General features: G+C 45.1%; 4 protein-coding genes and 1 long non-coding RNA gene across 27 annotated transcripts; 2 read left to right on the top strand and 3 right to left on the bottom strand.

Annotated features, from left to right (window-relative positions):
- The first annotated feature begins 2,402 nt into the window (after positions 1-2,402).
- Positions 2,403-24,051, top strand: FBXO47 (F-box protein 47). Of its 17 annotated transcripts, none has more exons than XM_083408342.1 (13): positions 2,403-2,697; positions 4,344-4,412; positions 4,532-4,642; positions 7,606-7,813; positions 9,993-10,163; positions 13,345-13,421; positions 13,538-13,615; positions 14,923-15,031; positions 15,666-15,842; positions 18,427-18,573; positions 19,383-19,525; positions 21,875-22,034; positions 22,522-24,051. In XM_083408342.1, the coding sequence occupies exons 3-13, from the start codon at positions 4,583-4,585 to the stop codon at positions 22,629-22,631; spliced, it is 1,440 nt and encodes a 479-aa protein (XP_083264468.1). In that variant the 5' UTR covers positions 2,403-2,697; positions 4,344-4,412; positions 4,532-4,582; the 3' UTR covers positions 22,632-24,051. The 17 variants fall into 17 exon arrangements, with proteins under 17 accessions (XP_083264468.1, XP_083264459.1, XP_083264466.1 ...); XM_083408333.1 differs by having other exon boundaries at positions 2,615-2,697; positions 4,348-4,412; XM_083408340.1 differs by lacking the exon at positions 2,403-2,697 and adding an exon at positions 2,746-2,795.
- LOC310661853 lies at positions 10,477-12,781 on the bottom strand. The gene is made up of 2 exons (XR_014504144.1): positions 12,517-12,781; positions 10,477-10,940 (listed from the first exon to the last, which is right to left on the bottom strand). It is a non-coding gene; the product is annotated as an uncharacterized lncRNA (long non-coding RNA).
- A 10,465-nt stretch (positions 24,052-34,516) lies between the features above and the next one.
- On the bottom strand, positions 34,517-87,825 carry LASP1 (LIM and SH3 protein 1). The gene is made up of 7 exons (XM_083408264.1): positions 85,334-87,825; positions 77,901-77,995; positions 59,642-59,726; positions 47,779-47,886; positions 41,150-41,315; positions 39,866-39,969; positions 34,517-38,215 (listed from the first exon to the last, which is right to left on the bottom strand). The coding sequence occupies exons 1-7, from the start codon at positions 85,400-85,402 to the stop codon at positions 38,042-38,044; spliced, it is 801 nt and encodes a 266-aa protein (XP_083264390.1). The 5' UTR covers positions 85,403-87,825; the 3' UTR covers positions 34,517-38,041.
- Positions 87,826-94,255: 6,430 nt separating this feature from the next.
- On the top strand, positions 94,256-107,337 carry IRF3 (interferon regulatory factor 3). Of its 4 annotated transcripts, none has more exons than XM_083408199.1 (11): positions 94,400-94,677; positions 96,022-96,193; positions 97,021-97,195; positions 97,305-97,402; positions 97,550-97,604; positions 98,322-98,387; positions 98,697-98,807; positions 100,309-100,425; positions 101,684-102,052; positions 103,009-103,127; positions 106,088-107,337. In XM_083408199.1, exons 2-11 carry the CDS (start codon positions 96,029-96,031, stop codon positions 106,250-106,252), a joined length of 1,440 nt encoding a protein of 479 aa, XP_083264325.1. In that variant the 5' UTR covers positions 94,400-94,677; positions 96,022-96,028; the 3' UTR covers positions 106,253-107,337. The 4 variants fall into 4 exon arrangements, with proteins under 4 accessions (XP_083264327.1, XP_083264325.1, XP_083264326.1 ...); XM_083408200.1 differs by having other exon boundaries at positions 94,424-94,677; positions 100,315-100,425; XM_083408201.1 differs by lacking the exon at positions 98,322-98,387 and having other exon boundaries at positions 94,256-94,677.
- Positions 107,338-110,307: 2,970 nt separating this feature from the next.
- On the bottom strand, positions 110,308-133,454 carry SCAF1 (SR-related CTD associated factor 1). Of its 4 annotated transcripts, none has more exons than XM_083408096.1 (11): positions 133,251-133,454; positions 129,798-129,955; positions 124,997-125,063; positions 123,977-124,104; positions 121,683-121,801; positions 120,823-120,935; positions 116,807-120,025; positions 115,005-115,087; positions 112,924-113,208; positions 111,183-111,311; positions 110,308-111,063 (listed from the first exon to the last, which is right to left on the bottom strand). In XM_083408096.1, the coding sequence occupies exons 2-11, from the start codon at positions 129,933-129,935 to the stop codon at positions 110,887-110,889; spliced, it is 4,458 nt and encodes a 1,485-aa protein (XP_083264222.1). In that variant the 5' UTR covers positions 129,936-129,955; positions 133,251-133,454; the 3' UTR covers positions 110,308-110,886. The 4 variants fall into 4 exon arrangements, with proteins under 4 accessions (XP_083264222.1, XP_083264223.1, XP_083264224.1 ...); XM_083408097.1 differs by having other exon boundaries at positions 133,174-133,410; XM_083408098.1 differs by lacking the exon at positions 133,251-133,454 and adding an exon at positions 132,121-132,684.
- Positions 133,455-134,643: the final 1,189 nt, after the last annotated feature.

Here is a 134,643-nt window from a genome sequence, read left to right as displayed (position 1 = left end):
TCCCCTCCGCTGGATCTAACATAATTCTGAGTTAGAAGAGACCTCTAGTGGTGTTTTTTTAAGACATCCACTTTAAACTGCAATGCAAATTGTTGGGTAGATGAAGTATTATGAACATTCTCCAAATCTATGCCACAGAAAACATTGTTCTCTCATGACTTCTCTCCAAGGCATCACAGGAAGTGAAGTTCTTTAAAGAGTGATCCACTGGCCACTCAATTGCCAGTTTCTCTCTGCCAACCTCTCCAATCCCTCCCATTTCCCCTCTCCTTGCCACCCGCATGAAATTAGACCAAGGACTGCATGAAATCAATCTGAGGGCCACAGGTTTTCCATCCCAGTCACAGAACATCCTAGCCAACTGTACCAATGAGTGCCTTCTCTCCTACAAAATAAAATAAAATAAAATCCCCTTTTAAGCTCTCCTGGCAAAGCCTTGCTCCAGATTCCACCTGTTGAAAAGGTAACATATCAGGGAATAAGATGCAGGCCCTTCTCTGCCATGAAGTGACTGAACTTTCAGTCAGCTTAAATTTAGAAAAATGACAGACATTAATGACTGAAAGTTGTTCGGATGTAAGCTCTGGCTGTGTACACACATTTAAAGCAACACACAACCCAGAAGAATCTTGGGAACTGTAGTTTACCTCTTACCCTTCCCAGCACCCTTAACAAACTACATTTCCCCGGATTCTTTATGGGGAACTGTGTTTTAAATGTGTGATGTGAACGCCGTTTCTGTATTCATAATGGCCCCAGTTTTTTGCAGGGTTCCCATGTACATGAACAGAGCCTACATTATCAAGTGCATAAAAAGAGAGCCTGTTGTCAATGTTCACTTGCTTGCTTAAAAATGATATTTTACTGCTTGTACTGTATTGTTCACCACCCAGAGAATGTTAAGTTATTGGGTGGTATATAAATGTAAATAAAACAACATTCTCTATGGGGCCCCCAATACTGGAATGCTGTCTCTCCCCAGGAAAGCCTGCCTGGCCATGACTCTGTCATCCTCTTGGTGCCTGTTGAAGATGTCTTTATTTTTCAGACATTTGGACAGCACTTAAGATCAGGCTTTGGGTGGCTACTGGTGTTTATCCTGTGTGGAAAGGGTTGATACCATGTGCTGTTTCAAATTATTTTTTGTCTTTGCAGGAACACTTAGTATTCAGTATTTGTATTGTTGCATTGGTGTTGTTAGCGTCTTTTGCACTTTTTTCCTATCGGGGTGCCAAATTAAATAAAATATTGCCGGGGGGGGGGGGGGAGGTAAGCCCCACCTCCCATAACTGGTCACATGATGCACACTGTTTGAATGGCAATGCTCAACAACTTGGGGGCCTTCCAGCCTACCTGAAATTAGGGTAGGGCCATAGGCACTTAATCACATAGGAGTTGGTTCCTATATGATTCCTAGAAAGTCACTTGAGGGTGCCTCTCCAGATGAGTGAAGTTATACGTGTATATGAATCCTGCACGATAAAGTGTGTACAAGCTGTTTACACAGACTCTTTTTGGACCGTTGGCAAACAGCCCCAAAAGGCAAATGGTGTGGCAACAGTCGGTGCAATCCCAATCCACACAGAGAGAGAGCCACTACAGCCCATAGGAGCTAACTCCTAGAGGCCTGAGGTCCCTTCACCCCTGCCAAAAAAAAAAGCTATTTGAAGGGACTAGCAGGTGCCCCCCCCCAGTTAAATGGGCAATGCCATTCAAATAGTGTGCATGTACTGCAACATGTGATTATGTGGTGTGGGGCTCACCAGCCCCGATATTTTATTCAAGTTGTCACCTGTGCACAGCCAGCCAGCAACAGAAATGCAGAGGATTTTTCCTGCTGCTGCTGCTGCTGCTGCTGCTGGAAGAGACCCTTTTACACGTAATAGGTATCATGAGGGGCTTTCAACATCCTGCCCTGCTCCTTTGCCCCTCATGCTTATATATATATATGCATATATTGTGTGTATATATATACACCCACACACCACACACAAACATATATATTGTGTGTATGTGTGTGTGTGTGTATGTGTATATATATATATATATATATATGTATGTATGTTTAGGGGTACTCTCATTTTGACTCAAGAAAACCACCATTTTATAGTTCAAATTGGGAAAAAGAAATACAGCAAATGGACAAAAGTACTGTACAAAGATTCACAAAACATTTAGGGGTACGCATACCCCTGTGAACGCCCGAAAAAAAGCACTATATATGCAATATTTGTGTGTGTGTGTGTGTGTGTACCCATGCATGCATGCAATATATGTATGTTTTTTAATAGAAAACAAAGGAAAAACGGGATTCTCGACCCCTGTCAGGAAACGCAGCCCTCCGGTCTGGAGAAGTCCTTTCTCCCACGCCTTTATGTGTCAGGATTCATCCCTTCTCGCCTCAAATATGTGAGAGAGGCCAGGCTGAGAGAACCTGACACGGGAAAGTGTCGCTAAGGCAGGACTTTAAACTCCTGTCACTCCTTCCCAGTCTCACATATCTCAAGGGAAGGAGGAGGCCGGCGTCGCTTTTGGCGCCCTTTTGCAAAGAGCTGAACCCGCTCCTTGTGAATTACTCCTATATAGGGAAGCTACACAGGTGTTCCCCCAGCGGCTTGTTTACAAAGGAGCGCGCCAAATTCACCCATGGCTTGGGAGGAGGGAGGGCGAGGAAGGAGTCTCAAGCCGAAAGGGAAGGTGTGTGTTCAAATAACATCACATAAAACGCTGCAAAACATAGTATTCCTGGTTAGGGGGCGTGATCAGACAGGAAGGCGGGAGATCTCTGATTCCCCGTATGTGGCGGGAAAGCGGGAAGTTTGAAAGATGTTATAAAGGGGCTTAACTAATTCGGCTCTTCTACTGAGAGAAAGGACATTCCTGTGGTAAATGAGGGCCTGCCATGCTTTTATAAACGCAGGCGCACACAGCTGTGTTATCTTTTGACAGAACCACCTTTTTTGTATTAGGGGGGAAGTGGGGGGTGGGAAACAAACAAACAAAAAATTATGCATTCTCAGAATGACGAGAAGTAAAACATCGATGCTAAATCGTACTTAAACGAGTACGATTCAAATATGCCTGGAAAATGGATGCTTTGGTGGATGGAAGGATATTTCATCCCACAACAATATCTATTTATCTATCTATCTATTAGGGGAAATTAGTGGTGCACTTATATAAAAAAATATTTTTTATTTTATTTCCATGAGGTGGGATGTTCAAAATCAAGGGGAAAAAGAAGCTCGGAAATGCATGAATTATAAAAAGCAGCCTCTCGCTCACTCTGTTTATTGCTCTGTGGAACCAACACAGCTGCTGTTATTCCTCATAACACTTCATTAATTCTGAATACAAGCGTTTTATTACTCTGACAATTCTGACAGGCAGGCAGATGCCGTATTTTAATAGAGCACCCTTCGATTTTTTCCCTCAGATAAACGACATATGCGGAGAAAACCTAAACTCCCGTAATATCGTCATTAATACTCTGCAAAGTGAAATACTAATTCTGTTTTTTAAAAAATAGCCCAAAATAGATTGCTGCAATTTTAAATTGAGGCAGTAGGCCTAGGTGTCCCCTCCCCCGCTACTGTGGCATGTCTATATGCATTGCCTCACACAAAACTGAAGGTTTTTATCTTTAGCCACACTGGGTGAGAGGCAGCTAAAATAGGGTTAAAATAGCTAAAGCAGGTTTATCTCTCTTTCTCTCTCTTTGTATCTTATTGTAACTGAATTTGTCATATCCTCATCTCATTTTATCCACCTGTGAGGGCCAAGAGGGTGGGATTTGAATATGAGAGATGCCGGTTCAAATTGCTGCTCTGTGCGCAACACAGCACTAAACTGTGACTCATTGAACTCTGGTATATACGTTTATTTTCAGGAGTCGTAAATCTGTCTTCACGATCTGACAGGTTCTGTAGCAAGGGCTTCATGGGATGCTACAGAGGGCTGAGGTGTGTGTGTGTGCCTCACTTCAAAGAGGGCAAACATTATCGCGGGGTTGTGTCAAAATGAAGAATTGCCACAGGTTCTGGTAGTATTTAATGTGGGCCAAGGGCTCTACTTTTGGATACAGAAATACAGACTTAAAACTAGAATGTGTTGAGAACAGGAAGGCGGCAATTTTTTAAAAAATCAACAGAGTGACAGATCTTAAACATTTACAAAAATGAAATATTATGCCTTGCTTCTCACATGTATTTACAGTCTAGAATAGTTTATTGTCTCCATGTTTATTGTTCTGGACCGCTGTATCGGCAGTTTTCAGTATAATCTATTATATCTTTCTGAATTACTTATCTAAATTTGACCATGATTCTACTCTTATCTGCCAGGTAGATTCCACAAGGTGACTGGAGACAGTTGCTCGGCCCTATGGGAGATGACCCTTGTGTTGCTGCAAGGTTTTGTATTTTCTTCCACCTTATTCAACATGTACATGAAGGTGTTGAGAAATGCAATTTGAGGATTTGGAGTTCATTGCCAGCAATAGGCTGACGATAATCTGTTATATCTTCCTCAGTTCTTGGCAAGGTGGTGCTGGAATCCTTGAACAAGTTGCCTGGAGTTAATAATGAGCTGGATAAAGGCCAATAAAAAGAAGTTCTATCCAGCTAAGACTGAGCTGTTGACGGTAGGTGAACCAGTTGACGGTAGGTGAACCTGTCAATTTGAGTGTGAGTGGGCAACCTGTTCTTACAGCACTTCAATGTTCATGGATCCAGCGTTATAGCTTGACAGTTTCTGTCCAGAGTGCCTTTTTCTTGTTAAGTTTGGTCCATCTACTGTTCTCTTTCCCATATTATAATGCTTGTGTCACCATCTAACATACCTTCTAAATTATATAATAACTTCAAATTTTTATTTCCATAATGCATTTTACGTGGGTCTGCCTTTGAAGACTGTCCAGAAACTTTAACTGATCTAAAATGTAGCACCCAGGTTGTCGATAAATGGCCTCAGAGACCAATCTTCGTATGTCTGCTGCCAGTATATTTCTTGGCACAGTTCAAAGTACTGTTGTTGACTTTTAAAGCTTAAACAGTCTTGGTCAGGGTAATACAAAGGGGCACCTTCCCTACTAATTTTCTACCTTCCTCTGTCATCAAAGTCATTAGTGGAGACTCTGTTGAGTATACCGTCCCTAATGAGGTATGGTTAGCAGTGAACAGGGCAGGGTCTTTTTAGTAGTGATACCATACCTGTCCTGGACACCTCACCTCTCATCCAGGAAGCTGGGGTGGGGGAAAGAGCTCTTTAAAGGAGTGTTCACTCCAAAATCAAGGAGTATTGATTGTTCTGTTCTAGTTGCTTTGTTTGTGTTTTAAAGATAGGTTGTTTTAGGCTGCATTTATATTTTGTATGCTATATTTAATTGGTTGTAACCTTCTTTGAAAGTGTTTAACTAGGAAGAAGCATAGCAATCTTTAAAAAACAACAACATTTTATTACTTGGGCAAATATGGTATTGTTGGAGCTAGGTGGTGGTATGTATCTTCTAATCCAAAGATGAACTTTGGAGTTTCTCCAGTTATTCTCAAGGCTGTGAGTTAAGAAGTTAACTTTTGTATTCCTTATTTTGAAGTTCCTTTATACAGTGTACCTGCCTAATTCCATGCAAGTTTACTCAGGTCAATATTTCTTATTAAGTGTTTTTAGGATGGCACATGTTATTCACACTAAGTTCAATCGGAGTAAACATTGATAGATGGGATTTCTGCTTTAACACAGTAGATAAATCATGCAAACCGAGTGCCTTTCTGGAATATGTAAAGGTAAAGGACACCTGGACGGTTAAGTCCAGTCAAAGGCGACTATGGGGTTGCAGCGCTCATCTTGCTTCAGGCCGAGGTAGCCAGCGTTTATTCAGAGACAGCTTTCCGGGTCATGTGGCCAGCATGACTAAACCGCTACTGGCACATGGAGGCGCGTGATGAGTGCCAGAGCACACAGAAACGCCGTTTACCTTCCTGTCGTAGCGATACCTATTTATCTACTTGCACTAGTATGCTTTCGAACTTCTAGGATGGCAGAAGCTGGGACAAAGAAACAGGAGCTCACCCCATCACGGGGATTCGAACCACCGACCTTCCGATTGGCAAGCCCAAGAGACTCAGTGGTTTAGACTACAGCCACCCACGTTCCTTCTGGAATATGTATATTTGCTAAACATTTTTTCCCGTTGTAGGCTGTGGCTTTTGCCAAGTTTGGGCATTCTTACTGAGATGCCACTACCCGACTACCTTTGGAGGTTTTAGCCTTTATTTGGTGGGAAATTGGATCATTTGTATCCAAGATACCCTGTTTGTAAAAAATAAAATAAAATTAAAAAGAAAATACCTAGAGAAAAAGATCTGCCAAAAAAAATGACACTGCCGTCAAATATTGTACTTCTGTTGAGGCATATTTTGCAAAAGAAGAAGAAAACGAAAAGTGCAAGGGCTCAGAAATTATCTGTGCACTGTTACTGGAACAAATATGGGTTCTCAAGCTGTGAGAATTTACAAGTCATTTAGAGCCAGAAAGAAGTCAGAAATATTGAATGTTTATGGTTTCTTTTCTATGAATAAATCAGATACAGTATATGCACAAACAGCATCATTTATTATGATGATTGATTTGTTGTGCAAAACATTTTTCTAGGCTCCTGTCTTGACTAAGCAGGTTTTCTAGAGGCCTAGAGTATAATGATAGTAAACCCATATTGGTCATAGGTTTGAAGTCTTGTTTATTCTGTTATATTTTACTCCAGGAAGAGCCATTTATCCTAAACAGAACCCAATAAGGCCAACATGTATGTAAAAAATAGATATATTCTAATATGATTCCATTGAGATCCCAAGATGAAATTTTGCAGGAAGCTCATGGAAGTGTTTAATCATATTACTTTTTAAATCACTTTTTAAAATTTTAAATTATGTAACTTTAAAATTTAAAGTAAGTCCATCACGTGCCATATCATATTAAAGCCCATGAAGTTCTGAAGAGATTTGTATTTTTAGTTTTGAAATATCTCAATTCTGGGCTGAGCTTTTAAGGTTTTTGTGTAGTCTAGCAAGGCCAAAATTGTCAATTTTTTGAAATTTCAAACCCTCGTAACAGGATGAGATAAAAAACAAAAAACTGAGATCTGGGACCTTCTCTTATACTACTTTTAGGAAACTGAAACTGAAAGCAAAATAAAATGGTAATGTAAAAGACTTTGGATCACTTGACATGGAATGGCCCACTCCATGCTTGTGAGTGCAGAAGTGAGCTTATTGCTACGTATTTGCTGCTCTTGTGATTCTCCAGATTAGAGGAAATAAATGTAAATTCAATGAAAAGCTTCTGGCTATAAAACAAAGAACTGCCAGTACTTCAGAGGCGTCACATTTATGTATAACAACAGTAGATGCTAGAAAACGACTCATAGATTTGGACGGATGATGGATGTGTTGTATATTATACTTATAAAATTCAACATTTACTTACCCTGTTTGTGTAATATATACCAGTCATGCCATTTTATAGTCCTTGAGCTCATTGTTCCTTTCATTTTTCCTGTGGATTTAATTTTCCTTATCTCTATACTGTGGATTTCCCTCCCGATTTCAGGCTAGGTTAACGAACCGAGGAAGAAGGATGACATATCCTGCAAGAACCAGCTATACCTTGATTCCAAACCAGAAATATCGACGAAGCTACCGTCGTTCCAGCAAGTTTAGCAGCACCCTGGATGCAGATTCTCCATCTCTGTCAACCCTTGGGGATTTCAAAGCACTCCCCTTAGAAATCTTTCAGATGGTTTTAGAATATCTGCCAGGTGAGAATTTGAGGCTTTGTGATGTATCTGCCACGAAAGCTCTACCCCACTTGCCAAATGTAGCATACCACATTAGCTGCCAGTTCATATGTGGCAAGCCACTACCTCTGGTTTATCAGGCGAGGCTGCTCATTTATAATTGACAGTGGCAATCTGTTATTGTTTATTGAGATGCAGAGTATTTTGTACCAGTGGTCCTGTGGTATACTTCTTTGGCTTGTTTTGGTTCGGGACTCATTGCCCTTATGCTGCTGTTCAAGTTTTTGGGACATATACAGTGGTACCTTGGTTTAAGAACAGCTTAGTTTATGAACAACTTGGATTAAGAACGCGGCAAACCCAGAAGTAGGTGTTTTGGTTTGTGAACTTTGCCTTGGAGTTGAGTGTGTTCCATTTGTAAATTGAGTCCCCTGCCACTTTGGGAAAGCACGCCTTAGTTTAAGAACGCTTTGGTTCAAGAACAGACTTCCGGAACGGATTAAGTTCGTAAACCAAGGTACCACTGGATGTGGTTTTTTCCTCTCAATATGGAGTGCCTACATTGGGGTTTTTTTGTAAAAAAAAAAAATGTTAATTCCTAGTCTATACTGTAGACTCCTATTCTATACATCAGGGGAACCTCAGGCCTTGGGACCAAATGCGGTCCTTTAGTTTCTTGGTTCAGCCCTAGGAACTCTTTCCCACACCCTCTTTGACTCCTTTTGCCTGGCTGGAATGTGCCTTTAACTGTGGCAATGCCTCTTGCTTGCCTGGAATGAGAATGGGGAGGTGTGTGGTATATGTGGGTATAGAAACCTCCGACTTTTGCATGGCCGGAATGTAACCTACTGTACAAAGATAAGAGGTGTGCCCATTGCTCTGCCTACTCTTGCATCTGGTCCTGGCCACCCCTGGTATATGGCCCCCAGAAGCTTGCCTACAAAAGAATGTGGCCCTTGGGATGAAAAATGTCCCCACCCCTGCCTGCTGTACATATATACCAGTATCTTATGCAGTGTGCAGAAGGGCTTCTATGGAGTTGAAAAGTAGGGTTGTGCAAGGTCAGAAACAATTACTTGCCTCCCCAAAATACCTGTTTGGTGGATGGATGAATATGCACAAGAATCAGATTTAACTAATTAAAGGGAGAAAGGCTCCAACAATTAAGGGGCAGAGAGGACAATGGGATGGAAGGCATTGTAATAAAGCTGCCGAAACATAATCAGCAACATTGCAGAAATGCTAAGTTCCTGTTTATGAGACATCAACTTTCAGACTAAGAAACTGGAATTAGAAGACAACTGGAGCCTGCGACAAAATGTTGCAGTGGAGATTGCTCTTGTTCAGGGTTCTAGCCATTCTGTTCCACTTGATTATCTTTCTTTCTCTCTTCTTTCTCTCCTCTCTTCAACAGTCGTCCCAGCATTATGCAGCCATTGAGCACACTCAGTTCTCACTGGGGTGTTTTGGCTCTCTCCTCCTCCATTTAGAGTCCTGCCTCCACCCCAGGTGTGTTATATTTCTGCACAGCTGTGGGTTCCCGTGTGTCCCTTTTATTCTTGTGCCATTTTGACTATATATAAGCAGTAGCACTCACAGCCTGAACAATGGAAACAGAAGGACTTACCGTACTTAGTCACATGATTAAACTGTGTCTGGTTCACATATCACATTAAAACATAGTTAAAATAAACTGTGTTTTAATGTGAGCAAGTGGCATGCTAGTTGCAGGTGCTTCACTCATCCCCTGCTCCTGCTGCACTGCCAGGAAACAAGCAAAAATTTTTCCTTGGCTTGCTCCTCAGGCCCAGCCTACCGCTTCTTTCCCAGCAGTGCAGCATCAAGGGGAGCAAAGCACATTGTGAGCCCAGCTTGTCAACTATTTTGTAAGAGCAACAATGGTCTTGGAATAGTCAGCATCCTGAAGTTCATAATAAGGATTCTGGGGAAATGTTTCTGTTGAACCTCATATGGGTGAGAGGAAATGGAAAAAGAGCTATTTGCCTGTGTCTTGTGATGGGAAAAATTAGCTGAGGTCTGAAGGTCTGATACTAAGTCACTGGGGGCCACAATGAATCCTCAGGCCACCCTTTGTCTAAGATAAAGTGAATTATTGACTTGATAAGCAACAATGTTTTTCTAGAGAATAAGGGCTCATGGTTGTGTGTGTTTTTCTTTTCCTTTTCCTCCTTTTATTCAGTGAAGGATATCAGCATGCTAAGCATGGTATCAAAGACTATCAGCAGCCGCCTTATTAATTACATCTCAACTCCTACAGGAAACCGAAGACTTTTGCGGCAGGACTTTCATAATCCTGAGCTATCTGGCTGTAGGAAAGGATTCTCCATGCTAGAACACTACAAATCCTTAGGTGACAACAACGACAATTTTTTATTTTATTTTTATTCCAGGGACACAAAAATAGATTTCAATCAAATAAAAAGAAGCCAGGATTCAAGATCCTGGTTAACTGGAGAATAAGAACACAGATACAAATTGAATCCTTTTAAAATAACAGGGAAATATTATTGAGCAGAATAGGAGGGTAATTTCTCTATGGCAATTAATCCAGATCCAGTTTCAGTCATATAGTGAACAAGGGTTAGTTTCTCAACAGATGAGCATAAATCTCAAGTCTCAAAGACTTTTGCTGGAAATTTCTTTGGTTAATGAAAGACCAAAAAAAGGAGAACAGTAGTTCTTTTTAATACTTTCTGCTGCATACAATACATGCATACATACATACATAATTTTATTTGTATGCCACCTTTCCATACTTCAAGCCAAGCTCAAGGTGGCTTATAACATGAAAAAATAGATAATGACAACATAACAAAAGTAGTCACAAACAATAAATAAAACATCAAATCAATCAATGTCCACATTAATCATGAGATCTAAAATAAAGATATTTAAAAAAAAATCAGTAAAAGCAGCAACCTCCCCCTGCCCACCTGCAACAGCACCCATGCAACAACACCTCAGTCCAAGAATCTTTTCTGCAGCCTCAGATTTTGTAGCTGGAGTCAGTCAGGGCCCCACTCTCCCATCTAGTTGGGAAAAGGCCTGCAAGGCTAGAAGCAGATGTTCCAGGACCAGAGCCAAGATGGCCTCTACGTCTTTAGTTGTAACATACCCTTGCTACATCCTGCAAAAAAAAAAAGAAATCAGTTCCATGTACAAAGTTAGGAATTGAATAATGCCCACGTAGTTCAGCAAGTCTGTGATGGTCACAGCAACCCAAGTTTCCCACTTTTGAAAGATGGCTTCTACAAAAGGAACACAAGAAGAGCCTTGCTGGATCAAGCCCAAGGCCCATCTAGTTCTGCAATCTGTTCTCACTGTGACTGACCAGATGCCTATATGAGAAGCCCATAAGCAGGGCATGAATATAATGGCGCTCTCCCTTGTTTGTGAGTCCCAGTGGAGGTAGAACATAGCCTCATACACCATGAATTTGCTAATCATCTCTGAAAGCCCTGCAAATTGGTGACCACCACTATAACTTGTGGGAGCAATTTCCATACTTTAAAATGTGTGGTATACTTTCTTTTGTCTGCCCGAAATCTTCTAACATTCAGCTTCACTGAATGGCTATGGGTATTATGTTAGAGAGAGAAGAGTTTCTAGCTACTTTCTCCACAATATGCATAATATTATACACCTTTATCATGTCCTCTCTTACTTGCCTTAAAAAAAAACTAACTAAAAAGCCCTAAGTGTTGTTTTCGTTGCTGTTTTCTGAAACCTTTGCAGCTCTACAATACCCTTTTTCAGATAAGGCAACCAGAACTGTACACAAAAAGTTACAGTTATCTGGGCCCTCCAGATGTGGTTGGACTCCAACTCCCATCAGCCCCAGGCAGCATGGCTGGCGGCCAGGGGAAACAGCACTACAAAATGATCAAAATGTGTTGCTCCTTCTGGGATAGCAAAATGGTCACCAAGTGAGTTTTATAGCTAAGCAGGGATATGAACACAGAACAAAGGACTATGTTCCAAGTCCTTAGCCCTTACGTGGCTAAGGATTCTCTGTTTCAGCAGCTGAATGAGCAAAAAAGCTCTTTTACAGTTTCATCCCTCAGCCTTCTTTGCCTGTCCCCCAAATATATTTCCAGCATTCCCACTCAGAATTCGCTACCAGTTTTCCTGAACAATACACTGTTGACCTAGTTTTTTAAAATAAAAATTTAAACCATAAGTTTCCACTGGCTGAGAAATATTTTCCCCTACTACAAACAAGCTGTTCCAAATCCTACATCAAAAAAACAACTCTGTTGTTGCTTCCTTGTGTGCTATGCCATAATAATTCAGAATAACATGGCTTGAAAGAAAGTCAAAAGCTCTTCTTTCCATGATAGACAAGGCTAGCTGAGTTTCCCCCAGTGTACTTTCAGATTCTTTTGTATTTCTTTTTAATATAAATATTTTTAGTAACTGTCACTTTACAGTTGACACAACCTTTCTTGCAAGGCTTGAAATGCTATTTACATGACCTTTTAAAAACAACAACCATTTCTGAGGTGCTTTGATGTGCAAGTCTCAACACAAGGAGCCAAAGTTGGCAGAGGCCTCAAAGGATTTCAGCTTTACAGGCTGATCCATAAACCAATTAATCTGGAGCACTTTCATTTTATCCAGCTGATGTCCAAACAGTCATTTTAAGTAAATGAAACTAATCAATTTACAACTACCAATGCTAATAATAAACATTTGTGTAATACCTGTTGTGTGCCAGAGAGGCTGTATGGAGCAGTCAGCGCTGTCCTGCTCAGAGGGCCTAAGTCAGGCATGTCCAAAGTCCTTTTTGGGGGCCTAATCTGGCCCACCCTGTGGCAGTTCAATCCCAAAAAAGCTCAAAAACTTAAATACTAAAAAAAGCTCAAAAACTTCAATCCTGAAAGGACACAGTTCTGAGTGAGTAGTAGGATTAGAAAAATTTGAGCGAGTAGGAGGATCAGAAAGAAAGAAGGAAGTATAGTGACAGCATAAAAGGATGTCATATGGAGGAGGGAGAAAGGTTGTTTTCTGCTGCTCCAGAGAAGCGGACACGGAGCAATGGATCCAAACTACAAGAAAGAAGATTCCACCTAAACATTAGGAAGAACTTCCTGACAGTAAGAGCTGTTCGACAGTGGAATTTGCTGCCAAGGAGTGTGGTGGAGTCTCCTTCTTTGGAGGTCTTTAAGCAGAGGCTTGACAACCATATGTCAGGAGTGCTCTGATGGTGTTTCCTGCTTGGCAGGGGGTTGGACTCGATGGCCCTTGTGGTCTCTTCCAACTCTATGATTCTATGACAGCAGAAAAGCAAGGAAGCTTAGAATGGGAAGGGTAGTTCAGGAAATGATTTACTGGAAACAGAAGAAGGAAAGTCATTGTCATCTGACTATCCTAACTAGCTGTCTATTAACAGTGTGTAGCCTATTATTTAGTTTATTAAATAAACGGGCTTCTGGCTCCTAACAGCACGGGCGTGCAGGGTTTGGCAATACAGTACAATTCAGAATATTATATTTCAAAATATTCCTGTGTGCTTTTTTCTTTCTTTGCAGGCCTGTTGTTAAAAAGGTGTACTTTATTGCTACCTACAAAGGAGAGATTGAAGTACATACACAAGATACTTTCAGAAGTAAGCATAACAGCTTTTTTAAAAACCAACCTTTGAACATGTGCACATGCAAATTGCCTTATGCTACCTAAAATGCCTAGTAATTTGAAGGTTCCACCCCTCTTTTATCTTTATAGATTTCCTGTTTTAAATTTAGTGGCTGCTCAGATCCATTTCATTGTTTAGGACTACAGTGTTACGGAGTATTTTTACAGGTAAAGGATACTTTAAGGGAGAAAAGCATTTGGGTTCTGTGGTTGCTTTGAAACAAAACAAAGTTTTGGGGACCTGTAGTTCCTATTTTTGGTCATCACAGATAAAAATATGAGTTAGCAGAGAGGTTCGTCTGTTATTTTCCAAAATGCTAATTGCACTGATGTGTCATAGAAATCATAATCAGAAGTCAGTCTTATTCCATTCATTTCTCCGAATCACTGTGTGACAGAAAGAGGGAGAACTGGATTGTTAAAGATCACTGAGGATGTTCCCATGGGGAAAATACCCAATACTTCGCTTTTCAAGAAGTAATTTGGAAATATTGGTGCACACTGTAAAATTTGCTTTAAATGAGTGTCGCTACAAAATCCTTCTGACGGAATCCTTCTGACCTGAATTTATGACTGTGAGGTTCTGGAATGGACAAAAAATATGCCTCCATCTGTCCTGGGAATCTTAATTTTCCCACCTGTATTACTGTGTGGATATATGGACCCCCCTACCTTGTTCCCAACGGATGCAGGTGGCGCTATGGGTTAAACCGCAGAGCCTAGGACTTGCCAATCAGAAGGTCGGCGGTTTGAATCCCCGCGATGGGGTGAGCTCCTGTTGCTCGGTCCCTGCTCCTGCCAACCTAGCAGTTCAAAAGCACGTCAAAGTGCAAGTAGATAAATAGGTACTGCTCCGGCGGGAAGGTAAACGGTGTTTCCGTGCGCTGCTCTGGTTCGCCAGAATGCTGGCCAGATGCTGGCCACATGACCCGGAAGCTGTACACTGGCTCCCTTGGCCAATAAAGCGAGATGAGCGCCGCAACCCCAGAGTCGGCCATGACTGGACCTAATGGTCAGGGGTCCCTTTACCTTTTTACCTTGTTCCCAGATTACTTGTAGGAGCCTCAACTCCCTTTTGATGGTGTGATATTCTCTCTGCAACAAAGAGTTCGTTCTATGGCTTTATACTATTACTGCTTGATGTTTCATTCTCTTCCTGTTGTTGGTAAAGGCAGAGCTATAACTCTTTCACTGCCTCCCAGGTATTTGATGCAGCTCTTCATCTTTGGAGGATTAGTATCTGTCTCCCCTGTCAGCCCTCTACTTCTGCTAGTTTCCCCTGGCTGCTTGCCTTAATTTCATTGCCTCTCTCCCAAGGACAGTAGAGTCAGGCAACTAGAGCTCAGTACTGAGTAATATTAGAATACTGTACACAAAAAATATATACATAGCTAAGAGATGTTGGACCTATCAAAGTGATTTGGTGATGTTTATATATCTACTTTTGTTTTTGTTTTTCTCTGTAACGTTTTCAGACTTTAACAGCAGGTTGGGATGAATTAGAATGTCATCGGGTTTATAACTTCCTCTGTGAGTTGAGTAATTTACCCCGGAGAGTGCAGACAGTTGTCGGCAGCAAACCTGGTAAATACACCATGTGAGGGAGAATGGTGTCCTACAACCCTCTTGCTCTGAATTCAGGAGGCAAGGGCAAGATCCTTGACTCTGAGACTGTGTACACACTCCCATTTATTTTGCATCCAGTGTGCCCCCCCTCCCACTGTTTTAGGAAGTGGTATATACACAACATTGGGACGCGGGTGGCGCTGTGGGTTAAACCATAGAGCCTAGGACTTGCCGATCAGAAGGTCGGCAGTTCGAATCCCTGCGATGGGGTGAGCTCCCATAAAGCGAGATAAAAGCCGCAACCCCAGAGTCGGTCACAACTGGACCTAATGGTCAGGGGTCCCTTTACCTTTACCTTATATGCACAACATTACCACAAACCCTATCTATCTGTATTAGCCCTGTTGCTTCTTACAGAATGCTGCCTTTTCCTGCATTTCCCCCAAGCCATTTTCAATTGAAACTGAGATTGCATTGCAGGGGGGTGGACTGGATGACCCTTGCGATCCTACAATTCTGTGACCTAGCTGTGTTTTAAACCAGTAATGTTCTCGCAGCCTGTAGAACTCACTTTCTGCTATTATTTGCAGCAATGTAAAACCGGACTATTCTGTACCAAGGCTGATTCCTACATGTTGATTTAATGTCTTAGGAAGTGCCCGAAAACTGGAGCTGAGGATAAGGATCTTTTGCCGCAGTGTTCTTTTGAACCATTGGATTCATCGGAGTGATTCAGCATTTTGGCTGACACGTATTTTAAAGCCATGGCCTATGGTAAATCAAGCCCGGCTACTATATATACTGTTTGGGCCTGCCTCTAACTTGGATGGTAAGCTGTTTTAAGTAATAAGGCACAGAATCTATAACATAGGTAGAAATATATGGGTAGGCTACCTGTAAATTCTGCCTATGCAATTCCAAATGTTTTGTTGCAGAAAGAATTGGGGTTGGCTTTTGCTGTCCAACTCCCCAAGGGACTTTGATTCCCCTAAGTCCATGATGGGTCAGAGAATAATGGATGGAGGCAGGATTCAGGGAAAGCAAGGCAGATCTTTATTTTTCTGTTGCAACAAAGTCCCTCCCCCACCCCTTGCAAGGAGGTGAGAGACCCAGAACAAAGATGTGCAAGCCCCTTTTAAGACATTAGACATTGTCCAACCCCTTAGCCAAAGACCACCCTAAAAGCATCATGCATACATCACAGAAAGAGGCAGGTCTACCACAGAAATTTGAGTGTGTGGCTTCTCTCCTGTCTGCCAGGATACCTGATAATGTTTTAGTGATTGCATTACCTGGGCAGTCTGGCCATTCTTTTGAGATGGTAAATACTTTAGTTCTTGAACCCAGGTCACAGGACCACCCTATTCATATAAAAAATATGCCCTTAAGGCAGGATTTGAAGTATTTAGAAGAGAAAGTATTATTGGGAAAGGTTTCTCTTCTGCAGAAATATTTCTCTTCTGAAATATTTAGAGTCATTAGGAGAACCAAGATTGCTCTGTGTGCGAAAATAATGTATAATTTTTTTCAGGGAATATTTCTTAAATTTTAGAGGGAGAAGGATTGGTTTTCTGTGGATTGTGTGTCAGCTGCGTGTGTGTGTGTGCGCGCGCGCGCACCCTAAAATTTTATAGCAATTGCAAGAACTCCTCAGTGTACAGTGGTACCTCTGGTTACGTACTTAATTCGTTCCGGAGGTCCGTTCTTAACCTGAAACTGTTCTTAACCTGAAGCACCACTTTAGCTAATGGGGCCTCCTGCTGCTGCCGCGCTGCCGGAGCACGATTTCTGTTCTCATCCTGAGGCAAAGTACTTAACTCGAGGTACTATTTCTGGGTTAGCGGAGTCGGTAACCTGAAGCGTATGTAACCTGAAGCGTATGTAACCCGAGGTACCACTGTATAGGGAAAGCATCATGAAAGTATTCTGATTTACATCATTCTTGTTGAAGAGACTGTCCTTGTTAGGTGTGGAATCAGCTTCTAACCTTTTATGCTGCAGTAGACAGGCATTGCAATTGTTTCATGCCCTCTCCTTAGGAGAAGAGAAAGGCACAATTTGATTGATGAACTTTGGCATTTGCAAGGAAGGCGCCATCTTACACATTGCCCCCAGACTTGGCCTGCCTCAGCTAGTAAAGAAAGTGCTTGACAGATTTTCACAGTTTAGTGTGCGGAAAGATTCGTTTTCCTGTCATTTCACCCCTCCACCATATTATTTCCCATCTGTGTCTTCTTACACAGCTATGTGTTTTTTTTTCCAAAATACAATGTCTAGTTTACAGCAGTGCTTCTCCATGCCCATGCTCCCTCATGTCAATTTTGCAGGAAACTTAACAAAGTCACCTTGCGTGAAAAAGCAAGTGCTGTCAATTGTACCTGGCACCAAAGCATTGGCAGGCATTTAGTGTGACTCATTCACTCACATTTTATTGGGGGGGGGGGTTCACATGGCATCATCAGCCACTTGTAGCCCTCTCATGTTTTCCCAGTGCTTTTGCCTTTTCTTCTGAAGAAAGTCTGACTCTTTTTGAGACGTTCAGAAGAGTAACATGATCTCCTACACAGGTTTAAATGCCCTTAACGTGACACTTCCATCTTTTAAGGAGGCACAGTTCTGATGTAGACAGTTATGTAGACAGGTGACTCTATTGCAACTCAGCACACACTCAATATAACCTTCCTGGTAGGCATTTCATATCCTCATTAATTTTTCCATCAATCTTCTGATTAGCAATATGGATCCTATCTGGCTATATATCTTTTAATATTAAAATATTAGCAAAGTGCTGCTTGAACAAAATCGGACTGGAGCACTGTAATACATTAACACTGACTTTGAAGAAAAACCTTTTCCAGTCACTTTCATTTTAGTAACCCACATAGGTAAAGGTAAAGGATCCCTGATGGGTAAGTCCAGTCGCAACCGACTCTGGGGTTGCGGTGCTCATCTCTCTTTACTAGCCAAGGGAGCCAGCGTTTGTCCGCAGACAGTTTTTCCGGGTCATGTGGGCAGCATGACTAAGCCACTTCTGGTGAACCAGAGCAGTGCATGGAAACGCCGTTTACCTTCCCACCAGAGCGGTACCTATTTATCTTCTTGCACTTTGACATGCTTTCAAGCTGCTAGGTTGGCAGGAGCTGGAACTGAGCAATGGGAGCTCACCCCATTGCGGGGATTCAAACCCCCGACCTTCCGATCGGCAAGCCTTAGGCTCAGTGGTTTAGACCACAGCGCCACCCGCGTAACCCACATACCTCACCCTAATTCAACATTTATCTTCTATATTTCCAATCCATTTTGGGGGAGGATTAAAATATTAATTATAATACTACTTAACTTTTAAAAGAGTTGTGGTAATTTTGCTGTGCAATCACCTCTACTGAGTTACTGTTGTTGTTAATGCAATTCAGGGCATGTGGTTTGGCAGAAAACGACTGACGGTCCAGCAGACGAAACCAGTTTGAAAGGGTTGGCAGATGCCATTAAACTACTGTATGACACAGAAGCAAAAGAGTGGACGGCAGATGATGTCATCAGTTTGTTGGATGAACTTTCAGGTACAGTACTGCCTTTCTTCTACTCATTCTCCTAAGAATCCGGAATATTATGACATAGCCACATTCAGAGCCAGTTCACATGACTCAGGGCTGGTGATGAATTGTGAACTGACTCTGTCTAGACTGAGTGTTTTGCTTGGATGGCAGGATAATTTCACTGAACATGACATTTCAGTATGTGCCCAGACCTATAGTTTGGCATGCCCCCCAATTACTTGGCAGTGGTGCAATAAGCTGTGGCCACAAACTGGGAAACTTACAATGCCGGCACAAGGTGAAGCGATAACACAGCCATCTTGCAATGTGCAGGCACTCAGCTAAGATACATGCTACTCACAATTCGGAATGACTCACTGACTACGCAGATTGGCTCTGAGGGCCAAACTAGGTGTGTTTTCTCCATTCACAGTGGGAGATGGGGATCTGGACACAGATAAAGTAGGAGATGCTGATTGGAAGATGTAGGAAAGCATGTAGAGAACACCTGGTTGGGGAAGTCTGTCTTATTTTAACAGTAAAAGGAGACAGAGTGATGCTGGATTCTATTTACTCTCTGTAGTAGGTTGTTCCAGATTTTTTGGGATTTTGGCATTTTATTGCTTGGCTGGGAAGCTGGTTGGTTTTGTAGCTCATATTTTTTATTATCTGATTTGTTGGTTACATGTGCTTTATTGGTGCTGTATTGTATCTTGAGGAAATACAACTACCAAAGGGAGCATTTTTTATATATAAAAAAAGTTGAAGTAACATAAGACGTATTTTTAAAATACTTTGAATATCTTTTTAAAAAAATCTTATTTTGATAACAGTGGTTCCCCGTGACTGGCTTCTGGAAAACAGTGCCCGGCTCCTTATCTTGTGTGGAAACAATATCTGCTTCACTTTTATGGCTAGTAAAGCTGTGAACGGTCGAGCTATCGAACTGGCAAGGCTGGTGGTTTTCCTGGCTTTGGTGAGTAGCAATGAACAGGCAACTTTCCTTCTCTTGTAGTACCTTTTTTCAAAAATTAAGGCATATCAAAGAGCCACACTCAATGTCCATAGAAACATGACAGCAAGCTGCCTTATACCAAGTCAGAACATTCATATACCCCGGTATTGTTGGCAGTGGCTGGCAGAAGTTCTCCAGAGTTCCAGGCTTCTTTTGGTTTTGGTTTTTTTTACCCAGCCCTTCCTCAAGATAGCAAAGATTGAACCTGGAGTGGAGGATACTTCTGCATGCAAAACATATGCTCTACCACTGAGCTGCAGTTGTTAATCATGATGTTAAATGCACCATTGCATTTAATGGCTACTTTTTCTTTAAAATAACGGGTGCCAGGGGTGCCAACTTGAATAAAATATTGGGGGGGGGCAGCAGGTAAGCCCTACCCCACACAATCAATCACATGATGCAACACACACACACAATTTTAATGGCAATGGTCATCAACTTTGGAGGGGGCGGCCCCCTCAAATCTTTTAGGGGGGAGCGAAGGGACCTTGGACCCTAGGAGTTGGCTGCTATGAATGGCCAGGGATGGGGAGAAATGATTGATACAATAGCATTGGGGGGGAGGAGCCAACACTTCCCACTCCACCACAGTCTTGATTAAACACTTCCTCCTTGAAACTGTGAAGGACGGGTGCGGCGCTGTGGGTTAAACCACAGAGCCTAGGACTTGCCGATCAGAAGGTCGGCGGTGAGCTCCCGTTGCTCGGTCCCAGCTCCTGCCAACCTAGCAGTTCAAAAGCACACCAGTGCAAGCAGATAAATAGGTACCGCTCCGGTGGGAAGGTAAACGGCGTTTCCGTGCGCTGCTCTGGTTCGCCAGAAGTGGCTTAGTCATGCTGGCCACATGACCCGGAAGCTCTCTGCGGACAAACGCCGGCTCCCTCGGCCAGTAAAGCAAGATGAGCGCCGCAACCCCAGAGTCGGCCACAACTGGATCTAATTAATGGTCAGGGGTCCCTTTACCTTTACCTTTACTTTTACCTTGAAACTGTTGTTTGGCATGGGAAGGAAATGGCATCAAAGGAAGCTGCCTCCCAGGCCTAATAGCTGGGGGGGGGGAGGGTGAGAGAGAGAGAGAGATTTCTATCAAGACCACAGCAGGTGGGATAACTTCTTCCTTATGACCTACAGTATTGATCCTAATTACTATCTTCTCCCTCTCTGTTGCCTGTTATTTAGAAGAAGACGAAACTAGAGACGTTTAATGTCATCTTAATTTGGCCCTTTTGCACCAGCTTTTCTATTACAGTGTTCAGGCTACTTGCCAAAATTAACAAAATTGCAGCAAAGTTTTGAAAGAGACAGTTTAATATTATCTCTGTGAATACTGCAAGGCTAATTATCCTGCCTTAGGGTGTTTCTATGGCAGCATCCAAGTATGTCGCTTTGTGGATTGCCCACTGCACGATTTTGCTCTTAAGCAGGGAAAGCATTTGTTTTGTACAACACTCTTTGGAGAAATAATTCATTTGGGTTTTGCAGCTACATTTTACTCTCTTAATAGCCTGGTTCCCATTTAGGCTAGTTGGAATCTGCACGCCAGACACAGACACAACCAACACGCACACACACATGAAAAATGTGTCAAAATGCCCTGCATCTAACACATTTTGCCTGCATTACAATATGTGTCAGAGCTACTCTGTGATGTCTGGCAAATTAGTACAGATAACAGGCGCATCTTCCTGCTTTTTTCTGTCAGGCAAGCAAATGCAGCGGGGTGTGGGGATGACAGACTCCTGTACCTTCAATCGTTGCACAGGAGAAGAGGGTAGATACCGCTTTTCATGCAAGAATGAGCAAACCAATCTCTGCTGTTAGCTACAGTGGCTAAAAAACTGGGCTATGAATCGGAAAGCTCTTGGTTCAGGTCTCACTTCTGTCATGACCTCACCTAGTGGCCCTTTATTCTACAACATGAAGATAATCATACCAACCTCACAGGGCTGTTGTAAAGATTATGTAAATCACTTTGAACATTTGAAAGCACTGTAGCAATGCTGGGTATAATATTATTAAATTTACAGAAAGTGCTGACCTTTGCTGCAAAGGAAGAATTGGCAGTACACTTAGAGCACACATCTTCCTTTTAGCCATGGCTTGAACTTTCCTGCGCCTGGTGTCATATATGATGTCAAGCACAGGAGAGGTGGACATGGTTTTGCAAAACAGGCTGATGAGCCAATGTGCAGGCCATAGATTCCCCATCACTGATGTTTTGGAGTGAAAAGGGAGGAAGCAAAGATCAACAACTGCTGTCTATCCCATCAATGGAATGGTCATTAATATTTTCTGTTCTTGTCCCAGGTATGTGAGAAGGACCTCTACTGCATGGACTGGGCTGTTAAAATGATGCAGAAAGTCTGCAAGGTTTTCAGTACTCCGGGTGAAAGGAACAACTTCCTGCAAGGCGTGGAGAATTCTTTTGCACACATTATCATGGACGCACTGCAGTCCGTGATATCCGGTAAGAAATCCTACAGGTAGCAGAACCGTTGTCACCTGCTCATTTCTTTAATTACTGCTTGTCCCTGTCGGCTAGTTTCACTGGGTGCCTTTTCACTCCTGCAATTTTCAACCTGTGTTAAAAAAAAAAAAGGAACAACCCAGTTTCTAGTACTAGCTCAAATTAAGCTCTGTGAACACCAAGAGTAGAGTCTCCTTATAAATGTGTAATTCTCTAAATGGCTTCACACTGCAGAAGTGAATAATAAATTAAAACTTAATATCTGCTACCCAATCATTATGAATATGCAGCAGCGTGAGCTATTGGCTTGCTACTTGCCATTAAATGTTTACAACAATGCAATCAATGCTGTCACAAATCACTAATATAGCACAGATAGGGTAGCCACTAAGAATAGTCCACAGACTTGCACATTTTAAGCAGATTCTGCAAAATCTGTTTCCATAAAAGTATGTCTTTTTTTTTACCTCTTATTTATTTCACTTAGGGGAGCACGATGAGGAAGACAGCAGCTTTCTTAATCTGTTTCATCTGGTAAATGCACAGGCAAATTTTCATAAGGAAATCCTCTATCTGGCCATGAGCAACAGCATGTAAAATTCTCAGCATTTTGTAGAAGATACCACCATGAGGAGTGTTTCCTCTTTCCCGTGTGGTTGCCAAAATCTTAACCGGCCTTCAAGATTCACACCTCAGTGGTCGTGGGCAACTGCATTATAGCTGTAAAAAAAATTTTTTTGCAGCTTCTGAAGTGTGTTGTTTAATATTTATATATTTATATGCAAACTATATATCTATATATTGATTATACATATTTATACTAGCTGTGTTGGAAAACCAGTTGCATTAGCAGGAAGTGGATATCGGTTTGCAGAAAGGAGAAGCCTGCTATGCTTTGGAAAAACTGGGCAGAGGACCACAAAACAGTCACATTAAATACTTCAGGTGGTGCAACTGCTGCTTCTTTCATTTTTAAGTCACTCTGAGATCGAGAGAAGTCACTTTTAGTTCTGGTTTCCCTTTGGGATTTCATTAAAATGAAGGAAGCATAATTAAAGAGGCCCAATCAGTTTTATATCCAGTCTCTATTATGCTATTAACCTTTAAAACAGAGAACTCTGCTGTGGATAATTTAAAGTTGTTAACTGTATGTGATTTCACCGGAAAGAAGGTTTAAAATAGACATTTCCCCAGAATCGGAGGAGTAGCAGAAGGATCCCCACATAGCATGGCATGTAGAAAGTTAGCACATTGCAAAGTGCATTATGTTGGCCCCTGTGAAAGACATTTTTTGTGCACTTTGTACTATGGTACCTAAATGTGGGCTGCATTTAATGGATTGGACTGATTAACTTTTTGCATACTGAAGGAACAAAGCAGACGTTGATCATTGATCATCCTTTGCTCCCATCCGTTATCTGTAGTAAAATCAGTAATGCAAATGGAGTTATTTTAAAGCTACCTTGGTTGATTTATTCATTCAGAAATAAGCCATGCTGTTTTTGTGTTTATGTACATCACTACAGAATGAATGACTCCCAAAAAGGGACTTGGCAAAATGCACTCTGAAGTTGTTATGGATTTGTTCTGAATTTGGTGTGGGACTAGGACAAATTTAAAAAGTTAAGCTTCCATGTTGGGTTAAGCGTCGTTACACCTTTATGCTTATGTATTGTGATGAGAGAGACAAGAAGGTGATGTGAGCAGCAGCGTTTATCTTTCCCTCTGCTGGTTTTCTAAAAAAAAACTTTTGCTGCTTCTTCATTATAACTGGAAAAGATGCCTTTTTCAGTTAAAGAAAACTCCAAAAGAAATTCCAGAATATACTTATGACTTTAAACTACTGTCAGTTTTTTTAAAAAAAACCTCTCAGTGAAATTGAAAGAATATATTGAATGCCCAACTATAGTCTAAGAACTTTTTAAAAAATGTATGAATATATATGTATATCTCTTTTCTAAATTATGTTTCTATTTATTGGACATTACATTAAAGAACAAGAAATGATGAGCATGTACTGAAGGTGGTTTGTTTTTATGTGCATTATTTCTATTCAAAGAAGATAAAATGTCAATTGGAATTTAGATTTTCACAGAATATAAAGGTTTTGCAAGAGATTTTAAGTTATAGAAAATCTACACACTCTTAATTCTTGAATTTCAATTAAAAAGAAAGAAAGAAAATATTTCATGTGACAGCTCTTTAGATGCTTGGAGATGGCTAGCATGACTTTTCTCAGTCTCCTCTTATCCATGCTAAACATACCCAACTCCCTCAACCATTCTTCATAAGTCTTGGTTTCCAGACCCCTTTATCGTATTTGTTGCCCTCATCGGCACACTTTCCAGCTTGTCATTATCCTTCTTAAATTGTGGTGCCCAGAACTAGACACAAACTTATACTTTTAAAAGCATTTAGTAGCTAAACTACATGTATTTGATGTAATTTATTTGTTTCTTGAAGGTCCATTTTTGACAAAAGCATGCTTGATTGTTCACTTAGAACTAAAAATATAAGAGTTTGCTGGATCATACCAAATGACCCTCTAGCCCAGCATCCTGTTCTCACAGTTGCCAACCAGATATTTAGGGGAAGCCAGCAAGCAAGATCTGAGTGCAGTAACACCCCACTTTCAGTTCTCATTCTTTGACAGAAGAATGTTATTGCACCCCACCCTCAATCTCCACACCAGTGTGAGATTCCAGGGAGTTCCAGGGTTTTTTGAGTTTCCTTTGGAAATGAGGCACAGCAGAGACTGTGGTGTCTTTATGATATGTGCTTTATTTACACATATATATACAACCTGATCTTGGGGAGGCGGGTAGCGCTGTGGGTTAAACCACCAGAAGGACCCATCTCCAGAACTAGAGGGTCCCCTGTCTCCAAGAACACAGCAGGCTCTGAGGTGTATGGAGAAGCGAGAGGGGTGCTCTAGGACAAGGGTCAGCAAATTTTTTCAGCAGGGGGCCGGTTCACTGTCCCTCAGACCTTGTGGGGGGCCGGACTATATTTTTTTTGGGGGGGGGGAGAGAAATGAAGGAATTCCTATGCCCCACAAATGACCCAGAGATGCATTTTAAATAAAAGCACACATTCTACTCATGTAAAAACACCAGGCAGGCCCCACAAATAACCCAGAGGTGCATTTTAAATAAAAGGGCACATTCTACTCATGTAAAAACACGCTGATTCCCGGATCGTCTGCAGGCTGGATTTAGAAGGTGATTGGGCTGGATCTGGCTCCCTAGCTGGCCAGGTGAGACTCGCTAGCTCTGGGAGAAGGTTTATGATTCCTTGGCTGGAGCAGCCTTGGAACAGGTGAGGGTAATATGCTTCGTCAAGCCCAGATGCTGCAATCAGCATTCAAAAGGGAAGCAGAGCCGAGGTGCTATGTTTGCTCAACTGCCCATGTTGATAGACCTTGACTTGGATACTCCTTCAAGTCTACGGGATTATGCTTTGTGTTTGACTCTGGACTGTATCCTGACCGCTGGACTTCAGCCTTGGCGATGTGGATTGAGCCTGGACTTCGCTTGTGTGGACTCACCCTTGGACTTTGCGTACTGACTTGCTGCCAGGTAAGCCAGGGGTTCAGGGCACATAACTCCTAACTTTGCTCTAGGCAGCTGCCTCAATTGCTTCTCTGTTCCATTGCTGTTTATTGACCAATAAACCTTTCCCCCTTGAGCACACCAGGGAAACTGCAATCCTGAAACTCTACTTCTGGGCTTTGTTCTTGTACCCAACTGAGCTCAGGGAAGGGCTTCACCCGTTTTCACCGCTGGCACAGAATCTTTGCTTTGATAATTGGCCATCTTCCTGCCCCCTTTGTTTGCTGAATGGCTTGGCCATTATTGGGCTGGCTTGGACATGGGAAAGCTGAACCCAGCTATGAAGGGTTTAACTATTTGAGCAGTGATTCAATTCTAAAACTTACTAAATCCAGGCACCCCTAAATGCTGGCACCCAAGTTGTTTGCCATCACTGTATCTTGTGGGTGCGAAGAAGTACTCCCCCCCCCCCGCCCCGGTCCTGATTCTTCCAACAGTCGGCTTAGGTTGGATGGCACTGAGGGAGGGAAACGTTCCTTTATCCACTTTCTGCAAACCATGGATAAGTTTAAAAAGTTTATCATGTCCCCACCTTTTTTCCTTCTAGACTACAAAACCCCAAATGTTGTGTCCTTTTCCTCAAAGGGAAGCAAAATTACCTCCTTGCCTATAAATGAAGGGCAAACACCTTTTTGGTGGTTGAGCTAAACCATTGAACAGATTACAACTGAGTTTTTACTAACTTTCCATTTAACACCTCAAAACCAACCCATCCTTTAGCCACGCTTTTGTCCCTCTTTTTTTAATGAGCAGTCAAGAATGCAAGGTGCCTTGAAGTTTATTCACATTAAATTGTTAATTTTTACATTTCAAACCTTCCAAAAACTACTGTTTGTGTGAGGGAATATGTTTGGTTCTCCCTCTTGTGTCATTTTACACATTTCAAAAATACAAGGAAACAAAAAACCACAAACCATGGAGCTTATATATTGGGCCCTGCACATTAGAGATAGTTTTGTTTCCAGTCTGAAAGTAGGAATGGGGTGAATCTGTCAGTTTCAGTCTCCTGCTTCTTCCAATCTTAAATTCAGCTCTCCACATTTCCATATCAATTTATGATTCTTGGTTTGGATTTGTTTTTAAAAAGTCCAAGGAAACTCATCAGCCTTTCAGTGCAAATTTCTCCTAATACGTTGACATGCCATTTTGCCTAATACTTGCTTTGCAAAGCACACTTCTCATCATATACATTTCTGTAAGTTATTTTCACTAATATATGTATTTTGATGCACACTTTACAACCCTAGCACATACATTTTTCTACGCATCACTTGGCTGGCAAATGGCATTGCAAAATTTGGAAAAGTGCACATTTCAAAGGATGGCTATGTTCCAGTTCGCTTATTGTTTCAGAAAGTACAGATTGGGTAAATTCACCTTTAAATGTTACTTCAAATCTTGCCTAGCTGAGAGTATCAGTTTAGATGTGGAGGCAAAAAGTTACAACCTGCAACAGTTTGCAAGGACATTATTTTCACACCAGAATTTGCACTATGTCAATTTTTTTATCTGTATTAGTAACTGTACTGAGCCAACATTCTGGCATTTTAGTGCTCTGAAGTCATCACAGAAACATTTTCCTTTGGAGAGGGAGGGAGGGAGGGAGGGAGATAAGTCCATCCGACAGCTTTCAAACAATACTTCCTTTTCACGTTTCTCTTATATTCATAGAAATTATGAACATGTGACATATTGGAGAAAGAGAATCCCTAGCTTTCATATCAACCCAAAAGACTCACTCCTTTCTATGTATTTCGCATGTGGCTTTCATGTCCCTGTGCAAAAATCTTACCAGCTTAGAAAGATATAGGGGAGAAAGCAACTATGTATAAAAAATATTTTCTGGAAATTTTTCTTTAAAAAAAAGGCAAAAATAAGCATTCTGATCCCCTGAACAGCAATAGCAGCACAAAGCCACACCTCTCAGAGACATAGTGTTTCATGTACAAGCTTCCACACAGGGAAATGTGGGGTGTTTTGAATATACTACTGCCCCACCCCTTCTCCACCTGATAGGTGATGTCCGTGCCAAAACCCATTTCTGCACAGAGACTGTGTTGTCCATATTGGGACCTTAGCATGACAAACATTAGCTAGAATACGTTTGGTTATCCATCTGTGTCTCTCCCCCCAGCCCTGCCACCATTTGGCCTTTAGAAATCCATATTTTCCCCGATTCCTTTTTACTAAAAAACAAACAAACCCAGAACATACAAATAAAAGAAAATACTATTTTTTCCATTTGAATCCTGTATATTTTCACATATAGAAAACCTCTTTTTTTAAAAACGAACGACAGTAGGGTAGTCCAAGCAATAGCTTCACCCCTTTTTCCTCTTAGAACCTTTCAGGCACCTTTCTCTTGCTGTCCATTTTTGTCCACCCCTGGCCTTGCTCCCTTGTTGTTCCCATTGCATTTCCAGCCCAAATCCTTTGAAATCTCAAGGGGCATCTTCAGGGTGTTGGGCTGCATCATTCTTCTCTTTGCCAGTTGGTCCTGTAAAGGGTTAACCTTTCTCCAGAATGGGTTAACCTTTCTCCAGAATGCTCTGGAAGAACTCTAGAGGACTGCCTCTCTGACGTGTAAACACGGAGCTCCTCCAAGGTGGCTTCTCCCATCTGTAGAAAATCCCCATTAAGGCAAGAAAAGGAAGGAAGAAAAAAGGATGTGGATATAAATACACATGGACTGGTAGCAAAGCAGGCACCTTATTTACCAAACGCAATTCCAAAGCACTCAGTGCTACCCGTTGCTTCTTAAAAGCAGAGTAAATGTCACAAGAGCCTCTGTACTTTCTTCAGCCCAGAGCCCTTATCACAAACATCACATTGAGCAGCAAGAAAGATCCAGAATTGATTCTTAAACAGAGAAAGGGCATTAATAGTACAGTAATAGCCCAGGCATTATTATTTTTTAAATGCATTTTGCTCAGCAAAATGCAGAAGGCGCACAGCTTTCTATCTGCAGAAAGATCGGGTGATGGGTATTATTTAGTGATGGCAGAAAAGAGTTTTCATACACAAACACACACCATTTATTCCTCTATGCTTTCCGCCCACCCCCCACCCCCGCAGCACACCCCCGCCCACCCCCCACCCCCGCAGCACAGATTTAACAGTGCGGCTTTCAAATACGACAGAGCTTTGCTAACCATAAATCAGAATTCCCACCTGCAGTATTGCTGAGATAACAGCTTGAACCGAGGAAAGCAGTATCCTTGCTTGGCCGGCCTCCATAGTCTTTGCTGGTGGCGTGGCTGGAGATTCTACAACATATAGATGATGTAGGATAAAACAACCAGGCCGATAATGGCAAAAAACATGAGGATGAAAATGTCCAACATGGCGATGGAGGGGGAAATGGGGACAGCAATGGTGCTGCCTGGAATCGGAGGCTGGAGGGGAGGGAGAGAGGGAGATTGAGAGAGGCAGACAGCTGGTGCAGAGGAAGGGAGGGGTTTATAGACTGAGGCAAGGTAATTGCAGGGGTGCCTGCCTGCCTGCCTGCACATCAGCATCTAACAGGACAGAATGGTGATGCCAGATGAAACAGAGCTGTCTTTTTCTTCAAGGGAGGAAGATGGAGAAAAATAAAAAATGGGGTTGTTTGTGGAATCTATGAGAATGTAACCAAGATGCCAGCTTCTTGTGCCTAACGGCAAGGATTCACTGATATCTATTCACCGCAGATTTATTCAAAATATCAGGAATCTGGCAGAAGTGCCAGCCACAATGCAGAGAAAATGAAGCATAGTTAAATCCCTGTTGCAGTCAACTCTCTCTGCGTGTACGGACAAAGAATCTAGATTTGTATTCTGATGCCCTCCAGAATTTAACCCCTATTTTTGTTGTGCAAGGTAACCTGAAGTTAGATGGCAAAAAAACAGCTGGATGGGATCTTGAGGTTTGGAACTGGGAAGGTGTGACCTCCCAGATTGGATATTGACCCTGGAAAGTGGTCTTTAATTTTTTTGCTTTCCAAGGTAACATTTCTGTTTATCAGGACGGTATTAATAACTTTTCTGTCCTCATGGTGCGGCGTTCAAGATGGCACAGAACGGTTGATGGACGGAGGGCTCTGCTTGACAGAAGGGTGCAGATGAGATGGTTCTGGGTGCTTTCTTGATCCATCGTTACTAAGATTTAGTAGTCTTTTAAAACAGTAATCTTTTTGACTGCCAGGTTATCTAAGTCGTTTCTCTGTTTTCCCCCCAGAAGGCACTGGATTGCTGTTTTTTTCTTAAGCGGGCAGAATTTTAAAATGCTGGCTGAATATACTCTAGAAATAACAACCTTGAATATAATTCCCTCTTAACAGCGAACTCTTTGGAAGCAAAATGGTCCCCTCCCAAAAGACAAGGGAGTGCTTTCTATATAATTAGGGCACTTGATAAGTGTGCAGAAGTTTGTGGAGATAAAAGTGGGGAGGGAAATCAAAAACCCCAAATGGCCTTGCAAGTGCCTGTGAAGTCTGAAAGCTTGCAGAACATTGGTGGCAGCTGAGCTAAAACAGGGATAAGAAACCTTTCGTTTGTCCCCACCTTGTGGGCTTACTTTCACAGGTGGGCAGGACTAGCCACCTGTTGATCACATGGCATCATTAGCATGCCACATGGGTGACAGCAGGTAGGTTGTCTCACCACCTGTCAAAAACCTTTGCTGATTGCCAGACATATGGGAACTTAAAGTGGTGTTGCCTGCCCTGGATTCAGTGAATTTGTGAAGGCTCAGGCACAAAGCTGCCAAAGTGCTTATTCAAGCATTGGCTACATGAGGCTGAAGTCTCCCTCACATGGCAAAAGAGAGCCCAGGATTGTTTTACCTTGTCTGTTCCCATCACTGGCGATGTCAGCTGTTTGACAGGTGGGTGTGGGTTGGGGGAAATAGCTTCGTGGGCCAAATTGGGCCCTCTGGTTGGCTGAGACTGGCCCATAGACCAGTGGTTCCCCACTCCTGGTCTAAAGGATCAGAAATCAGGCATAGCATGCAAACGGAAAAGACAAGAGGAACACAGCCTTGCCTTTCTGCTTGATCTCTCTGCTGCCTTTGATACCACTGGGCTCTTTAGGATGGGTGCTGGGACTCTGTAGTGGTTTTGGTCCTTCCTGGAGTTTGGGATCCAGAGAGCAGCACTGGGGGAAATGCTTTTCAGACCCTTGGCATGTCTGTTATGGGGTCTTTTATCCCCAGTGCTATTTAACAACTTCATGAAGCCATCAGGAGTGGTCATTAGGGGATCTGTAGCAATGGTCATCAGATTATGGTGTGGACCACTGTCTGGGCACAGTGGTGCACTGGGTAAGGGCCAATAAATTGAATTTAAACCCTGTCAAGACTGAGGCTTTGTGAGTGGTTCCTGTGCTGGGAGACAGGTTAGAAATAATAATAATAATAATAATAATAATAATAATAATAATAATAATAATAATAATAAATTTATTATTTGTACCCCACCCATCTGGCTGGGTTTCCCCAGCCACTCTGGGCGGCTTCCAATAAAGATGAAAAATACACTAAAATGTCACATATTAAAAACTTCCCTGAACAGGGCTGCCTTCAGATGTCTTCTGAATGTCAGGTAGTTGTTTATCGCTTTGACATCTGATGGGAGGGCGTTCCACAGGGCGGGCGCCACTACCGAGAAGGCCCTCTGCCTGGTTCCCTGTAACTTGGCCTCTCGCAGTGAGGGAACCGCCAGAAGGCCCTCGGAGCTGGACCTCAGTGTTTGGGCAGAACGATGGGGATGGAGAAGCTCCTTCAGATCTACTGGACTGAGGCCGTTTAGGGCTTTAAAGGTCAGCACCAACACTTTGAATTGTGCTCGGAAACGTACTGGGAGCCAATGTAGGTCTTTCAAGACTGGTGTTATATGGTCTCGGCGGCCGATACCTGTTTCAAGGCAGGGATGTATTCCCTCTGAAGGAACAGGTCCATAGTTTCAAGGTGCCCTTGAGTCTGTTTTTGTCACAGGTGACCTCTGTGGCTGGAAGTGCCTTTTACCAGCTTTGGTTGGTAAAACAGCTGTGGGTGCCTTTTCCTGAGATCACTTTGCCAGTGAGGTCCTGGCACTGGGTAACCTCATTACTGGATTACTGCAATGGACTCCATGTGGAGCTCCATCCAGAAGTTTTATCTGATTCAGAATGCAGCTCCTAGGTTGTTGACTGGGGCATTCTGTTGACATCATATAGCACAGGCATCCCCAACCTTCGCCCCTCCAGATGTTTTGGACTACAATTCCCATCATCCCTGACCACTGGTCCTGTTAGCTAGAGATCATGGGAGATGTAGACTAAAACATCTGGAGGACCGCAGGTTGGGTATGCCTAATGTAGCACCTCTGCTGCAGGGACTACCTTGGCTCTCAGTATGCCACCGAGTACACTTCAAAGCTTTGCTTGTAGCATTAAAAGCCCTAAACAACTTCCAGATGACCTAAGAGACCACCTTGCTCCATATACCCCTGCCTGGCACCTGTGCTCCACAGATGGGGCACTGCTAAGGGCTGCACTGCATGTACTAGGAAATGAGCCTTTTAGTGTGGCAGCTGCAGCCCTCTGGATTCAGTTAGAAGCTGAAATTTAACAGGCTCCTTGTGTCACGATGTTTAAGTGGCTACTGAAGATGCTTTTGGTTAAGAAGGCTTTCTCCGATGTACGGCAGTCATTTTATGGAATATTAATTGTAGAAATTGGTCTTCTTACAGTCTGCATCTCCTGTATTTTATCGCCTTTCATCTTACTGGCTTGATGTTAGGTGTGGGACAGGTGAAAACATGTCTGAGCCAAGAAGGGGTTCATTATATGGCAGGGCCATAGCGCCATTCGTATGAAAATTGTGCCATCCTGGTAACCTGAAGGAAAACACAACCATGCATGCTTTCCTAGGAATCTGAATTAGCAGCTTTCTGTTAATGCACACAGAGGAAAGTTACAGTTCTATGGAAAATACGAGTATTATATCCCACTTACTATATTTATATGGACTCCTGTGCTTTAGGCTAAAGGTAGCAGACTTGCCCTGCTGTAGTAGTTTATTCTTGCTTTCATTGCTTGGCCTTTGTCTCCCAAGTCCTGGCCACTCTCTTTAGCCAGTGCTAGGCCATGTCAGGGGTAAAGGTAAAGGGACCCCTGACCCCTGAAGATTCCACCTAAACATTAGGAAGAACTTCCTGACAGTAAGAGCTGTTCGACAGGGGAATTTGCTGCCAGGGAGTGTGGTGGAGTCTCCTTCTTTGGAGGTCTTTAAGCAGAGGCTTGACAACCATATGTCAGGAGTGCTCTGACGGTGTTTCCTGCTTGGCAGGGGGTTGGACTCGATGGCCCTTGTGGTCTCTTCCAACTCTATGATTCTATGATTCATTAGGTCCAATCATGGCCGACTTTGGGGTTGCGGTGCTCATCTCACTTTATTGGCCGAGGGAGCCGGCGTATAGCTTCCAGGTCATGTGGCCAGCATGACTAAGCTGCTTCTGGCAAACCAGAGCAGCCACAGAAACGCCATTTACCTTCCCACCGGAGTGGTACCTATTTATCTACTTGCACTTTGATGTGCTTTCGAACTGGCAGGAGCAAGGACCGAGCAATGGGAGCTCACCCTGTTGCGGGGATTCAAACCAGTGACCTTCTGATTGGCAAGTCCTAGGCTCTGTGGTTTAACCCACAGCGCCACCCGCGTCCCTGCCAGGAGCTTGTATTTAAGCCCTTCTCTACATTATGGCATTTGCATCCAGACCTCCCGTACCAAAAATGGGGTCTGATTTCAGCAATCCCACTGCCCTCCCACCCTCCCACATACCTGTCTTCCAGTGCTAACTCTATGCATCTCTCCTCTAACCTGCTTTTCAGCATCAGAATCCATGGCTTTTGGTGGTCAAGTTTGATTGTTTTAAATCCTGTAACATGACAGGAGAAAGTGTGCCTAGTGTTCAGCCCCTTGGAGTTGCTGTGGTGTAAGCAACCAAGTTTATGATGCTACTGAAATATAATCTGAAAACTCTCTAAAAAAAATCAAAGAAAAGGAACTAGAAATTGGGAAAAGCAAACACCCTAGATGCAATGTAGATTAAAATTACTCAGTGATTTGGATATGGGAATGTATATTTTAAATTTGAATGTGTATAGGAGGTGGAAATACTATTTCAATGCTTTTTTACCTCAGCTGTTTTTGCATACACTCAGTGTAGTCAGATTGAGCCTCCATCTTCCTTGCTTTTTGCTCTTTCTTTGGTTCCCAGACCTGTTCCATCTCTTTGGTCAGCACTACCAAGCTACAGGATAAGGCACAGCCCCTTTACACCAGGCTTTCTTACTTTCAGAGTGGAATTTTGGGATGACCAGCACACCCTCCCTCTTAAGCCATCCTTGGCGGGGGGGGGGGAGTTTATTAAGGAGACTTTCTTATTCTGGGGAGTAAAACCCACAGTCCTATGGAGTACAGCTGTGGCTTCATTGTAGAAATAAATTATATCAGGGAGCAACAGGACAGTGAGCAAAAGGTTATGATTGCATCATCTTGACTTAGGCTATCAAGTGAATCACCATGATGTGAATTGGGATTCCAATTCTCTTCTGTAGGCAAACTATGGTTTGTCTGTACCAGGAAGTGCAGGTGGGAGCAAGTGTACAAGATGAGGATGTGAGAGGGGCCAAATCCTTCAAAGGGCAGCTAAATCATGGTTTGGTCACTCTCTGTACATACAGGGAAATCTATCCAACTTTGGTCTGTTTATATGACTACTTGCCCTATAGATAGGCTGCTTTACATTTTGAAGGCAGGTCACTTCTTACAGCATTCTGAATGTAAGTTTATTTCCCATTTCTACCAAAGGAAAGAGAAAACTATCAAAGACCACCAAAAATCAGTCAGCAGTAAAAATTATACTTTTATTTTCAAATTGGCGTCAACCAGAAGAGAACTGGTACTACATTTGATTCTATGGTGCCATTGAAAAAGGCCAAATGACTTTTGGAGAGGGCGTGCAAGCCCACAAAGAAGAAATACACAAAGAACAGATGAAAACCCCAAAATATACTCCAAAGAAAAAAATCATTCTAAGTTCAGACACTGAAATCTTATTTGAAAAGCTACAATGTACAAGAGACTTGACATGAATAAAAATGGCTACACAGATGCAAGTTAGCTGTTTTTCTTTCTTTTTTTTAACATTTTATTTAAATACAGGTTTAGGTGCTATTGGGGGAAAAGGCAAAAGTGCATAAAGAAGGCAGAAAAAAAAAAATCAAGCAGTGAGAAACCATTTCTCCCAGGGCAGGGTTGAAAAGACTAGGAGATTTATAAAATAATGAGAGAGTATTTTATTGTAACTTTATTTGGTCCTCTAAAAATATTTATTCACATTACGTTATTTTTGTATCTTCCTCACAAAAAGCTGTCCTCTTAAGGATTGTCTATACATGATTTTGTCTTTTTCAGTTAGGAAATCAGCCAGTACTAAGGTTGTGCTTCTGTCTTAGCACCAAGAAGAATGTGATCTCTCTTCACCCATCAGTCATTCTCGTTGGCACCTTTAGAAAGTTCACCCTAAGATTAGGTGGTCCCTAGACACCTGTATCCCTCTAAAAATGGTTGCGTTATAGAAAAACATGTCACCATTCTTGTTGACCTTTTCATTTCTACAAATGGATCTCTCTGGGACATAGATATGGTGAAGAGGAGACCAAAACCCTCCTCCCTTTAATCACTAGTGCAAAGGAAAAGTAGGGACCAGGGCTTTTTATTTTTGAGAAAGTATGCTAAAATGTTTGTGCTTCTATGACTTTATGAAAAGAATGATTTGGTCATTATTTCTGCCACTGATCTGAGGGGTGTGCAGGAACTTCATCATTTTAAACTTGGATAGGGAGCCCCAAAGGGACTGAAAACCCTCCTGAGAGATTTAGCTACAAATCACTAGTGTGCGGTACTCCACCAGTCACCAAAATATGCAAGAGTACTTTGGGAATGACGAAATGTAGCATCCCTTTGCTTTCAAACTTCAGGGGCCTAAACATTGAGCAGGCAAGTTCTCCTTAACTCTTGCTTAACGTAAGCCTATTTCACACCTCTTGTAAAGAGACTAAGCTCGTGCTTTTAACATTGCATATGCATGTTCTCTCTGTACCACAAAGTCCACAGGCAAGAGGGGATGCAATGTGAGGGAAAGGCAAGGTCCTGATATGCCACTATGCACAGAAGGGGAGGAAAGGGGAAAAGGAAGAGCATATACATGCAAACAGCACTGGAATGGGAGAATGTGTGAGGGCGGCACGTGTCTTTTAACTTGGTCCTTGTACTTTCCAGGTGCTTGAGAGGCGACGACTAAAAACCACCAGAGGATTCAGTGGACTGAGCACCTCTCTCTCTGTATGTGCCTCTGATGGACGTTCTTTAAAACGAAAAGGTAAGAAGCGTGCCTCCAGAGGTCCACTTGCCAAACATTTCAGTTATCCCAGTAAGAGACAACTACCAAATAAAGTGGTTTAGAGCCACTTCTCATGTTAAATTTAAAGACACTAGATGTTTTCCAGGGGCCTCTTCCATAGGTAGAGCTTTGCAATCACATCACAGCTAAATGAGTTATTAGACACAGGCTCTAAGACCTAATTTAAGGGTTTGTTGCACTGCATGGCTGCTGGCTGTTTAACTGGATTTGCCTTCTGTCCCAACACAGAAGTGACCTCGGGGAGTCACTGAGCTTCTTTAAAAGTAACAGGAGAAGCAGCAATCAATATGCAGCGAAGGATGACTTTCAAGAATCTTTCTCCTGCCTAGAGGAGCTCAGCCTTTGCTCTTCCATCACAGCAGCACAGCCCTATAAATTTCCAGTTATATCGTAGTTCCCTGCTATACTGACAGCAACACTCCAAAGAATTTGCTTTTGGTCCATGAGTCTATCCCAAGCCAGCAACAGCATCTTGAGGGGGAGGAAGAGGTATGTTTCTAGTGCAAGGCAGTAGTTCCCCTGATCCCTTCATCCAAATGCCAGGCTGGCTTGGGGGGCAGTAGAAAGAGGAGGAAGGATTGTAAACATTGCTTGGCTCAAAAAGTACAAGAAAGGGAGATGATGCTTTCTGCAAGTCTGCCTTTGGGCTGACAGGAATGTGGGTTCAGGAGAAAAGCTCCACATACGGATCAGCCTTCAGTAAGAGCCCCATGAATACTCCCTAAAGCAAGGAGCAATTGGTCCCTATGCTTACATCTCCACAGTAACTGGGATTCTTCTTGCCCAAGGCTGCTGTAGTCAAGGTTATTCAGATGAGTGCCTACCTGCCTCTCTACAGGTTAGGTGTCAACAGAATTTGGAATTCTACAAAAACAGAGTGGGAAGGGCATTGATAAACACCAGGAATCTGCGAGAAATGACTATTTGCAGGCATTAAGCTAGGGGAGTCTTGCATAGGCCAGTTCAAAAGTTTACTTGAAGCTACTTTTGGGGTGGTGAGGAGGGCAGCAGGAATGGTCAGAAGCATCTGGACTATGCTTCTCTTCCTCCTCAAACACTCTCAACTCAAGGGGGTAGCACCAAATTAAGCTGTGCAGAGTAGTATCCCTTAGCTGCAGAAACTTGGGCAACAGTTTAGGTCCTGTGCACATTCTACTCCAAACTAATTTCCCCCAGGAATGCAGGGTGCATGTTTTCCTCATGCCCTATAATATTAAGCCTAAAGTAAATGTACACTCTTATTAAGACATGGCATCCAAGAGTCCTGGATAGAAGAATTATTTTTCTCCTAAACCTCCCCTTCTGTACCTCTGCACCAGCTACTGCTTTCGCTTTCATCTCCCTTCTAGTTATGACAGATGCGCTGGTTCCTTTGGACTCCAAAAGCTCTCCTGCTTTTAACAAATGGTTTGACTTATTTCCAGCTGATAAAGATTTATAGAAAGGAAAATTAATGAGCAAGAGTCGACATGCAAACAGAGGCCTTGGACAATTTTTTTCAATGGGAATGATCAGAGACTTGCGCAAGTTACTCAAAGCTCCACTCTCCCAAAAGGAAGCATGGCAGTGGTTCCGGTCCCTGGGCCTCCCTACACCAATTCTGGTTCCACATAGCAGTTTGGTTAAGTTGTGCACATTTCAATCGGCATCAAAATCAATTCCCAAAAGGGCAGGTCCCTAGGGAAGGAGGAGGGCACAGTGCCATGCTTCATGAAAGCTGCGGGAGAGGATGGAAAGACAATTGATCTTTGATAGTAAAAAAGACACCCACCCCAAGTTCAAATGCCTCCAAAACAAGGCTATGTTGGCAGAAGATTTTTTTTAAATGGCCATGTCAGAGGTTCGGAACAAAATAACTGATGTGTGACAAGACAGCAGAGAAGGGATAATGGAACAAGAAGCACACAAGAGCCCTCCCCCTGCTTGCTTTCAGGGTGGCACCCGAGTGGAGCTCATATAGCCTCCACATAGTTGGCTGGAAGCATGCCTGTGTCACCGGTCCGCTCAACGGTGCCATACATCCAGCCGTCATCAATCTGCTGCACATTGATTATGGTGTCACCGTCCTGGAAGGAGACCTCGTCCTCATCGGCTGCGTTGTAATCGTAGACTGCACGGAACCGCTTCTGGGGCGGGGAAGAAAAGAGGGATGGATTAGTGTTCAGTGATTTTGGGGGCTCCTCACCCACCCTTTGTTTTAAGTACATTGGACCTCCAAAACTTGTGGTTCCTGAATCCCAACAGAAAGGTACCGTATTTTTCGCCCTATAGGACACACTTTTTCCCCTCCAAAAATGAAGGGGAAATGTGTGTGCGTCCTATGGGGCGAATGCAGGCTTTCGCTGAAGCCTGGAGAGCGAGAGGGGTCGGTGCGCACCGGCCCCTCTTGCTCTCCAGGCTTCAGGAAGCTATCCACAAGCCTCGCGTGCCCGGCGGGAGGTCCCGCCAGACGCGCGAGGCTTGGGGCAGCAGCCTGCAGCCCGAAGCAGGGGGTGAGCTGCGGAGCCCGCCCCCTGCTTTGGGCAGATGTCCTTAAGCCTCGCGCGCCCGGCGGTGCGTCCCGCCGGGCGCGCAAGGCTTGGGGCGGCAGCCTGTTCTGGGGGCTGGGGTCGTGGGAAGCTCAGGCTTCCCCCGCGCCAGCCCCCGCGCTTTGGGGGGAAATAATTTTTCCCCCCTTTATTTCCCCCCCAAAAAACTAGGTGCGTCCTATGGGGCAGTGCGTCCTATGGGGCGAAAAATACGGTACATCTCACCTTATTTTTAAGCAGGCATCTTGCAGGCCTGGTCTCTTAAATCACTGTTCCAAGCTGCTGGTAGTAGCCTAGAGTGCTCCAGCAGCCATGCTTTATGCTCTTTTGCATGCGTGTATGCAAACACACACACATATGGCAACAAAAACGTAGGTTTGTTGCTGGCATGTGGCACAATCAGAGTTAACACCAACATGCTGCTTTACAAGTTTATTTCTAAAATTTATACCCTTCCCGTTCAGTGGTCAACTGGCATTTCCAAGATGGCTTAACAGAACGGGACATAAAACTAATTACATGCAATACGTAGTAAGACTGAAGAAAGGTCAGGAACCATCTGTTCCACAGGTTAGGTTTATGGAATGCTGTTCTGTATGATGGGATCTGGTCAAAGGATCTACCTTGACACACAGGGATGGACTTAAAACTTATCTTAGGATCCTTTCCAGCCACATCATTGTAAAGACACTAATGTGAACAATGTTTCAAAGGCTGGAAACTGAGGTGTAACGGTGGCTTCAGATCAGTATCTAAAGGACGGAGTCATAGAGCCAACAGGCAGCTCAGGGCAGGATACTGCCATCTCTTGGCCTGTTTTACATGGTTTCCCACAAATGCACCTGTAAAGCACTTTGTTCACTTCCAATCAGATTATATCTGCTATATACACGCCTGCACACTTTTTCCTGCCTTCCCCACTACTCAGCCTTAGAGATGGAACATTTCACAGGGAAGAGCCAGGCTACGTATTTCAGAGTACATAGTCGAACCTTTTGCATCCTTGTGTGTGTGTCTGCTCTGGTCCATGGGGTCACGAAGAGTCGGACACGACTGAACGACTAAACAACAACGTGTGTGTGTGTGTGTGTGTGTGTGTGTGTGTCTGTCTATGTCTAGGCAGGCAGGCAGGCAGACAGACTTCTGCAAAAGGCCAGGTTTAATTAACATTTCAGTTTCATTTCTTCCTTCCTCCCACAACTGTCAGCTGATGACTGGCTACTTTCCTTCTTCCTAGATCACACTTACCCCTCCGCCAGATGGGGCGTTACGCTGTATTGAGACAGGTGCTGCTGGTTCCTTGTAGCTGTAAGACTGAGAGGCTGGTTGTGCTGGTGGCTGGTGGTGGTAAACTGTGGGACACAAAGATTACTGTTAATTGTCTATTGATCAGATTGAAACTGCAGAACCTGCCTCAGGAATGCAGAATTTTTGCAGGTGAGTAAATCTGCAATGAGTAAATGTTGCAGGTAGAAATATTTGACAGCCACTGTCCAGACATAAATCTGGTACAACATAAGAGCTCCGCCCGCCCCCATGCCTTTACTAGGTTTGGTGAAAAAAACTAGTTGGGTTCCTTTTCACTCAAGAACTTTCTGCACCTTGTTTGGAAGTGACTGCAGTTTGGCATCTCCTTGTTGCAGAAATCACTGTTTTATCTTTGCAAAGCACACAAGGTTGCTCCTTTTTTAGTTTACCTTTGGAACATGGAACTCTGTATTTTGCTGCTAAGGTCCAGAAAATGTTCAGGTAGCTATCTTAGTCTGCCTGTTCCTTGAACAAAATGCTATCAAATTCAATCCAGTTATTCTCTAACAAACCTTGAATGCATTTTAATAAATACTAAATTCTAACAGCTCATAAAACATGCTGTTAAATGCATAATCATAAAATAGCCTAACTATTTTATACCCTTTGTATAAATAAAGGAAAGGAGACCAGACAATTTTCACTTGTAATTTGTTACTTTCAGCACTTCCACATTCTTCTGTAGTCTCTTGAATTAATAGTTTCTCCTAATACTTTCCCACACATCTGCAGATACACCGAACCCAGAGCTCTCACACAATACTGACAGACCTAGTCTAAAGTGGTTTCCTTCATTTCAGACTCTCAGCCCTCACTCTGTCAGCTGTCCACATTTGGCTAGGACTACAATTCACAGATGCATAGTACATTTGAAGAAGCTGCAGATGGATAGCTGCAATACCCGACATGACTTGGAATATTCTCTTTCCGCTAATGTCTGCCTTACCTTTCAGTCTACTTTGACTCTACCTTCAGCTTAAGCCCCACCCTCCATCTCCTTAACTGCCATGAAATTTTCCTGATCAGAAAAGCAATTCAATCATTCTAATAGGTCCTTACAAAGGGACTACCTTATCATCAAACAGTGAACAGAGTCAAACTGTTGGATTTCCCTCCCTTTTTTGGGGTGGTGGGGTTGCTAAATGCCACAGGAAGACCCATTCAAGTATGCAGGGTTGATTGCTGGTATTCTCCCCACCCCTTTTCTCCAGCACAACTTATTACCAGGGGTACTTGGTTGGACATGATGAGGTTGCTGGTGTGGTGGTGGCTGCTGCTCCACTGGCCTCCTGTAGTTGGCGCCCTCCTGGGAGTTCTGGCGTTCCGATTCGCCTCCCTCTCCACCAGGTGCACCCATCCTGCTCTTCTCAAACTCTTCATGGTACTTTATCTGCAGAGGAAGGGGAAGAAAATATTAGAGGAGCACCAATAACACACATAGTGACAAAGTTTTCGTGTTGTTTAATATATTCCCCACACAATCGGAAGGTGCCTTACAATGCAAGGCTTCTCCCCCCCTCCCCCCCAGTCTCCACTGCTTTCAGCCCTCTCTCTAGTATTCCAGATAAAACTCAGTGGTTGTGAATGGTAAACTGGCAGCTGTAAGTGAATGAATTGATAATCCCAAGGGTGGAAGGCTCAGTAATATAGTCCTATCATTCTCTCTTCAGAAACGCCCCCTTCAACTTCCCTCCCCATCTGAGAAGTCACTGCAGCACTGCATATAAGCCAGAAGGTGGCAGTGGACAACTAGTACTTCACTTACTGTGAACTGTTACCTCCCCCTTCTCCTGTGGCTGGAGAGTACAAGCAAAGGAATGGCTTGGCACATACCGCCAAGCTCAGTGCTAGGCTCTCCCTCCAGACATTTCAGCTGCCTTTTTATTCCGTAGATGTAAGGCAGAAATTCTACAGTCAGGAATACCAAAGCATCACTACTGTTGGTTACTTGCTCCTGCACCTTAGCTGCTTTTGATGTACAGACATTAAACATCTGCTACCTGAAGATGCAGAGCCAGGGCCAGCATCAACATCTTTGGGCAATGTCCAGGGCCTGCTACCCACGCCTGCCCCTGGCCCTCCATTTAATTTTACAGGCGTAGCACTTCAAACAGCACTATAGTGTCTAGCCACCATTTACATTTTCCCCAATGTAGTGTCACCTTACAGCAGTCCTGGGGACCCATTTTTGGCTGGTGGGTCAGATCTTTATCTCCCCACTGCCCTCCTGACAACCACCTGATGTCATAGTGACATCAGGCAACGCTGTACTTTGAAGCCCCGACAGTCATGACTTCAAAATGCGGCATCGGGCTGGTTTGAAAGGTCTTTTGCAAACAGCCCAGCACTGCTCTTAAATGTCTGAAGACCAGAGGTTTAAAAGAGCAACACAGGACAGTCTGAAAAGGCCTTTCAAGCGACCCCGTCATGAGCTTTGGGTACAATGCACCTAACTCCAGCAGGGGAATAGTGGCACACAGCCAAAATGCTGAGCAAGCTTTAACCCAGGGGTCAGCAACCTTTTTCAGCCGTGGGCCGGTCCACCGTCCCTCAGACCATGTGGTGGGCTGGACTATATTTGGGGGGGGGGGAATTAATTCCTATGCCCCACAAATGACCCAGAGATGCATTTTAAATAAAAGCACACATTCTACTCATGTAAAAACAGGCTGGTTCCTGGACCGTCCGCGGGCTGGACTGAAAAGGTGACTGGGCCGCATCCGGCCCATGGGCCTTGGGTTGCCTACCCCTGCTTTAACCCCTGCTCATCAGCTTATAAATTGAAGTTAAATCTTGATGCTTTAGCTGTGCATTACTGTTCCCACCAAGGGAACTGGTGTACACAGTGAATTCAGAATAAAATCCTGTGCCCCCCCCCCCCAATGATATCATCTGGATTGAGTGACGTCAGCTGGTGGCAGATGGGCATTTTTAAAAAATGGCTTTGTGGGCCATGTCTGACAGCTTAAAGAGTCAGAAGTTCCTCACCCCTAGAGTCTAGGGCACTGTGGGATATTAAAACAGGTACCGTATTGGCCTGAATATAAGCCACACTTTTTTCCAATTTCAGACCCTGAAAAGTTAAAGTGTGGCTTATATTTGCGACTTGTTACCATATGCTGCTGAAAGCGGCTAGGGAGTGTGTGCACTCCCTATCTGCTTGGTGGAGGGGGAAGCGGTGCCCACCTCCTAGCTGCTTGGCGGTGGGGAGGGGGGAAGCGTGCGCAGGCCAACCAGCTAGGGAGCATGCACACCGCCAAGCAGCCGGCGCTCAACTCCAAGCTCACTCCACACCCGCCTCCCGGCACTACCACCCTGAACAGGGGCAGCTGGCACCAGCTTGGAGAGTGGGACGCTGAGCAGCGGCACCAGCTTGATGGCTGCACCTGCAAATAAGCCTTGAATTTTAAGGGTGTGGTTTATATGTGGGTGCGGCTTATATTCAGGCCAATACAGTAAACCCAGCCATCTAGTGTAACTTGCAGCATGGCTACCACCACCACCAGGCAAGCCTGCCAGAGCCTACTGACAAAGCAAGGGGCAATACCAGAGCACATGTTGCCCACTCAAAATCTGAGGCACTCTGTCCAACATAAAATCACATAAAATCAAAACTTTTTTAATAATTAAGGTCAGTCCCCAATTTCTAAAGTGAGAAAAGTTGGGCCCTAAACCAGTGAGAAACTTGAGTTTTCTACTTGGGAAGAAGCCGTTCTGAGTGTTTTTATTTAAATATTTAAAAAATGCAGCAAGGTGGTAGACAGCATATAAAATTACAGTAACATTGATAAAGCATTAAAAAAAACTGGTTGGGAAAAAGAAATTAATGTTTCAAAGGCCTGTCTGAATAACAGAGTTTTCAATAGATGTTTAAAAGTCAAAGCACCTCTCTACCAACCCTCTACTTCAGACATGGGGAACTTTTGTGGCCTGGTGGACCAGATCGTTTCCTCTCCCCCAACCCGCAAACTTTGACAGGTGGGTGTCAATGCTGATGGGGGGGGGGGGAGGATATTTCCCTTCAGGAAATATGCTGCTGAAGCAGCACCCAGCATGATCACTCAATGATGTCAGCTGATTGACATGTGGGCATGCCTGGAGGGAAATGGCCTGTGTGCTGGAGGTCCCCCATCTTTGGTCTGCTGGCAAGGCCTGCTATAGCAAACGCCAACACAACCTCAGAGCAGCCCCGCATAAAACACAATACTCATTGATGAGGGTATGGTTCTCTGTGTATGTTTAAAGATATGCTCACTACAGTCTACGGCATGCCCACAGCCGTACAGGAAGCTAGCTATCATAAACGTTTGGGGAAAACCCTGCACTGCCAAAGAAAGGTTGCTATTGGTAACAGTCCTCTATCTCCAGTTGTGTTTAGCAAGGGCAAAGTCTGGCTGCAAATTCCCTACATGTGATCATATCTGCGGTCACAACTCTAACAACCCTAGGTATTCTTCCACCATTACATGTTATACCTCATCTTCCTCCATAGCAACACGGTACCTGAAGCGGCAAGAGTAAAGGAGGTGCAATAAGGGCACATTTTGTGCAGGGATAGATCTGAGCCTTTATTTGGGCGAGCATCCTCTGCTTGATTAGGGAGCATAAGGATCAAAACCTCATCCCATCATGTGATATATACTTTCCACACCTTTTGGGGTTCAGAGGTATTAGCCAGGCACCACTCACATATTATTAAAGATTATCTTTGCTACCATTATAGGAACATACACAGCCATACTTTAACTTCTCTTTATATAGCAGTGGCCAACTGCCTCCTTTAAAAAAACAACCAAAAACCCACCTAACAGGATGGAAAAAGCCTTTCCAAGGTATCTGGCTCTCTGAAGGATCATGCAAACCATGCAAAGTAGCTGGAATCTACAGAGACAGCCCCGCATGTGGTTTTGTTGCTTCCACGGGTTTCTCTAAGGAGTGTGCGCCAAACTGGGTTTTGCTATAAGCATCAGACAAGCCCTTTCCCAAGACACACATCCAATTGCAAACCTGGGAGGTTTGCAGCCAAGAGGGGACAGAACTGAGTCTGCAACCAAAGAGGAAAAAAGCAGAAAAGGGCAATTACTGTACTTAAAAGCTCAAAGTGTGTCTGGCAAAAGAGACTGTGGAGCAGAGGGCCTGGGAAGGGAATTCCTGTGGGATTAAACTCATCCTGCAGGGCTCCCCCCCCCCCCAAATTAACCCCCAGAGCGCCAGCTCACGCCAGATGGCCAAAGCAAATTATTAAGGCCAGATTAGTCAACAGACCTCAAAAAAAGTATTTTGCAGCTAGGATTAAACAGAAGAAATCACCACACACTAATTTTAACCATGGAAGTCTTGATATTTCACATTCTCCTTGCTTACTTTATGCCATTTGTCACTTCCTTGTTTTTGATCTTCAGAACTCTTCACCCTTACTGTATGTAAATTCCTTGTAGGGAGGACCCTGCTCCCATCGGTTTAGTCACCTAGTGCACTCTCACCCACCCAAATCAGTATGAAAAATGGTGCTCACAGCTTGGTACTGGGGAACATGGGTTCAACTCCAACCTTAAAATAATTACTGGGTGGCCTTCAGAAAATTGAATGCTTTGTCCACCATTACCCACTTAGTAAAATGGAAATAAAACCTCTTACTGGGCTTTGAGAATAATAAGTAACTACTACAGTCAGACCTCGAATCCCGGACGCCTCTGTTTTGGAACGTTTCAACTCCGAAAACCTGTAAGTAAATGCTCCAGTTTTCGAACGTTTTTCAGAAGCCAAACATCCGGTGCAGCTTCCGCTTGAGTGCAGGAAGCTCCTGCAGCCAAACCACACCTTGGTTGTCAAACATTTCGGAAGTCAAACGAGCTTCCAGGATGGATTAGGTTCGACAAGAGAGGTTTGACTGTATAAAGAGTCACAGGTGCCTGGTCACATTGTTAACTGGTGCATTCAGAAATTGGAACATTTTCTTCCACCCCATTTGGGAGCTCTGTGTAGTTAGGGTTACCATCTCCCACCAACCTCAAAACTGTTGTGTGGTAGGAGTTGTAGACCACACCATGTACTAAAAACTATATAAATTATCCATGGAAGATGATAAGACTATTTTTGCTGTTTTCCTGAAAGAGGAAATCAAACTGGTCACCTCTTCCCACTGGCTCTCTACAAGGCGTCAGGCTGTCTCTGTCCCATTCCATCACAGCTTCCAGCAAGAGCAGGTGCTGGGAAGGCTGGGCCCATGTGTCCTTCCAAGGAATACATAACGGAAGAAAGCTAGCAGCTGGTTCGAATCCTCCAGTGCCTGGGCTGCTGAAGCCCTCTGTGTGCAGCTGGGGGTGGAACAGAGGTCAAGAGGGAAAACGGCCAAAGATGACAATACGTAGGCAGGCTCAGAGTGGGAGGGAGAAATGTGCCTGCATTGGCTCATAGGAGCCAACTCCAGGGAGCCGTGGGTGCCTGGATACCCACAATAATATAACTGTGGGGGCCAGGTACCCACAAAGTCAATGAGAAAAGCCAGCAGGCAGCTGCGTTGCAGTGGCAGGCACCCACAATCCTGAGCGTGAGAAGGCACCCCTGCATTGGCTAGAGACACAATACAGCAGGGTTAAGCCACAGCTACTCAGTTTGCTTACGGGAGAATTTGGATCCCTGTAGTCCGATTTTTCAGCTACATATCCTGTTATGGAACAGTCACAAGATGTTTAGTTCAAGGTCTCATGGACGGTGTTTTTTCTGAGAAGCAGGTCAAGTTCTGCTACTGTTTCCTCATTTTGCAAATCACTCATAGCAAAGGGGAGGAGAAGTGAGAGCTCAAACAGTAAAAATGTTCCAGGCTATGCTGTTGGTTCACAGCAAGGTTCAGCCCTCAGGAGGGAGGTGGGGAAACATTTCAAGCCCTTCTGGCCAAAAACCCCCTGGAGGCTGGTAAATAATTTACAGGCAAATGCAAGGGAAAGAGGTCTGGGAGACATTAGGGCTATTCAGAGAATGGTACCTGACTCAGAAAAAGTACTTCATTTCTTCTCATGGGTAGAACTGACTGCCTCCAAGATTCCTATCATTTGTATACTACAAGTTCAAATTCTACTCTGCCTGCAGGAAAAGAAAGTAGTCAAGATCCAAAAATTAGTTTATATTTCTTGCCAGATATTTTCTTTCTATGCCTTGGTGAAATTGTTTACTACGTTGTATGTGGGAGGAAACAGTTATGTAACCCAGTTCTTCAGCAACACTGGACATTTAGTAACCTGAGTCCACAGTTCCTGCTTAAACCCACCCACTTCCTATTCCTTTGTTTCAAAGAAAAATTCAATGTAGTGAGCGATCACCAGCGTGGGTATTTTATTTTTCCTTAGGAAAAACCAACACATGCTGTTAACAATTAAGACTTTTTGCATAAAGTGGTCTTCTTTTATCAAGTTCTGAGAAAGCACCAAGCTTTTCTAGAATATAAATTAAGATGCTGAATGGTCTTAAGAAATATTGTTGAAATAGTGTATATACTTCCTGTTTTTATATTATATTCCAACATGATAAAGCTCAAGTATTTTTATACTATTTGCAATAAAGAGAGAGAGAGAGAAAAGACACTGTGTAACACACAAACTCACTGTCAGCATTTGAAACTTTTGATAATACCTTTAACTGTATTGTTTTCTGTGCTGTACAGAACAAGTAAGGCTAAGGCTGCGAGAAATATTCTGCAACACTGCCCAGTTTCAAAACAACTATAGAATTTGGGAGGTTTGCAGCAGGGATTTTGAAAGCGAAAACTGTGCTGCAGTAGTACCTGCCAAGGGGAAAACCAAAACTGAACAGTATAAAATATGCAGACAGAAAAGAGAATATGCAGGGTGGCTTACGTTACTGATCTGATCCTGGGTTTTCTTGATTCGCTGCAATTCCGGGGTGTCAGCCACCACGCTGAAGCCCTTCCCTTTATTCTTTTCGAACTCCTCCTTGTAGCGGACCTGTGTATGTGAATAAGGAAGCATATATATGTATTACAGTACTCTCCTACTATCAGCAATTTCTTCAAAAAATACAATCCCTGACTTGCAGGGGCAGCAAGTGGGACACCTCCATGGCAAGAAAACCTAACAGGCAGCCAAAACTCAGGGTTTCAAGACCTTGCAGGGTTTTGTCTCTGAAAGTTTAGCATAGAGGAAGGGTCGAGTTAATCCATCTCACAGTGCATTTTTTTAGGTGTTCAGAAAACTTCCTAAAGGCAGTACAACAGAAGGGAAGCTTGGACGTGAAGAGGGAAGGATGACTGCCACCACAGCTGCACTGCTCCCAAGGTGCACTGAGCACCTCAGAACCACAACGCAACTGTGGGAAGAATTCCCCATCTTCACTCTTTAAAGAACTGAGACTCTCAACATAGACAAAGGAAGGAAATAACAGGTTGTCCAGCAAGGCATTGGAATTTGTAGACTACTGCCCCCCCCCCCCCAGTCTAAACATACCTATAGGCTCAGGTCATTAAGTAGATATACATTTACCACCTACCTCCAAACGATTTGGCAATATGAGCACAACAAATTCTGTTCTGTGCTTCTCGAATATGTCAACATCACAGTTCAACTATCCTGTGAGTCTCTAATACAGACATCTGGTACAATGGTGTTCTGTATCATCTTCCAATGCCATCAAGAGTGATAGAAATTTACAGCTATCAGGACATCAGGCCCCCCAAAACTGTCTAATATGTGCTTTGGCTATCTAAAAATAGACATGCAAAGGCAAATGCAGAGGGTATTTTATCCAGGAAGCTTCTTCGTGGTTTAAACCTCCCTAAAAAACAGCATTTCATGAACTCTAATCTCAAGCTACCCAACAGGAGTGCAGAGACTCAGATCAAGTTCCAGTATGGAGACATCTGGAAAGTTTTCTCCCCTTTAGGTTTGCTTGAAATAATAGTTGTTGATACCCTGGGCTCACACAGAACACTTCTCAAAACGTTTGCAACTCACAAATGCTGATCAAAGATTGCTGGGAGGTTCAATTTGAACCATATGATCATATGAAACAGGTTTTATGGGAAAACCATAGGCACGTAAGAAGAGCCTGCTGGATCAGGCCAATGGCTCATCTAGACCAGGATCCTGCTCTCACAGTGGCCAACAAGAAGGATTTGAGCACAAGAGCATTCTCTCCTCCTGTGGTTTCCAGCAACTGGTATTCAGAAACATTGCAGCCTCAAACTATGGTGGCAGAGCATAGCCATTGTGGCTAGTGACCATTCATAGCCCTCTCCTCAATGAATTGGTCCCATCTTCTTTTAAAACTATCCAAGGTGGTGGCCATTGCCGCCTCCTGTGGCAACAAGTACCATAGTGGAGGCAATCTGGATACAAAAACCCCCCAAGCAAAAACAAATATTTTGTTTCAAAGCAGCTGACGGGCCTATGTGATATATTTTAAATAAAATTCCTCCTCATTTCTACCCACTAACCGATCAAACAATCGATTGTCTTAACATAAGTCTGAATAATGCCTACAGATAGACTGCTCCACATATATGTAAGATAATGAAGTTTTAAAACTCTCTTCACTTAAAATATTTCTTAACCGGGCCAGAATGTTATATATGCATGTGTCACAGTGGCTGCCATGTTGGCCCCACAACAGACAAGAGTTACAAAATAATTAGAATGAATTTTATGGACTCAATTTTGTCCATCCCCTAAGTTTGATTTTCTTGAATGCTTCTGCCTGATGACACTTCCCGTGAAACTCAAAAATAAAGATACAATATAATTCTTTACCCAATGACTCAACTCTGTCCTCCAAGCAAGGACAAAAACCCTAAAATCATCTGCTTGGTGGATGCGAACAGCTTCACTGGCAGTCCCAATGGGAGCCAGAATGGAAAAGAAGAGAGGGAGCCTTGTTCTCATAGGCTGTGGAGAGACAGCCACAGCTGCAAGCAGCTTCCTAGATCTCAAATGGTTGAGAAACTTCAAATAAATAGAGCATGCCAACACAGAAGAGTAGTGTGGGGTTAAGAGGGACAGAGACATAAATGACTGCAATTTTAGCAAGCCATGAGGGATCATTCTCAGGGGTGTGCCAAGTCGTGCATAGCCTAGCAGCAATGTAAGAGCTGCTTCAGGAGAACTACTTGCCAGTGCAAGAAGTCTAAAAAAAACACTTGTTTGTTTGTACCAAGTGTTAAAAATTCTGTAGGTGATGGCTGCCACATTGGTCCCAAAGGCAGGCTATGTGGTGTAGGCAAAATGAAAATATGATGCCTTAGGTTGGTACAATATACAAAGTTTTGACAATACACGTAAGGAGCCAATATATGTAGAGCATGCTGCCTTACAAGTATATTTGCACAGTGCGAACATCATACCACGATCAGTTATGCACTGGTGCAGTAGCCAACTGCTCTGTAGAATTCTGAAATTTGGCTCCTTTGAATTCTGCCTGCGGCCGAGCTTTTTTGGGGAAAAAACCTTACAGGGTTGCTTACTGCTACACTGACCCATGTTAGTCCAAAGTTACCAAGATAACTATTTCCAAACATCAGAAGACTTCCAGCTGCCACTTGGACTCAACCTCACCTGGGTTAACAGAGAAGACAGTTATCTAAGCATAACAATCCAACATTCCAGTATGATGTAAAACAATTGCCAACTTCTCTTCTGCAAGGTGACCTGACTCTCACCTGCTAGGGCTGGGCAATATCTGCTTTTCAACATCGTGATGTATCACCAGCGAAACATTGTGATACACTGTCGTGATATATCTGAAAATTAGGAGGAAGGAGGACTGCAAAGTGGTTTGAACTGGCTTGGTAGCCAGCCCACTAACCGCTTCTGCCGCTTGGTGAATGTATTGGTAAAAAAGTAAAGGTAAAGGTACCCCTGCACGTACGGGCCAGTCGTGTCCGACTCTAGGGTTGTGTGCCCATCTCACTTAAGAGGCCGGGGGCCAGCGCTGTCCGGAGACACTTGGCCAGCGTGACGAAGCTGCTCTGGTGAGCCAGCACCAGCGCAGCACACGGAAACGCCGTTTACCTTCCCGCTATAAAGCGGTACCTATTTATCTACTTGTACTTAGGGGTGTTTTTGAACTGCTAGGTGGGCAGGAGCTGGGACCGAAAGACGGGAGCTCACCCCGCCGCGGGGATTCGAACCGCCGACCATACGATCGGCAAGTCCTAGGCACTGAGGTTTTACCCACAGCACCATCCGTGTCCCCCGAATGTATTGGTAGGTATTGCTTAAGAATTCCATCCCACTATTTTATTCCATTAACGTCTATTTTCACCGTGAAGGGCCGGGGATGGAAGCAAAGAATTTCCCCTTATCTTGACCTTGCACCTCCTTCATCAAATTAAAGCTCAGGCACAAACTCACTGACATAAGGCAAATAATACAATGAGTTCCTGACTCTATCTGTAAAATCAGAAATCAAATCTCCCAGAGTTGTGAGAATTAGAGAAAGGATTAAAATGTACCTTGTAAAAGGGCTACTGTATCAATTATAACTGAGAATTCAACAGAGAAGTGTGATCCCTGCTGAAGTTTTGCAGACTGTGCGCAAAGGGAGACATTTCTTTTGCACACCAGAGAGTGAAGCAACAGAGTGCTACATGCAGAGGAAGTGCTCAGACAAGGCAGGCTTTCAGTTTTTTCTGTCCTTTTATGGGCACTCAGCTGGAATCAACTCAGTTCTGATGCTTACGGAAGGCCAGACATGAGTGAGTCAGGCAAACTGGTTAGCTTTTTCCCATGTCCTGCTCAATGCTGGGCTATTATGAGTTGCTAAAAAGGACTGTGAGGGTGGAAGACAACAAGAAAGCGGGAACACAATGGGGCAGCCAGAAGAAGAAGTCTAGAAGTCATCAACCAGTCTCAGTAAAGAAGCGATTCTATTCACCAGATCAAAAAGTATGCATTTTCCGCCCAGTTAGTCACACCAGTTAAAGAGCTATGGAAGTTTAACCAAGCCATGCCTACAGTTCCCTTGCCCCAGAACAGTTCTAAAATTAACCCCAGTCAGCTCCAGAATAATTGGCCATCTTCAATTGTCTCCACTAGTTCATAACTGGGTACTGGACACAAATCACCATCTTGACAATCTCAACCTTCATTAAGAGCTTCTAGCTCTTAATTAAATAACATGCTTGAAATTTTGGGAAGTATCAGAAACTACCGTATTTTTCGCCCTATAGGACGCACTTTTTCCCCTCCAAAAATGAAGGGGAAATCTGGGTGCGTCCTATGGGGCAAATGCAGGCTTCGCGGACCTCTCCGCCAGCAGCGGGAGCGCTCCCGCTGCTGGCGGAGAGGTGCCTGCATGCTGAAGCCTGCGCACGCTGAGCTCAGCGCGTCCAGGCTTCGCGGACCTCTCCGCCAGCAGCGGGAGCGCTCCCGCTGCTGGCGGAGAGGTGCCTGCATGCTGAAGCCTGCGCGCGCTGAGCTCAGCGCGTCCAGGCTTCGCGGACCTCTCCGCTAGCAGCGGGAGCCAGCACTGGGCTCCCACGGCTTGCAGAGAGCTGCCTGTTTGGGGGCTGGGGTCGGGGGAAGCTCGGGCTTCCCCAACCCCGTGCCTGGGGGGGAAATAATTTTTTTCCTTTATTTCCCCCCAAAAAAACTAGGTGCGCCTTATGGGACGGTGCGTCCTATAGGGCGAAAAATACGGTAAGTTGGGTGGTCTGAAGATTTCCCTAGAACAAGCAGAATGAACCCTGCAAAATGAACACACATGTAAGTTTCCAAGGTTCACAAAGATTGTAGCCAGCATTTGAAATTCACCAGGTGCCAGGCACATTTTGCACCTGGCCACTTGCAACCATGTGAAGATGCCTGGGCGCCAGGATGGCACCTGATGTCTCCACTATCTGGAAGTGCAAGCCTGGGGATCCGTGGACCTTGACTGTTTTCACACAGTAGTTACACACCCTGTAGAATTCTATCCGTTACATTTTATCTGCACAATCACACTGAATTTCAGGAACCAAAAAGTCATGCAGTGGTACCTTAGGTTACAGACGCTTCAGGTTACAGACTCCGCTAACCCAGAAATAGTACCTTGGGTTAAGAACTTTGCTTCAGGATGAGAACAGAAATCACACAGCGGCAGCGGGAGGCCCCATTAGCTAAAGTGGTACCTCAGGTTAAGAACAGTTTCAGGTTAAGAACGGACCTCCAGAATGAATTAAGTTCTTAACCTGAGGTACCACTGTATTGAAAAATAGGACCTTCCAGCTGTTTGACCCAAAAATGACAACTAGGCATTCCGTTTTGGTGACTGTAACCCTGGTTTAAAGAGCCATTTGGCACTTAAATTGTGTAGCTGAATTTCTATCACTGGTTGTAGCCTCCAGCTTTCCCTGGTACAGATTTTTGTGTGTTTTTTAGTCGCGCAGAGTATACTGACAGGGCTGTTCCGATACTACACTGACAATATGCAAAAAGAAAAAAAGAGTTTAACAAGCAGTAAGCCATTCTGCTCTAAATAACACAATACAGGTTTATCTTTTCATAAAAAACCCAAAGTCTGTACTAAAGACTAGAAAAGTCAAAATATATTAATGGCTGCCTTCACCTGAACAAAGGCAAACTGCCTTAATTCTCTTACAGAGAATATCCCCTACTTCACATGCTCTCATTTTTACAGAAACATTTACCCCTCAAGAAGGATTGTACCCCATTAAGCAATTCTATCCCAAAGTTCTCATCTTCCAGGAAGGAACTGGCACTCTCTATGGTGGAGATGGGTACCATATGAAGGAGTGGACCTTATGCTCATTTCACAAGTACCAAAAGTTCATGGTTAAGACCTCACTTTTGGTGACACTGAAGGAAACATGCTAGTAACAAACCTGTGCAAATTTACTGCATGAAGAAAGCTGGTCAGGTACAATATGAAGCTGCCTCACACCTGCCATGGGAAAGTTTGGACAACCATCTTTCATGCATGATTAAAATAAGCCATCCAACATTTGAGCAGAAAGGACTCTTAAGTCCCAGGCGCTATCTTGCCTCAAAGTATTCCCCACTCCCCGCAAGGTACTATTTTCAACACATAAGAAAGCCAAGCCACAGGAAATAAGCCCTCTTATTTCATGGTCATATGTGGGCTGAAGGCGTTAAAATTAGTCCAACTGGTGGACTTGTTTACTCACACAGAAAGTAATTGTGTGCTTCTGACAAGCTATCGGAAGTAGCTACGCCTTCTTGGCTACTCAAAATAAATACACAGAACTCACAGAGGTGTGTGGGAGGGCCTTCAGTGTGGTTATTTCTGCCCTAGATGCCCTTGGGGGAGGTCTAGTAGGAGCTACCAGATGGACAAGTGGACAAAAAAGTCTAAACCCTCTGGCAAGAAATAAGCCACTTTTGCATCCAGCGGTTTCTAGAGTTCCTCTCACACAAAAAGCAAACCTAGAGCTATCTGCCTCAGCCAGCAAACTTACAACACAACACTATTTCACTTGTGGGGCAGCTCAGTCCTCCTCCTGACCTAACACTTCAGGGCTACCACCTCCCCTATGTCAACTCCAACTCATAGTGGTTTTGTGTTCCCCAACATGCTCACACATAACGTCATTAGAAAAAGAAAATGTGAAGAAGACAGGGTTTTACTACTACCTCTAGCAGCAAAATATATGGAACACAGAAAATGAAAAGGAATAAAAGGCTCAGAAGGCCTAATGTGTGCAAGGGCCATGTACTGAGGAACAGTAATATAAAACTAAAAATGTCAGAACAGTGCAGCCACATGTATGTGAATGTGTAGAAATAGCAATGACAAGCATTTATAACAGTGATGGCCAAACTTGGCCCTCCAGCTGTTTTGGGACTACAATTCCCATCATCCCTGACCACTGGTCCTGTTAGCTAGGGATGATGGGAGTTGTGGTCCCAAAACAGCTGGAGGGCCAAGTTTGGCCATCACTGATTTATAACATAGACATAACTATAATTTGCTACCTTCCACACATTCACATACCTGTGGTTTGTTAATTTTGGTTTTATTTTATATTTGTTAAACAGTGATCTTTAATTGTATATGAACTGAGTATATTGCCCCCAGATCCTGTTTGATAACATTGTATTTTGTAGAAGAAATAAAAAAGAAAAAGAAAAACAGTGAGTTCTACTATTCTTCAGTTAGAGAAGATATACGTGTTGGGGGGGGGGAGTAGGGAAGAAGAGTATGAGTGATCCTTTTCAATCCAATGCTATGTGCTCTGCTGAAATGTTTTAACAACCTTCACACTGCTGTCCAAAAGGGGGGAAAATCTAAAACTTCCCATGAATTTTCTAACAGTTGAGTTGCTTTTAGATAAGAGATTGCAACACTAAGAGCAGGCACCACAGCAGATTCAAGTACTGAGTCACTCCTCACTAGGCCTTGGGCTCTGGGCATCCGGGACAAAAACTTCTGGGTCACTTTGTTAGGCTATACAAAGCTCTCCTCTAAGAGAACATCTTGGCACTTAGCTGTGCATCCTTCATTCCCTGAAGCCACTACAATTGGGTACAGATGATGAAATCAAAACCTAGCCTCCCCAGGTGGCAGATTAAAACAGAAAGGGGCCACATCAGACTTCCTAGAGAAAAACAGCACTCCCATCTAGATGAGGCTACAAATTCAGAGAGCAGTTAACTGGCAACATGCAATCAAGCTGGCAGCCTCCTCGTCTCTCACATGGCATGAAGAGGAGAAAAAGAACCATTCCTTGATGGCCTCCCTCTCACAAGCTGCCTTGCAAAAAACTACACTGGCTTGTCTTCTAAAGTGCATTCCCCTGATCTCCTGACCTGAACCCCCTGATCTAATTATTTTAATTGCTATTTTAACAGGTTTTATTGTGCATTTTATTATGAATGCTCTTTTTTTAAAAAAATAATTTTTATTAAGTTTCCATTTACCAAATTAAACATATCATACCAATTAGTCCAAATTGTATCAATACACATCATAAAGTCCAAATGTTTTCCAAATTAAATTTTTTTGTGGGGGTACCATGCTTCGCGATCGTCAGGAGTCCAATCATCCGTATTTCTGCTGCTTTCCTGTTTACAATGATGTTTTCAGTCCCATCTTCTCTTTGTCGTTACTCATTTTCCTTTTCAGTCACCTCTGAGTTCTCTCCACAAGTGGATTGAAAGAAACAGTCTTATTTATATCTCTGTGTGGGCTTATTATGAAGGTTTTCAATGTTTTAATAAAATGGTTTTATTGCATATTTTGATTGTGTGCTGATATATTTTTATAACTGCTTAGAAACCATTTTAGCAAGTAAGTGGTATAAGAAACAACAACACTCCCACCTTAGAAATCAGATTACCTGCCTCAGTACAAAAATGTTGCCTCAGCAAAGAGGATTTCTAGCTAGAGGAACCCAGGGCAAGACCATTCCAAAAAGTACAGCTGCACAAAAAGTAACACCTCAAGAACTTCAGCATTAAAACACGTACAAACTGCTGAAAGACCTCCTGATTGCAATCCACAATCAATAGCATTTAGGTAGAATGTCTGCTACCTCTGCTAAACATGGCACTGTGTGACCCTCTTTCAGATGACTTTGAGATCAAGGTTAAGGTAAGAAAAACGGCAATTCTGGGGAAAGAAATCCAGTCAGGGATTGAAAATGACAAGGGAGAGATTAAGCAGCTGGAAAAAACCAACCTACCTAAGCCATTGTGGAACCCTATTTATTTAACTTAGCCTAATAAAGGGTCTGCCATCCTTTCTGAAGGAGTAGACATGTTATGAATTTTGAGACGGTGCTGTGGGCAGTGGTCACAAAATGCCTGCCATGGGGATGTGGCATAACACAACTTAAGAGCAAAAGTCATAGGTGCTTGATTACTCCACTGCCCCCAGAAAATATCATGATTGCTGTGGGAAGTCACCTATGTCCTGTTGGTCCTGACTGTGGGGATCATACATTACACAGATACACACAGTTGCCATCTAACAGGGAGCTTTCTTTAGTACAGTTGTACCTTGGAAGGCGAATGGAATCCATTCCGGAAGTCCGTTTGGCTTCCAAAATGTTTGGAAACCAAAGTGCAGCTTCTGATCGGCTGCAGGAAGCTCCTGCAGCCAATCAGAAGCCGCAGAAGCCCCGCTGGATGTTTGGGTTCCAAAGAATGTTTGCAAACCGCAACACCTACTTCCTGGTTTGCGGCATTTGGGAGCCGAAACATCCGAGTACCAAGGCATTCAGGATCCAAGGTACGACTGTACAGTCAAACCTTGCTTGTCAAACCGTTCTGGAAACCTGTTCGGCTTCTGAAATGCCCAACAACTGAGGCATGGCTTTCAATTGGTTGCAAGAGCTTCCTGTACTGAAGTGGAAGCTGCGTCAGACGTTTGGCTTCCAAAAAATGCTCGAAAACCAGAGCATTTACAGTGGTACCTCGGGTTAAGAACTTACTTCATTCTGGAGGTCTGTTCTTAACCTGAAGCACCACTTTAGCTAATGAGGCCTCCTGATGCCACTGCACGATTTCTGTTCTCACCCTGAAGCAAATTTCTTAACCTGAGGTAATATTTCTGGGTTAGCGGAGTCTGTAACCTGCGGAGTCAGTAACCTGAAGCGTCTGTAACCCGAGGTACTACTGTACTTCCAGGTTCGGGAGCTGAAACATTCCAAAACGGAGCTGTTCGGGAACCGAGGTTTGACTGTACCAGGATACATGTTGACCACACCACACACATGTATTTCTCTCTCATACATTAATGTACTTCACATATGCACCTCTCCCTCTCTCTTCCAAGTGCCTCTCTCCCCCTCACAGACCACATATACGGTATACCGCCTTCTCAGTTACTCATACAAACCACACAAGCCACACGAATCTCTTTCTTTGTCCATCTTTCTTAATCACACACCGTGCACCTCCTCTGAAAGGCCTCTTTACCAGTGAAGAAGTGCCTGCCATTTCAACCACCCCCCTCCAAAGCTATTCACATGACAACTGGTTGGCAATCACTGCCCGAATTGGGTTGACTGAACCCTAAGTTAGAGTAGCATACGAATTCCCAAAAACTGAGGAATCTAGACCAAAAAAATAGCATTAAAACAATTACAAAGAAGGACAAGATGTATTTGTGTGCAGGTATATCAAGAGAATCTACAATCTCATACCATCATATCTAAGCATCACATTAAAAGCTTCAACACAACATGTTTCCCCCCTCCTCAAGCTATCCAATGTTTCTTGTGGCTCATAACAATTCCTAGTCAAGTAGGGCATAGGACAGGATAAATTATCACACCCCTCAGAGGGAGAGATACCAATAATAAACTGTCACTATTAATATTTAAAGCACCAAGCAGCATCCTCTAGTTGGACATTCCAGGATAACTGCTTTTCTTTTAGGCGGTTCTTGTCACCCACTCACAGGGAAGAAATGTCTCCCTCCTCTACCAAGTAGGTACTCTATGCACCCTGCCCACTCCTCCTCAACTAAAGGTCACTAAGCATACTATGCACCAGGGAACTGGACTCACTATCTAGACAATTAGTTGACTGCCACCGACAGCAAGCACTGCTTTGTCATTTTCAGGAGTGGCTGAGATTCAAAGTATGCCTACAAATGGACACTTTGCTCTGCAGATTTACAAAGATGGCTTCAAAACTGATCCACAGAGAAAACTGTTTGCAGGCATGGCTTGAATTCAAACTGTATCTGCAAATGGGGCCCACTGACCAGTTGACCAATCAGGGTTTTCTGCTTTGCCAAGGAACCATCGGAAACAAAGTATGCTCTTGATAGTTCCTTTGCAGCTGCATACTTACTTGCCCCACACATGACATCACATATAACATCAGGTACGTGCAGTTTGGGGGAAGCAGCTTCATGGGCCAAATTAGCACTAATTAGGTCCATGAGCTAAAGGTTCCTCACTGATGTTATACACAATGTACAACATCCCAGATTCTATTCTTGCTCTGGTAACCTTCTCTCGCATTTCTAGCAGGCAAAGAGCTTTCCAGTCATTTGCCCAGCCTTCCAACAAACCTGTGCAGCAGATTATTTGTCTACCCACTTACAGCGAAGAAACAGGCTAAAGGATGAATGCATCCTGAGGTGCCATTATGATCAAGATAGAGTGTGCTATGTGAAAACTAATTTGTGTCCTGTAGTCCTCAGAGTTGACTATGGCAGCCAGTACTTTGTTCAGGGTATGAAACTCATTGATCTCATCCCCCAATGCCACTTAATTTCTGGCCATACTGCTCCGCCTTCATTTTATCCCCATCTTGACTATAATATTCTAGAGTGCTTGGCTTGTGTGCTACACCACAACTTATTTGCTCACCTAATTACTGCACACTTGCAGCCTGCACTTTACACTTTGAGCAGTTTTATTGGGTACATTTTAATCTGCAACTCCTTCCATTTCTCCAGATTCCTCAGCTGCTGCTGCTTCTTTCTTTTTTTTGTTGGTGCTTCAAATTCTTGTCCATCAATTATTGGATCATAAATATCATCTGTTTGTAGGGGGGATGCTTGTCAGAGCTTGTTAATTTCATTTCAGCTTTGATAATTTCATTTCCTCAGGCAATATTTTAGTAGTTTTCCTTTCTGACAGCTAAGGAGAGAGTTCTATTTTTAAAAGAGGTTGAATATACACACATCCTCTTTGGGTGCTGTTTTCAGAAGATCACTGAGGAAAATACTGTAACTGAGAGAATATAGCAGTACAGTAAGCAACATGTGAAGAAACTTTAATAGCCTTACTTGACTCTGAAGCTCGCTCTGCTGTTTAAGGCGCAGGTTTTCTGGAGTGTCTGCCACCATAGTGAAGGACTGCTTTGGGTAGTGTCTGCAAAGAGGAAAAAAAAATAGGCTGTGTTAAAAAGGAATCATTCTTAATCTGGTTTGGCCAGATTAGATGAAACCAACACCAGCACAGTCTCTATACATATCAGCTGCCCTCCAGTTTGTGCCACTATGATCTTGCTCCTAAACAGACCAATTGTGGATTTTACTCAGCTGTTCAAGGTACCTCTGTCCACCTAAGATTGTGGAAGATTGATAGGAATAATGCAAAAACCTAAAGGAAAATTTTGACGTAGCGTCTGTGACATCACTGAATTGGCTCAGCTACAGTGTACCAAAATCCAGGGAGTAGGGAAGGAAGTAAGAGCAGATAAATTGTATTCCTGCACAGATACCTTGTGAAAACTATACCCTTAGTTGGCAAGTTTTGTACTTCTGCCTCTCCCCACAATTTAGCTCATTTAAATATATCCAAATTTAGATGCAATTATCCATTGCCTACCTTAAGAGGCAAGTGTAAAAGCAGCTGGGGGCGACTGAGACAAATCAGGCCAGTCAAAATCTGTCAAACAACCTGCAATGCTTCCCTAATCCCTGCTGTTTGGTAGCTAAGTTAAGCATTGGTCCATTAATTCAGAGGGGACTCTATGTGCAAAACCACTGAAGATGTGCATAAGGCTAACCTAGTACAGTATCATGAATTTAGCTTCCATGAGCATAAAACTATCATGTGATTCTTCCTCCAGAAGAGCCAACAAATCAGAGAGCTCAACAGGGGACCTGTTTCACATATATCTAAGGTGCTTGGCAAATAAGGGATACATTTCAAACTTTAATCCATAAATTTCGCTTTCATAGCATTTCCCTTCTGGAACAACTTTTTATTGGATTTTATTTAAAAGGATCATAGGAATGATAAATAATACAAATGAATAGACCAAGTCTTCTCATGTTATCTGTATATCACAAAAATGGCACAATAAATTTGCAGTAATATCTACAATGTATGGTTCATTATTAGTGGTCAATATATAGGTTCTTGGTTCATGAACTGATTAAACAAAATCAAAAGGGGAACAGGATACAACAGAGTTAACAGATAACATTCAACATTGCACAACTAAACACCTCATCAGGAGCCCTTGTGGTTGTGTTTTTCCTCTTATGTTACCAATGAAACAATATAAAGCATTGGTATTTTGATGAATGTGGGAAGGGGGTTCAAACAGAAGGTAATAATTTATGTTTAAGTTAAAATTTAGATAAACCAGACTAAGCCAAATGCTGATGGGTTGTTTATTTTCTGGAATACTGGGGTATGTTAAGAAATTACAGTGTAAAGCCATTTTTCTTGATCTGCCCACAAGTCAACCGTAGTTTATTTGTTAATCTTTCAAGGAGGGCTGTTTCCCAAACTGCTTTGTATCAACTGTCTATCATTGTGCCAGAAAGGTGTTTCCAGTGTCTGGTTATGTTGTGTCTCACTGCTTGTAGTAACTGGCATGTTAATTCTTTATTATTATGTAAATCCAGATTGTTATCTTGAAATATATTTAATAAAATTATTTCTGGTTTGACTTCTAATTGTTGTTTTCTTCTGGGGAACCTAGCTGTCTTATGCAGAACATTTAGCCATGATTGCAAAGTCAGCATCAGTCTGCTAAAAATTCAGAAAGTAGAAGGATGTTACATGTGGGTATACAGTGGTTGTTTCCGCATACTTAATGCCCCACAACCTTGACTTAAATGAGCACACAACCGAAAAAGAAAAAAAAAAAAAAAAGAATAGCGAGATCTTGCAACTGCAATAATTTGGGGAAATTAATGGTTGTTATTTGGCCTACATCTACATAGTTGGACAATTTTTGTGCCTTCATTGCACAAAAATAAAGGTTCTCCAACCTAGAGGGCATTGTGGCCAATCAAAACCACTTAGAAGAACATGCCTGCAGAAATGCAAAGTTATTTGGTGCAGAATCTTTAGCTCAGGGCTCATTTTCTTTGAAAGCAAATTTCTAGCCCTTATGTGTAAAGTTTGAAAATGCAGCCAGTGATTGGTGAATTTATGATCACATGAACACGATTCCAGTTGCTAAGGAGCGGAGGTTTTAGCACCCTTCTTTACAGCTAGCAAAATAAAACAAGCAAGGATCTACAAATATTCACAATTCTTTTGCACCACAACATTTGGGTTACCTTGATGCAAAATTCAGAGGCCTTTTAAAATGCAGTCTACATAGAACTGTTTGGCTCTGTGAATCTCATCTGTCCTTGGGCCACACCGATGAAACAGCCAATCACTTTCCCCATCCCCTTCATGAGCACTGCCAGTTTTGCTTTCTTGGCATATAAAGTTCCACTATATTCTTGTGATGAGAATTAGCCTCCGCTCATTGGATAACCTCCACTTTTAACACTCTGGATGAACCCAGTAGAAGTTAAATACTCCAGGAGCAGAGAGCCCCCTGCCCTTTCTGATTTCAAAGCACCCACTGGATTTTATTACATTCAAGTTTATGCACATGCAGACCTCTATATCACACCTTTGCAAAGCTGCAGAACATCACAGTATTATCCACCGATACCACACAAAGATAAGCCACTAGCCACAGCAAGGATGAAAAATAACCTGTGAGCACAATGTAGCAGAAAGGCAGGAAATTCAGGGTTAAAAATAGAACAGACTACTCAGAAAGACCAATTAAGAATGAGTATATGTTTAACTGTGCTTACAAAATAAGCAAGCAGCAAGCAACTGCATGCTCAGTACCAGCACTCCCCTCCCCACAAGTTGTGGTGTACAAAGTATACAATTCCACGCCATGCTGTTATTTCTGGGAAGGAGAGGGGAATGGCCCCCTCTTGTGCAATTTAAGGACATCAGCGGTAGATTGCACTGGGTGACATGACACAGAAGGGACCACTTAGCTAAGGGTATTACAGCCCACATATTAAAAAGTAAAGGAGGAAGAGAGAAATGAAGTGAAACTGTGGCAGCTAAATGCTATTCAATAAGATCTACGGAGAGGTCTAATCCTGAAGGGAGAAAATAGGAAGGGGAACAGAAAACCACCCTTTAAAAAAAAAGTGGAAAATGTGCCTTAATTTAAGGGCTGTCTGACAATGCACTATGATTTTGAGTACTGGTGAAACAGAAAGCAGCTTGCCTGCTTGAAGACCATCTCCTAGCCTGCAAACCTGACAAGGCTAATGCATGAGCAAGAATTATGCAGTTCCTATGTTTGCCCTAAAATATAAACCCCCAAAATTCCCCTTAATCCCAATTCAGGTTAACCCGCTTAGAGCAGCGAGATATTCTGCGTACACACACAGTATCGTCACAGAACAGGAGGGATAGCTAGCTTGAGCCCACATAAGAGCATTAGACCTTGAAGATTTAGGTTTTAGTTCTTCAGCTACAGCCTTGTAGCAAACCACTCTCACTCAGTGCCCCAATATGTAATATGGAACAGAAATAGTATTTCAAAGAATAATTGCCAATGAATGAAATTAAGATAGCATCTCAATACAGTATGTGGATTAGAGTTAGATATGGTTTTCACATTTCCTTTTCGGTTAATGAGAGCATAAAAATGCTAAGTGATTTTGCAATTCTGAATCCCTTTCAAGGCAATCTTGTAATACAGTGTAACAAGATTGCTAGGAACCCAAGCTGAAATCCCTGAAGAGCAGGATCATCATGTGGACAGAAGGCTGCCATTTTGAATCCTTGTCACTTCTCTGCTCCAATTAGCTTAGGGCCAAATTTGAAGTTAAACCTGCATCTGCTGCCAAAAACAGCCAGATGTCTAGCTCTCCCTTTTCGTGAATCTGCAGCAGAACTCTTCTATGTTGTAATGCTGTATACTACCATTAGGATTGGAGGTGGCATATGGGAGTGCTAGTTGCTGAGGAATGCAAGTAGAGAGAGTGCTCTTGCATTCACATCCTGCTTCAGATGTGACAGAGGGGAAGGTGGAAGCAAGACATCTGATTTTTTTTTAAAAAAAAATTTGCCAGCAGTTAGAGAAACATGCAGGGTCTGTAGTAAGTGTACAGTGGTACCTCGCAAGACGAATGCCTCAGAAGACGAAAAACTCGCAAGACGAAATAGTTTTTCGTTTTCTGAGTTGCTTCGCAAGACGGATTTCCCTATGGGCTTGCTTCGCAAGACAAAAACGTCTTGCGCCTTTTTTAAAAAACTGCCAATGCATTCCTATGGGAAACCGTCAATACACATTGGTGCTTCGCAAGACGAAAAAATTCACAAGACGAAAAAACTCGCAGAACGAATTAATTTCGTCTTGCGAGCACCACTGTAGTATTAAGATTCTAAGTGGGAGGCTTGAGAAATTGCTCCTCTTGAACCAATTCCAAGCCTAAATCTGAACATGTGTCTTGACTGGGCCAGGTGGTATGATACTGACGTTGAATAGTGTACTGCACCACAAACATCAACTCTGCAAGAAACAATCAAAGCTGGCACACACAGCCATCTTCTAGACGTTTATATTTTAGGTTATATTTGGTTTATATTTCAGTTAGATAAAATTAAGGTAACCTTTTAGTCCCTGTCTAATTGGCAGTAGTTAATCCAAGTAGCACTTCCTTGGAGCTGGCAGGGATATACATTTTGGGTGGTGCAGTCTCTTATATTAAAGCTTATGGCCACAGCTAGTCTATATATCAACATATTCTAACCTTGGTGCACATGTATTTCTAGGTTGAGAGAAGTCCTGAGCATACACAGTGGATTTATAATTAACAAGTCTAAGTGGTGGATATGGTTAAAGTGTATTTTAATTTTCTATATTTATCTGGTTATCCTCAATATGCATTTTTCTACCTCAGGTTAAGTATTTAATTCGTTCCGGAGGTCTGTTCTTAACCTGAAACTGTTCTTAACCTGAAGCACCACTTTATCTAATGGGGCCTCCTGCTGCTGCTGCGCCGCCGGAGCACGATTTCTGTTCTTATCCTGAAGCAAAGTTCTTATCCTAAAGCACTATTTCTGGGTTAGCGGAGTGTGTAACCTGAAGCGTATGTAACCTGAGGTACCACTGTACTTTTAAATTAAATATTATTTGTGGGGTAGGTGGAAGGGTGGCTGCTGCAGTCTAGCTACCATTCATTGTTTGTTGGGTAGCAAGATACAGCAGAAGCCAGCAATAACAGAGTAAAAGGGACAAATAAGAGAGGAAATATAGGTTTCATCAGGACATTTTAACTGTCAGTATTTGCTTGTCAATGAGAAAAGAGTCTATGGAAGGCAGCTACCAGATGTTCATTCAAACCTGTTTTTTTAAGAAACTTACCAAAGATACAGACTATAGACAGACACACTGGAACATTTATGGTTGTGCAGTGAGCTTTATGTTGCTGCTATGAAGAGCCAAATTTCTTAGCTTGTCATGGCAACCACTTCCAGTGCTTGTGTTCCAGAAGGGGGTTCCCAGCAGTGGCGTAGCGTGGGGGGTGCCAGGGGTGCGAGCCGCACCGGGCGCAACATTTGGGGGGGCGCAAGTCCAGAGGGAAGGGACAAGCAATCGAGGCTTGGTTGGGGTGAGGGATCGTCGTCTCCGTTTGGCCGGCCCCCCTCGAGGAAGCGGGAGGGAAAAGAGCCGCGCAGCAGCAGCAGGGAGGAGGAGGTGGAGCAGCAAAGCCGGGAGGAGAGCGGGCCCGTCCAGGAGGAGGCGCGATGCTCGGGACCGATCGGGGCTCCGGTTCGACAGGCGCCGGCGGCCGGCTACAGCCTGCCGGCCCGCGTCTTCCTTCCCCCTCGGAGAACTCAGCGGAGAAGGGCAAAACTAGTTTGAGTTGGTTCTGCGGAGTCTCTTTGGCTCTGGCGCCCCCCTACCGCTTGTCTCCCTCCTGCCATACCAGTCCCAGGGGGCACCGACCCCCCACATTGACCCTAACTTCCATGTGGTTTGCTCCTGAGTAGCCTCTGGTTGGGCAGAAGAGCTTGTCCACCTGGAAAGGCAGCCCACCTAGGAGAAAGAAAACTCTTATCCTAAACATCTGCTGCCTTGGGAGAGATCTCCCAGTGGTGGAGTTTCCTTCCTTGGAGGTTTTTAAACAGGTCGGTTGGCCACCTGTCATGAATGCTTTAGCTGAGATTCCTGCATTGAGGGGGTTGGGCTAGATGACCCTTGGGTCCCTTCCAGCTCTGCGATTCTATGAGAGAAGAAAAGGCTCAGGAGTAAACACTACACAAATACCGAGTGGAGTCCCCAACATGGTTGGATGGCACCTGGAACACCTTCATCAGTGAGGCCGAGAGGGGGGCTGTCATCTGGGCAGCAGTCAGTGGCGTAGCGTGGGGGGTGCAGGGGGTGCCCGCCGCATCGGGCGCAACATCTGGGGGTTAGGGTTAGGGGGCGCGAATCCACGAGTTAGGGGGCGCAAATTACTTTCCTTGCCCCGGGTGCTGACAACCCACGCTACGCCACTGGTTCCCAGTAGTGGCCACGTGTTTTGGTGCAGAAGAATTTTTTTAAAAAAACAAACAAACAGGCAAACACACAAACTCCCCAAAGAGATCTGTTAGCATTCTAAAGAGATGTACAATTCAGTTCTGGGAGTTGGTACTTGAAATCCTAGTATCGCTGCCAATAATTGCAGTTCAAGAGTATTTGCAGTGTAATGCAAGGGAAAATCTCACAACCACAGACTTGGCTTATCAGAATCAGGAATTAAAACATTCATGTTTAAACTGAGTTTTCTATTCTCTAAATAACTTCTGCATCAAAAACACCCAGTTTCACCAGCATTTAATTGTTTCCTGTACATATCAAGTTGGCATAGGCTCATAAACTACTGAAGGAAACAATAAGGGTAAGGGTCTGATACTAGCTCATAATTTAAAAAATTATTCTGATTGCTAAATGTTTCACATATTGCAGGGTTGTTTGGAATCAATACTTCAACCCACGTGGCAGCGTAATGGATTTAACAGTGAACAGTCACTGTGGAAATTCATCCTTACAGTAGGAACATTGTCAGTGGTTGACCTAACAGCTAGAGCAGGGGTCAGCCTACTTTTTCAGCAGGGAGCTGGTCCACTGTCCCTCAGACCTTGTGGGGGGCCAGACTATATTTTGAAGGGGGGGGCGAATTCCTATGCCCCACAAATAACCCCAAGATGCATTTTAAACAAAAGCACACATTCTACTCATGTAAAAACACCAGGCAGGCCCCACAAATAACCCAGAGATGCATTTTAAATAAAAGGACACATTCTACTCATGTAAAAACACACTGATTCCCAGACCGTCCGCGGGCTGGATTGAGAAGGCAATTGGGCTGGATCCGGCCCCCGGGCCTAAGTTTGCCTACCTAGACTAGAGCAAAGATACTTTCTTACTAAATGCAGCATGTCCACATAGATTTCAGTTTCTCAAAAGATACTTAAGTACTGGCATTAGCAATGAATTTTTGGAATCAGGGCCAGAAGACTAAATATTTGGGGGGAAACCCAAAACCAGCCACTTTCAGTAAGAGGCCCAAGTGAACAGCAGCAAGTTATTTTGGCAGAACCAGTTGTTGAAAACTGCTCTGTGGAAAATGTATATTGCTACCATAATTACTAAGCAAGAGACAGAAAATGAGTCCAAATGTAAAGGAGGAAAAGTTTGGATTCTCCTTCATAATATGAATAAGAGTGGCCATGAAACTCTTGAATAGCTAGCATGAATACAAATGCTTAGAATAAGGCAGAAGCAAATCTCATCTGCACCAGAACTCAAGACACAAGAACTGCAGTAAATGCACTGCAGTTATTTTAAATGTTTTAATTAGCAAGTGACGTGGTCTTCAATAACATAAGCCATTTTTGTGGCTCCTACCTCTTAGTTCTACCAACCAAATGTGGCCTTCACTTCCATACTTATGCCATTCCTAAAAAACCCCAAAACCCTCCCCTATCATCTGATATCACTTAGCAAATGTCCACCTTCAGCCTTTGTAGATTCTACTTCTTGCTACCTCATAGCAAGGGGCGGCGGGGGGGGGGAGAATTTGTATTGCTCACTTTCTATTGAATAAGCTAGTTATGAAAGTATACCTACATTTTCCCCCTCCCCACAAGATAAAGAGATGAAACTGACACACTTTTATAATGTATCAAAAGGTAGTAAAGAGAAAATTCCCAGTACAGTGGTACATCGGGTTACATACGCTTCAGATTACACACTCCGCTAACCTAGAAATAGTGCTTCAGGTTAAAAACTTTGCTTCAGGATGAGAACAGAAATTGTGCTCCAGCGGCGCGGCGGCAGCAGGAGGCCCCATTAGCTAAAGTAGTGCTTCAGGTTAAGAACAGTTTCAGGTTAAAAACGGACCTCCGGAACGAATTAAGTACTTAACCCGAGGTACCACTGTACTGTATTAATTCCCTAAGTCACAAACTGGCTTGCACACATTTCAGAACACTGAGGAGGAACTCTTTAATGGAGAAAATTAATCTGAGTGTGCGCAAAATTTGGGGAAAATATGTTAAGTTAGGTAGAGGGGCTTAACAACAATGCAAAAAGTTCAAGGCCTTTTCATTTTCTAAAAATGTGATGCACTTCAACCCTCATTACTAAAATGTATTTCCACATGAAACTTTAGAAAGCTTTTAGATAAAAAATTAAATATGAAAGTTCTTCCATTTCCACCTTTATCTTTACTGCAGGTGCTTGTGATCAGTCTTAGTTCATATAATACTGTGCAATCAGCAACTCCTTTGTAAGTTGCAAAAAAGCAACTAATAAGTCAAATAAATAATAATATCATCCATTGTCCTAAGTTCTTGAAGGCAGGCTCCAAAGCAGGGGTTGAAAGAAAACAAAGTAACAGGTGGGAAGAATGCTGATTGCTGACCAAATGCTTGACACCACACATCCTATAATACTTTGGAGGTGCAGATATGACATTGGGTTGTATACTGGAAGATCTGTATTTAAAACGGAAAACAAAACTGGAAAATATGACAAGTTTTTTACAGTTACCTAGAAGCAGACACAATAGGTAAGTGACAGCTATTTAAAATCTTCCTACTCTACTGAAAGCAAATCATTAGCATCATGCATTGCAAAATGTGACATTTGTATGAAGGCTTGCCATTTCTGAGAAAAAGCTTTCAAGAACTGAAAAAGCAGGCTACGAGGTTGATTTGGAAGGGGGGTAGAATATAAATCCAATAAATAATACAGCAGATTAACTTGGAGCACAGATTCATGAATGGAGAGATTTCAAATAGTCACTCTTAACTAAACGTGTGTGTTAAAATGCCATAGTTTTCCAGAAAGACCCGTATACAGCTCAGGAGCCAGACTTTGATAACCTTAACATCCTGCAAGTTCCATACAATTTAATCATAGATTCTGATTCAGTTTGGGAATCATTCATTTCCTTCCTGAGTTAGAAATGAAAGTATTCTTTATTCACCACCAGCAACTGAACAATTCCCATATTGATTTCTAGTGAGAATCAATTTCAAGTCATACATGCTGTTTGTGACTAATCCAGGCTCAACCTTCACCTAAAGGAAAGGTTCGAGATGAGATGATACTCCCAAAATACCATTCCAAGAGGAAGACAATTTTATATATTTAAAGAATTTTCATCCTACTCTTTAGTCAAAAAAGCTCCCAGAGCATCTTACAGTTTACTACAGAAAGTGCCTATCCTCAGGCTTACAATCTAAAGTAAAGAATAATAAAAATTGACACAAAAATAAAATGGATTGGAAGGGAGGGGGGGCAAATCCATGTTCAAGTTCTTAGTTACAAGTTCCTATAATGACCTGCTAGGACTGAAGAGTTCAAGAACATAAGCCAAAAGCTGCTGGTCTCTTAGCTGTACAGTGGACCCTCCGGATATGAACTTAATTCATTCCAGGGGTCCATTCGTACCCTGAAAAGTCCGCAGCTAGAGGTGCCACTTCTGCGCATGTGCACGGTGCGATATAGCGCTTCTGCACATATGGCGAAACCTGGAAGTTTGCCACATTCGCAACCTGAAAGTTACTTTACCTGAAGGTAATGTAACCAGAGGGTCCACTGTACTGATAGAGTGGCTCTGCACCTTCTCTACTACAGTCTGATGTAATGGTTGCTGCCAAGTGATAACTGATGGAAGGAAGAGCCTGGATTCTCAGCAAAGCTAGTACGGAACTGAAGAGAAGATCACTTCTGGGATGGTTTCTTCCAAACAACTTTCTTCATTCATCAAGCAATAGCATTCATCAAACATTAGCACTCCAGCAGCACAACAGAGTAATAAGATCTCCCCAGTACAGTGCCATTTTTAAGAGCAACAGGGATGCAAATAAAAAAGCTGCAATATTCAAATCAGAGAAATAGCACTAGACAGTTGAGGATTATACAACAAATCCTTTGAACATGCACCCAAAGAGGGCAAAGACCTAAAAGTGCTGATCTTACAGAGCACCACAGCATTTGACTTCCTATGTGCAATTATAACTGCAAAACAGAGGGAAGGACATGGGGACAGCCACATGGAGTCTAAGAATGATGATAAAAGACACCAAAGAGGCAAACCAGTCATGCATTTTCCCCCTCCATGGCGATAATAAATCGCTTCTACTAAAAGGAACCACATATATTAGTTTCCCAAAACAGAGAAACAAGAAATAGATGCTACTGAAAGAAACACGGAAATGTAGTCATCCAATAGTATTAATTCATCCAGCAAAAGTCGCAACAAATAAACAGACAAAAACCGTTTTAAAGCAGCTGTTCTGCAGAAAGGAGTGCTGTATCTTCCTTCCAAGCAGGGGGAAGAGGAAATAACTGTGCAACTAGGCCACTCACTTCCTGCCATCTATTCTACAGCATTTCAAGAAATAAAGAGGTCTGCTCAGTGGAGTGTACATAAGTCAGCCTTCCAGATTCACCACATTCAAGCAATTCATTACCAGCACCCACTTCCTTTTAGTGTGGACTGACAATAGCCTGTTCCAGAACTCTAGGAAACTTTGCTGCTTCTGTGCAGAAAAATCAGGTTCTGTTCTGAACTTTCCTCTTCTTACTAGTAAACTGGAGATGTAGAGAATGAAGTGTGCTTTTATGCAATAGTGTGCATTGTTGCTCTGTAGAATATTATGAGGCATTCACTAGTGACAAGGTATGTTTTGTTTCTGAAGTAAATGTATGTGAGAAATGAAGAGCCCGATTTTACACCCCTCCCCACTACTGTATTATAACTAGTCAAAACCGCAAAAACCTAGCCTACTTGATCCTATGACATAGCTGCATCGCAACAGGAACAGACTCCAGCCTGCAGCCTCCTCTGGCAAACCAGCAGAGGCTCATTTTGATCAATGGAATTATAAACACACTTTTTGCAGAAGCTACTTTAGTTCTGGGTCACATAAAACAGAAGTTTTAAAGGAGGTGTTTTCTTTCATCACAAGTAATAATTTTTATACTAACACGCCCTTCAGAGGTTTGCATATTTAAATGTAATCAATACAGCATGTACGTAACCCAAACCCCTTAGTAAAATGACACCTAAAGCAGAACATTTGTTTGTCTCAAAATCAAAACTGGGGTGAGCCATTTATTCCAAATTAAGGTACTGTATTTTTTGCCCTATAGGACACACTTTTTCCCCTTCAAAAATGAAAGGGAAATGTGTGTGCATCCTATGGGGCGAATACAGGCTTTCGCTGAAGCCTGGAGAGTGAGAGGAGTCGGTGCGTACCGACCCCTCACGCTCTCCAGGCTTCAGGAAGCTCTGTGCAACCCTCAGGAGCCCGGCGCAAAGCCACGCCAGGCTGCGGAGGGTTGCACAGAGCTGCTTGCGCTCCAGGGCTTGGCGCAGCTCAGTGCAACCCTCCGGAGCCCTCCGCGAAGTCGCACCGGGCTCCGGTGGGTTGCGCGGAGCTGCCTGCGCTCCAGGGCTTGGCGCAGCTCCGTGCTTCGGGAAGACATCCGCAGCCTAGGGCGCCCTGCAGGAGTTTCCGCAGGGCTCCCTAGGCTGCGGATAGCAGCCTGCTGCACGGAGTGCGGGGAGAACTGAAGCAGAGTGCCCCGCGCTTCAGGCAGACATCGAGCAGCCCCACAAACTCGGGGGACAGCGGGGAGGCGCAGCGCCGCCATCCTGCTGTTCACCGACCTGGTTTGTATTCCCCGACCTGGTTTTGGGGGGGAAATAAAGGAATTTCCCCTCCCCTTTATTCCCCCCCGAAAAAACTAGGTGTGTCCTATGGGCTGGTGCGTCCTATGGGACGAAAAATACGGTACTTCCAAAACAGCTAGAAAGCTGAAGTATTGTATACATGAAGTCACATAAAACTCAATTACTGAAAAAATCTGAGCGCATGGCATTTTTATGTCTTAATAGTCAACACTTTGGACATGATGCTTTCATTTTATGCTAGGACTGCACTAGCATAACAGGAGAAACTAGATATAATGTTAGCTTGTGGAAGTTTCCCCTTCACACTTGAATCAGTCTTAGCTTGAAGGGGGGAGGGCAAATGGAACGGAGCTGCTGCAGGATGTTTCTTTTCATACATTAAGAATCCTTGAACTGAAGAAGAGAGAATTATACAATCTCTCAAATGGAAAAATTAGAGATGGAAGAGTTCTGAGTCAGCATTGTCCAAGGAGTTCACATGCCCACACAGCCATGAAGTTAACTCGGTAACCTTGGGCCAGTTACACACAGGCAGCTTAAGTTACCTCACAGAGTTGTGAAGACAAGGGGGGCTAGCCCACATCCATGCATTACCACCTCAAAGAAGAGTGAGGTAACAATGTAAAACCATGCAAAATTCCATTACTGGAAGCCCAAGTCAAGCTTATACAGTTTTTGATCGGTGTATTTTAATTTTTCTTGTAATCCTTACATTAACCCAGTAAAGTAAGCCAGAATTATCCCTATATTACAGATAGGGGTCAGAGAAATATTAATTCACAGAAGTAGCAACAGTCAAATCAGGAGCTTACCAATTCATGGCTCTATCTTTATATGCTACACTAACTCTGTAAAAGTGGGGCTAACAGAGTATATCATTCAATCTAGCTTTTCAAAGACACTATTGACAGAAGATGCTAGGAAGTAAGCCCTTGAGATCAGAGCAAACATGCCCTGTTCACCCCACCTCATTGATGAAGGAAAGCCTCAGAGGGCAAAACCACACAGCAAAGGCGCCATTGGAAGGTTATGTTCAGATTGCCGTATGGCATCAAGGCAGCAAAGAGGAAGCCCAGCCTTCTTCCTACTGCTCTGACTGAGAAATAAGCTTACGGCCTGGCAGGAAGCCAGAGCACGGACAGAAGAAAGCCTGTATTAGACATGTTTGAAAAAGCAAGCTTACTCCTGCCAGCATAAACGTGGCCTTTTCCCTCCCCACTCCACAGAAAATGATAGGACATTCATTGTACAATTCCACTTTTTATGGCGGATGTTTAGAAAGGAGGGCCTTGTACAAGACTCTGTCAGCACTGACCATAGTTGGAATCCCCCCACCCCCAAAATAGTATGCCAAAGAGTACATAAATTGGGGGTTTGGTCTCAAACTGCTATTTTACACACTTTATATAAAATCTAGTGTTTTATATTTGGCAAAATTCTGCACTTTGGTAAGGAGCAGTGTGTCTGAAGAGGAGATGAGTACAGGGAAATATGAGCACTAATTAAAAGAAGGGCAATTCTTTATCTCTGAATCTCAAACTTTTGAGAATATACAGTATCTGTCTATTTTCAATCTTGCCCTCACATACCTGAGGAGCACACCTGGTCAAAGAAATCCTAGCCAAGTTAATCATATGCCGTTTAACTAAATAGGAAGAAACAAGTATATGCATAAAAAGAGTTAAGAAAAACAGTGTTTTAAATAGCGTATATGTATGTCACAACAGCAACCATCTTAGAAGAGCCAGCATCTTTTCTTGTGAGAAGAAAAAGGGGTCATTTCTTCTAAGATGGCATTTACAACCTATATTTTTTCACTACTTCTATTATAATACTTTTAATTCTGCTGCCTGATTAATGGGGGGACATCAATAGCAAAGTGTTTTTTAAATCAATTAAATACTACAGAAACCTAATCAGAAACCTAATCATATTTTCCATTAAAGTTTGAACCCTAGTTGGGAAGGTTTTTGTTTTGTTTTTTAACCAAAAGATTCATAAAGGTAAAGGTAAAGGTACCCCTGCCCGTTCGGGCCAGTCTTGACAGACTCTAGGGTTGTGTGCCCATCTCACTCAAAGAGGCCAAAGGCCAGCGCTGTCCGAAGACACTTCCGGGTCACGTGGCCAGCGTGACATCGCTGCTCTGGCGAGCCAGAACCGCACACGGAAACGCCGTTTACCTTCCCGCTAGTAAGCGGTCCCTATTTATCTACTTGCACCCAGGGGTGCTTTCGAACTGCTAGGTTGGCAGGCGCTGGGACCGAACAGCGGGAGCGCACCCCGCCGCGGGGATTTGAACCGCCGACCTTTCGATCGGCAAGCCCTAGGCACTGAGGCTTTAACCCACAGCGCCACCCGCGTCCCTTAAGATTCATAGGAATAAACAAAAAGAATAAAAATAAAAATTGTCCAGTAGCACCTTAGAGACCAACTACTTTGTTCTCGCTATAAGCTTTCGTGTGCATGCACATGAAAGCTTATACCAAGAACAAACTTAGTTGGTCTTGTTAACGGAGAAATCTGAGGGCTCTCTTGGACAAAAAAACAAGGACACCAGCCAGGAATACCAGAGCAAAACAGCAGTTAGTAGGCTTGGTCTTTATTGAAGACTATCGTGACAGGACTCCCACCTGCCACAAGGCGGAACAAGATGGAAGCCCCAAACAAAAGAGCCCCCAAACTCTTATTAGCTGCTAATCCCCATGTCACACACCCCAAACTACATCACTCATACATCACGGTTACATCATGAAAGGGGAGGTCTGGTGGCAGTAATCTGAGCATCCTGGACCCTGCCCCATGGTTCTCCTTGCCCTCCACCAAACACCCATCAAGTGTAACAAAAAAGATATTTACATTTCCTTGTTTCCCATCCAAGGTAATCACACCCTTTTGTCTTCATCTGGGTTTGTTATTTCTGGAATGGCTACCTGTCTGGCACTCAGGTATCAGGATGCCAGGGATTATCACTCAGGCAGAGGGGCTGATGAGTAGCTGAGCTCACAGGTCTATATGAATTTCTGAAGTTTTCCCAGTGAGCCAGTACATAGATACATTTGTCAGTGAATTGTTACATTTGGATTCGTGCAGCAAAGGCCCTTTGAATAGATAGGAATAAATTGTAATGAAGTGTTTCATGGGGACAAATCACAAAAGTCACAAAAGTGATTGTGCTGATTTTGGTAGTGGGCTGCATGTGCATGATATGTGCTGGAGGGGCAAGCCCCCCCAACCTATACATAAATTCCTGCAACAGTGTCTAGGGTGCTACTGGACAATTTTTTAATTTTTTTAAATATATTTTGACTGTGTCAGACCAACAAAGCTACCTACCTAAATCTAGAACCATAGAAATAAACAATTTGTGTTACCTCTCTTGACGGATGCTGAATGTGGCATGTGGTACAACTAAGCTCAGAAAAACCCAGTAGCACCCCACCTCCTAAAATATCCTTGCTCTGGACATGGATTCTGGGTGCCCTTAAAGCCTCTCTTGAAGTTCTATCCCACATACACACTTCCTGAATTGCTGCCCATAAAGGGACAACTCCGTACTCTACTGCTCTATCTAAATACTCAAATTTCCCACCCAGTGCTGCTGAAGTTTTCATCAAGAAGAATGGGGCAAGAACAAAGCTTTACCATAGTCTAAGCTACCTTCATGGGCATAGCAAGCTGAATGGAAAACCGAGGTTTGGAGGTGATGAACTGGAGGAGAGGAGGTCACCTTGCAGCCATCTTGACTATTAGTGACACAACCAGGAGCATGGCAATTGTCCTGGGGAAGACAGCATCTGTCTTGATCAGGAGACCAGTTGTGAACTAAAGTATCCCATATCTCCAGACAGAAGTGGCGGTTGGAAGCATGAGCAAAAACACTGGAAATGAGGCTTTCCCAAGCATTTAGATCTGTCTAAATGAGCCATAAGCTGCTGGTAAAGCACAGCTTCATTCTGTTTGTTACAAGTGAGTGGGTCTTGTAGAAGCTGAAGGGGGAAATTAATTTTTCCACCTCTTGAGAATGCCAAGTAACAGACATGGGTCAAGGGTTGCGGGCAGTCACCATTTTCACAGGCTTTACTCAAACCCATGTTTATAATAGCAAACCACTGTGGCTAATCACATGTTCTGTTTGTTTCTTAAATGTATCTGTCACTTCTTAACAATATTCTCATCTCGCTTTCATCTTTGGACCAGATGATGTAGTTATTCTGGGCTGGATCCAGAGTTAAGTGTGCTAATGGGACTGGTGGAAATGTACTTCCCACCACCTCCTACATCTGGCAGTCCCCGCTACCCACGCATGCAACACAGGGACTCAAGGGAATTTGCTGAACGGGATGGGCTGTGGTGTGGGGGCAGCCTCAAAATGGTTGGAGGCAACTTTCCTGAACAGAATCTTGCCACATACTTTCGCCTACACTTATGTATAACTTTTACTCCTTACCAAAAATTCCTAACCCTGACTTGCTCCCAAGTCTTCCCCGTCCCTAAGCCTTTTCAGAAAGCTTCTGAAGCAGCTTTCTTGACCCAAATATTTCCATGCCATCTCTTTTTATGATCTCCAATTCCTTTCTACTGCAAACTTAGTTTTGAAGATTTTCATCTTCCTGTTCTTTTGCTATTGGCACTGTTGATCTTTCCCTTTCATGTCCTCCTCTGAAATACTTGCTGCTTTCAGAGTTTTTCTTGAATCACGGCCACTAGTTAATCCATATATCCTTCTTGCTATCCCATGACTTTTGCATTATCCATCCATGCTTAAAATTACCAACATTCTAGCACTGAGGACATCACTTTGTGGACTGTGTCATTGTTGCAATCCCTTCGGTGCCATGTTAAGACATATTTATTTGCCCAGGTCTTAAGTTAGTTTTATTGCCTTGCCTCTACTTGCTTTACAGCAGGAAAGGAGGAACTTTTTGGGATGGAGGGCCACATTACCCCAGTGAAAAGCTGTCAGAGGCCACATTTCAATAGTCATACATAATCATACATCACTGACAATCTCACACAGATTAAATTCTACTTCCCGTGGAAAGACACATATGTTAAATTCTTAGTAACTGCACTCAGGTTACATCTTCCACTTTCTCCAAAGACTTTTAAAAAACCAATCTTGTAAGAACGAAAGCTTTCCTTTTACCTGTCAAAAAAGTTCAGCGATCCCAGAAGAATACAATGTACAGCTGAATAGCAAACCTTGCCTTACAACTATTCAAAGTCTCAAACTTCAAAATGAAATTGCATCCCAAAAATTGCATGTAAACAATTGCAAAATGTATGGAGAACCTTTTGCATATTAGCAAAGTGCAAGCTCAAGTCTTCACGTAGCTAGAGTTTCTTACTTCCTACAGAAGATCTCCTTGCGCAGGAAGGAGTTGCAATTTCACATCTTGCAAAGGAGGTTGTAAAGAAAGACTCTCCCCCACCTCCCAATGCAATGGTACACTCTTTTTGGTTCCCTCTTCCCCTTTCCCCCCAGCTAAGCTGATTGCACAGATCAGCTGTTTAACATGAAACAGCTGATGGGGGAGGAAATGCATCTCCCAGCTGAAGAGGTGATGGGTGAGAGGGGACAGAGAGGACCAGAATAAGTCCAACTGCAGGCCAAATCTGGACTGGAGACTCCCCTCCCCTCCCCTGTGCTATAGTTTCATTTTGTTATGAAGGATGTGGGATTTGATGTTTATACTACTGTATTTTTATTATTGTATACCACACTGGAATTTGTCAGGATAAAGTTCAGAATTTTTGAAAAATAAAATAGGTCACCTATCATGCTGTTGGCACTAGCTTCCTAATGAATAACAAATTCCATTCTCTCAGAGTCATTGACAAGGGTTTAGAAGGATACTTTGAAAGGATGGACTAATTAGGATTAATACCTCCACAGGTATCAGCTCAGCTTCTTTCCTTGTGTCTCTTGCCTGCCACATTCAACAACTAAATTGCATTGAGATTTCCAGATACATACAGCCCCTTGAAATATACTTTTCACTTGCAGCTATACACAACCAGCTTTACAGGGTAGAAGGGCAAAGTAATGTGAACACCAGCAACTTACGCATTGCAATACGGCTTCTTCTCATAGCCCTTGTAGTTTTTCATGTTGAGAGTCATCTTGCAGACCTCGCAGTGGAAACATGCTTTATGCCAAAACTGGGAAAACATGAGAAACAAGTGTTAATGTAGAAAGTTTTATAGTGGGCTACTTCTTCCTAGCTGGAAAATGTTTTTCCCAGCTGTGGCTATTAGCCTCTAGAAATTACAATCAGGCATGCTGCAAGAAGACTCTTTCTAGTATCCTGCAGCACTGTCTCCTCCAGAGCTTTCCAAACTTCAGGTAAAACACTTTTTAGATATGCATCATTTTGCAACACAGAAACACAGGTTTTAGTAGCAAACCAGAGGTTAAACTAACCCCTTTCCTGCCCTGGGAGCGTTCATGCAACACAGCTACACGCTGCAGCCGACACACTAACGTGTCATGACACACAGTTTGGAAAGCTCTGGTCTGCTCCATTATGAAGGTCTGTTTAGACATATGCTTGACCAAAGAGCCTTTCAACAGCATTTACTCAACCCAAAAACACACTGTGTTTAAAGTTTAAAGACAGGCTAGGGAAAACATTCCTTTGTATTCAGTCAATGACCTATTTGTTTTTCAACAAACAAGCATTAGCAGTTTATACAATGTGGTCAGCGCTAACCAAAATTGTATTATATTGGCACATGATGAGCCTTAGGAAATATTTCCAACTCATCACCTGACTGCGAGTTCTCTCCCCACCCTCCCCCAACAGGAAGTTGCCATATGTGGCCTTAGCACAGAAATCTAATCCTGATACGCTGAGGAAGGTCTCCTTTCACAGTAACTCTGAAACCACTGTAGTAGGCTTTCCATATGGTCTTGAAAGATAGCTCATCATGCAAGATTGATGCTAAAGCAGCCTTGATTCCCAGATGCTCCTCGAAATGAAATATTTTATGTCTTATAAAAAGCAGACTAGGAGAAAAGCTCCACACTGAGAACAGGTAACACAGAATTGTCAACCAGCAACTATTCTGGTAATAAGTAGAAATACAGATTTCCACAACCACATGGTGAGCTGGAGATCTCTTATAGCCAAACAGCATGCCAGTTTGACTACAAGATACTGGATTTTGAGAGCAAGAGCATTTGCTACATTTTGAAAATCTATGCTAATTTCTCCCACTTTCCACAGCTTGGAAGTGCAATTACTCACCTCTGTCAAACAAGCGAAGCAAACGATCAGAAAGTCACTTGTTTTATCTTAAACACATTCTAAATTCTACAAACCATTCTGGACAGTTCTGAAAAATATTCAGCACTAACCGCTTAGGGGAAGGGAATATGTGGACTATTGTGGGAAATAATGCACATGTTCAGGAGTGGCACATCATCTAAATGATGAAAGGGATGTAATTATTTTCTAAAGTTCACATGCTCTGAGAAAATGTACGAGATCACAAGTATTTTACAATATCCTTCCAAAACATTTTGTGAATGTTTGTGATCATGCAGAAAAGTCAATGGTTCAGAAATAAAATTATCTTTAAAAACCCAGACTGGGATATTAAGAAGAAAAAAGTTGGAACATATTTCTAAAGGTGGAGAGCAAGACGTTTGGGCAATAATGCCTCTCTATGCCCCCTTCTTAGCAGCATGAAAAATAGAGATATGTCCGTGGGTATGTAAAAGAAGGGGCTTCTAAGCCAGCACACTATCAAAAACTTCACAGGGACTCCTTTTTGGCTTTACTTTTCATCTGTAAGAGCTAAAAAAACTTGACTTGAACAAACTTCCGTAGAAACTATCAGATACCATGCAAAGTGAAGTTTATATTTTATGATGTGATTGTACCTAGTTAAGTTGCTCTGTCCACAGGTTCTACCAGCTGACCTGTACTTCCTTCATGTGCAAAATTTTCAGCTTTTAAAAGAAATATTATAATAAGCAAATGCCAGAATTCTATTTAATGACCAAGATCTACAGCTAGGTTTGCTAGTCTTGTAAAACCAACATTTAGTGATGGCTGCATTATATTGAAAATACGGTATGGTGTGAATGAGAGAGTACCACACCCAATACTTAAACATGCCCACAACCTAGCATGGGATGACTCAGTATTCGAGCAAAGCAAGCCTGTCTCACTTTGATCGCCCAGGGCAATAGATTTGCACCTTCACCTATGGCTGATGGCCAATTCCTCTTGCAGAAATGAATTTCTGTATTGTGCTCAACAGGCCCCTCTGGTTGCTAACAGGCAAAACTTGTTATTAACTCTTCCTGTTATGTAACCTCTAGCCGTTTCTAATGCACATATATGAAACCTTAAGATTTTCAGACTCATTTATGTTTACACATATTTAAAACTGCATTAGCAATAGAGAGTAAGGGTCACTGCATTCCCGAAATGTCTGCCAAGTTTTGTACCCCAGACTGGCAGACTTTTTAGTATAAGTAAATACCCATTTATTTATTTTTGTAGTCTACTGCAACAATTCAGACTTTGGGCAATAACAAGTCTTTCATTACCAAAAGGATGCAGGGTTGCAGAGAGCCTTAAATAACTTTTCTAAACCACAGCATTTCCAACTTCAGTATGTATGCAGACTTCAGGCTGTCTAAAAACTGCATCTCAAGCACATAACCAAGGAGCATGCAACTCCAATACTGCCCCAAGACAAAAAGCTACTCAACCTTCAACATTAGCATTCTGTCAAGTATGTACTCATAGTTTGCAATCACGTACAAGCTTATCCCTGGGTAAAGCTATGTGGCTTAAACTTTACCTTAAACATAAAATGGAAAACTGAAGCTAGTGTAGTGTGGGGCCGCGCTCACACATTACTTCAGCTTAACAGAGACGCTTTAAATCCTCAACAGCTTCTGTCTGCATACAAAGTTTAAAATTCAACCACCACCCCCAGTCACAGAGGAAGCAAATGCTTGAAGAAATACAGCTAGTCAGCTTTAAAATGTTCCTCTCACCCTCACCTTTTTGAAACTTGGAAATTATACCCAAAATTAAGTCACCAAGATCACAGAATACTTGTGTGGAATACCAGTACTGTAAGTTGAAGCTACTTGAGACAATATCTGGAAAGTTGATATGACAGCGGTCTGCACACTAAGGAAAACCAGTAAACTTAAGACAAATCTACATTTCAACATCACCTGCCATTTGGATCCATATATGGTTATATGGAAGTTAACCTTAACTCTTCAGAAATGCTGTCTCCTTACATATCTGGCAATGTTCCCCTTTTTTTAAGGGAAATTCCCTTATTCCGAATAGGATTCCTTGCAAGAAAAAGGAAAGGTTGACAGCTATGGTCTCTTTAACGACAGCCTGACACTCATCTTATATGCAATGCAACTCCTAGAACACACAGATGTATGCCTTGAGTTCTGATGCTGACCAAGGGAGCCAGTGTGCCAGTTTCTACATTTGCTGAAGCACAGAGATCTAAAACAGCAGTTCTGAACTTAGTGTTCAGGCTCAATTCCACACCAGTTCTATCAGCATTTTGTCAAAGCCATGCAAATCCCCACTATGAGATAAACACTACCGAACAGTGGGCAGTGATGTATGTGGGGGGATAAAATCTCTTCTTTTGTGAAGGTGGGACAGTTTCTTTCCTCCTCTTATTTCCCCATAAACATTCTTCTCTGAAACACTGGCTCAATTATTATTATCAGCAAGCACTAGTACAACTTGCTCTGAATGAAAACTAGACCAGTGACTATTCTGCATGTCAAATTATACCCCTTCACTGCATTCAATAAAAGGGGTTTTTTGCTTTCTATTGTTCACACCAGGAAACTCAGCAGGAACTTCAGCAACACACAGTTGGATTAAAAAACACTCCTCTACCACCTCAGAACACAAATATCTAATCAGTAGCTATAGCTTGTGGAAATATTGTCCGCTCTTTCCAAAAGAGGCACAATGTGTGGAGCTGGAAAACTCCAAATGCCTCACTAAGGCACCTAGGAATATGAAATTTTTAAAAGTCCAGAATGTGTATGGAGGTGAGGGGGTACAATATAATCCTGATGAACCTGTAAACAAACCATGTGCTGCACAATTTGGAAATATACAAGACACACATAGCACAGTGCCTATAACCCAGGACTTCTGATTCTTTCTCTCCCTTTTAAAAACAACCCCTTCTTCTCAAAACATCCATCTTTAAGACTGTAGGAATATTTTGCATCACCCCATCTGCATTTTGTATTAATCTAGTTAAAAAAACACACATTTTTATAGGACAATCAGCAGGCTTATTTCTTTCAACCTATGCCTGCAGCATTCCTTGATAAAGCAGGGAGTGGATGTGATTTTTTCTTTAAACAGAGAAGAAAGGAACGCAGGTGATATAAACCCTCTTCTGCATGTAATTGACTATCCTGACACACCCACCCTTTAAGGTCTGATACTAGAGAACATGGCTTGGCAAAAAGCACCTGGGTTCAGAGGCTATAAGGAGGTAAGTGGTGCACTTTTGTGAGAATTCAAGTTTCCTTCATCCACATGCCCCTTTTGCTTTAAATATCCAAACCAGATTAGGACTTAAATGAATCTAGTTTAAAGTGAATTAAAAGGGATACTGACAGACTACTGCAAAGTGATGGTGGGATATGCCTACCACAGAGCTGTAGCTACAGGGCAGGTGGGCTGGCTAATCACATTTTTTTGCCAGGGTGAAGGCTCCAGAGGAGCACCATTGAGGCTCCCAGCCTGTATGTGTGCCAAACTGGGTCTTTGACCTGGCTGAAATAAAGCCTAGTTTTGCCCCTACCTACCACTCTGAAGAGAAAATGGATGCAGTTACACAGCTAAGTTCACTTTGGACTGGGAACAAGGAATGGGGGGGGGGGAGTTGAATTTCTTGAATTTGGAGTGATGTGATTGAGATATATGTATTTTTCGGACACATTTTTCTAAGTCTTACAAAATTTTGTTGGAGAAATAATTAGTGTAACTAAGACTAATTACACTTATTAAGAACTACTAATTATTCTGGTATTGACAATCATCCGCAAAACTAAATCTGGTCTCTCTTCAGTCTTGGAATATGGCATAAAAGATTAAAAAACTTAAACAAACACAAACAGCAGCAGCAAAAAGGAGTAAGCCTGCTCTTTAAATAAATCTATAAAACCAATTCTAAGTTTTTAAACTCTGAAACACTGCTGAACAATCCATCTGGAGGGAGGAGGCAAGGGAACAGAATCTAAATGTAAAGCAGATGATAGCTTGTTAGTCCCTTTTCATTTTGTCTGTTGAGACACCCAGCTGTGTTTGTAACTGCGGAAAATAAAAAGCACTAGAAGTTCTCTTTGTTACTGGCTTTATCAGAAACTAGTTTAAGAACATTACAGAAAAAAAGTTGAGGTGATGTGGCACTTACACTGCTTCTTAAAATGGGGTTCACACAAGCAGCTGAGAACAGCTCAGAAATTCCTGTCTTTTAACCTTAGCAGTCAAAACTGGAATAACTGGAATACCTCCAACATCACATTCAGTTGTTCCATAGATTTTTTTAATGGAGAAATTGAGAAGGTGCTTTTCTCCAATATTGCCATACAGCCACCTCTTATTGGACAGAAGACTTGGTAGAAATGCTATAAGCTATAGCTTGCTTATTTCCCAATCTAATTTTGCCCCTACCTACCACTCTGAAGAGAAAATAAGGAAAAAGGGAAACAAGGGGAAAGATAGGGGAAAGCTAGACTGCAGATTTGTTTAGGTTACCTCAATGCTCACACCCTTCAGATAAAGGGGAAGACTGTAGTATTTGAGGGAGACGGCTTGGGGAGTACTAACAGTCACTACTGATAGGAAGAAAAGCAATCTAAGAGAGTGCCAGATGAATGATCTAAGAATGCATCTCCTTTGGTGATTTGCTGTGTTGACAGCACATGCTCTTTGCCTTTTCCCATATGTGTCCCCTAAAGCCAGATTCTTTCTCAAAAGGCAGACTGTTGTGATTCAAGCTATCTACTGGTATCTAAATATCCAGTCTTATTCCATTGTTTTAGGAAATGGGAGCTGTCAAACCTACCAAGACTAGGAGTGAGACTACTTACTTGCTCTCTTGTGTACACACACACACTCTCATACACATACCTACTCTAAGGTTACCAGATTTTTTTCAATGAATGGGGGGGGGGCACTTTTCAACTTCAATGGATTTCGCATGAGGACTGATTTTGTAAATCCGGGGACTGTCCCCAGGAAACAGGGACGTCTGGTAACTTTAACCTAATCACTCCCAAACTATATCTTAACCACCACTTCTGACCAAATCTCTGCATTCCTCAAGTTATTTCAAGCTTTGTCTACTACTAGCAACCCCGGAGGGGGGTGGGGTGAATCTGCTGCCACAGATCACAGCCCTCTTTAAACATTCCCCATACTGTCTCCCTGCAAAGCTGCAAACCATTACTACTGTGCACCCCAGGGCATAAAACATTTGAATTTCAGCAGCTGCTAAACCCAGGTTGCTCCTCATCACACCTTGCAGGCAATACACCACACTCTCTAATACCTTTTATATCCTCTTCAGCACCTTTCAAAGTTGCCTCCTTGTTATTACTAGCACCCTCTGGGCATCCACAGAAAGCCTCCTCCAATTCACCAGCCAAGAAACTCATTCTCGGGATGGGTGGGGAGGACGGAAGAGAAGGGGATCTGATCCCTAAGACAGGGAAAAATCCCTGCACTCGTTCCTTTCAGTGAACAACCTGTTATTGTCACCTTTCTGGGTTGGGTGTGTGCGTGTGAGTGAGTGAGTATTACATACATATACTGTATACACACACACCCCTTTCCTCCAGGCTCTCTGCTTATCTGCCATGCCCTTTGGCCTACACTCCAATCACCAACCCCCCACCCGCCAAATAGCAACTCTTTTCCCCCTTCTCCCTTTTTATTCAGCCCCTTAGTCTCCCATTCCCAACCCCTCTGACCCCCCCCTCCGCTCTAGCCATTCATAAACCGCCCCCCTTCCTTTTGTGCCTTACACCCTCCTCCCGCCCCCCCCAAACCATAGACTCTCCCCTCCCACCAATTTCTCACTTTGGGGACTGCCCACTCGACCGCCTTCCCCAAGAGACCTCTACACTCCCTGACATACACCTACGGGCTCCCCGCGACCCACCACACCCCTAGATCCCCCCCTCTCTTTTTTGCTGGGGTCGTTTCCCCTCTTCCGCCTCACCCACCACCCTCCCTGTTTCCCCACTGCTCCTGCTCTCCCCTTCCCCAGCTCGGCTTGAGACACGCCCCAAGAGCCTGATTTCAACCCCCCCAAGCCCGCCCCACAAACGCAAGTGTGTGTGTATGGGGGGGGAACCAGCACCCCCAGTTCAGTTTGCCCTCAGCCCCTCCGCTGATTCGCAGCCCCGCCCGCTCAACGGTCGCCGCCGCCGCCGCCCTCTCCTCACCCGGCAGCAGCACCCACCTTGTCGAGGCAGTTCACCTTCTCGGTCGGGTACACGATCTTGCCGCAGCGGGCACAGCTGGGGTTCATGGCGGCCGAAGCGAGGAGGAGGAAAGCGTGTGTGTGTGTGTGGAGGGAGGGGAGAGAAATGCCTGCGCGTGTGAGGAAGGGAGGGAACCAGGAAAAAAAAAATAGGGGTGAGGGGAATGAGACCCCCGCGGAAGGCGGCGGCGGTGGGAGTTGGCCCCGGCTGCCTGGAAAACTGCGCCCGCGGCGAGGCTTGTAAGGCAGAAGCGAGCGGGAGGAGGAAGAGGGCGTGAGGGAAAGAGAGAGAGAGGAAGGAAAAGAAGCCGCCTCGGCAACGGCTGGAAACGACTGAGGGGAGGGGCGCGGCCAGCCAGCCAGCCCAGTCAGTCAGTCAGTCGCTCCCTCACGCGCCTCCGCCCTCGTCGCGCGCGCGCGCACCAGCCAACCATGGGGGCGGCGAGGGAATGGCGCGCGGGGTTGCGGCGCGTGCGTGCGTGGCCTGAAGCAACGGCCAGACTAAACGAACCAAAAAAAAAAAAAAAGGCGGGCGGGCGGCGAGTCTCGAGAGGGAGGAATAACCCGAAAAGGAGGCTAATGTCTGTCAGAAGCTTATGTGGGGGTGGCGGCGGCGGCGGGGATGACGGTGGTGTCTCTCCCCCCCCCCCAATCTCCTTATGGTTCCCCACCACAGCCGGGCTCTTTGGAGAATTAAATCTTAATTCCATGTCGTCAGGACTTTATTGAGTCGTATCTTCTTCCTCTTTCCCGCCGCCGCCAAGTCAGCTAAGCGGAGCTCATGGTTCCTGAGAAGAAATGGCCTATAGGATGTAGCGCCTGTCAAAAGGTCGGGTCTGTGGTCGTCCCGACCCTCCGCCGCCGCTGCCCAACGTGCGCAGTACGGGTTTACTCCCGAGTAAAACATGCCTAGGGCGCTAGGCTGTAAAAGGTGAAATCTGGCCAAACACACCCTCAGGCGGAGTCCGGCGTTTGTTGCTCTGTGGTGGCGTTTTTGAAATAATGGTCTCTGCTTCCTACCAACACCGCCGCCGCCGCACCTCTTTTCCCTGGCGGCCTTCACGACATCGATCTCCACCTTTCTCACTTTCCTCCCCTGAAGAAGGAGGTCGGAGATGAATTTCCAGCAGGTGTTACTTTGCGGGACATGCTATACCTGTTGAAATGGCCGCCTCTTCTAGTAAAGGCACCACCACCCTGTCGTCTTGAGTTGCTGCTGTCTGCCCAGGGCTTTTAAAAGCAGGGGAGAAGGAAGAGAAGAGAAGAAGGGCTATGTTTGACTAGGTCATTTTATGGGAATGCGCTGAACAGGGGGGTACAAAGTGCCAAAAGGTTAATAAGTAAGCAATAGGAAAGTCTGCACCTGTTGAATGCCTGCCTGTTGTGCAGCTTTCTGGAAATGCAAGAAATGTTGCCTGTGCAGCCTGTATTTCTCAAGGCTGGCACATGTCCTCAGCCCAGTATTCTTGAATTGACAAGACGGAAAATGCCTGTGTGTGAATTTGTTTTATGTCTGTAGATCAGCGCACGCTGACCAACGCACATTATACCATGTTTATGGAAGACACTCTTACTCGGCTACGAGTGATTGCCAAAGAAGAAAGATACCTGACATCATTCAGCCCAGAGCCCCAGACAATTGAGGTCCAGCTCCAAGCGTCTTCTAGCGGTTCCCTCCCTGTGAGAAGTGAAGTTACAGGGAATCAGGCAGAGGGCCTTCTTGGTAGTGGCACACCCTCCCATCAGATGTCAAGGAAATAAGTAACCATACAACCTTTAGAAGACATCTGAAGGCAACCCTGTATAGGGAGGTTTTTAAGGCTTGATGTTTTTATTATGTTTTTAGATATGCTGTAAGCCGCCCAGAGTGGCTGGGTATACGTAAATAAGATCATGATGATGATGTCAGTGGGCCCTGTATTGTCTGCTGTGACTCTCCATGGTCTGAGCCTGAGGGCTTTCACACTCCTGAAATCCTTTTAGATCAGAGGTGAGGAGCGTATGGCCCGACATCAGATATGGGGCTGGCAGAGGTGTGCTGCTTTCCCTGCTTGGTAAATATACCCCCCCCACACACACACCTAGGGCCAAACTTTGATAAGTAGGTGAGCATAGCCACCTGGCAATCACCTGGTGTAATTTTGCATTGCAAGGAATTAGTGAGGCATATTCCTTTGTGGGCAGGCACCCTGGAAGACAGGGTGGGTAGAAGGGGCTAGGCACCACCCCAACATTGGCCAGAGGGGTGAGTTCCATTGTAAGAAAACCAGTTGTAAGTAAGTTAATAAAGAAAAGGGAGAGTTGCAGCCCACCTTCTAGCACCCAGACTGCCCCTTCTTACTTGTGGGATCATAGTTTTGCTGGGGAAGGAGGAACCACAGAGCAAGAAAAGCGGGCAGGACAAGTGAGCCCAGAAAAGTGAGCCTCTAGTTCTACAATTCTCTAATATTAAATGAATCGTGTCTTTTCAGTACAGTTGGGATGTCTTTTGCAATTTATTTTTAGTGTTGAACTTTCTGCTGTCACCAGTGTTCCAGTATATGGAGTTTGCAAATCTTTTATCTCCCCTTTTCATGTCCTATCAATATCTCTTGAAAGCATCACTGCTCCACATAGTTTAATTATTAATGTGTTTAAAGGTCTATGTACACTAGGTGTCCGAGGCAACTAAAAACAACAAAACATAAAATTACAATATAATTAAAAATGTACAAAAGATGTACAAGAAAGTGCAGGGGAAATCATTGGCTAAACCTAAGACCAGAGCAAGACCAGATCCAATAGCAAGGAAATAATCGGGCCAATGGCTTATCTAAGCAAGAAGGGGTGTATTTATTTATTTATTTATTTACTCCATTTCCTCTTACTCACTCTTAAGAACATAAGAAGAGTCCTGCTGAATAAGGCCAATGACCCATCGAGTCCAGCATCCTGTTCTCACTGCCTGTGGGAAACCAGTGCGTAGGACCCAAGCACAAGAATACACTCCCCTCCAGTGGTTTCCAGCAACTGCTCTTCAGAGGAGTACTGCCACTGACCTTGGAGGCAGAGCAGAGCCATCATGACTAACAGCTATTATTGAGAGCCTTTTCCTCCACGAGTTTGTCTAGCCCTCTTTTAAAGCCATCCAAGTTGGTAGCCATCGCTGCCTGCTGTGGGAACAAGCTCCATCATTTAATTATTTGCTGCATGAAGAACTTTCTTTTATCTGTCACGAATCTTCCAGCGTTCAGCCTCCTTGGATGTCCGTGAGTTCTTGTATTATGAGAGAGGACCTGCTTTTTCCATGCCATGCATCAATTCATAAATTTCTATGAACTATAAAGCCCCAAATGCTGCCAACTTTCCTCATAGGGGATTCTTCATCATAAGGGTTCCAGAGTGGGTTTACAATAATATAATAATAAACAATAATAATAAAATAATAAATAATAATATAATATAATAAAACCGTATTAAAATCAGTTAAAACAGTTCACAGCAGAGAAATAAGAGGAGGGTCCTATCAATATATTTCAGCTGTCAAAGGTCAGAGTTAAGTTCTTTAGCATATGAGGAAAGCTATTCATAGATGTGCCAGATGTACCTCTGTAGGGAAGGAATTTTACAACTTAGGAACTGATGCAGAACCATCTTCTGGGTTACCCACCCCACCCCCAAAAGTCCTAGGGCAGTGGAGCTACCAATAGGGCCCCATCTGCCAATCTTAGCACTGAAGAGGCTCTTTAGGGAAGCAGTCTTCCAGATATATATACCATTTAGAGCTGTAAACACTCATGTGAGCAACTGTGAATTGAACTGGCTGTCTTCACCTACTGCAGAAAACAAGACTTCAGTAGAAGGTTTGCTCGAAAAGAAAAAACCACTCTAATTATGGTAAGTAGGGGGCATATTCCAGGAATCTCAGTACATGGAGATTATTAACGTCTTCGTATCTATGACTCCTCCCCTGTAAATGACCACATCACACACCCATTATTAGGCTTGAAACAAGCCTATGTTAGGTTTCCTCATTAGGGTTTGAATTTGGGACCCTACAGCAACAATTTGTGTTCAGTAAAACTTGCACTTAGAAGCACAGATCTGGAACCAAGCTATAACTAGGTTGACCCTGAGTTGCAGTTTAGTTTTACTGTGCAAGTGTTTCCAAATCCACTTCAGTGCCTCTTGACATGAAAGCATAGACGTCTGGAATCACAAATGGAAAAAGACTGTTAGGAAGATTCTCTAGCCAGTTGGTTGTTTACTGGATCCATCTTGGGTTTTTTTTTTTTGTTTGTTTGTTTGTTTTTTTGCTTAAAGAAATTAAACTACCCAACAATTTACAATCAATAATACAAAACATATGATGCCATCAGCAAATGTTGGACATTAGCACCCTCTGGTGCTATATCTTGGTAACGTCAAAAGAAATATTTGTGGTTGTGAAACATCTTTAGCAACAACATACTGTTTTTACACATAAAAACAAATAATAGAAGTATTTCCTGGAGAAGAAAGGCATCTGCTATGTCAAATCATTTTGTGCTTCTTCCATCCCCAGTCTCCAAACAGATCTAGGTTTCCCAGTCTTACAATACAGTCCTGTGTGTGTATACTATTATTTCTTACATTTACATTTATACAGTGGTACCTTGGGTTACATACACTTCAGGTTACAGACTCTGCTAACCCAGAAATAGTACCTCGGGTTAAGAACTTTGCTTCAGGATGAGAACAGAAATTGTGCTCCGGTGCCGCCGCAGCGGGAGGCCCTATTGGCTAAAGTGGTGCTTCAGGTTAAGAACAGTTTCAGGTTAAGAACGGACCTCCGGAACGAATTAAGTTCTTAACCCGAGGTACCACTGTATTCCATCCCCTCTTAAGGAGTTCAAGGCAATACACATGGTTATTCCCACCATATATTCTCAAAACAAACCTATGGTGTAGGTTAGGCCAAGATACAGTGCATGGCCCAGGATCACCCAGTGAGCTTCATGGCTAAACAGGGATTTGTACCTGGGCCTTCCCAATTCTAGTCTCACATGCTATCTACTGCACTAGATTCAGTGGCTTTAATGTTGTTTACTCTCAAATAAGTGTGCATGATATCACTGTAGCCTTAAGGTGTGTTTCTGGGTTTTTAACAGCTGTACAGCAGGAAGGGATTTGGCTAGTGTGGTTTTACCTGCCACTAAAAGTAATATGCTTAGATCCCCACATCTGTTCCTCATCATAATGGCTATTCACTCAGCACTGTGTTTAGTCTTTGCACCTTCAGCACATAACAAAGAATGTAACTTTTCATTTAAGGCAAAGTTTCTAGACCTCATGACAGTAGAGAAAAGCTTGGAAATGCGTAGGTTGTATCTGCTGCTGAAATTTCAAGGGTGGGTGTTTGGGGACCTCTTCTCCTATGGCTACTACTTCCTCTCCTATATGTGTTTTACAGAAGCAGTTCCCTCTGTTCTCAGTTCCAATTTTGAACTGTTTTCAAGACATGCACACACACACGCACACATACACACACACACACACACACACACACACACACACACAGAGAGAGAGAGTGTGTGTAATGTGGGCGTACCCACAATCTTTTGGCTCTACTGGGATAAAAATATATTTCCTCTGAAACACATCTCCATAAAATGCTTATCTGCTATCCAGCCAAAATTTTATTTATTAGTAGGATGGGTATTTTGCTTCTATTCATACAAGCTTAGTGTTCTTTGTAATTTAATTTATTTATTCTCTTACATTTATATACCAGCTTTCCTCCAAGGAGCTCAAAGCAGCACACATGTTTTCTCCCTTTCTCAGTCTAATCCTCACAAAAACCCTGCAAAGTTGGCTATGCTGAGTTCTGTGATTGGCCCAAGGTCATGGCTGAGCAGCGATTTGAACTCCAGTCTCTCAAACCCTGGCCTAGATTGACACTTTACACCACACTGGCTCTGTTTGTTTTTGTTTGTTTTTTAGGCAAAAGGTGGGGAAGGGTAAAGGATTCCGCTTCCCATAACAGATTCCTGCCCTCTTAGAATCAAGAGCTGCTCAGCCCACCTACCCCTGACAACAGGACAAAAACAACAACAGGGTTTTCTGCTCTGAAAACAAATACCATAATGCTAGCTACTGTGCTGCTGACAGCAGCCTGCTTCTCTGGGTCATTGCTTGTGCCCCGGGAGTGCCCAGGGCAACAGCTCCATCAAGAAAGAAGCTGAGCTACTACTCTGCCAAGAGTGGGACAGTGCAACTGTGTTATTCTCCCAACCCAGAGGTCACTGGATCAAAACTGCTTCTGGTTTCTGGTGCCCGCTTTCTGCTTTACTGTGAAATCTCACAAAGCAAATAGTGGCCCTTCTTCTGGCTATTCCCCTCCCACCACCGTCCATTTTAAAAGAACAGATTTTTTTCCTTTCTCTGGAATCGAGGCACAGAGTGGAGCAAGGGCAAACAGCTTCCTGTTCTGTCAGCACAATGACCCAGCCGGGCACTTTCGTGTATTGTCAGCAGACTTGAAGGAGGAAATTCTAATTTCATTAGAATGACAGGGCATGGCAAAACAGCAGGGAAGACGAATCTATAGAATTAAAGAGATCTCATGGAAGTTAAGGTTCCCAGAAAACTGAACAGAGCTTATTGCAGTTCTCGCTTTTATTGCTTTGTGCAGAGTGCAAATGTGTCTCCATACCCTCCAACATTTAAATGTTTGAGGAGAGCTGTGGCTCAGTGGTAGAGCAGCTGCTTGATATACATGCAGAAGGTCCCTGTGAGGTTGGGAGAGGGCCCTGTCTTAAATCTTGGAGAAGCTACTCCCTGCCAGTATCAACCATACTGATGATCTGACTTTGGTACAAGGCCGCTCCCCATGTTCATTCCTAAGAGTCTGAAACCTTTCCCCCTTAGTGTCTTCCACACAATCACATTGAGGGAAAGATTTGGGGTGCATCCCTGCCCCTGCCCCCTGCTGTTGCATCTCCCACTGCCCTGTGGGTGGGGGTGAGGAATGTCTGTAAAGAGGAACCTTGCTGCAGTGGCGTAGCGTGGGGGTTGCGGGGGGTGCCGTCCGCACCAGGCGCAACATCTGGGGGGGGCGCTCGCACTCACAGCTCTCTGCCCCTACCTGGCAGAGGGGGCGCAAATTACTTGCCTTGCCCCGGGTGCTGACAACCCACGCTACGCCACTGCCTTGCTGAACATAGCAGACTCGACCTACGATGTGTACAATCAGTTTCCCCAAAGGGTCAGCCAAAATCTACCCTCCTGTAACTTAAGCCCATTAGAGTAAGTGCTCCCTTTCTGGGTCAGCAGAGTACAGGTTTGACTTATTCTATGTGACAGCCATTCCCTGCTCCAGACCAAATGTACCCAGTTTTTCTTCACCCTTTCCTAACTGTGTGTTGTGTGCTTCCGACCACATCCTCTTAAGTTGTCTACATCCTTAAAGTGTTGCATTCAGAATTGAATGCAGTATTCCAGATGAGATCACTTCAATAATCTGTCCTCTGTTGATTTAATAAACCTCGGCGTTTGCTCTTTAGGTTAAATATATTATTGCAAAAATCAACTCGAGTCTTGCAGATCCTTAAAGCCTCAACAAAACTCTTACGGCATAAACTACTTTACAAATGTCAATAAAGAGTATTGCCATTGACAATTCAGAGCTTAAATGTATGCAAAACGAACACGACATTTCAAAACAGGAATTGGTGTTAAAACAATCAGCGCTGCTGAGTAAATTCAGTGGAACAAGAAACCGCTGTCTGTATTCAGATCTAAATTATTCAACTTATTGAGAAGCTGGAGTTGTAATTTTGCAGTTTCATGCTGGAATTTCCATTTGAAGTTCCTCCAGAAATGTATTTCAGCAGCTGCAGGATGGAATATGACAAGCTATGTACTACGTGGCAAGGTATTGTTCATGTACAGTAATTTAGTTGTGTGTCAACTAGAGACATGATGGATTTGTTTTCTGAGATATGTATCTTACCTTTCCACCAAGTGGTATCCAAGGTGGTTGTTCCCCTGTGCAGCTGTCCTCCTACTCAGAGACTAAATAGTTAGAGAGACCAGAAGAATAAAAACTCTAGTAATTCACACAAATTGTAGTAAAGCAACCCCCTAACGCAAAATGCACAGACATAGACACATATGTACACACATACAAACCAGAAGGTGGTCATTAAAACCACTTGTAACAGAAAGAACATGAACCCGAGTTAGCTTATTTCCTCCTCTCTCCGAATCCATTTTCCTTTTGTGTCAAGACTTTTAAAAATTATAAGCTCAAGGATTGGGGCTGTCCTTTTTTTAGTGGTTAGTCACTGTGGGAGCCTTTTCTGGCTGAAAGGTGAAGTAAAGATAATTTAAATAAACAAAATAAGTTGCCTTCTGGTTTGAAGGATATATTCTAAGTATCATCTGTCTCAAACCTTTCCTTTTAGGTGAAGGTTGTTGGACACCTGTATATACAGATGTTCTCCAACCAGGGATACTGTTACACCAGGAATATTCTCATACGTTGAGAGAGGTAAATCACAGATATTTGCAAGCTGCTCTGGGAGCTCTATTTCTGATAAATAATGTGTGTGTGTGTGCGTGTGCGTGCGCGCGCGCGCACACACACACACACACACACACACAAGATGCAGCAGAGGAACGCATCCATAGCTTTGGAATTGTCACCATGTACAAAAAGGGGTGGGGGACATAATGACAACCAAAACCATCTCAATTCCTGAAGCAGGATGGGTTTTAATGGGTTGGAGGGATAAATTGCAATTAATATATCCTCTCCTGCCCATTAAAACCCATCCCACAAAGGTTATGGGCTCAGTACTGTGTAGGAATACAGATTTTGTATTTTGTAGAGATTTTTTGAAGTTGTTGCCTGAGTCTTTCTAAAGTGGGGTGAGAAGGAGGAGGAGGAAGCCAGATTACTTCTGGACTTGATCAAAAACCTAATTCCTGTGCTTTTAATTTTGCTGTCAGGGGTAGGACTTTGGAACTCTGCACAACTTGTCACACACGTGTGAGCCTGGAGGGATAGACTGCAATTAATATATAATCTATTAAAACCTATCCTGCACCTTAGGCGTTTTCTCTCTTTTAAAACGAACGAATCGAAAACGCAGGAACCCCACAAGAAAATCCCCTCTTTTCTGCGCGCCGCCGAGGGAGGAGGGGAATCAGGCGAAAATGGCTCTCAGGACTCAAAACCGAAAGCTACTTTCGCAATCACGTGGCGCCGCGGAGAAGGGCGAAGAGGCTCCGTTTTGCGGCTCGCCGGAGAGGAAGAAGTAGTCTGGACGGGGGTCTCGGAACAAAAGCGATTCTGACAGGTGGGTGCTTGGTTGCGGGGTGCAACGAGGGGCTCCCTCCCCCTCACTCCGAAAGGAGATCCTTCCTGGACTTCCGCATTCCAGATCCCAAGCGGGAGACTTTTCAAGCTGGCCAAGCCGCAAACCCCGTTTGGCAGGGATCCCGAAACGGCAGCTCAAGCCCCGTTGAGGCGCGTTTACTTGGAAGTAAATGCATGACTGCACGGAATTCAGCAACGCCGGTTTCGGTGGGACCGGCCTCTAGTTGCTATATTATTGGCTTACAGCCAAACCATGCAAACAGGCCCGTTGCGCGGGGCTTTTGCGGTCTTCCTTTCTTCTTGCTTATAGAATCATAGAATTTGTAGACTTGGGATCACGAGGGTCATCTAGTCCAACCCCTGCAATGAAGGAATCTTTGCGCTAATCCAGCCCCTGACTCCTGGGAGGAGGCGTTGCTGGGTTTGTTTCTGGCCTGATCCAGCAAGGGGTTCTTTGTGTTCCTGAAGATCGGAAGCACTTTGAAAAGGCTTCTAAAAAAAGATCAAGGATCAAAGTAACGCGCTGTCTTTCTTCGTCTCTCTCAAACACACACACACACACAATCGCTGTCAGCCATATGTAACACTCTCCATCAAGGACAAGCTCTAAGATAAAGGTAAAGGGACCCCTGACCATTAGGTCTAGTCGTGGCCGACTCTGGGGTTGCGGCGCTCATCTCGCATTACTGGCCGAGGGAGCTGGCGTACAGCTTCCGGGTCATGTGGCCAGCATGACTAAGCCGCTTCTGGCGAACCAGAGCAGCTCACGGAAACGCCGTTTACCTTCCCGCCGGAGCGGTACCTATTTATCTACTTGCACTTTGACGTGCTTTCGAACTGCTACTTTGGCAGGAGCAGGGACCGAGCAACAATAGCTCACCCCGTCGTAGGGATTCAAACTGCCAACCTTCTGATTAGCAAGCCCTAGGCTCTGTGGTTTAACCCACAGCGCCACCCGCGTCCCCAAACCCCCCACACGACCACTTGAACATTGCTGAGGGACTTGACAGACCACTTAAATGATTTTTCTGCCTGTTGTAGCAAGTTGTATGCAGTGCTAGGGGCTGTGTGGTTTTTAATTGTGTTTTTGCAGGCAACACCACCTGAATGAAGCTCATGGTGGTCTGCAAACTAGAGTTTGGGGGTCCCTTTCTAAAGCAAACAATCTCTCTCTCTCTCTCTCTCTCTCTCACACACACACACACACACAGACACACACACAGCTTTTCTCTCCCTACAGCCTTGCAGCTGTGTTGCAGTGACTCATTATCCTGCCACTCCCTTCTCTCTCCCCATCAGATTTCATTGTGACATCCTCCCACAGTTCCCCCATGGGTACTCAAAGACCTCTCATCGTGCCCTGGCTAATGGAACAGTTGGACGCCCGGCGGTACCCGGGGCTGTCGTGGCTGAACGCAGAACGGACCCTGTTCCGAGTGCCGTGGAAACATGGCTCACGGCAGAATATTTGCGACGAGGATTTCCAGCTCTTTGAGGTAATCTTCTAGTGTTTCCTTTGGTGTGTGTCCCACATCACATCCCACCTTCCTCAACCTTCCTCACCTTCCTCAACCAACATGCTGGTTGGGCTGCTGGGAGTTGTAGTTCAAAATGTCTTCAGGGCGTCTTCAGGTTGGGGAAAGCTGGGGAAGAGATTTCCTTCGTGTTTTAACTGTAACGTTCTGGAATAGCTGTGGGAGGTGGGCGGGATGAATGGGGTTCCACATCGTGAGCACAAATCACTCAGAATGTGCAGTAAAATCTGGAGGGACCTCCAGTTTTGTGGCAGGTTGGAGAGTCCTGGGGGCGGCTGACCTAAATCCATCTGTCAAGATGATACAAGGGTTGAAGGAGGGAAAGAGTTGACCGTGAGCCTTTAAGATAGACAGACTGTCTTTATGGGTGAGCAGGGTGCTATAGCTGGGCTTAGAAGTCTGCTGTGTGGGGGTATGAAACCTCTGTAAAGGTAAAGGGACCCCTGACCATTAGGTCCAGTCGTGCCCGACTCTGGGGTTGCGGCGCTCATCTCGCTTTACTGGCCGAGGGAGCATGGCCAGCATGACTAAGCTGCTTCTGGCAAACCAGAGCAGTGCACAGAAACACCGTTTACCTTCTTGCTGGAGCAGTACCTATTTATCTACTTGCACAGGCATGCTTTCAAACTGCTAGGTTGGCAGGAGCAGGGACCGAGCAATGAGAGCTCACCTGTTGCGGGGATTCGAACCGCCGATCTTCTGATCGGCAAGTCCTAGGCTCTGTGGTTTAACCCACAGCGCCACCCGCGCCCCTGTGAAATCTCCCTACCTAACTGCTTTCTTTCCAGGACTGGGCCATTGCCAGAGGCCGCCATCGCCCAGGCATTGACCAGCGGATGCCCTCCGAGTGGAAAAGGAACTTCCGCTCAGCCCTGAACCGGAAGGAGGGGATCCGCATGTTTCAGGATAACAGCACAGACTCCGAAGACCCCCACAAGGTGTTTGAAATCCTGCATGCCCCAAGTAGGTAGATCGGACAGAACAGAGGGCTTCCAATGGGGATCACTAGGCAAAAGATGCGAGGAGGAGCCAAGGATCAGACCGAGAATCTCCTCTGTTTGTAATCTTGTAGATCTGAATGACTCTGCCCAGGGGGCAGCAGTCGGTGATGTTTCGCCTACCCTGTCTGGGAGCACGGGACTGTGCGGAGACAGTTCTTCCTCTTCTCAGGTCAGTGCTTCTACTTTCCTCCCTGTCCCAGTCCCTGCAGCCATGGGATGGGGAAGTGGAAAGAAGAAGCAGAGCAGCCTGTAGGGGAGACACCAGGGGGAGGAGGACAGGGAAAGAGGAATAAACAGTCTCTATCCTTTCCTTCAGGGCGATACCCTGGAGAGCATGCTGAGTTCCCTGGAATATTGCAGCCCCACAGAAGGTGAGTGATCCAGGATACTGGAAAGGGATTGGTTCGGATGCCGCAGGAAATAGGTGAGGTATAAATGCATCAAATAAATGAATAAATAAAAACATGGAGAAGAAATGAAGGGGAAATTCTAAATCAAGCCACGTTCAACACTCAGGCCACCAAGCTTAGTTTTGCTTATTTTATATATAGATGCTCACTTTTCTTGGAGACATCTGAACAGAGAATCTTGGGGGGCGGTGACCATATGCATCATGGAACTAGTCTGTCCCCCCCCTCCAAAAAAAAAAACACACCCTGCACCCTTCTTCTGCAGCTGCTCTCGTATTAACTTTTGACACAGCTCCATCATTAGAGAGAACATGTAAGATTGCGTTCCATCTTTCTGCTGAGCAGCGTTACACTTCTTGTCTTTTTGAGTCAGCACTGGGATGGAGCTGGGAATGGTAAACTGTACCCCCCCCCTCCAAAGGTTGCTAGACTATAACACCCATCATGCTTAGCTAGTTAGACTATAACACCCATCATGCTTAGCTAGTTAGACTATAACACCCATCATGCTTAGCTATTGCCATGCTGGCAGGGGCTGGTGGGAACTGGAGTCCAACAACTGTTAGAGGGCCACAGGTTCCCCACTCTGTAGTCAAGTAATTAGGGGTTTCACATACCATTTTAACCTGGTTTTCACTGCATAGTTTTGTGCATATGTATTTTTTCTTTTTGATTCAGCTGTCCCGAGCCTGTGCTCCATGTATCAGATGGGATGTAGAGAAGAAAGTTGTGAGAGTGCTGCTGGTGAATGAAATTCTCTTTTCCACCTCCCACCCCACCCCTAGAATCTGTTTTCTTTCCAGATCTGGAAAGAGGAGTCCTGCATTCCTGCCCTATATTGCCCCATTCCCTCCAAAACCACAACCAAAGAACCTTTGACCATTAGTAGCTTCTGCCCTGATGTACCAGGCATTTCTAATAACCCAGAAATTCCAGAATTTTGGCATTCTCAGGCATTCATTCTAGATCCACCTCTTTCTGTGTGTGCCTGCCGAGTATCAAATTTTCTTTTTTTGTTGTTGTTCTTCTGAAATACCTTGTTTTTGCTGCCAGGAGCAGAGAATCTAGCCTGCATTGGAGGCCTGCCCCCATTCAGCTTGGATACGAATCTACCTGTAATCGCAGAGCCACAGCTGGATCAGATACTGGGAGCTGATACGTTTGGTGAGGAAATATTGTCAGGGCCAAGCCGAGATTGCAACCATTATCCATTTCATCTAGTGTGGGAGGAACCAAAGGTAGATCTTCTGTGTGCTTTGTGGTAGATCGGCAAGGCTTCCCGACTCCCAGTTGCTGAACAGCAACAAAAAACAGTTCCCATCTCCTTAGGAACAATCTAGTAGATTTTTGTTCTGAAAGTAGCGGGAATTGCGGCGTTGTCAGGCTCCGTCTCTCTGCCAACCTAGCAGTTTGAAAGCATGCCGCCAGTGTATGTAGATAAATAGGTACCCAGCTCTGCTTCTCTTTCAAATCAGAACCAGTGAAGGTCCTGTGTGAGTGTCTGGAGGCGGTTGGAGGATGGATGGCGGCTAACAGATTGAGGTTGAATCCTGACAAGAGAAAAGTACTGTTTTTGGGGGACAGGAGGCGGGTGGATATAGAGGACTCCCTGGTCCTGAATGGGGTAACTGTGCCCCTGAAGTACCAGGTGCGCAGCCTGGGAGTCATTTTAGACTCACAGCTGTCCATGGAGGCACAGGTCAATTCTGTGTCCTGGGCAGCTGTTTACCAGCTCCATCTGGTACGCAGGCTGAGACCTTACCTGCCCGCGGACTACCTCGCCAGAGTGGTGCATGCTCTGGTTATCTCTCGCTTGGACTACTGCAATGCACTCTATGGGGGGGGCTACCTTTGAAGGTGACCCGGAAACTACAACTAATCCAGAATGCAGCAGCTACACTGGTGACTGGGAGCGGCTGCCGAGACCACCGGTCTTGAAAGACCTACATTGGCTCCCAGTATGTTTCTGAGCACAATTCAAAGTGTTGGTGCTGACCTTTAAAGCCCTAATCAGCCTCGGTCCAGTATATCTGAAGGAGCGTCTCCACCCCCATCTTTCTACCCGGACACTGAGGTCCAGCACTGAGGGCCTTCTGGCAGTTCCCTCACTGCGAGAAGCCAAGTTACAGGGAACCAGGCAGAGGGCCTTCTTGGTAGTGGCACCCACCCTGTGCAACGCCCTCCCACTAGATGTCAAAGAGAACTACTACCACCAGACTTTTAGAAGACATCTGAAGGCAGCCCTGTCTAGGGAAGCTTTTAATGTTTGATGCATTACTGTATTTAAATATTTTGTTGGAAGCCACCCAGAGTGGCTGGGGAAGCCCAGCCAGATGTGTGGGGTATAAATAAATTATTATTATTATTACTGCTGCAGCAGGAAGGTAAATGGCGTTTCTGTGCGCTCTGGTTTCCGTCACAGTGTCCCATTGCGCCAGAAGCAGTTCAGTCATGCTGGCCACATGACCCGGAAAGCTGTCTGTGGACAAACACCGGCTCCCTCGGCCCAAAAGCAAGATGATCGCCGCAACCCCATAGTCGCCTTTGACTGGACTTAACCGTCCAGGGGCCCTTTCCCTTTTTTTACCTCTCTGTCGAGTCTGTTTTTGTGTCTGTGTTGGGTATCAAGTGCTTGCTTTGTCTTTTTCTCTCCAACCATGTTTAGCTGTAGCAGCAGAGAATCCCGCTTTCTGTGGAGGCCTGCCCTCATCCGAGTTGAATCTAGTTCCACCCACAACTGCAGCATCTCCCCTGCAGAACTTCTTGAGTAGCGATACTTTCGGTGAGCTCTTTTCGATCTAAAAGAAGTATGTGCTTTTAAGTAGTAGAAATCAGGGTGTAAAGTAGCAGGTGGAAAACTCCTTTGGCTCGGTGGGCCAGATCTTTATACCCACCCACCCACCCACTCATCCTCCTAGGCCAACTTTGACATCAGATGATTGGCAGGCGGGGGGAACCATCTGACAAGCTGTGAAAATAAAATCGATTGGCTTGTTGTTTAATACAGTGGTACCTCGAGTTAAGTACTTAATTCGTTCCGGAGGTCCGTACTTAACCTGAAACTGTTCTTAACCTGAAGCACCACTTTAGCTAATGGGGCCTCCCGCTGCCGCACAATTTCTGTTCTCATCCTGAAGCACAGTTCTTAACCCGAGGTACTATTTCTGAGTTAGCGGAGTCTGTAACCTGAAGCGTATGTAACCCGAGGTACCACTGTATATATTTAGCCCAGTGAAAATAGCTTGGGAGCTGGAGCTGACCCCCCAGCCATCATCCGTCTCGCTCATGATCTCTCCCCCCGATGAAGGAAACCCTTAGCGCTCGTATATTTTGCCAATCAGGTTGAGCTTATAACTCAAAACCTTGCCCTCCCATGTTGTTGGCATCACCAAAGTGACCTTCCTGGGGCAGAAGTGCCCAACCTCACAAGGCTGTTGTGAAGATTATAGGAGTGGGGTGCTATGTAGACCACCTTGTGCTCCTATCAGTTTGGGGAAGGTAATCTGCAGTCCCTATTGCACACAGCTTGGAGTGAATGCGGTAACTTCTTGTTATGTTTGCTTCAGGTTAAATATTTTCAGGTTGCATCCCGCGGCGATCTGGAAGTACCAGAAAGGGTTACTTCTGGGTTTCGCCGCTCGCGCATGCGCAGCTGCTCAAAATGATGTCACGTGCATGCGCAGAAGCGGCGAATTGCGACCCACACGCAGAGACGCAGGTTGCGTTCTGCTCGTGTTGTGAATGGGGCTCCGGAACGGATCCCGTTCGCAACCAGAGGTACCGCTGTACTTTGGAGGACTTACGTACAAGACATTGAATGGGTGGTTTCTCTGGAAGAGGTTTGGCAATTAAGCGGCAATTTGCTGCGCTCTTTTTTCAGCGGTCGTTCCAGAATGATACTGGCTGCTGCACGAGCAGAGCAATAAGTCGCTCTCCTCCTGGGGGAACAGCAAAGGCTGTGTCTCCTGCTGCTGGGAGACAGGAAGAGTGGGTGGTGTTTTGCACCTGGCTTTCCCAAACTATCCCTCTCTCCTCCTCAGGGTCAGATTTTGAGGTCCGCGTCTACTATCGGGGTCGGCTGGTCCTTGCCGACGTATTCAAGAACGTGCGAGGCCTGTGCTTCGTGCCGCCAGGCTCCCAGGGCCGCTACCCCTATTTGGCAGACGTGGTCCTGCCTGACCCAAGCTGCTTGAACGACAGCCTGCAAGTGACCTACACTCAGCGCCTTCTGCGAGGCGTGGCTCCGGGGGTGGTTCTCCGTATCGAGGGTATGACTCTGTGTGGCATGCGCCAAGGCCATTGCCATGTGTCCTGGAGCCAGTCAGAGATGCCTGAAGACGAGACGCCTCACGGGGCTCTACTGAAGGAACAGTTGGGTCCCATTTACAGCATGCAGCAGTTTGTGCAAGGTATGCAAGGGCTATGTTGCCTGTTCCATAAGGGCTCCTGGGTAAGGGTTTGTGTCTTAAGGGCTCACCCTCACTGTTAATATAACTTTTGATTCTCTTTCCACCACTGCTAGAGGGACAGGCACTCAACTCACATGCCAAATGAAATACAAGTTAATGGTTGTGCCTTCAGGACAGCGATGGGGAATCTGTGGCTCCCCGGATGTTCATAGACTCCTAGTCCTCCTGGGCTGATGTAGTGGGGAAAACATCGAAAGCAACTTATTACAGTGGTTCTGGGACGCAGGTGGCGCTGTGGTCTAAACCACTGAGCCTCTTGGGCTTGCTGGTCAGAAGGCCGGCCGTTCGGATCCCTGTGACAGAGTCAGCTCCCGTTGCTCGGTCCCAGCTCCTGCCAACTTAGCAGTTCGAAAGCACACCAGCGCAAGTAGATAAATAGGTACCAGTGTGGCGGGAAGGTAAACGGCGTTTCCATGTGCTCTGGTTTTCATCACGGTGTCCTGTTGTGCCAGAAGCAGTTTAGTCATGCTGGCCACATGACCCGGAAAGCTGTCTGCGGACAGATGCCAGCTCCCTCGGCCTGAAAAGCGAGATGAGCACTGCAACCCTAGTTGCTTTTGACTGGACTTAACCATTCAGGAATCCTTTACCTTTTTACATTGGTTCTGTTCTTACCTTCAAGGTTGTGTTCCGAGAGTGGCATTGGATGAACGCTCCTCAGCCCCATGGCACTTGGGCTGCAGGGTTCCGTCCTCTCCCCTGTACTATTGTAGCATCTTTACCAGGGTGGTCTAACATGCAGCTTTCCTGGTGGACCTTGGCAACATTTGATACCCCTCCACAGCCCTCGTGCCGAGTTAAAGGCCACAGAAATAGTAATCAGCATGCAGCTACCAGCTGAGGAACTGATAGGGCTTTAGAATATGAAGGAAATGCTCTCCTCCCTTTCTCCCCAGACCTGGTTGCATATATGGAAGGCAGACAGGGATCTCCTAAGTACACCTTGTGGTTATGCTTTGGGGAAGATTGGCCAGACACCCGCCGGCCCTGGAAGAAAAAACTGCTCATGGTGGAAGTAAGTACTTCTGTCCCTTTCCATGCTTTGCTTAAGCACCGTCCAATATGCTGCACTCTTTTCCACAGCTCAGAAGCAAACATCTACAAGTGCTGCCTCTAACTGATTTAACACAGCTGATTCGCTGCAACCAGGGTTGCTCATGCATGGTTTGAAAAGTGGGGTATACTTTTAGTATGTTCTTGGGGGGGCATCTATGAGCTGGAGTGGAAGGAAGACCTGGAGATTAATTCTGCCACAGTGGTTGCTTGGAACATGTCCTCCTGCGCCATCTTGCTCCTGTTTATTCCAAACCTGGTGTGGATCTGAGGTACTCACAAAAAGGCTATCCCATCATACTTTGACCCAGGCGTAAAGATAACTAAAGCAGATATTGCTAATGCACCTTGAGAAGCTTTACCACAGGCTTCCTCAACCTCTGCCCTCCAGATGTTTTTGGCCTACAACTCCCATGATCCCTAGCTAGCAGGACCAGTGGTCAGGGATGATGGGAATTGTAGTCTCAAAAAACGTCTGAAGGGCCGAGGTTGAGGAAGCAATGTTGACATGAGCAATGAAAGTTCCTTTGTCTGAGGATTCACTATGGGACCTGTGGACCTCCAGATGTTGTTTGACTACAGTCCCCATCAGCCACAGGCAGCAAAAGCCAGCGGTCAGGGATGATAGGATTTGTAGTCCAGCAACATCTGGAGGACTGCAGGTTTCCCCTCCCTGCTTTATTGCATATGAGAGAAGAGGGAAATAATTAGGATATTGGCTAAGGTGACACATGCATCATTTTTGAATCAAAGCACATAAGAAAATCTTTACAACTGTTTTATACACAGGTGGGATTATGTAAAACTAAGATTGACTGTGATTTCTTGAATTGAGTAATAGGTCTTTTAAGTCTTGTAAGTATCTTAAAAATCAATGCCTCAGACTCCCTGTGCTTGAGCTAGAGAATAAGATTATTCAGTGGTAAGGGTAAAAGCAGTAATATTTACATCTCTTAGTTGAAGTAATATTGAGTTATGATGTATCTTTCAATAGGCAAACCATGCCTTTTGTGTGTTTAAAATTGTTAAGCAGACTAGAAATTTGTTACACATATAACAAAATGCATTTCCATCTGCTGTGAGATCCTCTCTTATGAAATACCATACAACTGCTTACATTCTGTACCCAAAGTCAAACTGGCTATTTTATCTTTCTGAATAAGCCACTCAATTAGGATGCGTTAAAGTAGGGGTAACGAACATGGTGCGTTAAAGTAGGGGTAACGAACATGTTTGCTGGCACTGATAGGAAGCACAGTCCGCAATATTGGAGGGCACCCACCACATTGGTAACCCTGGCTTGTTTACTCAATATTGGGATACTGGCAGGCCTTTGAAACAATGAGCCCTAGAAACTTGGTCATTCTTTTAAAACGGAAGCAGAAAATCTACTGCCAGAATTGGATGTGCCTAGTATTCAGTGAATGGAGAACCAAATAGCTCATAGCAGGTATAAAGTATATTGCTGTTTAAAACTTCTGTAGCAGTATATTTGTGCTCTAGGATTTGTACAAAACGTAGGTGTTGCTTGTCACTATGAAACAGCTCACCACCTGCCTTACTGCCACCAAGGAAAAGCCCACCTTCCATATCTCATGTAGATTTAATATGGATACCGTCAAGATAGAGACATCAGAGAAGGCTATCGCTCATGGTTAGGGAGGAGAGAGATTGATCATGATACCCAGTTCAGATGGCATGGCAGCAGAGAACCGGGGAGGAATAAAGTGCCCGTGAGTCCCACTTTTGGAGTCCCTGTAATCCCACTAAACCGTAGCTTGGCTTACCTTGTCACAGTGGCATAGTGTGGGGGGTGCAGGGGGGGCCGGCCGCACCGGGCGCAACATCTGGGGGGGGGGGCGCTCGCAGCTCTCTGCCCCTACCTGGCTCACTCACTCTCACTGCAGTGCTGGCTGTGCGAATCCGATCCGAGCCGCCGGGTCGCTGCCCACTGTGGAGGGGAGGTTGCCAGGCGTGCGGTGCGGTGCGGAGAGAGAGCGAGGGACTATCTGGGGGAGGGACAGTTCAGCGGGGGGGGGGGCCCAAATTACTTGCCTTGCCCCGGGTGCTGACAACCCACGCTACGCCACTGCCTTGTCATGCAAACCTGCTTGGTGGGGGGGGGGGGAGAACTGGAACTAAACATGCGAAGGACCACAGGTCCCCATCCCTGCAACAGATAGTTTATGTCACCTACAGCTTTCATAGGGACTTACTTCTTTAGCTGATAAATATGTACAGTGGTGCCTCAGTTTAAAAACTATTTGGTTTACAAACTCCGCAAAAACGGAAATAGTCTTGGTTTCAAAACTTTACCTCAGTCTAAGAATGGAATCCGAACGGTGGAAGGCCTCATTAGGGAAAGCGTGCCTTTGTTTAAGAACGGTTTTGGTTTAAGAACGGACTTCCGGCACAGATTAAGTTCATAAACCGAGATACCACTATATATACAGTGGTACCTCGGGTTAAGAACTTAATTCGTTCCAGAGGTCCGTTCTTAACCTGAAACAGTTCTTAATCTGAGGCGTGCTTTCGCTAATGGGGCCTCCTGCTGCTGCTGGCACGCGATTTCCGTTTTTATCCTGGGGCAAAGTTCTTAACCTGGAGCAACCACTTCCTGGTTAGCAGAGTTTGTAACCCGAAGTGTCCGTAACCTGAAGTGTCTGTAACCCAAGGTACCACTGTATGTCCATTAATCAGCAAAACTTTGTAGCCAAAGTCTGTTTTCACTGCAGTGGGCAGAGCTGTTCCCTCTAAGGTAGCCTAGCCCTCCCTCCTTTGATGTAGCCCTGGGGATAAAGTGGGAAAATGCTATAGTCTCTGCCCTGCCACACACGGTAGGCAGTTCTAAGAACTAAATGAACGGAACACAAGTAGCAGCAACTGTTTTGTTCTGGTCTCTCCCCACTTCCCTTTTTACAGGTCATCCCTAAGACCATGGAAGGTCTCTATGAGTTCAGCCAGTCCAGCGGGGCCTCCTCATTAAAGGGAGCAGAGCCTGACCTAAGGATATCAGATTCGCTGCAAGGATCCTACCTGGACCAACTGAGAGAATGGCAAGAGAAGATGCAGGTGCAGTTTAATTAGCTGCGCAAAACTTTTATCCCCCTTCTTTCAGAGATAGCTGCAGATTTGGGTCCTCTTCCTCAGACAGCTTTCGGGGTTTCTCTTACGCAGCAGAATCGACACTCCTCTTTGCCAGTCCTGAGAAAAGGGCATTCCGGCAGCCCTTTTGGTGGAGATGGTCGCTGCTCACTTGCACAAACCTTCCACTGAGACAGCTGGCAGCCGCTGTCTGTTTCTATTAGCATCCCTGCATGCAGAGGATATTCAAGAGTTGGGGGGGGGGTTCGTTTGGGTTTTTTTGCTTCATCCGTTCTTGTTCGCTGGTTTCGTCGTAGGCGTCACAACCACAATCAGCAGCTGAACATGGCGAAAACACTCATCTTTAACTAGGTCTTTGGCTGTTAAACACACACTGCCTTTTAAAATGTGAGGGTTTTTTTCTTTATTATTATGTTATACACTTTGTGTTTTTATGTTGTAAACCACCCTGTGATCTTTAGGTGAAAGCCGGTATATAAATTTAAGAAATAATAATAATGGCAAAAACTGGATTTATCATCTCTGAGTGTCCCAATTATGCTTAAGATTTAATGTTACTTTTTACTGCTGCTTGTTTGCAATCTTAGTGTGTGTTTTTATCTCACTTTTTAATCCACAGTCATTCTGATGCAGGCTTGCTGTTTTTCTTAAAAATCATTAGATGCATCCAGTCCTTTCTTTTGATGGTGCTAAGACGGTAGCAAGTTTTTGCCAATTCTCACCCTGTTTGCCCTAATATAACTCTAATCGGTCTCCTGTCTTTTTCCTTGTTTCAGTCCTCAGCTCTGCTAATCATCTTGTTATCTATAAACTTATTTTAAAGTCTCCTCCTTCCTCTTGACATTACTCCTTTCTCGCCATTTCTCCTTACATGATTTCACTCCTTAGTCCACTCATTGATCCGAGTACTTTTAGTAGAACAAGATTTAATTAAAAATATCATCTTCTGGTTATGTCCCCTCCCTTTTTCCTATTGTCTGCAGCCATTTGTTCTGGTTGTGTTCACACGCCTCTAAACCACGGTTTGTTCAATAAACACAAGAGTAGTTTTACAGACAAGCAAACAAGCAACAACTGGTTTCCTCAAAGTGTGACTTGTTTTCCAGCTGTTTTTGTCTTGTTTTTCTATAGTGCCTGGGGTGGAGCTGCCAAACAAACCATAGTTAAGACTGCTGGGTGCAGGTATTATGCCATACCATAGTTTGAACAAACCAGTTTGTAAGCCAACAAAATCCCCCAATTGCTTCGCATTATGGTTGCCAGAAAACAAACCATGGTTAGTCTGCTGGGTTGGGTTTGGATGTTCAAACTAAGTATGCTGAGCAAACCATGGCTCAGCCAGGCCGCTGGCTTCTAACTCTGCATGTAACTCCCTACCTCTGCCTCTCTGGTTTCTTCTTTTAGAAAGCCAATTTATTCTAGACTGCATTTCCTTTCAACAGGCCATTACAGGTTTGGCTATACAGTACTCCCTCTCAGTTTCTTCCCTCCCTTCACTTCCTAATGATGCTGGTTAGATTTCAAAGCGTGACCCTGCGAAGCAGAGAATGATTTTTCTAAAATGTGCAGTACATGGTAATTTTAGGCACTTCATAAATAAAACTCAGAAGACTATGTACACACCATTTCAACCCCTAACCTGCCATGATTTTGAAGGCAAGAGCAGCAAAGAGTTGGAAGGATTCAATACAAGAAAAGCCCCGCAGGATCGGATCAGAGGTCCAGCAACTAGTACTGGGAAGGAACTATCTTGCCTGTGAACCTGGAAACGCCACGCAGCCATCATGATCAGTTACCATTGACAGACTGATCCTTCTAATCCCCCTTTTAAAGCCACCTAAGCCAGCGGCTGTCTCATCTTGTGGCAGCGAATCCCATGAATCATTATACACTGTGTGGCACTCTCTCTCATCTGCTCTGAAACAACCTGCCAGTTCCTTTCACTGGATGACCAAAACTTTGACTTATTTCGTGGGGGAGAAAAACTTCAACCTGCTTTCTCTGCAATATGCTTGATGCAGTAAGCCTCTATTAGGTCTCTTCACCCCCAGCTGATTACGTGTTTTCCTAAACTGAAAAGCCCCAAGCATTTGTGTTGCGCCCTTACAGAGAAGGTGCTGCAGTTAATCCGAGCTGGAGTCCCGAGTGCCCGAGCGGCGTGAGTTCAGACAAAGTCCCCACCTGTCCCCGACAGCATTTCCCATTTTTGCTCTCTTACCATAGCACCTTTCCCACTAACCGGTGTCAGCCCCTGCAGGGTTAGCTGAAGCACCCACCCTACTACCAACACGGCTGCTCCTGCAGCCCTTTCGGCAAGAACCTCGCTGAGCAAATTAACTCAGGTTCTCTGGGCTCAAGGCTGCTGCCCCATTCTTACTCTCAACTTTTCCAATTCATAGCCTGGTGCAGGAAGTAAAAGTAGCAGCAGCAGCAGAAATCTTAGAAAACTGCCCCACCTTCTTCAAAATGAGAATTTTGTTTGCCAGCAGCTGTTTGTGGGGGTTGTTTAGAACAGTGTTCCCCAACCTTGGGCCTCCAGCTGTTTTTGGACTACAATTCCCATCATCCTTGACCACTGGTCTTGCTAGCAAGGGATGATGGGAGTTGTAGTCCAAAAACAGCTGGAGGCCCAAGGTTGGGGAACACTGGTTTAGAAGACTCCTTTAGCAATGTTATACCGGATTCTCAGAAGGGCTGTTACGTAGGCTTCCTTCTCCGCGCAGTCCCTTGTAAGTTTCTTCCTTACATTCTCCTCCCACCCCTTTTCAGCAGCAGTCTGGTCCACCAGTGGTTGTATATACTACAACTCCCATCATCCCTAGCTAGCAGGACCAATGGTCGGGGGTGATGGGAATTGTAGTCCAAAAAAAACAAACAGCTGGAGACCCTGGTTTGGGAAACCCTGGTTTATACACTTCCTCCTGGGACAGCCAACGTAGTGCTCTCCTACTTACTCTCTTCATCCTCAGCCATTTGTCCCACTGGTAGGGGATATTGGGAACTGTAGTTCTCCCAATACCTCTACTACATTGGCTACCCCTGCATTATCCCACCTCCCAGGTGTTTCTTGGGCAACCTGACCCTGGGCATCCTCGGGGGGTGGCAACATCAATGACCAAAAGGGTACAGTTGACCAACTACAGCAAGGGGAAAGGAAAAGCGAAGCTGTGGCCCTCCAGATTTTGCCAGACATCGACCATGCCGGCAGGGGCGGATGGAATTTGGAGTCCAGCAACAACTGGAGGGCCACAGCCCCCACTACTATACAATGTGATTGGGTTCAACTAAGTACCAGGCAACACTAGGCCTGGGTGATGAATTGATACGTCACCCAGGGCCAGACCGTGACGGTGCCTTCACCCAGCAGTATATTGCAGGCGAAACCTCTGCCATTCCTGAGCTCCTCCGCCATGCGGAAAAACAAGCTGTGTCAGCCGCAGCCCCACAAGGTGCTAAGGTGAAGCTGCCTCAGCTCCCTCAGCCGGAGAGGCAGCAGTTTCACCACAGGGACGTGGCCGATGCAGCTCGTTCCTTCCTCCGCTTTGCAACAACGCAAAGTGTATCACTGTATCATGATGTTTGGCTGGCGGTGCATCACAGTGTTGAAAAGCTGGTATCACCCCAGCCCTAGGCGATGTCTCATTTTGATTTCATGGGTAGTTATGAGATAGGGATGAGAATCAACATTTGGCCCTGGAGAAAGAATTCAGAAAATGGGAATTCCAGAAGTAGAAGAAAAGGCTGAAGACCTGATCCGGTCTGCTAGGCCTACTCTAACGTGACTGCTTAAATAGGGGTGCAGAAATGCAGTTGCCCCTCAGAATAGGGAGGGGAGAGAGTTGCCATCTGCAAAGCAAGATTTTGCCCGATGCCTCAAGCACCCTTTAAAGAATAAAAAAGCCAAAGCAGTTCTTCCACAAGGTAGTTGTAGCAACAAATGTGATCCATCTGCGTTCTGAGGGAGTGCACCCCCCCCCCAAAAAAGGACAGAGACACACACACACCCCTCACTAAAGGACCACAGAGACAGAGCTCGATTTACATGGCTAAATGCAGTTTTATGAAGAGAAAGGGGTGGGGAAGAGTATGGCAGACGAACTTACAACTGGGGGGAGGATGAGGGATGTGCTACCCACCCAGTGTGGCAGGAAGCTGCCATCTACAGGCCGGCCACGGTACTGCTCTTTCATGACTCCTGACGGGAGGGAGGGCGAGAATAAAACCGTCAAATTAAAAACATGCTAAATGAGTAAAAACTAAGGTGGGTGGGGTGGGGTGGGGGAATAACAGCCACCCACTGTATCACGGGGGTGGGTGGGTGGGTTTGGAGAGTGATGAAACTAAAAATTAGTTTCCCATCCTCTCATCTGTATTTACAGGGTAAAACACAAGTCGCTTTGTGGCTAAAACTGTCGAGTGTTGAGGGGCAGGTAGCAGATGCACAAGAACCGCACGCTCCAAATGCCTCCCCTCCCCAAACAAAGCGGGTCGCCCCAACCCCTCCCTTCCACACGCCCCACACACAGGAAAGGGGGCTGGGGGAGGGGGGCCCAGCCAAGCCTATTTGCATAAAGAAGGGCCATTCTTTTTTATTATTTCCCCCCCCTGGTGGTCAATCAGAGTGGGGGCATGGGCAAGCCAGACTTGTCCAGCCCCGCTATCTCCTTGGGGGGGCCTGGCTCCTCATCCATCTTGCGCCCGTGTTTTCGAAAGTACTTGTATCGCTGGACGTACGCCTTCACTAGGTTGTTCACTTTGACAGGGTTGATTTCGCCGCTCTTGCTGTGGCAGATCTAGAGGAGGAGGATTGGAGGAGGACAAAACAAGAGTCAATACCTTTCCTTCTCTCCCCGTGGGCCTGCCCACTTCCAAGTCTCCCACGTGACCCCCCCCCCCCAAGCGCCTCTTTCACCTTGTGGACGGCTTTACGCAGGATGTCCTTGTATTCTTCCTTGGTGATCTCCTTCTTCTGGTAATAGGGCTTGATGGCCAACTTCACTTCCTCCACTGCCCGTTCCTGTGTGTGGAGCTTTTTCAGGTACTGCAGTGGAGCAGAGGGAGGAGAGTCAGCTGAAGCCGGGGGGGGGGGCGGGCGCAAGGTGAAGTAAAGCTAGTTCTAAGGTATGTTGAGTGGGACGCGGGTGGCGCTGTGGGTTAAACCAGAGCCTAGGGCTTGCCGATCAGAAGGTCGGCGGTTTGAATCCCCGCAACAGGGTGAGCTCCCGTTGCTCGGTCCCTGCTCCTGCCAACCTAGCAGTTCGAAAGAACATCAAAGTGCAAGTAGATAAATAGGTACCACTCCGGCGGGAAGGTAAACGGTGTTTCCGTGTGCTGCTGTGGTTCACCAGAAGCGGCTTAGTCATGCTGGCCACATGACCCAGAAGCTGTACGCCGGCTCCCTCGGCCAATAAAGCGAGATGAACGCCGCAACCCCAGAGTCGGCCACGATTGGACCTAATGGTCAGGGGTCCCTTTATCTTTAAGGTATGTTGATGGCATGGCATAGGTGTGAGAAGTGGCAGCCCTGGGCTGATCAAGCCCCACTTCTATGTTGCTTGCAAGCAATGGTTCATTAGCCGAAACGGATACCTCTGTAAGAACTTCCTTTCTCTTCCCCCAGGAAACTGTTTGACCCCCTCCATAGATGGTTTAAAGTACCTGTCCCAATACCAGGAATATGAACCGTAGTCCACTGCTGAATATCTACGGGAGGGCTTTAGCTTAGTGTTGCAGCATCTACTTTCAATGCATGCAGAATGTTCCAGGGTTCAATCCCTGTTACCTCCAGGTAAGGCTGGAAGAGATCTCTGCTGCCAATCCTGAACTAGATGAGCCAATGGTCTGACTTGGCCTAAGGCCGATTCTCACGTCCCTGGTGATTTTAGTGCTGGGCAACTGGCCCCAATCTGTGCTGCTTAGTGCAGAAGCGAGGACCCTGTGGCCCTCCTGGTGTTTCAGGACTCTCAAAAACCTCCGACATTCTGTAAGTAAGCGGGCCAGCAAGAAATCACTGAGCTAACTCTTAGCAAAACAGGAGCTGTACAGGAGTATCGGGCCTAATTAGCAAGCAGCTCATCTCTGGTAGGTCCTACCTCTATGAGGCAGTTTTGGAGACTGAAGAAACCCGCACCTTCCCACAGCTGCCTAAGTCTCCTCCTCTCCAAGGTCCTTCCCAATCTGAGACTACACCAATGTGCCTGCCTTTGCTCCTCCCACTTTTTGCCTCTCCTGGTCCTGGGAGACCAGGGGGAGGGGAGCTTGTCAAAGGCGGAGAGAGAGACACCCTGACTTCTTCAGCAGTCTGACTAATCTCTGCCCTCCCTCCTCTCCTGTTTCTGCCTCTGTTTCTGGACTTCTTTCTGTCACAGACTCTCCCTGCTCACTAAAGCGTTACCCCTTCGGCTTTTGAACCCTCCTCTTCCCAGTCTTCTCCCTCTGGCTGCTCACTGGCGTGGCACCACCACTCCCTGGGCTCTGAGCCTTCTTCCCTTGGGGGTTCCCCAGCTGGAGCATCCCATCCTTCTTCTGTGTCCAGCCAGTCCATGACACAAACCCAGCTGGCATGGACAATGGTAGTTAGGGATGATGGGAGCTGGGGAAGGCTTGCCTGAAAGCACCAGCTGCTTCATTCCAAAAACAACCCCAGCTCTTACCTTGTCGCTGTCTCCACGCCCTTCAGAGCTGGTGCTCCCCAGATCGGTGCCGGAGGAAGAGGCAAAGATGGCCGCGGAGGGAGGGCCTGACGAAGCCTGACTCAACGTCCCGGGCAAGACTCCGGTGGGGGTGGTGGGGGTGGAGCCACAGCCTCCGAGAGGCAGGGAGCTCTGGAGCAGGTAGGAGACGGGCGGTACAGCCAAGTGCGAGGCAGGCGGGTGGGCCGGTGGTGCTGGCGGCTGAGGGGGGCCCAAGGAGGCAGCAGGCTTGGTGTGGGTCAGGATCTGGTAGAAGGAGGGAGGAGGAGATGGTTAAGACGGCATGTCATTGGCCTGCCATTTCTCCAAACTCAAGAGCTAGATGTTGGGATGCCACCCAGAAGCTAACTAGATGGGTATACCTGGCTGTGGCTGGGACAGGGTGACCTGTCAACCTCTCTTCCCTAAAAGATACCCCAATTGGGTGCAACTGCACATTGCAAAATCAGTAAGCAGAGCTTAGAGGAAGCTACACCGACCAGTTGAGGGAATAGTTACACAAGGCCTGGGGAACCTCTCTTTTGCTAAGGGCTGCATTTCTTTGGGGGCAATGCGTCAGGCCCCCAAGCCAAAGTGTGTGGGGCCAGCTCACACTTGCCAGAAGTCTGAATGTGTTGATTGCAGAGGGCTTTCCCTCCTTCTCCTCCTATTCATTTTGGCTCCTCCTACCACCATTTCCCTCTATTGCCTTCTTTCTTTCCCCTCAGGGCTCCCCCCAACCTCATGAAATTGGGCCTAGGACCACGTGTGCCTCACTCTTAGTGAGATAAGCCCAACTCCCTTTACACAGGGAATCTGCATTGCCAGATTCCCTCCGCTAGCCATGCCCCTGCTACAGCCACTAACACAACCTCCCCAAAGCTGATTTGTCCTCTCAGCCCAAACTGGGCATTGGAGACGCGTTCAATGGGTCCTACAATGACAGCTAAACACCGGCGTCACCACTCGATGAGAACTTTCAAAGCAATCCGACTTCCTCAGCCTCTTTGGGTGGCTTTCAATTCAAGAAAAACAGAACATGACCAGACTTGATTTGGAGGAAGAGAAACTGTCTGCTGAATGTGGTGTAACAGCTGTACAGCTCCGAAACACCACATGATTATGAGAGGAAGGTCAAGTGTCACGGATGCCGGTTGGGGGAACCCCAAACAACACATTCTGAGATTGGACAGAATTTACAACCCAATCGCCCCAGTGTATTCAGAAAGCAAACCCAACTTTGCTTGCTGGGGTTCGTTTCCAGGTAAGTGGTTACAGGGCTAGAGTCTCTGTTAAGTAATGCTTGTTTATTCAAATGGGTGATATGTTCCCATCATCTCATTTTGCATATACCATGCTTTTTCTTTTTGCTTTTTTCAAAAATCAGGTTCACATTAAATTTGGAAACTAGTCTATCAAAGAGTAGAGGGGCAGAGGGAGGCCAGGAAGGACATGGCAGCCAGCTTGGGAGATAGAGAACCAGTTCTTGTCCTAGGAGAGATGAAGCCCCATCTCTTCACGCTGGAGAAGATCAAGCCCTCACTGTATGCAAGTCCTTTACCAGAAAACACCCACATACATCTAAGCTTGTCCCTGCTACCATGAGAACCAGGAATCTAATAATAATTTTATTTTTAAAAGGAAGAGCTGCAACTCTCACGAGTGCCAGCTTCTGTGCTAGACAGCACGCCTTGCTTTCGCGAGAGTACACAGTGCTCTGGGCTTTGACGCAACCCTTAAGGGGTTGGTCATCTTTGTCTTGCCTTCCAAGAGTATTGCATTTCGTCCCGCTTGTGTTATCAAGTCAGCCCCACAACCTTCCACCTCCTGCCCTCCCCTCCCACATTATGGCAAGAAAGGAGTTTCGCACGCACATTCCCAGAAATGAAGTTGCCGCAGCCAGATCTCTTGGCTGAATTTGAGGGTTTTGTACTGAAAATGCTACTTGTGGCTGTAACCCGAGTGCCAACACCCTGTGATATTTGGGTAGACCAATCTCCGTTATCTACACAATGAAATTGAATTGCAACAGCGGTTTTAACCGTTTCAAACCTGCTCCGTACCTGATTGGTTGCTTGAATAAGCTCCTGGGCTTTTGCCCTGCTTGCAAGGTTGGCCTCTTCCATCTTGAAAAGCAGGGCAGTCACTAGGTTAAGAAACAAGAGGCTCAGAAACGGTTTGCCAAACGGGCATGGGGTGGGGGTGGAGAAGGGAGTGCAGGCGGACAGTTAAGAGGTTCCTCACCCCTGATATACAGACGCTCAAGTCCTGGGTTTTCCCTTATCAAAGAGGGGGGTGGTCTGCTCTATAATTCTATTCTCCCTCCCCTCCCTGCCCACTCAGCATGGAAAAACAGCACCGGGGTGGGGGGAGAAATAAACTTGTAACTGAGATGAGGCTAAACATCCTATCACTGCCCAAATTCAATCCCACCCCTAAGTGCTCTTTAAAATATGCGGATCTCCTACAACACCTAGAGTTAAGGCTTTAACACTGCTCTGCACAGTTTAAAAACAAAGATACAATGAAAAATGAAAGCAGATCTATGAAAAGGGCTGTGCTCCTTGGCTCTGACTGTTAGCAGAGCTAGGAAGGTTCTGCTCCAAGGAACACAAGTTCCAGGTGCCTTTAGCGCAAAATGGCAAACACTCAGAGGCATCTACTTTCCTTATGTGATTTCTCATGCTGGCAAGGTTCAGGTTTTTAATGACTTGGGGAACTTTTGGTCGCACAAGTTATGGCTGAAGAGAAACACTTCATACCGCTGCCCCAGTCCTCTGAATTTTTACCCTTCACTGGATGGGCTTTCAGGCTTTCATTGACAGCCCCAAGAAACAAAATGAAAAGGTTGTGAAGACTGCGGCTGCATTCAATGTTTTGTGCGTGGACAGTGAAGTTTTGCAGTGACCTGGACTTAACACTGGTTTAATCCTTCAAGACACAGCAGTCTTTGAATATCTGGAGGTCTGTCATGCAGAAAACAGCAGACTTGGGCCCTTGGTCGCTCCAGAGGATCAGAACCAACAGGTGAGAATTGGGAGGGAAGCAGCTATCAGCTGGAAGTTATGCTGAGAGCGGTCCAAAACTGGAAAAGGCTTGCCTTAGGAGGTGGCAAAGTCTCCTTTGGTGGAGGCATTTAAGCAGCTCTTGGTGGGCACCTGCCAGGGATGCTGCACTTGCATGGTGCGCTGAGCAGAGGGGCGGAAGAGGTGAACTCTGAGATCCCTTCCAATTGTATGGGCACACGAAGGGGGCTCTACCTTCTAGGCAAGGATATGGACAACTTCCATAATGCAAAGATCCATCAAGGGAAAAAATCAATGCCATTATGGCACGCAAGCAGTAACAGGGGTCTGCAGCCGTATTTCAGATTCATACTAGAACCACCAACGGAAGTGCATTGGTAAAAGGGAGAAGAGGGAAGGGATACCTGGCCCTCAAGACATTTTCAAAAAGGGGTTGATGTTTCTGCCTCATTAGGATTTTGTTGTTTTGCATTGTGTTGTGTGTTAACTTTGCTTTACAGTTTTTCAGTTTCAGTTTCACAACGAACAGCTGGAGCACAGGGAACCATCTCAGTGGGTGGGTTGGATCCCTGGCAAGGGGGCTGGATGTTGTTAGCTGGCTTAGCCTCTCCCTAGGGCTCCCTCTTTCCTCCAAAACACAGGGACATCCACATAAGAATATATGAAAATGTGGCTTTAAGCAGACACACACATACATACACAAACGCAGGTTATTTTTGTAACCTGCTTGGAAACTATTTTAGTATTAAGCAATGTATCAATGCGTTTAAAAAGACCAATGAGCAGGGCTCCACAAAAGCACTCCCTCCCTCCTTCCCTGGCCCCATCCCAATACCTACATGCCAACACGCCACTGGTGCAGTCCACCCCACCCTGCAGGTTCCATGACATGGGGGCCGGTGGCTGGGGCAAGCTGCGAGGTGGGTGAGGGGGTGGCTGCAGCGGCTGTTCCTCTTTGGTCTCGGACAAGCTGTCGGCTTCTGGCTCGTCTGCTGGCACCCTGGGGGGCTCAACGGGTGGCTCTTCAGGAAGGAAGGAGACATCGGGCGTCTTGCAGCTGCTGTCCACCGTCTGGGAGTCGGGCGTGAGCTCCTGGCCTGGGGCCAAGGGCTGCGGGCTGGGTGGTTTGGCGGTGACCTCCGATTTCTCGGAACCAGACCACGAGGGCTCCTCCTTGACCCTCAAGGGGCTGCTCGCGCCTTGACTGCAGCTGTCGGCTTTGGATTTCTTCAGCCCAGTCTTCACCTTGAGCTTCTTCTTCTTCTTGGGCTCTGAAGCACCCTTGGGCTTGATGCCCTTCAGCTTCTTCACGCCCATCTTGGCCTTCAGCCCTTTGACTTTCTTGGGTTTGAAGCCTGGCTCCTTGACGTCGGCCATCTCTCCTTGGCCGGCTGCCGAGGCTCCAACCATCAGTACCTTCTCCTCTGACTTGAGGAAAGGCGAGCGGCTCTCCTTGTCACGGCTGAACTTCACACCAATGGAACCCACCTCCTTGACCGACGTGGTGCTGCTGACCCCTTCGCGGATCAAAACAGCCACCTTGGACTGGAGCTTCACCTTCCGGCCTGAGCCCAACTTGCCACTTTCCTTGTGACTTCCAGCTTTGATCTTTTTCCCAGTCTTGTCCCGATCCGGCCGGGCCTTTTTCTCCACTTTGGGCAACTCCTGCTGTTCGGAACAGGGCGGTCCCTCCTTCAACTTTTTTTTGTACTTATCGCGGGCACCAGGGCGCTCCTCCAGGTAGGCCCTCTTGCGCTCTTTCTCCTTAGGCACCTTCTGTTTGATGTCCTCCTCCGGCCGCTTGTCCTTGCGGGACGGGACCACGTCCTCCTTGGCCGCTAGCCGCCCCCCGCCCGATTTGGATTCCTCCGCGGGCTCGCGGTCCGAGAAGCAAGCATCAAAGCTCAACCCTTCGGAATCGTAAAGGACTTCCCGCTTAGCTCTCTCTGGCGTCTCCAGGAGCCCTTCCATTTTCTCCTGCTGGTTGACCGTGATGGTCCTCTTGATGGTGAAGAGGTCGTTGTCGTTGAGGTCCTGGATCGATGGGGGCACCACAGTCCGTGCATCTCTACGGCGTTCCATCAGGACCTTCTCAGACTTGGGCTCCTCCTGCAGGTGCACCTCCCGGTCCTTGTCCTTGGACAACCGATGGGAAGGGTGCTTCTCCCGCGAGTGAGAACGGGAACGTTTCTTCTTCTTTCTGCCGCCATCCCCCCGATGTTTCTCTTTGTGTCTGCTGCGATGGGCACGGCTGCTGCTGCGCGACCGGGAGCGCCGGCCGCGGCGCTTCTCCTTCGACTTTGATCTCCTGCTCTTGCGCCGCTCGGCGGAGGTATGGGAGGAGCCAACCGCAGACAAGCTGGTGCTGATTGATGGCGACCAAGACCGGGAGGCTCGGTGATGCGAGCGGGACCGCGAAGCCCTGTGGTGTGAATGCCGGCGCTCCTTGGATTTCGAACGCGATTTGGATTTCTTCTTGGGGTTCCACGGGGAGACGTAAGCCTCCTTGGTCTTCGAGGCCTTGCGCTCTCGTGACCTTTTGCGCTCCCTTTTCGATTTCTTGCAGGAGCCGGAGCTCGATCCAGAGTGAGACTTGGAGGCAGGGCGCTTGGGGGCTGGCGGAGGCGGCGGTGGCGGAGGCAGGGGCGAGGGGGCCCGATGATAGCGCTCTCGTCGCTGGGTCAGAATCTTTCTCCTCAAGTCCACGCCCTTCCAGCGGGGGTCAGGCTGGCTCTCGCTGAAGTCGATCTGTAGGGCTCCCTCGTCATCCGAGTCTGCGTGCAGCGACAGGAAGTCGTCTCCTTCGACCACCCGCAGGGTGCGCTGTTCGGCAGGCCGGCACCTGCTCCGGAAAAGTCGAATGGGGCTATAGCGCTCATCCTCTGGCTGGACAATCTCGCCTTCCTCAATTTCCGAGTCGCCGCCACCACTCCCGTCCCACTCCATGGATGACCGGCGTCCGGCCCGATGATGCCCGCCTCCTTTGGACGTCTTCTCGCCACTCCTCAGCTTGGCGTTTCCAACAGTCACCACCTCCAGGGACACTTTCCCTTCCAGCTGTGGCTTGGTTTCAGCATCCAAGCGTCCTTTGGGGGCCAGGTCTACCACGAAGACCCGGCGGCGTGGCTCAGGGGCTTTAGCTTCCACCTGCTCTGACGGAAGCTCCTCAGGCAGGGTGGAATCGGCGCCCGGGGGCTCTTTGCCCTCGGGAAGCTCAGCAGAGCAGGCTGCCTCCGTTTCGTAATCCCTGCCGGCTTCCACCTCTGGCTCAGAATCTTCCTGCCCTTTGTCGGAGCTGGGGAAATCTTGGCTCAGGCTGTTTTCGTCGTAGATCCCAGCCAATGTTTCTGAGATGCGGCTGATGCTGTGGGACATGTCCGGAGGGTGTTGGTCGTGGTCGTCTTCGTCGTCGTCCTCGTCATCCTCCTCGTGCGAAGGGGTGCTGATGGAGGAACTGGGGTTAGAGCCCGTGGGGTCAAAGGGGTCGTACTTCTGGTCATGCCGCCCACCCTCTGCCTCTTTGTGGGGAGAGTCGCCAAAGGCAAAATCACCATTGAGGTTATCCTCATCGGTCGGGTGGAAGGGATCATAAATATCTAAGTCCGGGGAGCGCATTGGGGGGCAGGGGTTTGAAGAGTCGCCGCCACCTTCGCCCGGCAGGCCCTGGTGGCAGGAGATTGAGGATGACGACGAAGAGCAGGATGATGAAGAGGAGGTGCTGGAATCGGCCTTGTCCAAGGAGTTGGCGGGAGGCGGCTGGGAACGCTGCTGGGATTCAGATTCCCGGCTGGCGGCGCTCTGCGGGCGCTGCTGCCCCCCGCTGGATACCCCCATGCCAGTACCCAGAGTCATGCCCAAGCAAGGTGAAGGAGAAGTCCTGTCTGCTTTAGGGGACTGCGGAACTTGGCTCCTGGCTAAAAGAGAAGTCCAAGGAGCCAGGTCCATTACAGGCAGAGTTCTGTGTGAGTCCAGAGGATAAGGCTGCTCTGAAAGGGAACGGTGCCCAAGGGGACAGGCGCTGCTTCCTCTCCAGCAAGGTGCAGATAATCCAAGGCAGGCTGCAGGGAGCAAAAACGGAAATGGTTAGGCGTGCACCCAAATTGGAAGAAGATGGGAACTTTAAAAAAAATACATAAAGGCCCCGTATCACATTCCACAACTGGTGCTTCACAGGAGTCAGAGTTCCGATATTTCCAATTCTGCTATCGACTGGGTATAAGCCTCTGATAGCATACAGTACTCCATTAGCCAGTACAGGCACCCAGCCCTGGAGCTGCCTAAAGCTGTAGCCAGCAACTTCAGAGTCTCAGTCCAAATCTCAAGCTACAGAGACCTGTGTTTCCACCAACTGCAGGATTTATCCTCATCATATCTGGGCTCAAGGTCCAAGGTCAGCAGAAAGGGAGAGGTGCCATTGCAGGGGCCTGCCAGCAGCTCATATTGGGGCAGGATTGAGCAGCAGGGGTGGGGGTCCCCTGAAAAATGAGTATCTTTGTGGGTCCTGGGCCTAAGAGAAACTGGGCTGGACCACTTGAAATAGAGGATCTTCTATCAGCACATACGCAGTTATGAATGGACTAGGGGAAGAGACCCAGCACTGAAAAGAAACCGTTTTACTACCCTACCGCCAAGTACGGCAGCCCGTTTCCCCCTGCTATGTATAAGATGGCAGGCTCTGGATGTGCAAGACACGGAACTTGCTGAATGGCACCACCACCCTGGATCTTGTTAATACATCCTGCCTGACCCCCTCTCTATGGTTTACCATATAATGTAGTTTCCATCCTAGAGAGTCACGCCTGCATCCCTTTCCTCATCTGTCTCATTTTTTTCTCGCATATGTGCAGACACCCACCAGACTTCTGCATCCTCCAAGACAGGTTTCTTCTCAAGATGCCAGACAAGGCGCCCACATCCCCCAGCCGCACCTCAGCCACCAGCTCCACTTCTTCCATATCTTCATCCCCGCTGTTGAAAGAGACAAAAAACAGAATTAAGAAGCGGATCCCGCACCGGCAACCCAGAGATCCCAATTTCCAGCGCGACATTCTAAGCCAACCTGTTGCCCCCTAGATACTGGACTCCAGTTCCTGCCAGCATGGGCAATGATCAGAAATAAGGGAAGCATTATTGTGGTCTGCACTAAACTCCACTGACTTGCAGGCATAATTCAAGGCATTTCGGTCCCACGTACCTTAGAAATTTGTCTCGTTCTCTCTGGTCCACTGTGATCCCTAAGCTCTGCTTGACAGTGTCTAAATCCTTGAGGAGACCTGGGTCATGATCCAGCAGTTTCTCCCCCTTAGTTGAGCTCCCTTTCCACAGGGGACTGCATAGATGTAGCAGTCAATACTATTCTATTTGCCAGGGCAGTAGCTCATGAGAGCCCCTTTTCTGCTACAAAGCCATTTGGCTTCTGCAATTTCCCCTCCTTCTGCAACTGCACTCAGATTTAATTCCCAAGTTCCTAAAAAGGATACTTTGATCCGTGCATTTTACTGCTTGACGAGCTTCTGAATTTAATTTGCCAACAGGCTTCTGTTTCTAAAAGCCTCGTTATTACCGTTATCCTGCCAGCTGTGCAGCTCCGATGTTTTACAGAACTTCTACTGAATGGTAGAATTTCAGAGCTTTTACTGTGAAGCTCCAGGCTGTAGCCACAAGAATGGGCACTTGTCCTCCCTGAGATAGTTGCCCTATAGGAGTCCCACTTACTAAACTGCCTGAGTTCCTACGGAGCTTTCTACTCCCTGCGGCAAATGGTAAGTCCACTCCAGGTAGTCACAGACTCCAGCCAAGTCAGGCACCACACCAGAAGAAGGAGCCTCAAGGACCTGGAGGAAGGAATAGGAGAATAAACAAGTGCTGAGTAACTGGGACTCTCTGGTTATAAATATTAAGAAAAAATTAGGCAATGCTGGGATTGTCATGGGGTGATAGCCAACGAAGTCATTTTCAGAGCAGACTTATATTGTTAAAAAAGCAGTGGATGCAAGTTGTTTAAGTTCACTGACCTAATGGGTCTACTTTGAAAATGTATAATGTTACTTATCATCCACATATTTTATGTCCTTTTGAATGGTATGAATTATATGATAAAGAGTAAATTAACAGCAATCATGTGCGTCTTGTCTCCAGTGAAAGTACCGATTTACCAAATATAATAATTGTAACTGAACATGGGGCTGGTAACGCCACGGTTGCAGGTTTGATCCCTGTATGGGACAGCTGCATATTCCTGCATTGCAGAGGGTTGGACTAGATGACCCTCAGGGTCCCTTCCAACTCTATAAGTGGTACCTCGGGTTAAGTACTTAATTCGCTCCGGAGGTCAGTTCTTAATCTGAAACTGTTCTTAACCTGAAGCACCACTTTAGCTAATGGGGCCTCCTGCTGCCGCTGCGCCACCGAAGCATGATTTCTGTTTTCATCCTGAAGCAAAGTTCTAAACCCGAGGTACTATTTCTGGGTTAGCGGAGTCTGTAACCTGAAGCATATGTAACCCAAGATACCACTGTACTTTGTAGTCAAATCATATTCTCACTTTGTAATATTTTCTCTTTTTAACAGAATTTTGTATTTTTTGGTTTTTTTGTATTCTTGGATAATGATGATAAGAGCCCAGAAGGTAACAGAAGCTGGCATCAACACACAGGCCAAGACCTTCAATTCCTCCTCTAAAGCAGCATTTCCCAACCTTGGGCCTCCAGCTGTTTTTGGACTACAACTCCCATAATCCTCAGCTAGCAAGACCAGTGGTCACGGATGATGGGAATTGTAGTTCGAAAACAGCTGGAGGCCCAAGGTTGGGAAACACTGCTCTAAAGAATGCTGAGGAAAGAACACCATGACAGGCCCACATTCACAACAGAAAACCCACAACTGTTCACAGATGAACACTCATCATCATCATTTTATTTGTATGCCACCTTTCCACAGTTGAAACTTTGCTCAAGGCGGCTTACAACATGACAATATTTACATAATTACAAACATAACAGAAGTCATAAACAAATAAAACACATTTAAAAAGTTCACAACCTGATAGTAACAATTTCCAGATAAATCGTAAGATCTAAAACTAAAGATACAGTACAACAATAATATCTATAACAGCCACAGCTCTCTCAACACCCCCCCCCCGTAAACAATACTCCAGCCCAAGAATCTGTTCAACAGCCTCAGCTTTTGTAGCTGAAATCACTCAGAACTCCACTCTCCCAGGCCAGATGGGAATGGGCCAGTAAGGCAGGGGGCAGGTCATCCAGGGCTCACAGCCAAGATGGTCTCATTTAAAACAACACAGATAAAAATAAAAAACAATTTAAAAGAGGAGCCCTCGGTGCTAAGCAGCAGCAACAGTCCTTAGGAGACTAACGGGCCCTGCCCCAAGCCAGGTGGAAAGAGACAAGGGTGGGGCCCTCAGCAGGCCCCATCACCGAAGAAAGGAGGTGAGCACACTGTTCACCAGAAATTATTTGCCCTGTAAGACCAAACCTGGGATGGGTGGCGCTGTGGGTTAAACCACAGAACCTAGGGCTTGCCGATCAGAAGGTCGGCGGTTCAAATCCCTGCGACGGGGTGAGCTCCCGTTGCTCGGTCCCACCTCCTGCCCACCTAGCAGTTTGAAAGCACGTCAAAGTGCAAGTAGATAAATAGGTACCACTCTGGCGGGAAGGTAAACGGCGTTTCCGTGCGCTGCTCTGGTTCGCCAGAGGCAGCTTAGTCATGCTGGCCACCTGACCCGGAAGCTGTACGCCGGCTCCCTCGGCCAATAAAGCAAGACGAGCACACAACCTCAGAGTCATCTGCGACTGGACCTAATAGTCAAGGGTCCCTTTACCTTTACGACCAAACCCATGTGTAGTTGACCCCAGTGCATTAGGAATCTCCAGCAGTCACACTGTTTGGCCCTTGCACAGATCTGCAACGGAACATGTAAGCTTTCCAATGTTAACACATTATTAAAATAGGGATGCAGTGTTTACAGTATGAAACTGCCAACATACCTCACCCATTGTGGCATTCCTATCGCAGGCCAGTGCAGGGTCCCCAGTTCCCAGCCAGGTACCTCCGAGTCCTTCGGATCTGGAGCTCTTGCACCATTTCCTCCGGCTTGTGTGCTTGCATTCAGCATCTGGAAAAAAAGAGAGGCAATTACGGCAGGAAGGAACCCACTAGAAAGGTATGACATGCCTGCTTTGCAGGGATATAGTGCTCCAAAAAGCACCTGCACATGAACTATACAGGTAGCTGAAGTCTGCCATTACATAGCCCAAAGACTGCATGACTTCATTCTTTCTTTTGCTTTGCAAATTCTCATTTAAAAAAGAGTCCATACCCCAGACTGCTTATCACAAACAGTGAACGACCACTGTAAACAAATCTTAGAGGATGCACTTTGCTTATGAGCACATGAAATGCCTTGCTAGATCAAATCAAGATCTCGCCCACGTGATCCACCAGAAATGGGATAGTGGCTCACCTGTAGGCCACAATCAAACATCTACCTCAGTACTAAAGAGTCATGCACTGGGAATCCTTAGATCTTAGCTCGGTCATGAACTTGCTGGGTAAAGTAAAGGTAAAGGGACCCCCTGCCCATTAGGTCCAGTCGCGGACGACTCTGGGGTTGCGGCACTCATCTTGCTTTATTGGCCGAGGGAGCTGGCGAATGTGAATAGCTCAGTGGAAGAATACACCTGTTGGATGCTGGAAGTCCCTGGGTTCAATCCCTGGCGTCTCCAGGTAGGGCTGGGTGGGACCCTTGTCTGAAACTCTACCAATCAGAGCAGACAACACTGAGCTAAATGGGCAACTGATGCGACTTGGTAAAAGGCAACTTCTCATTCTCCACCACTCCTCCCCACAAAAAGCCCACATCCCTCAAGCCTGGTCTGAGATCTGCTATGTTCATGTTAAAGTGTGATGTTCACAGCAGAGGCGCCTATTGTTGAAAGTGCAACTAATCCACCCGACGAACCCATCGGTCCCTTCACTCCTTGGTTTGCCTCTTGATTTTGAGTTACCTTTCTCACTGGCTGGATCCTGCAGTTCACCCGGCAGGCCGCTGCCCACAGCTTGCTGCAAAGCTTTCTGCAAGGACAAAAAAACACACCTTAGCTCTTGCTGAGAAACATCCAGTACTGCAACTGCCAGAAGCCCAACTGAATGTGACTGGCTAGCTTCCATGGCGGTCATTAGATGGGTTTGCACAGGGACAATCAATGGGGCAAGTCTCAAAGGCTGATATGAAATCAAGACGGAAATCTTATACATGAGAACCTTGCAAAATAAAACAAAAACTGCCCAAGAACTTTGTAGATCTTGTTTCCAGCCTAAGCGCCACTTTAAGAAACGTCAGAACAATGATAACAAGCAAGCTATTACACTGCAATACTGGACATAAAGCTCACATTAAGGATGTAGTTAAATATACACATTGAGTGATGAATGGCACATCATTAAAAAAGAATGATTTGCTAGAAACAGTGCGGGTTGTCAAAAATAAATCTTTCGTTGTCCAGAATTAATGTTACTGAGTATTTTTTATGACACCAATGTAAATATATTGTTTAAAAATGATTTATATGTATGATCTTGGAAGTAAGAATAGTAACTGCAATTCAGTGGAATCATCTTACACTGGATGCTTGTATCACTAGCTGCAGATTATGACAAGGACTACACATTCAGTTTTTATACAATTTGACATTCCTTTATGACATATACAATGGAACCACAATTTTCAAGACAACCGGTCACAAGCCTGGCAAATCTGGAATTATACGTGATGATCTGATAACATTGATTGTCTTTACTTAGACTTTATTATTTCAACTCTTTCAAGTGCCTATTTTATAATTTTGTTTTTTGTCTTTTAATTTTTGCCCTTAGTTGTCCCTGTTCTCTGTTTTATATACATTATAATATAATAAAAACCTAACCCAAAAATTAAACCTGACGGAGATAGATTATTTTTTATTAAAACCAGACTTGCAAATTGCCACCAATGTGGGGCAAGTAGAAACCACCCCTAAGAAGCCAACGTTGATCCAGAATTTCTCCTTTGTAGCTTTGTAGCCAGGACTTTTAAAAATTAACCAAAATCCATTGCATGTGGTCTTCTGAGTGCAGAGAAGCTTTCAGCACCCAAGACTGAGCCAATACCTTGAAGTTTGAACCCGAAGCCTTCCGCTTGGTTGTCACCGTCACCTGTCTCATTTATCTTGTGCCTATCCAATGATCCAAGATCACGGTCTCAGCTTAATTAGTTGTGCAAGTTTACAGCTGTGGGCTGTTTTTTCCCTTCCAGCTACATTCTTCTGCATGCCCCAAGGCCAAGCATCTTTTAATGTTTGCTCTTTATCTCTTAGGAGGAAAGGCTTCAAAAGAGGCTTCCTGAATGCATGTTCGTTCCAGACTTCCCTGTCCCTAGGACATTTCTTTTAGAAGTAATTATTAATTAAGCGTATTAAATGCACAATGGGTGGCTGATAAAAGAGGAAATTTCACCAAGTTTCAAGATGAGGCTTATTTCCAAGTAAGTGCACAGAGGATAAAAATATAACTACATGAACTTAAACATGTCTGCAAGCAAATCTTCCAAAAAGTGAAGCCCTGATGCTTTTTTAAAAAGTGATATTTTATCCAAGAATTTTCAACTATAAAGCATTAAAGTGATTCCAAAAAAAAAGCCACAAAATTGTGTAAAGGGGAGGGGAGGGAGAGTGTTATATGAATATATATGAAAAATACCCTAACCCACACATTAGTTTATAAATTTGATATTATTATCCTAATACTAATGTAAATATTAATAGTCTACTACATTTTGTATGTAGAGCCCCAATGCTTTAAATGACTCTCTTTTTCTACTAACTTCTGTTCTGACAAAAATGAGACTCCGGGGGGGGGGGGGCGGGCGGAGGAATTAACCGCAGCAGAATTCTTACGAAGAAGAAAATATTGAGTTATCACACTACATATTGAAAGATTTTGTTCAGATGTTTTCCAAAAATGCTACTGCTTGTGAAGAACCTAAGAATTAGTGTGTGATTTACTGCTGTGTTCTACTGGTACTATTTAATTTCATTAAAAAGGTCATACTACTTTGTGAATGTCACACATCCAAGAGCTTTGTCCAAGTTTCCATTTGGACACCAAAATAATATATAAATGCCCTGCTATACACACTTTCCTGGGGTAAGCACCTATGAAAATGGTTCAGACTTCCTTTCAATCATATATAAGTTTGGGTTGCACATATTATGTTTGGGCAAAATTTTTTTATTCATTTTTGGCAAGAGCTGCTTATTACATCGATGGGGAAATATATCCAGTATTTCTCTGTTTTTCAACTCCTACCCTCCAAACCCAAAACAGTTGTTTTCTGAACCGTTATTTTTCAAGCTCTAAGACTAAGCGGAGCCTGTTTTGCTGAAAGCTGGTTAAGCAAGAAGCCACATGTGTGGGCTGGCGAGTTTTACAATCTCTGTATCCTTATCTGCAAGGCCAATTTTTTTTTTAATGCTCTTCTACAGATTTTTCTTTCTTTCTGGAACGCCACACCAGCTGGCAGAACTAAACAAACAGTTCCACAGAACAATTGGCAAGCACCAAGAGAGAAGTTAAAAGAACAACGATGCGCAAGTGAGGGAGAGGTGGAAAAGAAAACGAAGAAATTATGGTTTCTGAAGTCAAATGTAGGACGGAATGAAAGAAAAAATATTTACTCCAAATAAACTCTATATGGCAGTGATGTGTACTTTTTTAAAAAAAAAAAAGCATAGCAGCCTAAACATATTTCTGCAAGGAAAGCCTAATGATTGATTTATAATACTGTTAGGGAGGAAGCCATGACTGTGACACATGCACACAAAAACTGTGCAACCAGAAAAACACTTCACGTACGGATAGAAAAAAAATTATTCTGATACACGTATACAGGCGGTGACCATTTTAGGCGTGTTCAATTGTCCTGACATGCAGGTCTTTTTGGAACCAGAAGAGGGGAGAACGGGGCAGAGCGGGCTTATACAGAACCCCCATGCAAAATGGTCATTGCCTGTATTAGCTTCATTTGGATACCACAGTAAACCATGGTTTTATCATGGCAGGAATGAGCTGCAATAAGCTTCAAATCGCACTTCGCACACTCTACACACAACACCAGCAGGAGGAAACTGAACTGCTTTCAATGCCAAATAACCCCCGTTTAGGGTTTGGACATGTCGCTAAACGGGGTTAATATTCACTATGGTCTGTTGAAATAAGCCAGCTTCATAGCTTATGAAGCTACCTTGCTTTAACTAGCCACATTTAAGCTTAACCTAACACTCAAGACACAATCCTGAACTGTGGCTAACCGCAATCAAACACATAAACTTCCAATTTCCTCCTTGTGTCTGCACCAGTGAAGAGAGGTGTAGAAGAAAAAGCATAAACCCAAAGCTTGTGCACATAACTATATACCACTGTTTATCATTACATTTGAATCGGGCAATTGTATGACAACCCTTTGGAATTTGGTGTTTGGGTTACACAGGAGGCCACAATGGGAAAGGAAGTCTCCCAAAAACGCATGTGAGTGTACGGTCCTTTTGGATCTCAGCCCATATGATGAATTTTCATGTTTAGGAATTGACACAAAAGCAAACGAAAAGTTTTATTTTCAGTTAAAAAACTAAGCAAGTCTAGCAATGTATCCAAATACAGTACATGCGAGTAGACCTACGAAACTCTTTCCATATTACGAAAGCAAGAGTCAACTTAAGAGACTGCTTTCTTGGGGAAGGTGAATCTTCTCATTGTGAGGCTGCCTCATTTTTCAGTATCCACACTCTCTTTACTATTGCCCAGCAGACTTATTTCACACGGAAACTATTTTGTGCTGAGATATGTTGTGATCATAAAAATTTGGGGACGGGACTCCTATACAGCCCCTTGAAAACAGTAGAGGAAGGGGGGGTAATGATATAAATTATGATTCTGCATGATAATGATTCTCATTTATCTACAGTGAGCCCATTCACAATGTCCATTAAACTTGTTTTCTGAACAAAACCACATCATTCAAGATCTCCAGCCTTGCTATCATCCAGTATCTTTAACAAATGGCTGCTTGGCAGCTATCAAACGAAGTGTGTGAACAGGTTGAGTGAGAGCTCTTGCTTTTTAAGAGGATGTTAGTCCCACATTCTCCAAACTTCATTTTCAGATTCCTGTGGTTGTAGTTGACTGTGTAGAATAGGGGAGGGCCCTCCATACGCTGCTGGGACTACAGTTCCCATCATGCTTGACCACTGGCCATACTGGCTAGGGCTGATGGGACCTGGGGTCCTTCTCACTGCCCATTCCTGATCCAATGGCAGGAAGCCACTCAGTCCAATGCCAACTGTGTCACCTCTTCCTGATTGCCACAACCCCTTCTTGATGTATTTCAGTAATGCGCCATGTACATTTTTCATCAATATATCATTTCAGTACTTGCTACACGCCCATAAAGGCGTTGAATTGGAAAATACACTGGACTAAGTTTGTAAGAAAGAAGCAGAGAAGAGCATCTCCAAACACCCAACTGCTTACTTTGCATATGTTAACTTAACTGTCCTGCTTTCGTAAACTCGTCTGCATCTACAGAGCAGCACAATGCGGAAATACAAATTAATCCTCTGAGCAAAACCACCACTAATGCCTCAAAATGGACCTATTATTTGTGCTCAACCTCAAGGAACCACAGGCTTCCCAGCAAGAACTACTCATTCGAAACATAAGTATTAAGCCCATCACTCCAGCCCACAACCCCTTGAGAAACTGAGCAGTCATTACCAGAATGATAGCTTGGCCAGCACAGAGGGCACCCGATTGGTCCCAATCTGCATCGAGAGATGGTTCACTGGCTGGCTTCTCGCCACCTCGTGCAGGATCCTCCCTTACTGGGGGGCGTCGATTCTCCTCCTCTTCCATGTCTGCAGGAGCTGCAAATCCTAGATAGTGACATTGAGTGAGACATTAGCGACTGATAATCCAGTTTCTGACCTACCTATCCTCTTCAGGTACAGCTTGTTCAACTAGACTAGATGAAATACAGTCCCTTTGCATAGAACTCTGAAATCCGGACACCCAGTCCGCAACAAGTCATCTCTCCATCCCACCCTCTCAATACCTCATGCACCTCCAAGAGAATTCAGGATTTGCAAGACTGCCAGCCCATGTTTCGATCCGCCAGAGCCCTGCTTCTTTCACAGAAAACTCTGCCTGCACCCACTGCCGCAACACGGGATCTAGGTCTCCACTGTCCATAATTCAGCTAAGCAACGAAGGGAAGAGGGGCTGGGATCGAGCAGGTAGCAACTGGCTTTCCGTAAAAACTATTTCAGTGTTCCAATTATGCTTTTCTAATTGTTGCCCAATGGAAGTAGCTAAAACGCCATGGCAGCATATAAGCCATTTGCCTCATCTGAGGTTTGCATATTTAAATCAGTAAGACAGCACCTAAGTCAGGCTCGGCCAAAGAGGAAAGGCTTCTTACTGCACAGCCAGATCACAGTCTCCTGCCAGAACTCCCTTCGAGAAGGGAAATGTTCCAGGTTATTTTCTGAGCCAGCTTCAACACCATGAAAGCAGATCGGTTTCATACCCTGTTTTGTGAACCAAATAGGTAATAAACATAATACTAAAAGAAGAGTGTCCCTGGGCATATCTAAAATTACTTTTGTTTGTGTGGAAGAGTGTGCTCTCAAGTGAAGATAGTGGGAGAAGCGAATACAGTGATTGCAGTGTCCTTAAGATCGACAGTGATGTGCTAGAACCCCGCTGATTAGCTGATTTATAGTTCAATACATTTAAGCATTTGCTTATTTTAAAATAAAGCTGTCATCATACGTGTAGCCTGTTAGGAGCCCAATATTCCAAGTTCCTTTCCACCTACACCAAGAATGGGGTGGCCATCTAGTTATTGATGGACTCCAACTCACGCAGGCCCAACCAGCATGGCGAGAGGTCAAGGATGATGGGAGCTGTAGTTCACCAATATCTGAAAGGCCATGTATTTCCCATCCCTGAGTCTGACTTTCACCCAGTAAATTCCCCAACTTTCTAATCATCACAGACTACCCACACATAAATAATTCTTCTCTGCTGCACCATTCTTTCACAAGAGCTGACTCTCTAAGTTTTATAAACCCTGATCCTTATCTTATCTTCTCAGCTTAGAACACTAGTGCCTTCCCCACCATTCCTAGTCTTAAATAATTTCCTTTCTAATAAGAATGAACTTGAACAGCATCAGATGTTGAGGGTGTCCCAAGACCCATAGAAACTTTGGTAGAATGACCAGAATCCAGGTTCGAAACTAGTAGAATGTTGGTTTCTTTGGGAGATCTGCAAATCCTAGATATGTGGTGTGTGTGAAGGTATGTACAACCGTATTTTCTAGTCTTAAGTTGTTGTTGTTGTTTAGTCGTTCAGTCGTGTCCGACTCTTCGTGACCCCATGGACCAGAGCACGCCAGGCACTCCTGTCTTCCACTGCCACCCGCAGTTTGGTCAGATTCATGTTTGTAGCTTCGAGAACACTGTCTAACCATCTCGTCCTCTGTCGTCCCCTTCTCCTTGTGCCCTCCATCCAGTCTTAAGTAGGTATGGATAAATGAGACTTAAAGAGACCTGTTAATCCTCAATCCCCTATTTACCTAAACAATTATTCCGTTAAATTGCACAATTTTGTGCTAGATTCTAAATACTAACAGACCCAAAAGACAGGTAAAATTATAAGCATAGAGAGTTAGATGCAACCTTTCAGATTATCTGCCCAATCCTCTGCTTCAGACATTCTACATCTAAAAATTGCCATTAAATTGCTTATCCAACATTTCCTTAAAAACCTTCCATCAATCCTCTGCCACCCATCTTCTCACCACATGGCACTGAAAAACCTTCCCATTCTCTTATTTTTCCATTTGGAACCTTACAATTCTTCTGTCATTTCACCCTGGACATGCCGTTCCATCAGCTTACCAACCAAGATCCCACAGCCCATTGATGACACCACATTTGGGCAACCCACAAGCCTTCTGTGCCATCTTCAGCCATAAGAAGCACCCTTAACCATAGCCGCATCTCATGTCCACAACTCCCATTATAAAATTTACCTGACCATCAACTGCTGCAGCTCAGGGATAAAGAGGCTATGTTTTCCGTGCAAAAGGTCCTAGGCTTCAGTCCTCGGCAACTCCAGTCCAAAAGTAACGGACAATGTGAAAAAAAATATCCCTGCCTGCAATTCAAGAGACTCTCTCAAGAGCAGACGACACTATGTCAGGTGTCCAAACATTTTGTCCCGGAATGACGAGATAAATTCTATTTAGTCTAACTGATGCTATCCAGTTCCCTTTCCCAGGATCCAATCACCTCCTCCTTACCCAAGTGACACAAGAAAGGACCTTGACTGCCACCAACAACCCCAAATGAACCCCCATCCGTCTCTAAGCCATACTAAAACAACCCCCCACCACCACCCATCTTCTTCCATAGATTCCACATGCCTCAAACCCCTCTGCCCCACCGTTTCCCTCCATGTACAGCCCCAGAAGCAGGCGCACACCCCCTTGAATGCCCTCTTCCCCCTTTCCCAGGGGGTGCAAACAAAGCCCTATCCGCTGCCTGTATAGTGGGGATGGGGGGGGGGAGCGCCAAGCCCCACTGACCCCAGCAACGCTTCTCCTCAGGTTAAGTGGGCGCAGGATGGATGCCGCCCCACACGCATCGCTTCCCCACAGATCTCCTCACAATACCCACCCCAAATACTGTTTTAATACCGAAACAAGACAAGGCACGGGGCACAGGTCTCGGGGCCGCCACCCCCCCTCACGACAGCTGCCCCTCCTTTAGGGCTTACGGGAATGGCCTCCAAGCCAAAATGAACCCACCCCCCCCGACCAACCCGCCGCCCCCCCCCGGATCCCCCGACCCCACATCACGTCCTTAACGGGCGCGCTCCGAGGCCTTCTCCGCCCGTCACCGCTACTTTAAAACAACCGAACACCCCCATTTTTATTATTGTTACTGTATTATTTTTTAAAGCCCTCGCCCCTGCATTGCGTACACTTAATATTCGGCCCCCCCCCCCGCGCACAACCACACTCCCGGCGCAAATAAAATAAATAAATATATGTATACAAACACACTTTTTTTTGCACACATACATACACGCGCGCTCGCACACCAGCCCCGCGAAAGACCCTTCGGCCGGCAGCCCCTCCCGAGCCATTGCCATAATTACCCAGCTCCACCGGGAAGCTAGGCCTTTCCGCCCGCCCACTTCAACACCAGAGGAGGGGGAGGAGGAAGAGGAGGAGGCGCGGCCGCTGCTGCCGCCGCCGCCGCCGACACTGTCCGGGCCCGGCCTCTGCGGCAGCCATTTTACTCCGCTCGGCTCCGCGGCGGGGAGGGCGGGGCCTCCGAGAGAGGGCGGTTCCCGCGGCATTCTGGGAGATGCAGTCCGCTCCCGGAGAGCCCCTCACAGAACGCGGCGGCGCCCCGGACTCCAACGACCAGAATGCCTCGAGGCGGCACGGGAAAAAGGGGCGGGGTGGGTAGGGAGCGCGCAGGGCGTGATGGGGGATGTAGTTTGCGAGGCGCGCCGCTGACGGGGCTTTGTATGGAGTGGGGGCCGCTCCTCGCAGTGCGAGGGCCGAGGGGTAGCAGTCTTAGCTGAGCGGGGCCGTGGGTGGGAATGGAGTTCTCCGCGCCAGGTGGTCGAGGCCTCAGTGAGCCGGGCAAGAGCAGCCGCAGGGCGCGGAGATTTCGCCCCAAAGCCTGAAAAACGGGCAGGCAGGCTTATGTTCTCCCTTTTATTGCCTTGCTGCGAAACGGCCGTGGCCTTTTGCAGAGGTAAAGGAAAGGGGCTTAAGGCGTCATGATCTGCACTTTTGATCGCGGTCCGCGCTTCTCCAGACGCCTCTCCCTGACAGACAGCCGCTCCCCCGACGCGGGGATGCATTTCCACGCTTGCGCCGCTTTTCTACCCCACCGCCTTCAGTTTCGTTGCAGGACTTTGCAAGCATCTGTTCTGCGCCCAGAAAGCGACCGAAAGCAAAACAGGGCTCAGAATAAAATCATGTTCTGTCCGCTTGAAATGATCCCAGGGCAGAAAACACACGGGAGCTCATCGATTTACACAAAAACAACACACAACACGCGTGATCTTCGTGGCACGAATCGGATTTAACGCCCAGAATTGGTGTGCCAGCTTTGATGACCTCTGGTACTTCTGTTATCTTCCTAACTTTTAGCATTTCATTGGGGAAAAAATCAAAATACTTCTATTCCAACCATCAAGGGGGCAGCATGCAAGCTCCTTTGGGGTCCAAAATAAGCCTTTTTCCCCTCCTCCCGCAAGGGTGGAGGATGGAAGGTGTCTCAGGGCATGGGGATCTCAAAGCACTGCAAGGAAAAGGAAGCTCGGTTCCGTTTGTTTACATCGGCTCCAATATAGTGTCCGGCATCCTTTGCCCCCACCCCGCACATGGAGGGGAAATCTAACGGGAGCCGGAAGTGAGAGCTGCCTGAGGCGCTTGGCTTCTTCTACATCTCATAGGGGTGAGACGTCTCACTTCCTCGAACGTAGGAATGGAGGGGGTTGGACTTCCGGCACTGTACCAGTCCGTTTCGGA

The sequence above is a fragment of the Podarcis tiliguerta genome, assembly GCF_965153285.1.
Source record: "Podarcis tiliguerta genome assembly, chromosome: 13".
Classification (NCBI taxonomy): Eukaryota; Metazoa; Chordata; class Lepidosauria; order Squamata; family Lacertidae; genus Podarcis; species Podarcis tiliguerta.
This window is presented reverse-complemented; position numbering and strand designations above follow the sequence as displayed.

What these genes read in the sequence shown, in the direction of transcription:
- LASP1 (XM_083408264.1), bottom strand. Translation starts at nt 85,402, where the DNA reads ATGAACCCCAGCTGTGCCCGCTGCGGCAAGATCGTGTACCCGACCGAG. An exon ending in AGGTGAACTGCCTCGACAAG is followed by an intron (nt 77,996 to 85,333) that starts GTGGGTGCTGCT and finishes ATGTTTTCCCAG; the next exon opens with TTTTGGCATAAAGCATGTTT. An exon ending in AGAGCGAGCTTCAGAGTCAA is followed by an intron (nt 47,887 to 59,641) that starts GTAAGGCTATTA and finishes TCACATACACAG; the next exon opens with GTCCGCTACAAGGAGGAGTT.
- IRF3 (XM_083408199.1), top strand. Translation starts at nt 96,029, where the DNA reads ATGGGTACTCAAAGACCTCTCATCGTGCCCTGGCTAATGGAACAGTTG. An exon ending in TGAAATCCTGCATGCCCCAA is followed by an intron (nt 97,196 to 97,304) that starts GTAGGTAGATCG and finishes GTAATCTTGTAG; the next exon opens with ATCTGAATGACTCTGCCCAG. An exon ending in AAGTTGTGAGAGTGCTGCTG is followed by an intron (nt 98,388 to 98,696) that starts GTGAATGAAATT and finishes TTTTGCTGCCAG; the next exon opens with GAGCAGAGAATCTAGCCTGC.
- SCAF1 (XM_083408096.1), bottom strand. Translation starts at nt 129,935, where the DNA reads ATGGAAGAGGAGGAGAATCGACGCCCCCCAGTAAGGGAGGATCCTGCA. An exon ending in CACCAGTGGCGTGTTGGCAT is followed by an intron (nt 115,088 to 116,806) that starts GTAGGTATTGGG and finishes TTCTTAACCTAG; the next exon opens with TGACTGCCCTGCTTTTCAAG. An exon ending in TTATTCAAGCAACCAATCAG is followed by an intron (nt 113,209 to 115,004) that starts GTACGGAGCAGG and finishes TCCTTCTACCAG; the next exon opens with ATCCTGACCCACACCAAGCC.
- FBXO47 (XM_083408342.1), top strand. Translation starts at nt 4,583, where the DNA reads ATGAGCTGGATAAAGGCCAATAAAAAGAAGTTCTATCCAGCTAAGACT. An exon ending in AGAACACTACAAATCCTTAG is followed by an intron (nt 10,164 to 13,344) that starts GTGACAACAACG and finishes CTTTCTTTGCAG; the next exon opens with GCCTGTTGTTAAAAAGGTGT. An exon ending in AGTTGTCGGCAGCAAACCTG is followed by an intron (nt 15,032 to 15,665) that starts GTAAATACACCA and finishes TTAATGTCTTAG; the next exon opens with GAAGTGCCCGAAAACTGGAG.